General features: G+C 53.4%; 3 protein-coding genes across 3 annotated transcripts in view; 1 reads left to right on the top strand and 2 right to left on the bottom strand.

Annotated features, from left to right (window-relative positions):
- Positions 1-3,385, bottom strand: part of IUM83_12378 (uncharacterized protein) — a gene marked incomplete at both ends in the record, with an annotated part of 6,381 nt that extends 2,996 nt beyond the window's left edge. Inside the window, 5 exons of the mRNA XM_067936999.1 lie at positions 2,271-2,678; positions 2,751-2,914; positions 2,974-3,097; positions 3,195-3,219; positions 3,303-3,385. Of these exons, the coding sequence (XP_067785368.1) occupies positions 2,271-2,678; positions 2,751-2,914; positions 2,974-3,097; positions 3,195-3,219; positions 3,303-3,385 (804 nt within the window). The remainder of the gene's footprint in view (positions 1-2,270; positions 2,679-2,750; positions 2,915-2,973; positions 3,098-3,194; positions 3,220-3,302) is intronic.
- Positions 3,386-24,643: 21,258 nt separating this feature from the next.
- On the bottom strand, positions 24,644-62,717 carry IUM83_12379 (Calcium-dependent protein kinase 29; the record flags this gene model as incomplete). Its single annotated transcript, XM_067937000.1, has 4 exons — positions 24,644-25,066; positions 62,045-62,416; positions 62,509-62,533; positions 62,635-62,717. 4 exons carry the CDS (start codon positions 62,715-62,717, stop codon positions 24,644-24,646), a joined length of 903 nt encoding a protein of 300 aa, XP_067785256.1.
- A 3,216-nt stretch (positions 62,718-65,933) lies between these two features.
- On the top strand, positions 65,934-66,311 carry IUM83_12380 (diguanylate cyclase; the record flags this gene model as incomplete). Its single annotated transcript, XM_067937001.1, has 1 exon — positions 65,934-66,311. One exon carries the CDS (start codon positions 65,934-65,936, stop codon positions 66,309-66,311), a length of 378 nt encoding a protein of 125 aa, XP_067785271.1.
- Positions 66,312-117,767: the final 51,456 nt, after the last annotated feature.

Consider the following 117,767-nt stretch of genomic DNA (forward strand, 5'->3'; position numbering starts at 1 on the left):
TATCAACGACAGTTCACCGCTGCTACTCGAGGTCCTTGGAAGCGATACCTCCCGGTATTGCTCTTCAGCATTCGCTCCACCCTACCACACTCGAGCCAGCTCGCCGTGAATGTCCACCATTCTCGCCGCAGGCGTTGCTGGAATTATTGCTGGAATTATGTCGCTGATTTATCTTCAATGCGTTTCTTTTCTCAACAAAACGCTTACTTTATCTCGCAGTTTGCGGTACACCCCACAGTGCCTTGGTCTGCGTGAATCTGCGATTCACATCTGTATCAGCACGCGTTCCACAAAAGATCGACGCGATAGTATTGGTTTCAGTGGGATCCACGCCTTACCACACCAACTACCCGCATCAAAGTTGTACTAATGCCGTGCTTGCACGGGGAAACTCTGGATTTTGTAGGAAATCTTTCGTCGAATACTTAGAAGTACTTATACGTCGAAAAGGAAAAAAAAAAACACGGTATGTTGTGTAACGTAGCCCATCCTGCCTACCAGTACTCAAAGGCAGATGCTAAAGTCACCGTGTCAAGCCGCGATACAAGTGTACACAATTGTAGACTTTTTCCTGGGTAGTTTACGGATATGATCGGGGGTTTTGGTCATGTGATCTTGACGTAGGCCAGATCGATAAGCAATGCAAGATGTAATGTCGCTTCTTGCAACTAGCCTAACAGTCATCATGCTGTTCATTACTATGCACTGCATACATTGGTGTATCTCTTCGGACAACATTCACGCGAATAGATTCGCAAGTTATCAATGATGTTGCACTGGGCCGCCACAAGCAACATCCACCTTGTTCGCATCAGTCGTACAGCAGTTATTAAGTATTGAAGTATCGTATGCCAGGACAGACGAACATGTTCTGACTAAGGGGGCGTTTCTGGATGGTGCCAACTAGGAAGATAGAGGCATATCATGCGTATGCAATCCCAAGGAGACAAGCCTCGATATTGGGCTCGAGAATTCAGTTAAACTCTAGATCTGAAATCCAGAGAACAGCAACCAAAATACGAGCTAACCACAAGGCAATGCATCTCATTCACCACAAACGAAACATTTGACATTTCTGCACTAAATGCAGCACCAGCAGCTCCATCAAACAATATCGCTCGAAATCGTTTACCAGATTGCTGGGTTGCGTTTACTCAGACGCATCGATTCGAACCGACACTCACGCGTCAGACACCAATCCCGCCGAATGTGTACATGTACTTATTAACATTTGTGAAACACTTCACTTGCTTCAATCCATACGAAACGCAGATTACTGCACTTTAGCCACTATTTTTGCGCTTCATCCTTACATAACAAGCGGTTGTACTTCTCTGAAAGGGAGTACGCTGATTGCAGCGTCAAACTCGACATGTCGTCTGCAATGACGATGTCAATACAGCTGAGTTTGTACCGATACAAAATTTGAGCGAAATCGGCAAGACTTGGAGAGTCTCGTGCTGCGCCCGGCGCGACGTGAGCCATTTCCAGCGAACCGGGCTCCAGGAGCCACCGCTGATTCCATTCCAAGTCGTCGTATCCTGGGGTCTTGCCGCGAAAGGTTGTTGCTGACCGTGTTTTTTCGCAGGCTGCATGTTTATCGGCATGATCATCGCCTCTCGCACAAGGTCCGGAACGAACAATTCAATGCCTCAGACAAGAAACTTACTGTCTCCACTTACTGGGAACTTATTGTCTCCCGGCTTAGAAGCTGTTTCGACGTCTCAACTCGTAGCGCAGTGAAACATGCCAGCCTGTACACGACAGACAGCACCTCATCCACTAATCCCGGAAGTGAGACGGATTGGTTTCCTTGTAACCCTGCGACTACATCCGCCGCCACCTCTCCAAATACGCCACCAAGCACGTCGTATAAATCCGACACCAGTATCACGAAACGCTCTTGCAGCTGTGGCTTACTGGCCGCATTGTGCAGCTGCTGCACGCAGCCAAAAGGTTCGGGCCTCTTTGTGCGCGGCATCAGCATCAAATCCGAGATCGCGCAACGACAAACGTTGGATAAATCGCCCCGGAATAAGAAGATGCTGCCCCTTGTCTAGGAAACCACACGTGCGTGCACTTGACCCCACCTGCCACAAATAGCGGTCTTGACTACTCGGTCCAGGTAGTACTTGTCGAATCGGATTGGCAGCAGCCTCGTGTTGATGCCGGTAAGAACCGAGGAACCCCCCCCCCCCCCCCCCCCCACCACCACCACCACTAAATACGCGTTGGCACATTTCCTCCTGCTTCGGCTGGGTGGAAAAGACCTGGTACTGCGGTTGGTGTGTACGATGCGGCGGCTTGGTCTCGTACAGTTCAGAAGAACCCGAATCAATTTCCGTATCGTTCATTGTTGAAGAAATCATATCAGACATATCATCGTCGACAGCATCAAAGGTGCTGCCAGATGCTCCTTCGATCGCTGGTAGATCACATCCGGCATCACTGGCGTTGTTGCCAGGCCGCCGGTAGGAAATGAGGGAGAAACCAGGTGACTCCTGGCGCGCTAGCACCACGGCGTCAATTTCTCCATGCTGCGACCTGGTTCCTGTAACTTGGCAGACGTACACGACCAGGTGGTGGGTCATTTCTCGCTGAGTCCTGGTCACGCTGCTGTCGTAGCTGTAGAGCCACTTGGGGAACCGGTGGTTGTTGAGCACGTACAGCGTTGCGTTCTTGATGACGCAACACACAAAAATCTTAATACAAGAGTCCTTCTAAAACTACCAATTGTACAGCAGCCAAACCTGCGTGTTCTGCTTCGCCTCGCCTTCTCTGTCCGCTCGGATCCATGTCGCCGGCTTCGTCTTCCGGTTGCCAGACGGGAGCAGACTCTCAGGCAGCGACACAACCTCCCCAGGACGCAGCTTCCGCTCGTTGGTGTCGTCCTGGACCTCGCGTCCCGGCGCGTCTGCCAGGCTGGAGGGCCAGAGGGGGGACGACGCGGGACGGCTCGAATCTCGCGCACACCAGCAGCCTCCCCCTGGGCGGCCGGAGGCGGATCCGACTCGAACGTCACGAGCACGTGGATGGAGGTGCCGCAGTAGCACCGCTGGACGTGCTCCGGACAACAATGTGGGAAGCAGCGCAGAAGCTGGCGATAGGATAGGATAGTCATCGGACGCACATAATTCCTCCTTTTAAGTGTCTAGAGAAGGAAAAGACGAGGGACTAAAGTGCCGGCGACGTACTTTGATGCCGCGCTCCCGGTTGCTCCTTTTAGAGAGGGAGGAACGTGTCAGAATGTCTGCCCTTCGTCCCTAAAAACACGCAGGTGACTCAGGGCGGACGAGTCCTACCTGGCGTAGTAGCGTCGAAAGAGCGGGTGGTCGTCTTCGCTGCAGCTGATGCGCATGAAGCGACACGCCACCACGCGCACCATGGGCTCTGTTTGTTTGTTTGTTAGTTTGTTAGAACTTGGTCTCGTCTTTTGGAGATTGAGGGTTGGGCTCAGTTCCAAGTGGAGTCGCCCGACCACTCCGAGCCGAGATCTCTCGTGACGGACACAGGCGGAATAAAACTGCCGGCCATCTCACTCGACTTCCAAACCGGCGGGCCCAAACCTGCTGGACTGCAGCGCGTGCTCTGCTGGCAGCGAAGTCTCATGTAGAGAGGTTGCTGTTTTGTTTCGTCCAGTCCGCTGTACTTTGTAACAACTGGATTATAATGCGATTTGTGTATTAAAATGAGCATTCGAGAAGCACCGAGAGGGTCTAAATATACAGGACACATACCTCCTGCAACCCCTTTGTAGGGACAAACTGTATTTAGACCAAGTAGCATGTGTCCGCCTTGGCACGTGTTCGGCCCTTTACCGACGCACTGGGACTCGCGCCCACCCTTGTAGTTCGTTCTTCACTCGACGAATTTACCGAGCGATGAAGCAGGGCGGTGACTCTGCCGTTTTACTAACTGACGGGCTCACGATCAACGAGTAAGAATATCTGCGCGTGTGTCGTGTTAGAACGTTCGAGGGCTTTGCTGGCCGATTGATTGGTGCAGCAGTAGCCACGGCCAGGGTTGCTCGAAAAGCAAGCTGTCTAACAATTCTTGCAACTAAAACACGCGAAATTATTGTTTTCTCGAAGCCCCAATCACGTCCAACCAATGGTGTCGTGCAGGTAGCCGTGCATTTCCACCTAGAGCATTTCTACCGCTTCTATCGACGTCAGTAGTATGCTGCACGCCTGAATCCACAACTGTGGCTCGACGTGAGCTTGGCGTGAGCAGAGCTTGAGTGAGTGTGCACCAGAATGGCATTATATTCCTCATTCCTCGATTTCCACTGTTCAAACCCTATGTACTCCCCTCCGAAGCTTTTGTCGCTCTGCCCAACAAGATGGAGAGCCGTACGGTGGCTACTTTGACATTTTGGTGCTGATAGACCACGCTAATCGCAAGCTATTGGACGTCCTACTATATGTAATGCCAAGGTAGGGTCAAGCTACAGAGCTCCTTCGCTGGCTGAAAACTTTGGATACCAGCGGTGGTTTGAGAGCTTCGAGAAATTGGGTGAAGCTGGTTGATTTCGGAAACGACAGAAGAGAGGAACGTTGCACGGCCGGCGAGTCTCCCAAATGTACGTCCAGCTCTGTCCATGACCTAAGTAGACTTTTTCCTGGGTTGTATACGGACGTGATCGGGGGGGGGGGATTCTGCTGACCGATACACCAGGCCAAATCGATAAGCAATGCAAGATACAATGCTGCTTCTTGCGATTAGTCTAACCGCTTTAGTAGTATGCAGCTGCATGCATTGGTGTGTTCTTTCGGGCGAGTTCGGATCTCCGTACGATTCGATGATGTTGCACTGGGCCGCCACAAGCAACAATCACCACAGCGGTTAATAAGCATTGAAGTATCGTATGACAGCTAGGGGGATAGAGATCTATTCTCGATACCGAACGGATATCACGAGTATGCAATAACAAGGAGAAAAGTCGCTGGGGTCGAGTATTCCGTTATGTTCTTATATAGCACGTGTATCACGTTTTCAAGTAAATATAACTTAGTTTCAAGTTTCCAAAGTTTGTTTGGGTTCTGAGTATAAGAAATTGGAGTCGTTTTGGTCAGAGTGACTCCCTCCTTTACTAAAATCCAGAGAACAGCAACCAAAATACCATGAGATGCATCTCTTTACGCTAACTTCATCAACGATCTTACCATCGTCTCATGCCACGGACACGATACCATTTGTGTAACGCCAGACATCTCGGCAGCCACGCCGCCTTCTGCGTGCAGCCCAACCCGCACCATACAGTACACACCGCAGACTGCATCGCAGCAACCCCAGTCACACTGCGTCCTCCCGCTGAGACGGAAAACAAGGACTGATGCAGGAGGATTGCTCCAGCGACCAGCACCACGAGGACAGCCTCGTAGCTCCATCGCGTCTGCCTCGTGGCTGCTTCTCAACTAAACCAAGGTGCCATCTTTGTCGTGCTCAACAATACAAAGTGCACTACTTGCACCTTTGCGTGGCGAATCTGGTCGTTGTAGGCATCCTGTCTATCATGTCTTGGAGTAGCAGGAAGACAAACCTTAGCATGCAATCTCCACAACGTGCTACACACGAGCAACTTCTCATCTGCGAGCTTCATCACGTTCTTGACTTGAACTAACCACAAGGCAATGCATCTCATTCACCACAAACGAAACACTTGACATTTCTGCACTAAATGCAGCACCAGCAGCTCCATCAAACAATATCGCTCGAAATCATTTACCAGATTACTGGGTTGCGTTTACCCAGACGCAACGATTCGAACCGACACTCACGCGTCAGACACCAATCCCGCCGAATGTGTACATGTACTTATTAACATTTGTGAAACACTTCACTTGCTTCAATCCATACGAAACGCAGATTACTGCACTTTAGCCACTATTTTGCGCTTCGTCCTTACATAACAAGCTGTTGTACTTCTCTGACGACGGACTCCCATCGATAGAACAAATATCTGCCTCGCATTACAGTGCGACGCCATTGCACCACCTTCAGGCTGTCACTTTTGCATCACACTGTGATCGCATCGCACACTGTAAACCTCCCAGCCGTCGTCAGACCCACCAAAACGTTTCGCGTGAAAAGGCAACAAGGCCACCGCTCGTACATTTTCTTCAAGTCGTTCTGGGAGATCGGCCACACGGTGGCCCGATGGAAAACTTGATTAGCAGCGCCTCGCTGCTATGGATTGGCGTGGAGATTGCCCTGTTGGAACGCTGCTTTGCATGGTTGCCGAGCATGCTGCGCGAGCGAGGCTGTTAAATCGTCCCTGAGCACCGTGTATTTTTTAACAGCATTAGACTTCCACCGGCCGAACTTCTTGGCGGCGAGGCTGTCGACACCCGCGTTGAACAGATCCGTCGCACCGCCGCTGCGTAGTGAGTGCGAGCCAAAGCGGGCAGGATCCTCTCCGACCGATGCTGCAGCGCGCTTCAGGGCCGTCGCTATGTGAGAGACCTGGAGTTTGACAACCTTGGAAATTTGACATAGTAGCGTGTTGGCGGGTGCCCCGGTGTCCTCGCGATGCTTCGTAAGGAACCAGGCAGCTTGGACCGGACAGCACCAGCGTGCCTCCGAGCGACAAAGCGTCCGTGACGTTCCTTCTCCAAATTGATCGGTTTTACTGCCGCAAAATCGAATTTTCACCTTTGTCGCCAGGCCCAGCGTTTTAAACGGTGTTGGAGTCGTCTAATACTGTGACATCGTCCTGTCGACTGGCTCGCCACTACGCTGCACAAGTGCAGAGATCCAACTCGGAGGGGAGGGTAAGTACATGAGCAGGAGCTAGAACCGTTGCATCGCCGACGCGGACGTCGGGGGGCCAAGTGCTGTCAACCGCACCAGGGACCGGGTTAGGGAGAGAACATTGTTAGGCAGCCGGCAACCCGGGCAGGTCTGTGGGCCTGTCCTCGCGCCTTCTGTAAGCCCGAATGTAAATACAATGTTGAGTGAGGACCGTTCCTGCGTAGACACACCCATCGGGTCCACTCCGGGCCCTGCACCCCACGGCCAAGAGGACATTCAATAGTCCCCTCGCGCCCTCGTGGTCACTAACCACGCTCCCAGCCACCCTGTGACACACCAAGTTCGTCATCGCTCGTCCTCTAAACTACTCAGCACTACCTTACAATGACCCGCACACCTCGCTGACCCCCTTGGCCGCAGTACGAAACGATAATAACCTCTTCTGTTGTTGGGTAGTGCCGGCCCCTGCCACAGAACACTACGCGTCGTATTTAGCTGCTTTATCTGGACTACTCCCTTCCAAATTGCAACTGAGAGATTTGAGGCCAGCCGCACACACAGAGCTCTCCTAGCTAGTCCCCGCCGGCTATACCTACCGCCTACCTACAGTCTGCATCGCCTCGCCTGGCTATTATACTCGCCACTGTCCTTTGCCCTCCATGTCTGTTCTCCTTGCGATCTTCAATCTTGTCAACGTCTACCGACTCTTCGCAGCTTCAACACTTCCGGTGACGGCAGCTTTTCCTGCCACGATCTTGCCTTCACTCGTCACCAACCATGGTACTGTGCTCCACACCATTGTCCGTCAAGTCAATTGTCACTGGCACGCGGCTGCCTAGTGACGTCGCGTGCTCTTGGCGCTTAACCCCTCATTCACCGGGCACATGTGAGAAAAGGATAAAGCTGCAATCATGTCGGAGGCTCCGTCAAGTATATACTAGTGATTTGTATTGATTCTTCTAAGTACGAGGTTATTGCAATGTTTTTGCGTACTTTGTCTCACAACACCTCCGACATTTCTCCGACGTAAACCTAATATCCCCTAAAAGGCGACTGGTACATGTCAGAGGAGCTGACAACGACTAACTTATATCCGGTGCAAAGTGGACAAAGTCGTTGCTGGCAGCGTACACATAAACGCAGTCGCGCCTTAGGTGTACCTTGCGACTGCCTATGACACAGCCTGCGGCACGTGGAGTACTCGTGGTGGCGGTGCAGGGCTCTGCGGCTAAGACGGTTACACGTGAACATGCTGTGCTTGGACACGACCGGCACGCTCACCAGCACACAATGGGGTTGCTGGATGACCTGCCCATCTTCCACCTGAATGCTGTCCGCGAGGAGGTGCTGGTCACCGCTGCGTTTGCTGCCACGTGGAAGGATCCGCCTAAGGACACTCTGGACGCGGAGCAGCGTGATAAGAACGCCAAGGCCTTCAACTGCGTGCAGCGCGGCTACCAGATCATCAAAACATCCCGCTTTTCCTGGCTCTGTTGTTCACCTCATCGTACGTTATTATTGCACTTGGAGTTGAAATGAGGATCGATAAAAGGGTTACATTGTTGTACTTCTGTTGCCCTGCAGAGCCTACCGTCCCCGATTGCCGCGACCGCCGGAATGGTGCGCGTTCTCAGGTTTATCGTCTACGTGCGCGGCTACTCGTCGGGCGACCCGAAGAAGCGAATACAAGACAGCTTTGGTGAGTGCTGCGTATTTCGTCTGGTGGTAATAGCTTCTAGCCTTTGATGCTTTGGCGAGGAAGGCTACCGCGGGCTGCTTGTGAGCGTTGGCCTGAGCGTCGAGGCGAACCCTGGGCTTTTGAAATCGAATGCACGATGTTGCGTAAAATGACAGGGGGCACTAGTGTTGCCTTCGATATGGCTAACGGTGGCGGTGGAATCAGGGTTGTTAGTACGATACAAACTGGGCACGTAAGACGCTAGAGCAACGTACTGGTACTCCATTTTGGTAAGCGAGGTTGATGTCCACGATGGAAACAATTCTACACTGATGTGAATGAGCACTCTGTAGTAAACACACCATATTAATCCTGCCACAACCATGAAAAGCAAGTAAACTCGAAAACTTACAAGGTTCGAAGTCCTTGGCACGTTAGATGCTCATTGGAGAGCGATCCATTTATCTACCGAGTCACGAGCTTCACGGTCTGAAGCTGACCATCAGCGGCTCATTCTGATCATGCCACAACCGTGAGATTGTCGGAATCGGCGGGCGTCAAGTCGCGATTGACGTATGCTAGTCACTTGCACACTTCGTTCGAAGAGCCAGGTGTCAACAAAAAAACACACGCTGAACAGACTGGGTATATGACGAGCACCATTGCGATATATGCACAGCAATAGGCGTGTACACAATGCACCCCACCCCATAGATCAGGAAAAAGAGGTCGGCAGTCGTCCGAAGTCTACGCCTTAGATTGTGCGCATGGACTTTGGATGGGCTAACACCTTGTCTGGCTGGGCCTTCTATTGGTGTCACTGCTTCAGTTTCTAGATGATGTTTATGCAGAGATTGGGTCCTCTTCAGAAAATCGTCTGATCGCTGTGTTCTCTTTCAGGAAGAAGCATCGTGATTTCCCCCAGCGAAAGCACAAAAGTAAGCTGAAGCTCAACTTCACGAAAAAATCCCAGGTGCTGCGGGTTAATAGGCTCTCGTGGTCTGTGCTGTACATGTTCAACCCCTTCGGGCTGACGTTGTTGCGAGCTTTACGGTCGAATATGCTGTGTGGGAAAATCTCTGGCGGATCGTTACAGCTTTGAGATCGTCTTGGAAATCGAAAAGCGAGGAGAATAGGATGAGAGCTGGAAAGAAGACGGCAAAGACCGCCTGTAGGCACCATAACAGCAAACGGGTAACGTCATTCTCTGTGAACATTTCTGTAAAAATCGAGGCTTCACCTCCAATGGAGTCTTTCAAGCGTTCCACCGGAATTGAATATCGTATGTAGCGATAAATGCGCTCAAAGCCATTATAGAAGCATAGTAATAAAGTAGTGACGGATCGATCCCTTGGCTCATGTACTCTCGCAGCGACAGGATTTGTAAAACGACTTCTGGTACCTCCGTCTGTACATCCTGGAAGGTGAGCGCGAAAACCATAAGCCGCAATCGTTATTCTATAAAGTCCTTGGGCACACTTTCCGATAACGGAAAGAAGAAGTGGCTGCCTGGTGACGTCTCTGAACTGCGGAATTAGCGGTACTGTACTAATCGTAAGCACTTCATGACGCCACTTTATTGATATTGTTATTTGTGTCGAGGTCGCTGAAAGGAACCTTCCTGGTACATTTGATTTTGCATTTGTGCTAGCTGATTCTCCAAAGCCTTGATCTGGCTTCGACTCTTTTCCAGTTGTCCTAGCTGGTGCTGTAATATTTTGATCCTGGTTCTACTGTCTTCGCCATCTTTGATCAGCGTCGTCACCGCAAGGCGAACTTGGTGGCTATCCAGCAGAGGTCGGAAAAAAATAGTGCAATACAATAAATAATCAGTTTTTTCAATATAATTTTTTATTTCTGGCCTACACTGACCTCAATACAATATAAAATTGACCCAATTATTGGCAATAAATGTGTAAAACGTGCCCCCACTGGCAAATAGCGAAAGTCTAGCCAATAAACCTCCAGTCTATAGGCCAGGGTCACTTGAGTGCAGTATCACCGCTGGCGCAACACTGTGTGCGCCCTGGCTACCGGGCTATAGAGGCTGCTACGCATTGCTTCTTCGAGTGTGACCCCGTCCAGGTGTTGTGACAGAACCATGGGCTCCAGATTTTAGATGCTCCCTGGGGTGGAAGCTGCGGATCTTCCCGTACGACCGCGATGTCCATGACGAATGGCGCCATTTTGGTGAGATCCTTCTATGGCGCATCTATACAGCCATGTGCCTCCGGAACGATATTTATTTCCACGTGTGGGTGCGATCAGCCCATACATTCCCCGTTTGAGCTGCTCAATTAACACCACTATCAGCACCTCTATCGCCGATCAACCGAGTTTAATCTTAATAATGACGGGATCAGGACAATTTTGCGCCTGGGTTTCCCTGAACCTGTTGATGGCGCCGTTCAACTCCCAGCTAGCACCATTAGATTGAGCCTACTCTCTTGAAAATTGCGATCTCAACTGCTATATCCCTCTGTAAAGTGATATAAGTTGTACCATTTCTGTACCAATACAATATAAATTGCGGCAATTTTTATTATTGTTTAGCTTAAAATTGCAGTTTTTATTAGTGGCGGCCGGTGGATCCAATTCAATATCATACTGTATTGGCTGACCTCTGCTATCCAGACCTTGTAAATAGACATCAGACTCGATGTCGCGGATCCGCTGGTTCGTTTTACCCGATTCCACTTGCGCGAGGGAAATTCCGTCCATCACATCCTCTTGGGCAGCGCGCTCCCGTTCGCGATCTTCACCCCGGCGGATAGCATGTCGTTCCCAACGCTTGTTGAGCTGCTTGACGAACCGGGCGAGACGCTCGGAGATTGCCCCTACCGTACCCTTCCGGATAGTATCTGCCGCCTTGATCGAGTCGGTGTAGCACATTGGACACTCTTGCTCCCTAAGGACGCAGCACGGGACACCTTCGCCAACGGACTGTAGATGGACGCGGACCTTCTCACCTTCTATATTGTAGGTCATGAACGTTTTCTTCAACGCCATGAATGTCTGCATCCAATTGGCTTCATCGTTCATCAAATTCTGTACATATGTATCCCATGCCTCCGAGAGCGCGTCGGGGCTCGAGCGGGATAGAGGATCGTACCTCATGCCCTTGGACTTGGCGTAGAAACGTTTCTGGAAGAACAGGTCAATCAAATAAACACGCGAATCCCAGTCATCAGGAATGATGACGTGGGACAACTCCTTGCAGTCGAACAATGCCCTACCGCGACCGTTCTTCCGATGCCCACCCATCAACGGCATGAAGTCGTCCAGCCAGGGATAGTGAGTGTTTGTCAAACGAAGACCAAGTGGTTCGGCTCCACCAGTGATCACACTAGCAGATCCAGCGCCACTCTCACCGTGACTTGAATTACCGCCGGTGATAACACCAGCAGTATTCAACGCGTCACCATCCCCGATCTCGTCGACTTTGTCCGAGGTGACGACTGAGGCGTGCGGGCTTACGCCGCCGACGTAGAAGGCGGGTTCTTTCTGGCGAACAGGGTCGATCGGTTCGGTCGAAAGCGGGATCTCCGGATCGGGCCTCGGGGTGTAGGCGTCGTCGTCGCTTTCCGTATTTCTTTCGTTGCTCGATCCATGCTTGGGGTCCATTGCGAGTTCCCAAATGAGGACTGTCGATGGTGGTTGGAATTGTACAGCTGAGGGAGGAAAGAGATGACATAATTTGCACTTTTGATCACTGCATGAAACGAGGAAGGGCGACATTGCCGAGTTTGACGTGCCTGTCGCGATACTATAACTTCATAAAATCAGGGTGGGCGACGTAGTCCCAACGATATGGCGCAAACAATTATTACGAATTGGGTACGAGGACCTATTTAGTAATTACGCTCATTTGCTTGTAAAAACCCTGAGTGACGTCGTGGGATGATGTCATGCAGGCAGCAGCAGTAACGCACAAACGGCCAACACGGACGTGTCCCCGTCAAACATACCCAGCTTGATAGCCATCGGAGACGCCATGCCAGCTCTGAGAGTGGGCGGTGCGCCGGCCACGGAGCCGCCAAAACGGATTCCAGACGACGTGTAGCCATGCGCAGCGGTGGGGGCAACGCAGCGACGATAGCCGACGCGCCCAGCTCGATAGCCATCGGAGACGCCATGCCGGCTGTGGGAGCGGGCGGTACGCCGGCCACGGAGCCACCAAAACGGACTTCCAGACAACGTGTAGCCACGCTCAGCGGTGGGGGCAACACAGCGACGATAGCCGACGCTCCCAGCTCTAGCGACAAGGAAAGCGCGATGGAGGCGATAGGAGCGTGCGATATTCTCGCAACGGAACTTGGGAGGTCCCCATCGCTACCCAGACGAAAACGACGACAGACCACCAACTCTGCCAAAACCTTTAGATCAGACCCGCGAAAGAAGCCGTGTGTAACAAGTAAAATACCGCGAGAATCGATGGAAGGGGATACGACTGACCAGCGTGGAGTATCGCTGCAAGCCTTGCTGGATTGTTTAAGCGGGGACGTTCCAGTGTGTACGGGGGCGACGAATCAGCTATTGTTGGAGGCGATATCCGCGCTACTGTCCTCTCCGGATGACGGCAGTGCTTCCGAAGAAGCTGATTTGGTGGCGGGTGAGTATAATGAAGAGCAAAGACAAAGAGAGGAGGAGGTACGAGCCCATGAAGAAAACGGGGTGCGCCATCGGGAAGCCGATTTAGCTACTCACAGGGATGTGAACATCAGCCTAGAAGATGAACTGGGTGATTATGAAGAGCTGACATCGGACTGTTCGTCAGAGTTTGACGAAGGATCGGGATCTAAAGATGAGGATCTATTGTATGTGAACTACAACGCAGAGTGGAGTGATGAAGCTGTTGCTGCGTACATGGAAACGTTAGGTGACGATATCAATGACGACGATACACTTTTAAAACTGGCCAAAAACAGGAACGAGATCAAGGCTTGGGAGAAGCAGGATGGGAAGAAGGTAATGCATTCATTGCTTGAAGATCGATTTTTAACAGAAAAACTTACTTACTATCTTCTGTTTTTGCGTAGTATCTGGCAGCGTTGAACCTCAATCAGAGTACCGTGGGATCTACACAGGCGAATGGGGGCCAACCCCGACTGTGCTACGCCATGCAGAATCCCCAATCGATAGTTTTTGTTTTTTCTTCCCAAAACGTTTGCTCCGACAAATTGCTGACGAAAGCAATCGCTATGCAGCCCAAACTGTGGTAACCCGCGTTCGTAGAATCAGAGACCGGCAAATTTCCAGCCAACGCCGCGGGTCCAGGACAAAGGAGGTAGAATCATTGGCGCAGATACGACAGCGACTTCGGCAGATGAGGATGTTTCAACCGCACGAGTATGCGGTAACCTTTGGGTTGCTGATTGCTCGCATGTTGTGTCCGCAAAAGCGGCGTCTATCTACGCATTGGAGCACATCGAGTGTTGGAGCCCTGCCAATCGGGACATTCGGAGCGTGGATGCCCCGTAATCGGTACGTAGCATTTGAATCGTTATACAACTAGATTCCTCCCGCTGATGCGTGTTTGGAAATGCATATAGGTTTGACGGAGTTATGCAACACCTCCATTTCTCGGATAATCAGAGCGAGATGGCAAAATATGATCGAGCATGGAAAATCAGGCCAATTGTCGACACGTTACAGTCAACATTTTTGAGTGGGTACAAACCAGGGGGTTTCCTTTCGTTTGACGAAGGTATGCTTCCTTCTCATTCAAAACACAATGACACGCGGATGTATATGCGCGATCAGCCACACAAATGGGGAACGAAGCTGTTCCTCACGTGTTGCCCAAAAACATCGTACTGTCTCAGGTACGCTGGCTCAGTATAAATATGGTAGGTCTAGTATTAACCAGGTTTGCATGCACTACTTACTACCAGGCTGGAAGTCTACTGCGGGAAGAAGGCGCATCTTGGTGGGCCACAAACGATTGATGCCAACTCGGGCCCAGCAGCCGTACTCCGTAACTTGGATATGGTGCTACCTAAAGATTGCCAATCGTACCACGTTGTCGTCGTTGACAGGTTTTATACATTGGTTGCGTTAGCTCTTGAGCTATTACCTAACAAGATTTATATTGAGGGAACGATTCAACCACGGCGAATCGGGTTTCCCTCGGCGTTGAAAGATAAGCGAAAGAAGCGACCAACCGAAATTTCACGGGGATCGTATAAAGTGGCGCGGTCGAAAACAGTGCCAGAGATGTCAGCTTGCTGCTGGTGGGACTCCAAATTAGTGCATTTGCTTGCAACTGGCGCAAGTCTACAAGAACTGACTGTTGGTATGAAAAATGTAGCACTAGTATATTGCGGTGGTGTACTGAAAGATTGTCTACGTTATATAGGGCGCAATACCTGGGCGGAAGGAGAACCATCCGAGATTCCATGCCCTAAACTAGTCAAAGATTATCATCACAACATGGGGTGTGTGGATGTTCATGACCAGCTTAGGCTACAACGCTTCTCAGTACAAAATGCGTTTCGGTTTAAGAAGTACTACAAGGCGTACGTGATGCAGCTTTTCAAGATCTGACACACCGAAACTAACTATATATTGTGTTTTTGAGTGCAGACTATTCCTAGGTCTTTTGGACCTTGCTCTAGTGAACGCATATCTTGTACACCGGACGCATTATTCCCGAATGGGGAAAATGGGAATGTCGCACTCAAGTTTTCTAGCGATGCTTCACGCGCAACTTCTCGCAGTGAAACCGACCGATATGGAGGTAATTTCTACATGCTTGGCAAGCAAACATATTTCCCGCTCCTTCTAATCAGAAATATTTTTTAGGAGCAAGACGATCCCACACCATTTCAGCAGCCACTAGCACGACGCTACATCAATAGGTCGGATCATGTACCTTCGGAAACGCAAGATTTTCATGGCGAAGTCGGTGATCCAGATAGAAAACGTATGCATAGGGCATGCAAAATCTGCAGTATACTCGCTGCTCCTGGAAAGCGGGGCAAGAACACGAAATGGCTCTGCGAGGCATGTTCTGAATGTCGGACTGGGGAGTAAGTGCCCGTGGAATTGATGCGAATTCGGTTTTAGAATAATAACCTAACAGTTTGGCTTGTTGCAGCGTTTATTTGTGTCAGCTCATCCGCCACGAGTCCTTTGATATCAAGAAATCATGTTTTTCAATATGGCATGAGGACTGGGACTCTGGAAAACACCTCCCGGTTCATGTCGACCAACGGATTCAATACCGAAGGCCAACCGGGAAAAAGCGTCGGCACCAGACGGGACAAACAGTTTCCCAGACAATAATAAATTCAGCTAGTCCCGACGTGATCGAAAATCACGGGTTCACAAACTAACTAGCGTTGTGCTCGAGTAGGTGCAATTTCCTCGGAATAAGCTGTGCGGCGGAGACGCTGGCGACGGTGCAGCTGGTGGTGACCTGCAAGGCCGTGGTCGAGGCCCCGCCCAAGCGCAAGGTGGGGGTCATTTGCTTGACGCAAGTGAGTCGAAGTCCAACTCACGTATTAGCATTGCGTCCTCCTCCTCGAATGCCTTATAAGCAGCAAGCATGATTTCGCCCATGGCAGCAATCAGCTCCTGCATCGACTGTGTCGTCAGGAAAACTACCTCATATCTTTGAAACAGCGTATTCCGTAGTGGATTCGGCTGGCGGTTGGACTCCACCGATTGAATCGATTGGTTTTGATGGTAGGATTTTCACAGCATGACAACGGCTCCGACAGACTCGTGCGGTTCAAAATGACGTAGATCCACAGCGTGCACACCACGAGCTGGATGTTCACGTGCGCCCAAAGTACCTCCACCGAGGCCACAATGTATCCGGGGTCCATGATAAAATGCATTGCGTAGTTGCTCTCAAGTGCATGCTGACGCGTTGACACGCATCGTTCACTTGCGCTCGGCACACCTTTGGGTGCGCGAGGCCGCGATACGAATGCTTGGTAGCGAACACACAGCACTGGCATTATCACCCCGAAGGAGATCTGGTCGCCGTGTCCCGAAGCATTGTTCCAGCTTCACGAAGGAATCGAAGCGTGATGCCATGTCCACAAGCTCCAGCTTTCGCGGCGTTGACAGTTCTTCCAGCTGCCTGAGCGTGAGGGATCCCACGTGGATCAGCGCGTGCGCTCGCGAGATGGGGCGTCCACTTGGAAGTTGGGGTGGCAGCGCTTGCGCTCGACACTCCACTTGGTTGTTATCAGGTAGAACGTCGTGCCGCCGTAGCCACCTTCGTCCACTACCACGTCCCGACACATGCTCGACGATACAGTAATGAAACATGGCGCGAAATGTATCAACCAAATGATCTATCCTATGTTGAAAACCTTATACAAACAACACTGGCAAATGGTGGTTTCCTCTCACAGCTATGGTGCTGCCGAGAGCACGAACAGACCCCGAGTGATAGACCCGCCACGGTACCGCGCGCCACACTACATCAGGCAGCAACCAAACCAGCGGCCAAGGCCGCTGCAAAAGAAGACTACACTCCCGTTGCACGAAGAGCACCAGATGCCGGTCGTGTAGTTGCGCAGTTAGTAAAGCCGAAACAGCAGAAATGAACAATACAGGCGCCTTAGAGTCTGCCATGGAGGAGAAACACGGTTGAGATGGCGACCGCGAAGGTGGAGGGCACCCGAGGGAGAAATGGATTCCTAGTGCAGTCGAAGCAACTACCGGAAAGCTTCGAACAAAGCACACATATGCGGACGCTTCGTGACGACCTCAACGGCACGATCCAACAGGAACACCTCAACGATGGCGGTATATACTTTGCGTTGTCAGTCTCCTCCCAAGACATCAGGCATCTTCAAGGCAGCCATCGCCACGACGACTCAATCGTCAACCGCAAGAACTATCTGGTGTGGTATGGCACGCAGTACCATAGCTATGACACATATTTGCTGGAGTGCCCGATTCTGGCATTTGACGCACAATTTGAAAAAAATATTACGAAGTAGTTCCCGAATCTGTTATTTCCCCACACACGCACCTGGTATTTTTTTGTCTAACTGCAGTATATGATGTAACTTATAATATGCATGCTTCCTTTACATGATCCCAAACCCTTTATTATGCCTACAAATTATTTAAGCCAATGATAGACACGAAAGGTAAGTATATTAGCCAATAAGCTGCAAGTACCGGACAAAGCTAATCCGTCGCAGCCAGGAATCCTCCCCGTTGAGTCCCTGGGTTGCCCTTCCTCCCATACTACGCTACAGCTACCTAACACTTGCAGGCAAAAACAGTGGCCTCTGTTGCGCCTGGAGTAGGCGGACACAAGTTAGACCCCCGTAGGAAATTTGAGCTCGTTAAGACGCTCCACCCCTCCCCTACCCCCCTTACAAAGATTAGTATTAGAAAAAGTGTCCAAGTCCAATGCAACATTGGCTTGGCCTCTAACTACTCTCTCTAAGTAAAAAAACTAAGTCTTTCAACTTCATTCCTTTAGACAAATCGATGCATTTCTTCCACGCGGCGGCTATGTCGCCGTCCTTCATCGCTTGGGTGACTGCGCCGTCATGACCAAGGAGTCGCAGTGCCATGTCAACAGCATGCTGCGCGCAATCATTTTGATTGCTAGGGCGTGCTTGCACGAGACGGGCGAACTCAGCATGCGCTCTCGCCCATCTCATGAACGGCTCGGTTGCACCACCGGACTTCCAGGTCAGCTCGGCCTGGAAGTACCAGTCGGGGATGCCGTCGTCCTTAAGCATGGACGCCGGCTCCCAGGTGGTCTCGACGTACTGCCTCCACGCCACCAAGAACTGCTCCGTGCTATCCTCGGTACGAGGTCGACATGCTCATCGACCATCGTACCGAGGAGCAGTCCTGCGCGCGTGCTTGGCGGGAGGCCCTAGTATGCCCGCGTACGACACCGCGGGCGTGGCGCGGAGGTACTCCGACCGCCGAGCACACCCCACTACTGGTGTGGTGGCAGCAGCCACCGAGGGCTCCTGTTGCTGCGCTTGGGCCCCAGCCTGCCCGATATGAGAACATTGGGGCGGCCGCGGGCTCGCGCTGCAGCTTGAGACCTCGGTGACGCAGGTGTTGTTGGTTGACGGGGTGGAGGTCTTCTGGGTTCTCGAGGTGTGAGGCAGAGGCGTGGACGGGCTTCGAGGGCGAGCAGGAGTTGAGGCAGTAGTGCAAGCATCGTTGATGATGATGATGAATTGAATAATGAACTCGATAATGTTGTGCTCTAGTTTGTATAGATCTACCTACTTACTACATCTAAGCGCATCCCTGCCACAGCCACCTGCTGACCGTCACCGCTTGCTGCGGAATGGGAGCAGGTGGCCGCTCCAGTGTCGTTGGTCCGTTCAAATTTTGCCGCTGCGCCCTCGCTCTCAAAGACCTGCAGCGCCTGAGCACCGGCATGCTGCTGTACCAGTAGGAACATGACGCACGCGTTTGTGATGCCCTTCAGCAGCTTGTGAGTCGCCTTGGGCTGCTGGTACAGGAAGGTCTTGAGCAGCGCCTTGGTGTTGCTGTAGCTGCCCTCGATCATGTAGCATATGAGCGTGAGCGGGGCGCCCACGAAGCCGACGAGCAGCACCTCGCCGTTAATCTTCTGGCGCGCCAGATTGAGCTTGTCCAGCATGTAGTCCAGCATGTAGTCCAGCGAGTCCTCGATGTCATGTCGCCAACTGCGCTGGAGAGTGAGCACTTCCAGAACAGGTTTCTTTTGTTTGAACGCACTCAACCAATCGGCCGCTAACTCGCGTATTGCACTTGCCTCGTTGTTATCTGCAGCTCGAGCATTGGCCTCGCGTCGTAGCTCCTTGAAACCCTTAGTCTTGTACAATTGCGTCCAGCGGTTGGCGGTCTAGTTCTTGAGACAACGCTGGTGCGAGCTTTGGGTCGATGCAGCTGCTTTCAACCTCCAGCGCCAATGTCAGGGCGTCTTTATAGACTTCGTCTGCGCCATCGAATCGTGCGAGAAGGCTGCGCAGGTCGCTATGCAGCACATGCGCTTCGATCCTCTCTCTTGACTTCAGCGGCGCAAACTTCACCGCGATATCACACGCATGTAGCGCATGCTGCTTAGCTGTCACATCATGCTCAGACTTGACCACACGCCGCGAGAGCGTCGCGCAACGGTGAAGCCCCATTCGTACATGCTCCGGCACTTGCTGCTCCGATGGTAGCACTACTGGCGCAGACCGTCCCCGCGTCTCGTCAATAACCTTTCCGTCACTTTCGTTCACACGAGTGTCGTCACTCTCTTCGGTGGTCGATGTCCGCCACGCGACCATCGAGAATGCCCAACCACCCGGCAGTATTTGAATGTCCTGGTTGCATTTAAAAGTCGCCATTAGCTCATAGTTGTAGCCGTTCATAAACTCATGGCCCAAAGTTCGTTTCAATTCTACTCCACATTGTTCAAACGACGTGTTATGACGACGCCGAGTACACGACCGCGAGCTGCACCAAGTAGGTGACCACCAAACCCGCCAGCACGAGTTTGTAGGCTCGATGGCGGCGCTTCTCTCGCCGTAGTCTCCTCCTCGTCTCGGGCTGCGCGGGCGTGTCGATGGCGCAGCCGAAGCGCTTGCGGAAGGCCGCGTCTGCCTGTCGGTAGCGCTTCTCCCAGCGGTGCTTGTCCTCGCCGCTCTTCCACCAGCGCAAGTCCTCGTCCAGCTCCACCTCCTCCACTTCCTCCTCACTCGTCCCCGTATCCTGGTGATAACTCTCGAAAAGCACTGGGGTCGTCTCCCTCCTCCTTATATCCTTCTTCTTCAATCTCCCGCTCTTCTCCTTCTTCCTCTTCCCCCTCCGACGGCTCGTAGTCGCTCTCCGAGTCCTTGTCCGAGTCCGGGAACGTCATGAGGTGGAATGCAGTGCGAATACCTCGCCTACGCAGCGCCGGGGCCTGTAATAGTGGGAACTCTTCCGGCTGGGGCGGCGTGTCAACGTCGACAGGGCTCGGGCCCGTCGCGCCCTGCTCGGCTGCGACCAGCTGCTGCTGCTTGAGGTCAATAAGCATCGTCGTGGTGGTGATGGCGGGGTTACGGCGGCGCCAGGCGTCTCCTCTGCTGGGCGCGGGGCCGAGATGCCGTCGCCTGCCTGTCGCGCTGACTGGGACGCTCAGCATTGCTGATCGTCCGTTGCGAATGCGTTTTCTGAGACCGACGTGAGACATGAATATTATTCCCATAGTTTATAAAACTATCCACTCAGCGCGGATTTTATCCATCGGAATGCAAGTTGATTCGCTGAAGGGAGGTATGGATTATAAGGCGATGTAGTTTACGGCCGAGCCGTCGGTTCAATTCACAATTTCTTCGAGAAGCTGCAGGTAGCAGTGCAGGAACAGGCCCAGGCCTAGATGACATGACCCGTGGCAACCATCGAGACGTGGACCGCGCGGTGCGTACTGACAGCTAGATTTGCTGCCTTGCAGCGCTGTTTGCACCGTTAAAAAGTCCAGAAACTCATTGGTTTTGACGTGGTGTTGCTACTGTTGTGTTGCTGCTCCACAGCGCGCCCAGGCGCGCCAGCGATAAGAACGCCAGCCAGGGCAACCCGCTGGCCAAGCGCAAGGCCGACGCCAAGGCGCTGCAGGACACGATCGCGCGCAAGGCGGCCATGAAGGCGGAGGGTTACATTTTTTCCGGTTCGTATGCGGTTCGGGTCGGGCTTCTGGGTCTGGGGTTTTAGAGAAGTTACGTGCGGCTGATTTGAAAATTACGACCCAGACCCCTGAACCCGACCATAACAATACACTAAAAAATACCAGGAGGGAGGTTAATAGCTATCGCATCTATAGTAACGATTACCATTAAACTGCGGAGTGCTATCTATTTTGTAGTTACCTACATAGTATAGGAGAAACATCAAAAGGATCTGTTTCTAGCCATTACAAATTGAAACGAGCTGGTGGCAGGGTGTGTCACCAGCCTTCGGCACAAGTGATTGTGTGTTCGATCCCCACTGCGTCCTGCTCTTCACGTAAGGTTCGTCGCTCATTCGTCCGCCAATATCCGTTTCGTGCACTCATACGGTAAGACGCCTCTAATCACAGCCGCGGTCAGCGGTGACAGGATAAAGGTTAGGTACATGGGAACGATGTGAGATAGAGCGACGCAGACAAGTTTTTTTTTAGTGTAACAGCACGTTATTGTATTACGATAGGTGACACTTTTCATGTAACGGGGATCTAACTTCGACGTTAAACTAAAGTTCAGAAGATTCAACTTGGGTTTCCCCAAAAATCGTTGAAATCCTTACCATTTTAATATACTTAACGTAGATTTTAATTAGTGTGATTCATGATACAATACTTAACGTAGATTTTAATAAGTGTGTTCACGTACTGCCTACTTGTAGACGAAATGTTGCAACATTGCCATACAATTTAAATTGGAAAACATGGAAGTAGAATTTTCAACTTGATTTTTTTATTGTTAGACCCGAGCGTTCTCTCCAAACCTACAAACTCGCGCTGTCTAACTGGAATTTCTGGAAATGCATGCTAAATCGAAACAAATGAACTATACAAACTTTGAGTTGAGATCGTGACCAGGACTCGAAACTTCGGAAATGCAATGAATCTGATCCAAAACCTCACCACGTCTCACAGACTGAACTCTGGAGGAGTGTAGTACGCACCAAGCACGGCCACGGGAGATATCCTCCAGCAGTGTCACATAGTGATGCGCGTGGAGTTCAATAACACTCACAAACATCTGCACATTAGGGCGCCTCGTTGCAAACTCGTTGTTAAGTTCGCGATCGTAACGTTCCAACGGGTTGTTGGTTCTGTTAATGATCTGGCAGTTAATGTCTCGCACATTCCAAAGCGTGGGCGGGTAGAGTTCGATCCATGTTCGGCGGAAATACTGCCAGAACTCGTCCCACTTGTCTTCACTGTAGTCGGAGTTCCGGTTCTGGAGCTCCGACTTGATCCGGTTCGTAACATACTCGATGCCTTGTGGATCAATCTGCTCTCGAGGGAGAATTGTCACTACATCCAGCATTCCACGAGCCATTGCCACCGATATTTCTGCAGTCGGAATGTGGATCTTCACCATTCTTTTGCAGACGGCTTGCTTGAAGTGGAAGAGACAACCCACAACAGTGCTGTTCGGAACCTGGTCACCGACTGCGTTAATGAGCCCTTGTTCAAAGTAGCAGGTAATTATTCCAGGCTCCATGCTCATCCCAGTAGCCACTTGCACGCAATGGAGAATATGCCAATAGCTCCACTCAGTTTTGCACGTGTCGAGAACCCACATGCACGGTACGTAGCACCTGGATCCGCGGTCGTAAGCCGTGATGATGGCGCACTGGTAAAACGAAGATGGAACACAATAGAATGTTCCATCTACGAACAGTGAAACGTTGTTGTACGTCAGAAGCCGAATCAAAGCTGGGTGACCCAACCAATCACACGCTCGGCTTTCGTCTCGCCGGCGTAGGTGAAGTTGAACTGGAAGAAATTGCTGCCACGGCGAGCTTGAGAGAGCGGGGGTACTTCAACATGTCCATGAACTGACCCAGACGTCTCGTGCGACAGACCCGGCTAATGACTTGCTCACGCGTCAATCCCCGTGTCACCGAATCAATCGTTAATTGCTCACGATCCTGCTCCCAAATTCGTGAAGGCAGGACACTGACTTGCTGCACAGCAAGGGCATCGGTCTCCTCGGCCATCTGCTGAGTTACATCTCGAACTTCCTGGCCTTCGCCGGAGTCGTCAGAGAGGAGATCGATGATTTCACCACCACAAGTATGCGGAAAGCGAACCTCAACAACGCGCCCGTCGGTCATCATATCGATCCTCGCTTTGCAGCCCCGACGGTAGTAACTACAGCGATAAGTTATCTTTAGGCTCGAAGCGTACCCCTTAGTCAGCTGGAAACCTTTCCATTGAATCGTGGTGCGGAACGGAGTGAGATTGGCCGAATTGTCCATGGTGAGCGAGGAAAACGAAAAATGAAAATGAAAATTGCACTCGGCTACTACCGACAGTTCTTCATGAATGGCTTTTAATGCGTTTTGGGGTTCTATTGGTTTGTTTTCTAGGAAACCTTATGAATCCACCTGTAATTACCGTTTCTAATGCTAGTAATTAGTGACATTCGGTAGTAATTAGCGACAATCGCTAGTAATTAAATCTGACTCTAATATACGGATCGGGTTGCCGACCCGAATTTACCGATAATTTACCGCAATAAACCCCCAGATCCAGAAGCCCGACCCGAACCGCATACGAACCGAATAAAATTCTACCAGGCGGAGGGCGGCGACGCCAACGCCAACGGCAAGTACAACAAGAGCGGCAAGCAGCAGCCGAAGAAGAAATAGAGAACGGACCCATCGGGCGGTCAAGGGAGGGTGAAGAAACAGGGGAGACCGGGATTAGAGAGAGAGAGAGAGAGAGAGAGAGAGAGAGAGAGAGAGAGAGAGAGAGAGAGAGAGAGAGAGAGAGAGAGAGAGAGAGAGAGAGAGAGAGAGAGAGAGAGAGCTCTCTGCGGACGGACGAGTCGGTGGCTCTCGAGTCAAAGGGACCGTAGGGCAGATCATGTACTTACCACGTCAAATGTGATCTGTCGCACGCAGTTCTTAAGTAGGTGAGGGGGGGGGGGGGGCGACGAAGCTGTTGTAGGAGACGGAGAGAGTGTAGTGGGCCTACTTTGGCTCGCTACTTTAGCTTACACGTTGCGCTACGTGTATGAGGAAGCGTAGTAGTTTATTAATAATTTGAATTAATTATACTTGAGTCCACAAGTATAATATAAATCAAATAAAACACCAAGTAGGTAGTTTAAGGTAAAATGAGAACTGAATTGTTTGTGAATTGATCTTCCTCTAAAATCTGCTAAAAACTGTTTATCATCTATGAAAGGGTTGGCAGCGGCTGGCTGTCAGAGCCCCGCTAATATGCATGTCTCTGATTGGTAGAAAGATGCTGCTTTCTACCAATAGGATCTTTTGGGTATGTGTGGACCACTCACTGTGGTGGTCCACTTCAAGGTATCCATTGGTGTGTCTTACACCAATGTGAGGAAGTATCTAAAACCTTTAACAGATATTTATCTGTTAAACCATAAGTGACAAATGTCATGCACAAGTGACAGTTGTCACTTGTGACCGTTATCGTGCACAAGTGACAGTTGTCACTTGTGACCGTTATCGTGCACAAGTGACTGTTGTCACTTGTGTGTGTAACCCCGTTACAGAGAGCAATGAAGCGTATTTTTACTCTAGCATTGCTTGAAAGTCGGCCAGGTTGATGCGGCCGTCGTGGTCGGCGTCCGCGCACGGGATGAGAACGTCTAGGTCTTCCTCCGAAAGCGCGCCGTAGCCCAGACGCTCGAACACGTAGCGCAATATCTCGCGCGAGATGAAGCCCGTCTCCTCCGGGTCGTAGGCCTTGAAGGCCTCCGCCACGGGATCGAAGTTCTTGACCTCGTTCGGCAGCAGCAGAGCGTTCAGGTACTCCTCCGTGAGCTCGGCCTCCTCGCTGAGGAGCAGACGCACGTCCTTGAGACTCATGTTGTCGTAGAAGATGCCCAGACGAGAGCTCCGGTTCTCGAGCATCACGCGGCCCTTCTTCTCCGCATCGAGGAACTGGAACGCCATCCGGATCTGTTCCGGCGTCACCAACACTCCACCGAACTCCTGCACGAACCATTGCAACAATATCCAATGTCAGTGGTCTACGTGTGCAGCAACTAAGTGCAACCATCGGGGACTCACATTTTGGGGGCCCTTCCGAGGCAAAGGAGTCCATCTGCGAGGCACACCGTGACATGCTTCGGTAGCTTCATGCTGCATCGCATGTAGCAACGGAGCTCCGCTCCACCGCTGCAGGAGCGGTATTAATAGGGGTTTAGCTAGACCTAGCAGTGCGTCGTTGACTGCAGTCAATAACATAAGGCCCAGAAAGAATGCAAGCCGCAGGAATGGGAGCGTCGTCCCGGGCAGGAAGAGCATACTTGCTTTATGAGGCCCAAATTCGGAGCCCAAATGATGCAAATATCGGACCTAAATACCGTACCCAAAATCGAATATTTGCGGACTGAAGACGATGGACCCGGCGGCGTTGTTGAAAGTCCTGCCCTCGGGCGGGATTGCACTTGCTAACGATGCAGTAAAAGAGAGAGTGAGATTGAGCTTAACTCTGCCCCAGCTACATGTAGCCAGCTCAGCCTCTACATGGTACCTTGCACCTACTACCGCGCTACCACTCTCAGGTGCCAGGGAATGTCGCAGCTGCCGACGCATCTTCTGCGGCCAATCGTCAGCCGCTCGCTTGCAGTGCACGCGTGCACTTCAACACTCCTCCTCGTTGGTCGATGCGACCAAACCGACTAGGACAGTCCGACAATGCACCTCAGCTCGCGCAGCCTCAGGGCTGGCAGTGTTTTAGTGAGCACGTCCGCGGGCATACTCTTCCCTTCGCAGTACTCTGGCGCCAGCACCCCCGTCTTGGTGAAATACACGATGAACTTAATTCTGGTGTCGATATGCTTCGCCTTTGACGACGCCTTCTCTCCGTTTAACTGATTGAGTGCCGCTTGATTGTCGACACGTAGGGGCATCGGCATCACCAGAGGTACGCTGAGCTCGTTCAGCAGCTCGCGAACTCCCAACAGTTCTTGTCCCATCACGGAGGCCGCCGTGTACTCGGCCTCCATCGTCGATAGGGACACACCTCCCTACTTCCGACAAACACAGGCTACAGCCATACCGTCGAGCGTCACTAGTCCGCCTGTGACGGACTTGCGGTCCTCTTTGTCAGCGGCGAAGTCAGCGTCGCTGTACGCGACCACCTCCAGCGGCTCGTCCGAGTCGGCCATGCCTTGCATGCCCAGGCGCAGCTCTCGGCTCCCCGCGAGGTACCGAAGTATACGCTTTGCTAGCTTCCAATCGTCCATGGTTGGACTATGCGTGCGCCGAGTCACCTTGTGCACGGCGAACGCAATGTCCGGCCCAGTGCACCTCGCAAGCCACAGCAGGCTCCCCACTAACGACTGGAAGTCCGAGATGGTCACTGCCCCGTTGTATTCGTTCGACTTGAGCAGACCAGCGTCTTTGCGCGCGCACTCATTTGAGTCATCTCCTATTGACGTTTGCACTCCATGCGCGTGCTCCATGCCATGCTCCTTTAGCAGGTTGGTGATCATCACCTCCTGGTCCAGGTAGTACCCGTCGGTGTCGTCGTATACGACCCGCATCCCCAGGAACTTGTGCACGCTCCAGATCCTTGATTGAGAGCGTGTCCAGCTCACCGGAGAACGCATCCACGGCGGCTTGCTCGGTCCCGGTGACCAGCAGGTCGTCAACGTAGACGCCCACCACTAGCAGAACACCAGCCTGGAGCCTGAAGTACACATACATGTCTACCAGGCGCTGGGCGAAACCGATGCTGATCAGCTTCTTGTGAAGCAATTTGCTCCAGAGTCGGCCGGCCTGCTTCAGGCCGTAGAGCGCTTTGCGAAGCTCCAGCACAACCTCGTTGGCGCTTTGACTCCAAGCTGCATCAATAGCTCCTTCGGGAGCACCATCCCTTGCGGGATTCGTAGGTAAATGTCTAGTTCGGCTTCCTTCTCGGCCTTTACGTAGGCATTCGGTACATCTCCATGTTTAGCAGGCACTCCCCACTTCCTGGCCAGTACTAGGATGATCTTCACGCTCGTCATCTCGATGGCGGCGGCGAACGTAATGCCGCAGTTGACCCCAAATTCCTGCTCGTTGCCGCAGGCGACAAGTCGAGACTTGAGTCGCTCGAGCAACTCCTCGGCGTCTCGTGTGGTCTTATAGACCCACTTCGTGTGCAAGACGCGCACGCCGTGCGGCATTCGCACGATCTTCCAAACTTCGTTGTTCTCGAGGGCCTCAAGCTCCTCGGTCATGGCTTTCAGCCAGCCATCTCGGTGCGGGCTACGCATAGCCTCGCGATAGTTTTGGGGTCCACATCCAATACGTTGTTCACGATACCCGCGTTGGGCTACTCCTACTGGTCGGAGTTGTCCGCGTCTTCGGCAGTCTTGCGCGCGGCGGATCGCGTCATGTGCCGTTCGCGGTGCCAGGGCTTCTTCGTGGCACGCCCTTGCCCTTCTTCTTCGCCGACTAGCCGTCGTAGCGTTTCCAGTGTCGGCCGCTTTAGCGGCACCCGCAGCATCACCCGTGGACTCATCCTCGTCGGCGCCGTCGTCTTCACGCAGATACAGGCGTTGTACCTGCTCGTTCTGGGTTTTATCCAGCGTCTCGATGTTTTTCACGTGTTGGGTGGTCACTACCACCCGGTCCTTGTGTAGGAATACCGTGTACCCCTTGGTTTCCTCGCTGATGCCCACTATCATGCCCTGTTGGGCTCGCTGAGAAAATTTCTTGTTTCGTGGGTCACGGTACACCGTGCATGGTGACCCGAAGACCACAATCTCTCCCAAAGGTGGAATTTGCTTAGTCAGCACCTTGAGCGGCGAAACTCGTCCCAGGTTGGAGTTCGTCGGCGACCGGTTCAAGATATACGCCGCATACGGCACGGCGGCACCCTAGAAGTTGAGCGGCAAGCCGCACGCAAAGATCATGCACCTGGCCATATTCATTATGGTCCGGTGCATGCGTTCGGCCTTGCCGTTGCTTGCCTGATTGTTGGCTTCGCTCCTTTGACGCACGACACCCGTGTTCTTGCAGAATAAGTCTACGTTTTGATATTCTCCACCTGAGTCGGTCCTTAGCACGTGAATTCGACAGTCGAATCGTTTCTCGAAAAATATAAGGAAGTGCTCAAATTGCTTTGCTGCAGCATCTTTTGTCCTCGCCAGGAACACTCGGCAGTAATTTGACTTATGATCCACGAAATTGACCATAGACCTGTTCTGCAGCCGATCCCGCGGTGTCATGGGCCCCTTGAGTCGGAGCAAATCACACCCCCTATGCGATCAATCGGGGAGTGCACATCGGTATCCTTTCGCGATTGCCGGCTTTTCGACTGCTTTCCCTGGGCGCACGTCAAGCAATTGACGCGCTTGTGGTCGATGATCTCGATCCCCGAGCTTGGGTCCTACGCGAGTCTTTCGACTGCGTCGTAGTAGAGGTGCCCCCGGCGCCCGTGGAAGTCCACCAACGTGCCTTGTTGCACGTCCACCGACGCACTCACGGGCTCTGCTTCCGTCTCGTGCAGCGCCGCCATGATCACGTCCGAGGGCATCTCGGCCTTGCACTCCACTGTGCCTGGTACCACCAGGACGCCCATCTGGAGGTCGACATCGAACGCAACATGCATTCCATCGTGGGTACCGACGACACGTCATCCGCCCTTGCGCATCAAGGAGTATCCTTTCTGGTCCAACTGCCCGTACGAGAGCAGGTTGTGGACCACGTTCTACGCGTAGTAGACGTTGGTGAACTTCACCGTCTGCGGCTGTCCGCATGCAGTGACTCGCAGCGTAAGCGTCCCACGCTTTGTCACCTTGAGCGCGTTGCCGTCTGGCTGCACGCACTCATCTTCGCAGTAGTCCGCATCGTCGAGCCACGATGCGTTCGTCACCAAGTGGCGGCTAGCGCCACTGTCCAGTATCCACGCCTCACCAGTCTTCTTTGGTATCTCATTCACAGCCAGTGTGAGGCCCGGCTTCCGGCCTCCTCCTTGCGCTCGATTGGGGCACACTGCTCGCAGGTGCCCAACCTTTCCGCACTCATGACAGGTCCTTGTCTCCTTCCCGCGTCGCTCGCCCACTGCACCGACCACATCTCTGCCGAGGTTCTTGTGTTTGGCGGGCTCGAGCTCCCAGGCTTGCGCGAAGTGGGCAAGCTCTTCCGCCTGCTGGAGATAGTCCATTCTTGTACCGTCGACCTTCGCCATCAGTACCGTCCGCAAGTCCGCGGACGCGTACTGAACGATGTTGTTCAGCACGAGGTAGTCGGCGCCTCCGCCACATGCTTCGGAGATGGCCACGAGATACATGTAATGTTCGGGCCACGAACGTTTGGACTCCTTGGGCGACGTACAGAGCTTCATCGCCTGCGCGGGCGTGATGCTGGTCTTGAAAGTCTCCAGCATGCGCTCCATCACGAACTGGAGCGTGGGCATCTGCGCCCACCAAGTCTCAACTTGTTTGTTGTAGTATCTTTCCGCTGTTCCCGAGAGGTAGTGTCCTAACAGGTCTACTTTGACATCCTCCGTCCAGGCGAAGCCGCACGCTGACTGCCCCAAAGCAACCTACCGCTCGAAACGGCGGCCCCACTCGAGGAACCCGGAACCCAGACCGACGTACAACTCCTTGCCTTCGAACGGCCGTATCGCCAGCTTCTTCTGGCGTGCGTCAGGATAACGCACGGCCTGGCCTCCTTGCCGGAAGGGCGGATGCCCAGCTTGGGCTTGGTCTTCCTGGTGATTCGGCGGAGCTGGCGTGGTTGCCGGCGGTGGTTGGGGCGTCTGCGCCGCGGCGTACATGCGCTGCAGATTCGATATGGACACTCCGTACCCCGGCCATGAGCTTGGTCTGCGACTCCTCAAGTCGCTCCAGTTGCCCAGCTACTCTACGCAGGAGTGCCATCAGCTCCGCAGCGTTATCTCCAGTTGCCGGGGCATTAGCGCCAGCCGTAGTGCCTCCGTCCCTTTCGCGGACTCCGGCGGCGCTCATCTCTTCAGGGTCGTCGACCATGCCAGTCCTTGCGTGACTGGTGACGGGCGGAGCTGGCGTCGGGGCTTGTACGCCGTCGCCGCTGGCCTCGTCGGTGGCTCGTATCATTGGGCTCATAACCTGTTGAAGGTCCTGCCCTCGGGCGGGATTGCACTTGCTAACGATGCAATAAAAGAGAGAGTGAGATTGAGCTTAACTCTGCCCCAGCTACATGTAGCCAGCTCAGCCTCTACATGGGACCTTGCACCTACTACCGCGCTACCACTCTCAGGTGGCAGGGAACGTCGCAGCTGCCGACGCATCTTCTGCGGCTAATCCTCAACCGCTCGCTTGCAGTGCACGCGTGTACTTCAACAGGCGTTACCGCGCCGAGCCGCTGCGCAAGATGCGCGCGAGCGAGACCATCGTGTAGCAGGCGGTGGTTGCCCCCGAGAAGGTCTCGGGCGGCCAGACGTTGCTCGTGGCAGCCACAAACTCGGGGCTACTGCACATCTACCAGCTCGGCCGAGTCATGAAGCCCGCATACTGGGACCAAGTGGGCCGGGGCGAGCTCAACAAAATGCGCCACCTGCTTATTCAAAATTTGAGCACTAAGTCTTGCATAATGTACCCATTTTATTGTGTGTGTACCGAAACCCCTATGTTATGCCATACACCAACGTGTACCAGCGAAGCTACGTCCTTTCTATTGAGAGTGATGAAACCCACGTGGTCTATTCACTTAGCGCTACAACGCGAAATGCGTGGTCGAAGTCATCGTCGAAACTAAACTCACCAACTTCTCGATCATATGATCTCGCACTGAGCACTGCATCAACGACGTCTTGGGCATTTTCGCAAACTACACCCTCATCATGCTCAATGTTGGGGTGCAGGTCCTCATCCAGCAGCTCGATCTGCTTGCAGTTTGATCCGCGTTGTAGATCCTACTTGCTCCTATTCCCTCCGCTTTTCCCTTCACCTCCTCAGCAAACTTGAGAGCAATTTGATCGAGCTCGGGAGGGCGAATCTGGCCCTGTCGCGTTCTACAACGCAGCGAAAATCGATGACGCGCTTTGAAATGGCTTGTAAGCACCACGAGGCCTTGAACGGTTTGATACCAGCGTCCTCAGCTACATCTAGCGCTTGAATGCGCAGCATGGTCGGCGTGACTGGCACACCTTCGTCGCGCATGCCATTCACCCTACGAACGAGGTCGGCCTCTCTCTCCTGGTGGCCTCACCTTTCTGGCGAGCTTTTTTCTTGTTGGCACCTCCGCGTTGGGTGTACAATGCGGCGCCATGCCACAATTAGGGTCCTCCGGCTGTTGACCTTGAGTCAGGATAGTAATGCAGAATTGTCTGCCTAGCATCGTTGTGGGTCTCGAGATGACGTAAGACGTCAAGCTTGTGTGCTGCAGAGAACGAATCAACAGTGTTTGTTCTCACCTTGCGGCCAAGGCCGCCCGTTAAGCGCTTTCTTCCTTTGAGTTGTCTCGGAGCCATCAAATGGCAGAATGAGCTCAGGAGAGGTAGATGGGGCGCTTGTACGCGACATACGTTGCTTCCCGATAGCTCTCTCATTGGCTAGATTGGCACTGTAAGCGATAACTTATACTAATAGAATGTGATAACATAGGGAATTCGGTACAGGGCGATCACCTTCCCCGGCCCAAACCTCTCGTTCCAGGCGCACTCGACGCAGATCTACTCGCTCCGTTTTGCTGGAGATGACACGGACCCATTATTCTTTGGAATCAAAAGCTGCAGTCATGTCTGCCAGTACTACGGCAAGCTCTGACAAGATAGTTTATTTTTAATTGATGACTGGGAGAGACCAGGACTTTCGCGTGTGGAAGTGGAAGGACATTCTGGCGGCGGTGAAGCGCCCGGCAAGCGCCAAGAAGCTGCAGCCAGTGCACGCTTGGTTTCCGAGGGGCTCTGCCGCCAGCCTCGGAGGTGAACAATGTGGCCGTGAGCAAGACATCGGAACATATGTTCCTGGCCGGAGGAGACAGCGTCGCGCACGAGTGGGATGTCACCACCCAGCAGTTCACGCGACATTTTGGGGGGGGGGGGCACGAAGACTTCTTGCACGCCGTGCGCCACCTGCAGTATTCACAGGAATTGGTGACGGGGTCGGAGGGCGACACTCTCGGCATCTGGGACGTGCGTCAGGAGAAGAAGGTCGAGATCCTGCGGCCTTAGCCGGCGACGCAATCGTCCTCAGCATCACCGGCCTCGCCGTCGCTGTGGGTTGGAGCTGTTGCTCACGATGAGTCTGAGATGTGGCTGGTATGTGGTGGTGGTGGTGGTGGCAGTAGACGGTCTCCTGGAGGCCGATCTCGTTCTGGTGGGTTTCTCGGAATGTGGCATCTGCCCTCCCGAGTGCCTGTGCACTACACCCAGGCGACAAGTGATGTTCACGACGTCGTGTTCCACCACATGGAGCTGCTCAGCGTGGGGAATGATGCCAGTGTGAAGAAGTGGAATCGCAGCTTAGGTCAACTGCTCGCGACGGCCAGATCGACGTTGCCCTCCTGTCATTTTTGTGTCGTTGACCACGCTACGGATGTCATTGCCGTGGGTGGCGTCGCCCCCGCGATCGACATCTACACGATACCTGGTGTCGTCAGCTTTTCGCTGGTTGTTGAGGACGAATCGAGCTATAGCTTGGCGATGTCCATGGGCGGGCAGGGGGGGGGGGGGGTTGCTGCAGCACGGGGCCCACCTTGGGCACTATCACGACTCCCATGCCCATGATCTGCGGGATCACCAAAATGTTCGAGACGATGCTCACGGCGTCCATTCGGTAGCGGTGCAGCCGCTGTAGACTCACTCCCACCGCCAGATCAGGCACGCAGTACAAGTCGTAGCCCATGACGCGCCTCTCGAAGAACTCGCACAAGTCGTAGCCCATGACGTGCCTCTCGCAGAACTCTGGTAGGTGGCTGTGCATACAAAGAGAGCATAACGGTAAGGTTCACGGTCCGTTGGGCCACAGCCAGCTCAAAGGGAAGCGGATCTGCTCACCTTCAGACCTGACGCATGCACCACACGGATACCGGATACGCACTCAGTTCGGTCGTCACACAGCAGCCGGTCTTCTTGAGCTTGGGCAGCTGCCCAGCGGCACGCGCTCAAGCGGCGTGCACGTCATGGGGAAGGGCAGCGGCTTGCTGGGCTTCGAGCCTTCTTGCTTTTCTTCTGCTGGTGCTGCACGATGAAGCGGCCGAGAGTGCTACGACCAGCGGCGTAGTGGTCACTTCGCCCATGGTGGGTAAGGAGGACGAAGCGGAGCGAGATTTGCGGCGGTCTGGCGCTAAAGGCGCGGACGGACGCCATTGGCTGGAGGAGACGGGCGCTTTTCGGCGAATGAGCGCGCTGATATTACAGGCTAAGTTCACACACTTCAACTTCGCCCTGGTAGTGCTGCACTGCTGCACGGCTCCGGGTGCGTGTTGCTGTTTGACACGAATGGTCAGTATGGTGCTGTGTGGAGTGAGGGCAGCTCGCCGGCTTTTAATAACTAGGTTGTTGCATGTCCGAAAGTTGCAAGTGAAGATTTTGCTTTGGTGGTCACTTTATCTTCTCGTATTTTTGTTGTACTGTAGGGGTTGGAATGACTAACCGAACTTACTGAGGGTCTGTGCTGCATATTCCTCTTTGTGCTTTGGCTGGTCCGTACCACCACAACTCTCGTAGAGCTTCCGAGTTATTTGTTCATTTCCATGACGTGTTTGCACACTATTCACCTATCCTCTCACTCGAACCTGTCTACTCTTCCTTCTCTCGTTGGCCTTCCAACTCTCGAATGTGTCTACTTTGGGTAATTAGATAACGTCAAAGAAATCACTTCCACGGGTGATCTCCCAGGGTTACAGGTCATTGCGTAGGAGGGGCTTCCGTTTGTTTGTTCACTCCCCAACGTTGCTAAGTACGAGCGTACGTTAGAGATGGTGTTTGTGCATTGCCCAATGTGCAAGACATACCTGCCTGTTGCAGCGGGTTTCTGAGCGAAGTCGATCCAATACGACTTTCCCAAGCTGTTGCGGGTCAGTTAACAGCTCCAACAACAGTAGAAATTACAGCAGCCACGATGCATTGCCACGGTTCTGCCTCGACATAGCGGACGACGAAATTGCTACTTCCAACCAACGCAACGCTTTCCATTCTGAACTAATTCGAGACCAATGTTTCCTACTTTTGTGATGCGTGCCTAGCAGCGTGTCCGACTGCGTCCTTGGTCAGCAAACGCATGGACGACGCCACATGCAAGAGGGTGTAGTCTCGCGAGTGTTCATCGGAGTCCGAGGGTCCCGGAATCTGCTTCAACGAGAACATTGGGAGGGCCGAGTGTGTCTACTCACAAGAGACGATCGATATGGGCAAAGAGGAGATCGCGGCCGGCTGTAGCTGTGACAAGGTAGAGGCGAAGTGGCTAGGTTGTGAATGGACAGCGAAATACCTTGACACCATTAGGTCTCGTTATTGATTGCGTCTCGCCATAATAGTGACTCTGCTGCCGCAGGAATCCTGCTCGCCGAATCGTAAGTCACCACGCCCAGAGCCTGTAGGTTCTCGGAATCCTACTACTATCCTTGCTGACTTCAGCACGCCTTGGTCTACAATATAGAGTTGCGTGCATAGTACGTTTCCGCCTGGTACTCCTCGTGACAATACGGGAACGTGGCGCCGTCCGAGTCTAGGCTGAACAGGCCTTGCAGAATGAGTCTAGGTTGGGCAGGTTCTTGCTCGCGTAGAACATGACGTACACGCTGAGGATCGTGGCGACGACGATGGTCGGCATGGAGCCTACGCGCTCGTGCATGGGGAATTTGTTCCAAAAGTGCTTGGCGTAGAAGATGAGCGGTAGAGACGGCCGAAGCGCTCGTGAAATTGACGAGGCGAGGAATTGGTCGCGCATGAAGACGGAGGCAACCACCAGCAGCGCCAAGATGCACAGACGCAACACGATGTAGCGCAGCATGTTGAGCTTGCCGCGGTACTCGGCGAACTCGGCCTTGTACTTGACCGCCACCTGGAGGTTTCCGTGTAGTTGCACTCGATGTCCGGGGTCGCTGGCGACACGACGGGGACGGTCGAGAACTTCTCGTCGATCTCGACGCTCGACAGTGGGTGTGTTATTGTGCGTGCCCAGCGGGAACCGCTCCGCCATGACGATCGTCGAGAAGGCCATCACGATGCGCACGTGCATGAAGAGGTAGGCCATGATGACAACGCCGTGGTTGGGGATAAAGCCCACCACGGACGTCGCGTACGGGTCGGGATGTAGACAGCCGAGAATAGCAGGTTACCGGAGAGCTGGCAGCGTACGGCAGCGTACCCCGCGATGGCGATGGCCAGGAAGATCACGGTGCCGGCGTTCATGCCGACGGTGATGATGCGCGGCATCTGTTCCGGCTACATGCGCAGGCGCTGCAGGTCGGGGTTCACAACGGCGGCGCCGTACACCAAAGAGAGTAGCACACGCTAATTTGGGCTTACCCCCCCCCCCCCCGCCGCTACCGTCGGCTGCAGCGAGCCGGAGCGTCACTGCTGCGCCAGGGTATCCACCTGGTTCTTCTTGGCCTTCTTCATGAGTGCTTTGATACTGTCCAAGGCCGTGCTGGTGGGCAGTGGAGGGCTCAACGCGACACCTGCTAAGTCGAGCGGTGCCCCTGCGAGCTGCTTGAAGAGAGGGCTTGAACTGCTCGAGAGGAGAGGGGAGACCGGCCGCATAACTACCGGTATGCCTTCCTCCCTCTTCACCGTGCACAAGACCAACATCATCTTCGCAAAACAATGAAAACTACTGTTTTTTTTACCAATCGTGAATTTTAACTGTTTGCACCAATTTTCGCAGTGTCAGCTTGTCACACGTCACAAAACTTGATGAGTGACACGTAGACTGTCCAGATCACATCTATGTTTTCGTTTCCCTAATCTGCTATCATGTCTGCGGCCCCGACCTGAATATTTTGGTGTCGTCGGAGCCTCCGACATTGGTGAATGGGGGTTAAAGAGCACGTGATGTCCACACGCCATCCCCCAACAGAAGATCGTCCCCGATCTTTCCTCTGTCCAGCAAGTCTTCGAACTCACGCGCAGTGAGCCATTCCACCGCCGTTGGCCCACCAGGTATGGTCTTAACCTCCACTTGGTACTGGATCTCGTATCTTCCGTCTCGATTGCGTACTCGTCGTTGTCTTCGTTCGATGACTGATCCTGCTGTTGCTTCCTGTGGCAGGTGGTGAGTCGACGTCGTCCAGCGCGTAGCTCCAGGACCTCGGAGCGCACGCGCAGCTCCGCCTCCAGTCCGCACTGCACTGTCACCACCGCCCTCGTCTGCTGTCGCTGCGTCGCCGTGGTCGGCGCCGCTTCTGGTTCTCGTGACTCCGCCACGGTCGGCCGCCGCAGCGCCCGAAACCCGGAGATCCGCATCTGCACCAACGGCTTCTGCTCCTGCCGTCGTCTGCTGGTCGCGACGAGCACTCCGTCTCGCCGCTCGTCCTTGCCGGGCCTCCGCCTCGACCCGTCGCTTCTTTTGCTGCTCGCTATGGCCGTCACTGCCATGGCCGTCGCTCGCTCTGTTGTCTTGCGCTTCCGAGGCGCCTTCTTGGCTTCGACCGCCTCGCCGTGCACTTCACCACTACCTGCGTCGTTGTCTTCTGCTCCCGTCAGCCGAACCCCGACTGTCGGTCTCTCTTGAGTCTGGCCGGCGCCCCCGCCAGCTATTCCTGGTGGTTCCTGACTCGGCGCTACATCTTCAGCCCCACTGCCGTCCGACGCAACGCTCCGCCCTTCACCTTGTCTTGTCTGATCTGTTTATGCTGCCGTTGGCTCAGCATGATCCACCGTCATCTGATCGATAGCCAGTGGCATCTACCCGCCACGGCCTCGTCCATTATCATCTCTTCTCGCGACAGCTTCGCCGCTACTACTCGTAGTGCTCGGCCTCGCACTCCGATCCACGCCCTGCATGTCCGTTGCAGAGACGCCATTCCCCACATCCTCGCCTTCATCCTCAGCGAGCTCGCGTAGTATCGGGTCAGCCACCGTCTCCAGCTGGCCAGGCCTGCAACGATAACGCAGCAGCAAGCCGCTATGTGCGAGTCCCCCGTGTCCTGCCTCGTTGCCATCCAGTTGTCATAGCCCACGTCCTGGTCAATCCTCGCCGGACCAACCCTTTGGTGCGCCAATTTCGTGACGCCTTTGCCTCGACGAGGTTTCAGCAGCCACACATAGTCGCCTGCTTGAAACCGCACGTTCTGCCTCACGCCCTGGTTGTAGTATCGTTCTCGTCTTCGCTGGTTCAGCGCTAACGCCTCTTTCGCTAACGCTGCCGCCTTCTCCATCTGTCTCACCAGCCTCTTGTGGTACGCCGACCACTTGCCCACTGCCGTCACCTCACTCGACCGAAGCAACTCGTTTGGCGCCCGCAAACGCCTACCCATCATCAACTCGTTGGGCGTAAAGCCCGTGGTCCCGTGCTTCGCACCATTGTAGGCGTAGAGAGCACACGGGAGCCACTGGTCCCAGTCATCCTGGCCCTCGCTAACGTACATAGCGACCATGTCCTTCCACACCTTGTGGAACATTTCCACCAGACCCAGCAGCATGGGCCTGTACGGTACCGGTGTCGCCTGCTTCGCCTGCACCAACCGCACCAACCGCTTCACCACTGCTCCGTTGAGCTCCGGGGCTCCGTCCATGACCAACTCACGCATGGGTCCGTAGACGAGCACCAGACGCTCCGCCACAAATTTCGCAATGTACTCCGCCGTGTGTGAGGGTGTCGCCACGGCGATCGCGTACCTGCTCGCGTAGTCCACCGCGGCGATGCCATAACGATTACCATCCTGTGTGAGCGGTAGAGACCCCGCCACGTCCAGAGCCCACTGATCACCAACAGCACCAATCGCTTGACTTCGAAGCGGTGGGATCACCGCCGTCGGCTGTGTCTTCTGGGTACTACAATCCCTGCGGCTGTGCACCCACTTCTTCACTTGGCCTCGTATGCCCGACCACCAATAACACACAGCCACCCATGCCAATGTCTGAGGCGTCCTCAGATGCCCTGCGTAAATAGAGTCATGCTTCACGGAGCGCTTTCGCACGCAACGCGACTGGCAGCACCAGTCGTAGTGCTCAGCCTTGCCACGTAAATACACTAAGTCGTTCTTCACGGCCACGTCCAGCCCCTTGTAGGCGCCGTCCACCTTGAGACGCTTCACCAGCTTGTCCTCCCGCTGATGCTGCCTCACTTCCTCGTCCGTCAACTGGCCACTCTCCTCAGTTAGCGACACAGTTTCCGTTGTACCTTCCCCTGCTGTCGTTGTCGCCACTGGCGTGCCTCGCCACTAGCGATTCCGACATCTGGTTCCTCCGTCTCTGGAGCCAGCTGACCACCAGCTGCCCCGTTGTCTTCCGGCAGTGGTTCTGCTACCACCACGGCGCGTAGTTGTGCTCGTGACAACGCATCTGCTACAACGTTGGTGGAGCCCGCACGGTACGTAATACTGAAATCGTATTCTTGCAGCTGCAATGCTCATCTATGCAGTCTGCCTGACAAGTTTTTCGTCTACATCAACCAGGTCAAAGCCGAATGATCCGTCACCAACTCGAACCTTCGTCCATACAAGTAAGGCATGAAGCGTCGCACGGCCCACACTACCGCAGCGCACTCCAAGTCTGTGATCCCGTACTTGGACACCGTCGGCGAGTTGACTTTGGACGCGGACGCCACGGGTTGGTCGCCGTTCCCGTGGTCTTTGCATGAGCGCCGCGCCCAAGCCCACTACCGATGCGTACGTCACTAGCTTAAATAACTTGCTAAAATCAGGGTAGATAAGAAGGGGCCTTCTAGTCAGCTCCGCCTTCAAAAGATTCTCGTTGCTCGCTCCCCCATTGCCACTCAATACGTTTGCGTAGTATTCTAGTCATTGTCGCCGCCTTGGTCCCAAAGTTCGGCACGAATCGCTGATAGTAGCCAGTAAGATGCACGAAACGACGGACTTCCGCTGCATCCCGAGGCACCGGAAACTGCCTCACGCACTCCACCAACGCCTCCAAGGGCCGAATACTGTTCTCATCCAGCTCGTGCCCCAGATACTCCAACTTCTTCATGCCTAAACAGCACTTCTTGGGCTTCAACGACAGCCCGGCCATCGCCAGCCGCTCGTGTACCACAGCTAGCTCCACCACATGACGTGAAACCGTGCCACTCGAAAACACGATCACGTCGTCCAGATAGACCAAACAGTTCTTCCACGCGAGACCCCGGAGCACCGCGTCCATCATACGTTGGAACGTGCCCGGGGCGTTCGCCAAGCCAAACGGCATCCTCACAAACCGAAAGAGGCCCTGCCGAGTGACGAACCCCGTCTTGTCCTTGTCGTCCTCCGCCACGGGTACCTGCCAGTAGCCCGCACGCATATCTAGACTCGTGAACCTTCTCGCCCCAAGCATTGTCTCTAGTGCTTCGTCGATGCGAGGGAGCGGGTAGATATCCTTCTTAGTGATCGCATTCAACATGCGGTAATCAACACAGAACCGCACGGCCCCGTCCTCCTTCCGCACGAGGACGACTGGGAAGCCCCATGCCTCCGCGCCCTCTTCGATCACCCCGTAGTGAAGCATGCCCTTCACTTCGACGTCGATCGTCTCATGCTCCGACCTCGAATGTCTCCTCGGGCGCACCTTGATAGGCGGTTCTGAACCCATGTTGATATGGTGTACCACTCCCAACGTCGTAGCTGGCGGGCATCCCGTCTTCGGCTCTAGCAACGATGGAAAGTTGCGTAGTACCGTGAATATCAACTCCTTGTCTTTGTCTTCTATCTCACCGATGTTCAGCTCGTCTTCGTTTGACAGGGGTGCAGTCGTCGTACGCAGCGACTCCAACCACGCACTCACCCGCTCTCTATCTAACTCGCCGTCCAGCTCTAAGATGTCCATCTCACGGTCGGTCGGCACCCAGGTGCCAAGGTTCTCCTTGCTGGGCAACTTGGACGTGCGTCCAACCAAGTTCAAAACGGGAACGACTGCCTTGCCGTCCCGCACCGTCACTAGTGTAGGAGCCAGCAACAAGTGCGACTGCTTCCGCACCCGTGGCATGAACAGCCCCATGGCACCATCCTTCGCTGGCACCGCCACCTCAACGTTGTGCACTGCCCGTGTGCGCATTTTCACTTGCGCAGGAGACGCACTTTTTTCTGGTCGAGCCCCTCGCTGCTCTCACGTTCCCACTCCGACGAAAGGTAAGATCTTCTTCACTCCGTCGTCGTATCATTTCATATCACTGCTGACGAAGTCGATCTTGACTCCGTTGTCGTACATCCAGTCTTCACCAACCAAGAAGTCCTCGGTGTCGTGATCCACGACGAGCGCGTCCACACGCATCGCCTGTCCATACTGGGTCTTGAATCCGAAGCGCCACACACCCATGACGCGCACGAGCGCCCCGCTGAACCCCTCCATGTTGGCTACTGGTGTCATCGTAGCCAACCTCGTGTCGAGACTGACCCACGACTTGCCCGCCACACATTACTGAGCTCCAGTGTCGAGCTTCACTGGTTGCCACAGCCCTCGCACTTCAACCATCGCTGTCGGCAGCAGGTCCAACGCCGGCGCTTGCACGGCGCGGAGCTTGCCGACCTTCAGCTGCTGTCCGTCTTCAGTCACCATGCTCGGTGCCTCGTCGCTGCTACCGCTACGATACATGTACGCCTTCGTTGTTCTCCGCCGCTGTCCCGGCTTCGTCGTCGACTTGGCTTCTGACGGCGCGTGTCCGCTCACGCTCGCCTCACCCACCGTCAACAACTTTGCCCTGCCACCGCTACGTCGGTGGTCGTCGTACTGGAAGAACGTCTGGACCGGGTATACACTTGCCTGGCCCCGGACCATCCACTCCCGACGCTCTTTCGCCTGCGCCTTCTTCACGCGCTTCTCGAACCGTCGTCTGATCCGGGACGCCAGCAAGTACCCGCTGGTGTCCTTGGCCGTCTCGCCGCTCGGCTCCTCGCTCACGTCGCCGACCGTCTTCTCTGCGTTTTACCTCTGCACACCCTCGAGGCCATCGATGGCCACTATCTCCATCCCGCCCGACTCATCGTTCATCACCGTGCCGCTTGCGCTAGACTTCGGTGTCGTCGTACGCCGCTGTAATTCCACAGACCACCGTACTATGCGTCGCAGCGACCGTTCACGCCGCTTTGCCGCCATCCTTGCCCACCGGCCGCTTCTTCAGCCACGTCGCCTGGTTCTCTCGGCTTCGCCTTCGCCTGCATGACCTTGACCTTCTTCTCGTCACGGAGCTGCATTTCCGTCGACACCACTTGCTACATGCCAGGAGGTGGCGTCTCGTTCCCGCCATCCCCAGCACTTGACATCCCCAGCACTTGACACTTCGTCCACAATCTTCCTGGCTGTAGCACTGCCGTGCACCGCCATCCCTGTCCGCTGTTCTTTCTCGACGAGCACCGGCATCATCGCCGACTCCATGTTCACGGCCACACCCTCGTCGTCACCGTGTGCTGCATTCCCGTTCGAACTCTAGGAGTTCACGACTGCGTTCGTCGTCATCACGGCCGGGTCCGTAACCTCGAACTCGTCCGTACCACCAATGCTGTCGGCCAACTCACCGTCGTCACCGTCGCCCACCATCGTCTCGTTACTGTCGACGACGATGGTCGTCGTCTCCGTCGTCACCTCCGGAGCGCCGTCTTCAGTCATCCCCTCGCTCTCACCCGTGAAGTGTACGCGGCACCCGCCGCCACGGCGCACCGTGCTTGGGTCAGGCGTCATTGCGCCGCCATCCCCATTCCGTAGTCCACCGTCCGTGCTGTTCCTCGGGCCGACGTACTCTTCCACGTCTTCCCCGATCGTGTCCACCATGCCGCCGTCATGCACCATGTGCCTCACGACCGCCTGCGAGCATCGCGATCTCTGGTCAACGGCTCCACCTTCGTCGGTCACTGCTCTGTCTTCATCCTCCAAGCCAGCGGGCTCGTCCCGCACCAGCACCGCCGCTTGTTCTTATTCATTACGTTCCTCAGCGTGCACCACCTCACCGGTGCGTTCTCTGCCTTCTTGCGCCCGCCAGTCCTCTTCTTGGCGTGCACGCCGTTGCCCTCGCCGTCTTCGTCCCGAGCGAGGACGAGCGGTTCTGATCCGTCCCCGTATCTCTTCAGCGAGCGGTAGGGTGGGGTCCCCTATGCCCGCCGCGCATTTCCCAAAGCGTCGGTGCTTTGGTTGCTCGCATCGCCGTTCTGATCCACTACCGGGCTGTTGTCCCGCAGGTCGGCGCGCTTCAGCTCGCACACCGCCGCATAATGTCCCATCTCATGGCAAACGTAGCACAATACGTCGTCCTTCGACCGTGTCGCTGCTACTTGCCGCTGGGCCCTAGATGCCTCGTAGCGTTGGTGGTTGCGTAGACGCTCCTCTCGCGTCCTCAACGGCTCTCTTGCGTTCTAGCCGCCACCAAGCTGACCTTGGCCTCCGTGGCCCTCCATCTTCAGCGTCTTGCCCGTCGCCGAACCGCCTTACCGCGGTCGCATGCTGCCCGTGCACTGGCTGCTGCGTCGCCCGCTGCGAAGTTTGAAAATTTGAACTTCCCTCCGCGCTCGCTCCCTGGCCACTCGGTCCAACAGATACCGGTACAATCTGGTAACCGGTAGCAACCACCGCATTCCATTGGCCGCCGACCTGATGTACCGTACTTGCCTTCGAAACCACTAGCCGCCCTTCTATATCATATCTGGTAGGGGGGCCGGCAGAGAGACCGAAGTTGTCGTAGCCGCTCACGACAGAGATCCAAATTCTCTGCGCCACCGAACTGCAAATTTCCCAAGTCTGGGGCCATCGTGGGCACCGCGCCCGTGACCACCACGCGCCTGTCCTGCGTCCCAATGACCATGCCGAGCCAACTCCATAGCCCTCTCCGTACTCTCCGACTTGGTCAAGTGCCGCATTCACCGCCGCATTCAACGTCGCTGGCCGGTGTCCGCATATGAGCGTCGCGTTCCACGTGTTGTGCGTCCCCGCCAGGAACGCATCCACACGCCACTCTTCGTCAACGGGGTTGCTCGACGCAATCTCCCGCAACTTCTGTGCGTACTCCACCAGAGGTTCGCCCCGCTGCTGCCTACGAAGACGAAGCCTCGCCACCACCTCTGGATTTGACCTCTTCACCAAGTACCGGTCTTTAGCAACCGGCTCAGGTTCCCGAACGTTTGGTCTTCACGACTCACGAAGGAGTCCTCCACCGTGTCGAACCAGGTAGCGCCTCTCCCTCGAAGCTCGCCACCATTTCGATGAACACCTTTGTGCTCGCGCCACTCGGTGTGCAGGATCGCGGCCTGGCGGCGATGCTCGTTCTTCACCGCCTTTAACCACGCCTTCACCGTGAGCTTGGGCTCGTCAAGCCCCTTCAACTTCGGTAGTCTCAACTTCGTCTCCCGCTCCCGATAGCGGTAGATCACCGTGGTGCCGCTGGTGCTGCAGTTGGTGGCGGACCTGGAGGAGCCGGCGGAGCAGTTCCCGTTCCCGCTCGCACTGCCGTGCTACCACCAGTCGCTGCTGCCGCCAGATCCGTCGCCTGCGAAGCACCTTGGCACCGCCACCTGCATTACTTCTAGCCGTACTTTCAGCGTTGCCCCCAGTTCCTGTACCGGAGTCCGCCACGCTCACCATGACGTCACCGCCATCGTCTTCATCATCGCCGCTGTCTCCAGTTCTCGGCGTTCGTCCTGTCGAGACCCGGACGTTCGCCGACGTCGCAACAAGATCTCCGTCCGTTCCACTAATCAGCGCCGCGGCCGGCGCAAGCTGGACTCGCTTCGCTGCCTCGCGAGCCGCTATCGATGCCACCGCCTCACGTGTTGCCGCCGCATCCGCCTCGGCTTGCGCAGCACGTCGACCAGCTCGTTCATCTCTCGAAACACTTGACACCCTCTGCTGCGTCATCTTCCCTTAGCTTAGTTGGTTGTAGTCTTCTGTTATACAAACCAAACCCATTTTTAACTATGTTAGTGTCTGTACCGTTCTGTAACCCATACTTATCCGTTAGGCCCTCTGTTGCGCATGTATGCCGTCCCCTCTGCTGGACGATCGCACAAACTTCACCTCCCTACTGCTGGACGGTCACCCGAACTTCACCCTACGCGCCGCCCCCACTGCTGGACGGTCACACAAACTTCCGTTCTTGCCCGCTGTAGCTTAGCTCACGCCCTGACTCAGTACACAGACTCGCCCAGAAAGCCCCTGTATGACCACCATGTTGACTGGCTCGCCACTACGCTGCACAAGTGCAGAGATCCAACTCGGAGGGGAGGGTAAGTACATGAGCAGGAGCTAGAACCGTTGCATCGCCGACGCGGACGTCGGGGGGCCAACTGATGTCAACCGCACCAGGGACCGGCTTAGGGAGAGAACATTGTTAGGCAGCCGGCAACCCGGGCAGATCTGTGGGCCTGTCCTCGCGCCTTCTGTAAGCCCAAATGTAAATACAAGGTTGAGTGAGGACCGTTCCTGCGTAGACACACCCATCGGGTCCACTCCGGGCCCTGCACCCCACGGCCAAGAGGACATTCAATAGTCCCCTCGCGCCCTCATGGTCACTAACCACGCTCCCAGCCACCCTGTGACACATTAAGTTCGTCATCGCTCGTCGTCTAAACTACTCAGCACTACCTTACAATGACCCGCACGCCTCGCTGACCCCCTTGGCCGCAGTACGAAACGACAAGAACCTCTTCTGTTGTTGGGTAGTGCCGGCCTCTGCCACAGAACGCTACGCGTAGTATTTAGCTGCTTTATCTGGACTACTCCCTTCCAAATTGCAACTGAGAGATTTGAGGCCAGCCGCACACACAGAGCTCTCCTAGCTAGTCCCCGCCGCCTATACCTACCGCCTACCTACAGTCTGCATCGCCTCGCCTGGCTATTATACTCGCCACTGTCCTTTGCCCTCCATGTCTGTTCTCCTTGCGATCTTCAATCTTGTCAACATCAACCGACTCTTCGCAGCTTCAACACTTCCGGTGACGGCAGCTTTTCCTGCCACGATCTTGCCTTCACTCGTCACCAACCACGGTGCTGTGCTCCACACCATTGTCCGTCAAGTCAATTGTCACTGGCACGCGGCTGCCTAGTGACGCCGCGTGCTCTTGGCGCTTGACCCCTCATTCACCGGGCACATGTGAGAAAAGGATAAATCTGCAATCATGTCGGAGGCTCCGTCAAGTATATACTAGTGATATGTATTGATTCTTCTAAGTACGAGGTTATTGCAATGTTTTTGCGTACTTTGTCTCACAACACCTCCGACATTTCTCCGACGTAAACCTAATATCCCCTAAAAGGCGACTGGTACATGTCAGAGGAGCTGACAACGACTAACTTATATCCGGTGCAAAGTGGACAAAGTCGTTGCTGGCAGCGTACACATAAACGCAGTCGCGCCTTAGGTGTACCTTGCGACTGCCTATGACACAGCCTGCGGCACGTGGAGTACTCGTGGTGGCGGTGCAGGGCTCTGCGGCTAAGACGGTTACACGTGAACATGCTGTGCTTGGACACGACCGGCACGCTCACCAGCACACAATGGGGTTGCTGGATGACCTGCCCATCTTCCACCTGAATGCTGTCCGCGAGGAGGTGCTGGTCACCGCTGCGTTTGCTGCCAAATGGAAGGATCCGCCTAAGGACACTCTGGACGCGGAGCAGCGTGATAAGAACGCCAAGGCCTTCAACTGCGTGCAGCGCGGCTACCAGATCATCAAAACATCCCGCTTTTCCTGGCTCTGTTGTTCACCTCATCGCACGTTATTATTGCACTTGGAGTTGAAATGAGGATCGATAAAAGGGTTACATTGTTGTACTTCTGTTGCCCTGCAGAGCCTACCGTCCCCGATTGCCGCGACCGCCGGAATGGTGCACGTTCTCAGGTTTATCGTCTACGTGCGCGGCTACTCGTCGGGCGACCCGAAGAAGCGAATGCAGGACAGCTTTGGTGAGTGCTGCGTATTTCGTCTGGTGGTAATAGCTTCTAACCTTTGATGCTTTGGCGAGAAAGGCTACCGCGGGCTGCTTGTGAGCGTTGGCCTGAGCGTCGAGGCGAACCCTGGGGCTTTGCAATCGAACACACGCTGTTGCATAAAAAGAAAAAGGGTGGTACGGGCCAGCCTGAGCTCAAAGAGGATAATGCAACACAGACCCTCAGTAAGCTCAGTTAGCCATTCCAACCCCTACAGTACTTGGCTACAATATAGTGTGAGCACTCTCCTTCTTCTCTTCGAAAAAGTCGAGTCGACAGGTCTTAGTGGATTCCCGACTGTTCTTCAAGCCACACATCACTTGATTGCAAACTGGCCTCAAACTGGCTCCAAACTTGCTTTGCATTCACACTCAGGTATCTTGGGTGATTCTTGGAATCTTGGCGTAACTTGGTGAATTTTGGCGTAACTTGGTGAATCTTGGATGTCGACTTGGGAGATACTTGGTTTTAGTATAGAGCGTCTGGATTCACGGTCTAATTCCAGGATTCCATCTTGAAATCCTGGGGCACTTCCGCCAGCCTTTAGGCATTCGTCATAAGGGAAAGTCCGGTAGCTGGACTGAATGTACTGTTGAATCCTGGGTGTGCACGCCCAGGATTTCACACTTCCAGCCGGTTGGGCCCATCTGCGGTCAGGCGCAGGATTCCTTCCACAAGAACACGCCCCATCCCTGTCGCCACTCATGTCACACGGGTACGGCCGCGCCGCATCCTCTTTCTCCACCAATCACAATTCAATATAGGCTCCAAGTCAAACCGGTGACGGTTCGACGTCAGCGAAAATCTGAGGCCGCTATGTGCCATTCGTCTGCAAGCTTGACGGAGGTGTTGCCGAGGTAGTCAGCGGTGCATGTCACGTCCAGGACCCCGAGTCTCAGAGGTTGGCAAACTCGGGTACGATTCCCCAAAGTGCGCTCGTGGCATACTCTTTCACGTTCACTGGAAGAGGCTTTCGCTGAAACTGAGCATGTGACGGAGTTACACGTACAAGTGGCTACAAGCCATTTGTGAATTTAACAGATAGGATATCTGTTAAAAGTTTTAGATACTTCCTCACATTGGTGTATGTCACACCAATGGATTCATTGAAGTGGGCCACCACAATGAGTGGTCCACAACTGCCCAAAGATCCTATTGGTAGAAAGCAGCAACTTTCTACCAATTAGAGACGTGCATATTAGCGGGGCTCTGACAGCCAGCCGCTGTCAACCCTTTCATAGATGATAAACAGTTTTAGCAGATTTTTAGAGGAAGATCAATTTACAAGCAATACAGTTCTCATTTTACCTAATCTAAGTCACTTGGAATCCCTTCTTATTTAACTTATATTTGTGTATTCAAATATAATTAACTCAAGTAATTACTAAGTACTTACGCTTCCTCATACACGTTTCGCAACGTATAAGCTAAAGTAGTGAGTCAAGATAGACCCACGACACCTGGTAGCACTTTGTAGTCCGTCCAACGACCGACTGCTTGACGTTCGTACGCGGTGTACGAACGCGGAGCCGAGAACCCCATGAGCACGGAAGTGCCCATGGAGAGCTCCAATACGCCTGCAACGCATGTTGCACACGCAGACTGCCCCCACCTGTCTGGCCCAGAGTTGGAGGCCCTCCAACGACTGTCAACAGTCATTGGAGAAGCGGTGATAGCTACATTGCTGCGTACGCTATCGCCGACGGAGCAACATGGTGTTGCTCTGGGGTTCATCATGAAGGAGCAGCGTGACGCTGCTTCCCCAGTGACGGCGTCGTCAGGGACGACACCGCGTGCTCAATCATTGAAATTGAGCGTAAGCCATTACATGCGAAGAGAGGGCTAGCCTCTCCCCCGGTGGCTTGTCGAGCTCGATACAGCCATAGCGGCTCGACGCATCGTCGACCCGCTGTCGAAGGTCGCGTTCGCCATGTCCTGCCTTGGCGGACGCGCAAGGCGTTGGGCGTACGGACGTCGACTCTCCAATCCTACGTGCTTCAGCACGTACGAAGTGTTCAAAGAGGAGCTCAAACAAGCGTTTGAGCCCCCGCAAAACGAGTTCCGGTCGAGGGCAGAGTTCCTCGACCTTCAGCAGGGTAAGCATGACGTCCATGCTTACGCGCAGCGCGCACGATATTTGGTATCAGATATCGTGACTAACCCGATTGACGAGGCGACCAAGGTCGTCACGTTCATGAAGGGGCTTAGAGATGGGCATGTGAAGACCTATCTCTTCCGAGAGTACCCGAGTACCCTCGAAGCTGCGATTACTCTCGCAATGCAAGAAGCGTTTAGCCTGCGGCAGGCTAAACGGCATTCGAACGTACCGAGGTCGCAACCGCGCCTGGTAGTGAGCACGGGAGGTCCAGAACCAATGGACCTCTCGAATGCAACGGCTGCTGGTCACCAGCAGCACGGAAGTAATATGCGATGCTTCCGTTGCGGAAGGATCGGTCACTTTGCACGGGAGCGCACAGCTCCCATGCCCCCTGGATGTGGCCTTCGTGGGGATGATAGGCATCGCCGCGGACCAACAGAAAACGCGAACATCCAGTACGCGCGGGGAGCCCTACTGGTAATGCAGTCACGCGTGCCGACATCGGGCACACGACACTGAGGACTGCAGCCCCCAGTGATACTAGCTCTCACTGCAAGAAACAAGATGACAGGCCAAACCTAGCCATCTTGAAGGTTTACTCGAAGAGAGCGAGTGACTCTCTTCGAGCTTTGGTAGATTCAGGCGCGTCGAACAACTTTGTTCGACTACGAAGCCTGCCGAGACTTGACTTCGAGGAGGTAGATACACCTCGAAGTCTTCTGGAGGTACGACTGGCAACAGGTGCCATCGTAAAGACCGAGAAGCGCGTTGTGAACGTGCGCTTCTCGTACAAACAACGAGTGTTTGTCGAACGCTTTATCGTCCTAGACCTGGACGATAAGTTCGACGTGGTAATGGGCATGCCGTGCAAGCCACAGCATGATCCGGTGATAGACTGGAAGAGCGCACGCTCGTGCGCTTCGGTCACGACAGCGGAACAGAGAGCGATGGCCCTGTTACCGCAGCGCACGCACCAGCAGGTGCGCGCAGCTCACCAGTCGAGACAGCGCTTTATGCCGCTGTCCCGGAGTGCCCAAGGAGTGCGCGAGGGCGCGCACAAGTGGGACCCACGTCGGCGGTGCTGCCGACGTCGGAAGATGAGGATGTGTCGGTTCCGGGAACCAACACTCGCGTTCAAGTACGCATGGGACAGTCCCTGACCCGAAGAGGTCAGGTCGACGACGACGCGTCGGTTCCGGGAGCCGACGCACCCTCGGTGATGAGGGGCTCCACCAATGAATGGCGTCGACGCTTCAAACAGTGCGGACGGTTGCAAACGTACCGCACTGACGCAATTTGCATGCTGTCGTGCAGCCGGGCTGTACGACGAAGCGCCATGCGATCGAGCTGGGCTTGATATCGCCCGCGGACAGGGTCCGCCGGCGAACAACTGTCCACGGCCGGGCCTGGACTAGAAGAACAACTGTGCGGAGCCCGGCTCCGCACAACAAGAAGACGGCGCAAGCGGAAAACGCTGCGCAAGTCTCGGTCTGGGACCGAGACGCCACGAGAATCGTCTGTTGGGCAGACTGAGGCGGTAACGCCGGAGATGGTTTCTATCAGATCCTAATGCGTGAGAGCGATATCCCTCTCACGGCAGTGAGCACGCCGAGCGGCGTGCTCTGGGAGTGGCTAGTATTGCCACAGGGGCTTAAGAACACCCCTGCGACTTTCAACAGGTGCGTGACGCACTTGTTGCGCTCGGTGCGCGACTTCGCACCGAGCTACTTCGATGATGTGTTCATCCACAGCCGGGCTGTGGACGGGAAGACCGACGTAGAGATGCACAGGGTGCATCTCCGGAAGCTACTTGAGCTTATGCGAAAGCATATGCTCTACGCGAACCTGAAGAAGTGCATCTTCGGGGCGAGCGAGATACCCGTCCTCGGGTGTCTCGTAGGGAAGAATGGTGTTCGCCCTGACCCGGAAAAGGTCAGAGCGATCAATGAATGGTCAACGCCTTCAAGTGTCAAGGAACTGAGGCAGTTCCTTGGCTTGGCCACGTACTTGTGCAAGTACGTGGAGGACTATGCGGGCAAGATCCGCCCGCTGTCACAGCTTCTTAAGAAAGAAGCTGTGTGGAATTGGACACCCGATTGCCAAAAGGCATTCGATGCAGTCAAGCGGACTTGACTGAGGCACCGATCTTGGCAGTGGCTGACCAAGATCGTCCATTCCACGTCGTATGTGACGCATCCGACTTTGCAATCGGATGCGCGTTGATGCAGCACGATCACGAGGGCCGTGATCGTGTCGTCTACTACCAATCACGTCAGCTGAAGCCAGCTGAGCGTAATTATCCGGTACATGACAAGGAACCCCTTGCCATGAAATACGCACTCGCAAAGTTCCGAGTGTATTTGCTTGGAAGTAGACCATTTGTGGTCTACACCGACCATGCATCACTGCGCACTGCAGTGACGTCACCACACGTTTCATAGAGAATGGCGACATGGCTCTCATTCTTTGCGGAGTATAACTTCCGGGTCGAATACAAACCCGGAAGATTGAATGTGGTGACCGACGCGTTATCACGTCGGCCGGATTATGCAGAAGCTGCTGACGTCAATGCCATTGACGCCATACGATCGAGCAAACCCACATCATCTCTGTTGGATGATGTGAAGGCCGCGTACGCGCACGACGCGGACGCGAAGCTCTTGCTGGCCTATGGCACAGCGCCTTCTGACAAGTCCCGTCAGAAGCTGCCCAAGCACCTTCGAGCGCGTGCACACCGCTTTCGTGTGCACGAAGGACTGCTGCTTTACAACGCAGTCGACGACAACGCGGACCGCGTTGTCGTGCCAAATGACCATGACCTGCGACTCAGGATCATGTACGAGTATCACGATGCCCCGACTGCGGGACATCTCGGACGTGAGAAGACATACGTCCTTCTCACGCGCGACTTCTACTGGCACCACCAGCACAAGTGGGTGCGCAAGTACGTCCGTGCTTGTGAGGTGTGCCAACGCGTAAGCCTGCGCCATTCGCGCACGCTCCGTTACAATCACTACCGACTACGTCGGAGTGTTGGAAGTCCATGTCTTTGGACTTCATTTTTGGTCTTCCCCCGGACAGCGGAGGGAATACCGGTGTCGTGGTCTTCGTTGACGCTTCAGCAAGATGGTACATCTTGCTGCGGTGCCGGCAGAAGTGACCGCGAAGCAGACGGCCCGTCTGTTCGTTGACATGGTGCTCAAACACCATGGCATGCCGATCGACATTGTGTCGGACAGAGACATGCACTTCACAGCGCACCTGTGGCAAGAAGTGTTTACACTTCTTGGGAGCTAACGTTCAATGGCGACTGCGGATCATCCGCAGACGGACGGCCAAACCGAGCGCGTGAATCGCGTGCTCGTCGACAATTTGAAGAGCTACGCTCACTCGTTCCAATACCGGAGCGAGTGTTTATCGATGGCAGAGTTTGCCATCAACAACTCGGTACATGCCTCGACCGGGCATTCACCGTTCTATGTGAATGATATGCGGTATCCACGCCTGCTGAGTTTACCTAGAGTAGTGTCTCCGATTTTAAGTGGGGGAGGATCTACGACTGCAGCGCAGCAGCAACACAAAGCCACTGACGCTTACACAGTGTCAGCTGCAATGACGGAGAACAAGAGGCACAGGTCTGCGCCCTGGGCAGATCTCGCCAAGAAGAAGTCTGCGCTCGGCGCAGACTCCTCAAGCAACAAGGACAAGTCAAACGAGTACAGTGAGGGCACATACTCCCCAAATAACAAGAACCACACCGAGGCCGGGCCTCTAGCAGAGAGCGAGCTGAATGACTTCAGCTCGGATGCAATCGACTTCATTAATAAAGACAAGCCGTAATTCGGTTTGTCCAAGATGCAATAGCAGCTTCTGTTGATCAACAGAAGCTGAACGCCGACAATGTGGGCAGAGCCAACACAAATGAATTCAAAATTAGTTCATTGGTTTTGTTAGCTACTCAAAACCTGCCTAGACATGCAGTTTCGGATTTCGGAGCAAGTAAGCTTGCTCCGCGCTACATCGGGTCGTTCACTGTGCTAGCACGGCACGACAACGCTTACACGCTAGACATACCTTCTAGCATGCTTCTCCATCTGACCTTTTACGTCGGGCAGCTGAAGCCATACCTGCAGTACGAGCCACCTAGCTCGGCAGAAGTGGAGACAGAAGCGGAGGACTTGGCCACGGTGACGAGCAGCCTCTCCTCCAGCGCGTCCGCGCGCTGGAGCAACTCCTTCATCCGGGTCACCAACTCGACCTGGATATTCGAGGCGGTCTGCGAGACCGCCGCGACCTGGGCCTTCGCATCAAACTGTAACTTGGCGCCACAGCGTCATCCTTGATGGCGCTTCATACAGCGGCGCCTCATGCGGAGGTACCGAGTTCCCATACCGGTCCGTTATCTCGGACGTGGACGGCATCCACGTATCACGCTTTGCAGATGCAGCGCGCGGAGAACTGAGAGCCTCATCAGAAGCGAGTGTGGTATCGCTCTCAGTTCGCGAACGCTTCGAGCACGAAGCGTCCGGGTCATCTCCCTCGTGCGGGCGGACGTTCCCACCGTGGTGGTCGAGCAACCCGCTCGACACTGAGTCTTTGCCCTTAAGGGACGAGTCCTTCTCGTCCTACATGTCTTCGTCGTCATCGAAGTCGACGATGTCGTCACCGTACTTCGCCGTCTGGCGCTCGTAATACGTCCTTCTTCTCCTTGGACGCGCTCATCGTTGTATGAGCGCGGACTTCTTCTCCAAACGCGGAGAAACGACAAATGGTCAATTCAGAGATTGACGTGCGGGAACCCCGCTCGTCTTACCTTAAGGGTGGAAGCTGTAACGGGTTACACGCACAAGTGGCTATAAGCCCCTTCTGAATTTAACACATAGGTTATCTGTTAAAAGTTTTAGATACTTCCTCACCTTGGTGTAAGTCACACCAATGGATACATTGAGGTGGGCCACCACAATGAGTGGTCCACACCTACCTAAAGATCCTATTGGTAGAAAGCAGCATCTTTCTACAAATTAGAGACGTGCATATTGGCGGGGCTCTGACAGCCAGCCGCTGTCAACCCCTTTCATAGATGATAAACCGTTTTAGCAGATTTAGAGGAAGATCAATTTATGAACAATACAGTTCTCATTTTACCCTAATCTAATTAGTTCGGTGTCTCTATTTAGTTTAAATTATACTTGGGGACTCCAGTATATTTTATTCTAATTAAAACTAATCTACCTCTTCCTCATACACGCAGCGCAACGTGTAAGCTTATGTAGTGAGCCAAAGTAGGCCGACTACACGTACGCTATCGCCGACAGAGCAACATGTTCTGGGGTTCATCATGAAGGAGCAGCGCGATACTGCTTCCTCAGCGACGGCGTCGACCCTGACGACGCCGCGTGGTCAATCATTAAAATTGATCACGCTCAATTATGTAGGAAGAGAGGGCGAGCCTCTCCTCCGATGGCTTGTCGAACTCGATACAGTCATAGCGGGTCGACGATGCGTCGACCCGCTGTCGAAGGTCACTTTCGCCATGTCCTGCCTTGGCGGACGCGCAAGGCGCTGGGAGTGTGGGCGCCGACTCTCTGATCCTACGTGTTTCAGCAAGTACGAGATGCTCAAGAGGAGCACCAGACGATCGTGAATTCCCATCGCGACTGAAGAAGGCCGAAAGTGCTGGGTTGCCTTGTCACTCCCAGGAGCCGTAGGCGATACGTCCGTCGTCGACGAAATAGCAGGAACTCCCATAGCTGTATCCAGTTCTTCAAGTGGCGTGCCATTCTCTGGATCGAAATGTGCCCGTCGGTGCAAGGGATTGCGTTGCGCTGGCTGAATAGGACTGCGTACTCGCTTAGTCCGCATTGCACGTGGCGCGGGACCTATAGGTGGTGTGTCGCTGTCAACATCCGAGTCAAGCGAGCGCTCGTCCGCAACGCGCACGTGCGTTGTCTGCTGAGGTATCTCCGTAGTCTCCGAACCCTGCGCGATTAGCGCCTCTGCATACACAGAATCATTGATCACTATCATCAGTGGCCGACGCCGCCGCCCGTTATGATAATAAACGAAGTTGAGAATCGAATCAAGGAAACTTGACAAACTACACCACGGGACACGTCATACAGCGGCACGTGCGTTGTCTTCTCGGGAGGCTGAATATTAAGACGACCGAAAATTGTAGTAAGTTGTCTTGTCGCGTCGCTGATGACCTTCCTCATAAAGGCTGTGTGCGCGGTCTCGTGTAGGGCCATGGCTTCTCCCAGCATCAAATCACACACGGGATGGTGCACACACGAACCCATGGCGTAGGTCTCCACCGCCAGGTCCTGTAGGGAGGTCTTCGAAAGATAGCGATTCAGGTCCGTCGATAAACACGATGTGCAACCGCCCAGAACTGGAGTCTTCGTGCCAAATATAGCCCACCACAAAACCATAACCCCATCGCTTGGTGCCGTCGACAGGCACCCAGGGTACACCGACGCAGCTGCCCATGTAGGTGTCGATACCACGTTGGGCTTCAGCCTCGGTGACAGCTCGACGATCCCACGTCTGGACCGCCACATCCCCAAAGTGCGAGGTTCACTACGCCGGCGCTCAGCATCAGATCGACGTGTATTGTGTCCTCACCCGTGGTCTCTCCTTCCGTAACACCGTAGCAATAGCCTGATGGGGTAAGGTCAGAAGGACGTAGGTAGGCGTACTGCGGTGCCGACATAGGTGGAGAGCCTGGCGACTACCGCGGTATCTTCAAAGTAGTTCCGAAGCTTTAGCTACGAGGAGAAGGATGGAAAATGGGTTCTCCCTCGCTCCTCCACTCGTACTGGTTTTCTAACGGCTTTCTTGTGATCAAGAAAATACGCTTTCGGTTTTTGTGTGGCTTTGCGATCCAAAATCCTGAGACATCTCATTGGGGGGGGGACTTGGTATCAGTCGAGATGGCACTTGGTGGGGATGAATGACTGCCGGCAACCGCTCGCTTGCGCTCCACAAGATGCGGTAATGTTAGATAACCCCAGGCGGCCATACAATACAGATCATAGAACTTACCCCCTGACTTAGTCGCGAAGAGTGGCGGATGAGATTCATTCAGTACAAGCTGGATGTTGTGACGCTCACAAAAAGCGAACATCCGCATACTCGTAGGGGAGCCAGGCGTTCTCCGCGTGGAAGTAGTCGACTCCCTTCTTCCCCGCCTTCACAGTACTACCAGACGTCACATAATAGTACCTGCTCCACGTGAACACAGGTAATATTGCGGTGAGAACACATTTCAAAGGGCGGAACGATGTGATTATACAGGTACAGTTGAATGGCGATCAAACCCGTCGTCGAGGACTTGGGCGTGTGCATGCGTCCACATCTCTGAGCGCAAAAGCCGCCAAACGTGCTTGAACACCATCTCGCGCGGAGGGGGATTCTTGGATTGTGTGGTCTCCGGAAGCTGGACAATTTTTTTTCTCCAAATTCCTCAACCATATGGATCACACAACGATTCGCCATTGTCACTGTTATCCAATCATGCATCGCCTTTCATTCGATTTTGCCCAATCAACCGTGCTTACATTTTATTGGGTGTAGAGGGAAGCAATGATTTGCGGATCTGTTCCATACTTAAAACAAGTTCTGTTAAACCTTCCGGAACGGCATAAGGGGGGGGGGGCAAAATTGCCCGCCGTAGCGGGGTTAAGCCCTAGGTACCTAACTCCGAAGATTTTGTCGCTTTGCCCAACAAGATGGAGAGCCGTACGGTGGCTATTAGGACGTTCGGAAGCTGATATACCACTCCAAACGCGAGCTAGTGGACGTCCTGCTATTGTTAGTCGTCATGTCGCTGGTGATCGACGCCCACTCCGCACGCTCCTGGACCCAGGAGCGATCAATGACTTCTTCCGCGCGTCGTGTTTGTCCGTACTGAGTGAAAGTGTTCAAGCTCGGACTGAGGTGGAAGTCAAGCTTGCGGATGACAAGGCCTACCGCGCTGTGTGGTGCGAGATTTCACTTACGTATACGCTTGATGGCATCTGCTGCAGTGATGAATTTCTCGTAATCGAGATGAATTATGCTTTCGACTGCATCCTAGGTATCCCGTGGCTTGCACGGTATCAGTCAAAGGTTGGCTGATTGGTTCGGGCCTGCATTACCTTCGGGGGCCCTTGAATATTATTTCCACACACTCCATACACATCACAGGGTTCTCCATAGCCCAGATCCACCACTAGCAATAATCTGCGTCCATCTCCCGGAATGGGATCCCGCTCCGTCAGTGTTGCGGTTCTGTGACACAGTCTGGGTCTATCATACCCTTCTCGCCTAATTCGTGGAATTCACTTCACCACAGCCACTTCCTGCTCGCAGTGGTTGGCACCCAACGATATCAGTACGTGAAAACTTCTCCTTCCACTTCTTCCACCTGTTCGACATCATGTCGGATCCCCAGCATAGCCCACCTCAAGACCTATCTGGCCACGGTCCCAGGCTGGATCCTAACCACACTCACTGGGCATCGGTGCCTGGTAAAGCCCCGACTCAAGGTCTACTGACAGATGATTTGCGAGCTGCTGTGGCCGCGCATGATGCAGCTGTCTAGGAGCAACAGGAGGTCACCGCGTTATTACTACGTCAGACACAGGATCTCCGCCGCGCCGAGGGACACCTCCAAGAACAGGCCGCTGAGCTACTGCACCTCCATACCGATATTACCCACCTCCGATACTCGACGGATCCCGTCAACACGGAGGGCGACCAGACCCAAGGACTCCAAATCCAAGTGGTATATCCAATGCACGACATCCATGACATTGAGCGACACCTGTGTGGCGATGCGGGATCCCAAATCAGAGAATAGCCGCGAGGTTAAACGTTGATCTTCGATCACTCAACCCAGAATCTGAGATCCAATCTCAGATCCCATGCTGGGTGAGGCGTGTGTTCCTCACTCTTGTAACACCTTGTCTTGGTTCTTCCTAAGGACTCCAGATCCAAGTGATGCATCAAACGCGCGACATCCATCACCTTCAGAGTCACCGTGGGCATCTCACCGAACCCGTTTCGGCTTGTGGGATCCTGCAAGAACTCATACCGTATGACGCCACAGTTGGGATCCACTTCATCAATCCTCATTTCCTCATCAATGCACCAGGAATTCACGATGGATCAGGCCGTAACGAGTCCTCTTGCATGTCCTCATATCGGTGATTTTCTCCAGTTCTGATTCATTTTCATCCGGATCCTGGATCCAACCGTCCTTTGGCAGTAACGCTTGATCTAAACCAAAACCGGTCAGCCACAGCTTCGGCCAAGTGGATCCGGGTTCGGCCCGGGAAGCTTCACCGGCTTTAAGTTGGACACATGTACCACCGGAAATAGCCGATAGTCAGTGCCTGAAGTCTGGATCCTCACTGCATATTCACCCACTTTTTCGATTACCCGAAAGGGTCCGTGCCACAATTGCGCTAGTTTGCATGCGTGCCCCTCTTTTTTACCCGATCCAAGTATAGCCAGACGCGGGATCGAGCCTCGATCTGATGCGGGTGGATCTCTTGATTGTGCCGATCCGCCCGTCTCCTGTAACCGAGTATTGACGTGCGCTTGCGCTCTCTTGTAGTAGCTTTGGATCTGGTATCTCCGCCGTCTTGGATCCTGATCCTGACGTCGAGTACAGCCCACCGGGATTATAGCTTCCAGGATGGATCTGAGATCCCACCCTTGTACTTTGTACAATGGAGTTTCTCCTCAGATCCGATACTGGGTGGTTTTAATCACAAAGGTGAGCCGTTTCGCAAACCTTTTGATCCAGACCCTGTAATTTCCAGTGCGCGAGTGGCCGTTTGTACCATACTATCTGCCGTAGGGTTCGCTTGTGGCGTGTATGTCATCGCTGAACGCTGCCGCATGCCTAGGATGCGGTTGAAGGTTCTGAAGAAATCGGCCATGAATCCTGGCTCGCAGTCATGTCGTATTAACATCAATTTTTGTGGGATACACCAATACTGCGGTGGAATACCGCAATAGCGTGTTTAAGGAGATGGATCCGACGGCACCAGCTTGGCACGATGGGTACACGGTACCAGTCAGCCGAGATCGCCGAGATGAAACGCCGTACGAGGCCTCAATGGTGGCTAACGGGGCAATGAGCTGCCTAGGCGCAGGAGCAATCTTACACCAACTGGAGACTATATGCCAAATACTGACGTGAGCTCAGCGGAGTGTGGAATGGCCATGCAGCCGAGTTCAAGTGGAATCCAAGCAGATGAGCTCGGCTGGCGGAACCAAGCACCATCCGGATACGCTCCCGGACTCCACCAAGGTCTGGGGTCGCTGAGCTCATCGATTTATCCGGATCAACTGGATATGAAGCGTCGAAGCGAGGGTGACGGGTCGATCGAGATCCGAAACCACGCCATTTCACTTGATATTTGTAATGGACCTTAGGAATACAAGAGGCACCCCTTCAGGGCTCCCGGAAAATTTAAGAACAAACAGAGCAGAATTTGCTAGGCCCAGAACACATGCACACTTTCTCGGTAAATCCCTGCACGACCGGATTACGTCTGCCGTCGGTATTCGAGAGGCACAAGTTAGGGTACTTGGTTGGCAGCGCCATGAGATCTACGTGGTCCCGGTTTAGGGCTTTGTTTTGCCCAGCGCGAAGGAAAATCTCGCTAGCTCAGCGAGCCGGTGCGCTGAACAGTTGCTCTTCAAGTCTGTTGCTTCTATCCCGGCGGTCTGTAAAAGCGCTCGCGTGTGGGAGGGCTACAGGAGTATTGGAACAGAGACCGTTAGCTCGGCGGATCTCCGGAGAGTGGGCCTCAGTTGGCAGGTGTCGGCGAAGGGCGGGATACCCGCTGTCCCGATTGTTTTGTTAGCAGCCGAGTGGTACGGTTATAATAAGACTGTGTTATCTGAGGATGTGCCTTGTGGCTGAACCAAGCCAACTCGAATGTACCGACTAAATGGTGAAATGATACTATTGCAGATAGTGGTTCCGTACACTATATTTTGTATGCATGCATGCACTCATAGCACACTGCTCCCACATCTGCCTGCTCATACACATATATACACAAAAAAATACGCATAGTCAGTTCCCCGCCGCACCGATACACCCGCAACGCTGGCCACGAATCTGCGTCACCGGTCCAGCCCTCGCCACCACGCAAGTTGCCTGCTCATACGTGCACAATCCGTATAGTCACCCCCCCCCCCCCTCCACACCGATTATCGATGTCTAAACATAGTCCTAAAGGAACTGTGAACTTTATCGATTTTCCCGGTCCATGACGTCCATGTACAGAAAACGACACACAAAGCCGGCCTCATGAATGCCATCTCACTCATAAAAAAGCGAGAAATGCCGCTGCGATCGGCAGATAAAAAGGACATAAACTCCAAGGATTTTATAAAACGCACGTAAAATTATATTTTATACGATACTCAAAAGCATATGGAATAAAAAGATGAAGTCTACTGATTGAACATGATTGGCTGGTGAGTCCTTGATGTCCAGTACACGACTTTGTCTGCCGGATTTGTGTATCATTGTCTGTACTGTACTGTCCTCCTCTTTCCTAATTCCTCTGTGAAACGCGCTTAACCGAACCCTTAAATATAAATGTAAATGCATATTATTTTTATTCTTAGATTGAAAAAAAAATCAAATGAGCGTCTGAGATCAACCGCTACTCTAGAAATTTATCACGAACGGATGATGTTAGATTGCGACGTAGCCTGCATTAACCTCAATCATTGGCGTCCATGACAGCTCGTTCCATATTGTTCCTCGATCTCTAAGCGACATACGAGAGAGCTGCATGACGCAGCTATATGTCGAACTGAACACGGTTCCGTGGACGACAACGAAAACATCTCTTGCGTGAGCACGATCGACGGTCTCGTCATAGTGTCGCACCTGTTCTAAGATGAGCGACATACTGACTTGACGAGTGACTGTCACGCCTCCCATGCCATCGTTAGTCGAGGCTGCCGACGTGTCTTCCGCGAACGCGAAAAAACGAAAGTCCATCGCTTGTCTATCGTCTGAGAGCACCGCGACATAGTCTCCAATGTACCATCCTCCTGCTGTCTCAATTTTCGATGACAGGCCACTTGGTAGAACCTTGAACTCCCGGAGTTGTCCATCAAGCATCAGCTCCATCGGACACGTTGGCGTTCCTCCAGCAAAGCTGACCACCGATCGAACCGACATGCAAGTACCTCCTCCAGTGGTCTCAATATCGATACAGCCCAGTTCTCGAATAAGCTGCGCGGCACCAGTCAAGCTGACATCAGGATGTACGCCTCCCTGGCCGATGTTGACGGTATGTACAGACCCAGGTTCCAGAAGCCATCGACGATTCCATGGGTCCTGACTCCCACCAATGTTTTCGCGATAATTCTGCTGTCGCGGAGGTTGGGGGATTCGCGATTCCGACTGGGCCACGAAATCCTGTGTCTGGCAGGTAAACACTCTGAAGATGTTATTCAGAGCGTTTGCAACTGAGTTTGGCGTTTGCTGATCAAGAAGCAGACACGACACTTCTGCTCGAAGTGCACCGAAATGTGTCCGACCATATACGAGAGACAACACATCGTCAACCATCGCTGGTAGGGAGCCTTTGAAAGCCGCGTCGCCATTTGCAGCCACATCACTCAACACGTCTTCGAGAACTTCATAGAGATTCAGAATCAACGATACAAACTTGTCGAGGAGTTCCCGCCTGGCTCCGTCGTGGTTTCCCATCCGACACGCGCTATGCAATAAATGCATCACTGTGCGGGATGATAGAGCACGTAGAAAAAGATGTGCACTCGCTCGGATAGTACATTGCTCTCGCATGGTAAACGGATTGCTGCCGCTGCTGCTTGATGGATATCGTTGATTATCCCGCGCTGGCACGCTTTCGAATACGGAGCTCAGGAACGACGCTATGATAGCTTCGAGTTGTGCATCAAACCTTATCGGCGGGGCCCGAAGAGCTGCTGCCGCACGCAACCAGTGGGATCGTACATGTACGTGTGCCGGGCTGGTGCTGTGCTCCAAGTCTCGCAGCGAAATACGCTCGATAACTCTCCATAGAATAAGTAGGTGCTGAGCCTTCTCACAGAAACCGGGCGTAAGCGTCTCCAAATCGATAGGTCGCCAGTTTTCAGTACTCACATCAGCATACTCGTTGGAATGGGTCGTAACGGCATTTTCGGTTCTCGTAGGCTTCTGGCAATCGACGCTGTGGGTATCTGGGAAAGGAGCAAAATGTTGAGGCTGTTCTTGAGCGGAGTTGATGTAAAGTTGTTGCTGCTGCTGCCCTGGTAAACGTTGTTGCTGATGATGGTGGTGCTGACGCAACTGAAGCTGTAGACGGTGCTGCTGCTGTGCCTGCTGCTGCACTATTCTAGAAGCCGATCGTATTTCAGAAGCCGAAACTTCCACGTTGTCGCTCGATCCATCCACAGGCAATGCTGGTAGAGAGCAGCCGGGGTTATTGGCGGCCCCTGACCGCCGATACGATACGAGGAAGAATCCTGGAGACGCGTGGCGCGCAACGACAACGCCTTGAGATTGGTCTTGATGCAATTGTGACTCCTGTTGCGTCTGCGATGGAATGCCAGAAAGTGCTTGAAATACATACGCAACAAGGTGGTGTGTCATCTCCCGCTGCGCGCGCGTAATGCTGCTGTCGTAATTATAAAACCACTTGGGCGATGTCCGGTTGTTGAGGACATACAGCACCACATTCTTCGAGCGGAGAACCATATAGCCCGCATCAGCAACGAAAACAGGTCACAGGTTAGCACTGTGCGGGAACCTAATTAGTGTACAGCTGGTTTCGCCGCACTGTGAACACGGACTAGCTTGGCTTTAGTCTCGAAGCGCAAGCGCGCCTGCAAACATACCTTTGGTAGCCCTCGGTGATTTGCATCGCTCTCCTTTTCTGCTAACACCCACACGCCTCCGTTATCGGTGCTTTGGCCCGTCGCCGGTGGATAGGCGTCCGGCAGTTCCACAGTCTCCCCGACCTCCAGCCTGCACTTGCTCTCCTGTCTGTCATCAGCGGCTTCTGCCGCGCCAAGGTTGCGCGCGATGTCCACCAAGCCTGCAGGCCACACCGGCGCCACGCGGGTGGGCTCGATGCGCGCGCACACGTGCAGCTCGTCCATCGGCATCTCGCTCACGTCGGCCGAGAAGGTCACGAGCACGTGAACAGAGCAGCCACAGTAGCTTCTCTTGACGTGCTCCGGGCAGCAGTGCGGGAAGCACCGCAGCAGCTAGCAGCACAGTACAGTACGCGCAGCACAGCAGCAGGTTAGGCGGGTGCAGCAAAGCTGGTCGGGCTTCGTAGCACGGTACGTTGGTGTACCTTGACGCCTCGCTCGCGGTTGTTCCTGCAGCACAAACGCAGTCAGCACCGCGCCACAAATTAATCACCGCCGTCGCTCTCTGCACACCGCGGCACGCGCCTGGGAGGCAGCAACGGACAAAGTACCTGGCATACTCGCGCCTGAAGAGTGGGTGGTCGTCATCGGAGCAGCCAAGACGCAGGAAGCGGCAAGACAACACACGGGCCATGCCGAATGGTCAGAGGTCGGTCAAGGCGTCGGGCTGCGCGTTTCGCAATTGCCTGTCTGGCTGCCTGCCTTTGGCCTCTTCCGTAGCGGAACGAAACGAGCGCTGGGTAGTTAGTTCGCAGTGTCCACGGACGTCGAGCCCCCTCCCCCCAATTTTCCAGTCGAACGGAGCTAGGGATAACCAATGAGCTCGTGGTCACGACTACCTACCTACCTGGGACGCTTAGCGTCACTTTGGACGAGACTTGGGCTGGATTGCTAGTCGCGGCAGATTTGGCTCTAGTTGACTCAGCGCGAGCCCAAAAGAGCGGACCTTTCGGCGCGTACCGGTAAGTATCGATATACCGGTTGCGCAGGCGAGCGTCCAGCAACGCACGAACGCTCACCGATCAAGGAATTGAACTGTCGCGCTGTGTTCCAGAGCGATTCGAGTGCAGCCAGAGCCGCCGCCAAGTTCCGAACCCAGCGCAGCGACGGAGCGGAATTAGCTCTGGCTGGCAGTCATTGGAGTAACTCGGCGGTTTCTCAGTGCGAGCCCGGTCCTCTCTCCCTCTGTTGTCTCGTGGCGCTACGACCACCGACCTGCCGTGATCTGCACGTCCAGGTGGGACGGCGTTGCTCAAAAAGCTTCAAATTTGACTCACGGCCGCCCTGTTTCTTGGCTGGACGGCCATTTATTGGACCGATGGACGGGACCACCTGGCAGGCCGTCCAATCTCTCGATGCGATTACGGGCAAAATGAGCGGGTCTCGCTGGCTCAATCAGCCGCTGATCGGTACTGTACGGTATGTGCATGCATGCGCAAGAAGGACAGATACCGTACAGTACAGTACAACATCGCTGGAGCTTGGGCGGGCTGACCAAACTCGAAGCACGGATTTGCACTTTCATTCCAGGGCGCACTGCCTGTTCGACATGCTCTTCATTCCTTACTCTCCCCGTGGACGAGAACAGATCAAATCTGGCGATGCCAACGAAGTGTGCGCGCCAAAGGATGCCGAGAATTCTTGATCGACGTTTTGCTGACAACTTCAAGGTGTCGGTTAAGTGATTAAGCTGTATCCAAAACGGACCAAGAGAGACCAGGCACCGGTGGGGTATTACTACTGGATCACAGCAAACCAGTTCAACGGATGGTGCAGCTAAAGCCGTGGTAATACAGCTTCAAGTTCCTGTAGAGGGGCCACAAGGACAAGATCGAACGCTACGTTGCTAATTTCGTGTTACTATCGCCGAAGACACATGTCTGATCCTGGATATGTACACGAAACCGTTGATGTTCGCTAGCATATCGCCCTAAAGCCCCAAGATCGCCGAGATGACGACTAGAAATACTAATTGCGCAAGGAACACAATGCTGCTTTTCATTAATCGCGGATTGCGTCTCAACCAGTGGATCGTCCAATAAATGCCTGTGCGTTGACGCACTCACGGCGGTTCTTTGGCCTTCCTGGCTAAGAATCTAACAACGGCGGTGTTGTTGTGATGCAACACGGAAAGGGGAGGGAGAAGTTGGCCGTTTTTGTTAGATTTCGTTTCCTAGAAAATGTTGCTATTTAGAATCACCTAGTAACAGCATGTGATGTTGCAGAAACAACAGCAGCACCTCCGTGGATACCTAAAGAAAGGAAAGCCATTCGATTGCAACAGCCTATCATCAGCTACAGAAGACTTCGAAGTAACTGCTGAGTCACGACCATTATACTGCGGCATCGAGATATTCTGCGTCACATTCGAGTGATAACTCTAAGCGTCCACCTGGACAAATAGTTTTCCCTGCATCGATGGTCTACACGGAGTTAACACTTTAGTTTACTGTGTTGTACTTACACGGCTGGCTATAAACCAAATTGGGACGTATGCTGTCGAGCAGCGACGTCCCGTTAGTTGCACTCGGCATCTTGGTCTCAATCTTCTACTACTAGTATGACATTTGTGTATTGTTGGTTTTGTGGTGGTGACAAGATCCCCACGCATGAAAGAGTCAAGATTTTTTCATTTTCCGACAAGCACATACATAATGTTTTGTTAAGAATGTTGTGTGCTGCTGGCACAAGGATGTCATCTATCTCTTCTATTAATATTATTTCATTGTAAGTGTTCCTGTTATTGGTGATGCTGAAGTTCGTTTTGTAGCATCAATTCACGGATCACTTGTGACGGATTCATGTAACGATACATGATTCGTCAAATTCTTCATACGTAAATTGTCAATTGGTACATTTGGTGTACACGTCAATTGATAATTTGACCAATGATAGTTGAGAAGAAGTTTTTGTCATTAGTTTAGCGAACGTAGCTACAACAGGGTAGTGCTGCAACTTGCTAGCGACAAGTTAAAACTTAATGCCATTCCTCAATTTACCGTCGTGTGTGCATTACTACATAACATCGCTCGTGTCGGTTTTGGAAATTGTTGGGAAACTCCACCAGATAATCGATATAACACGAGGAGAAACTCGGGAGACCACGTGCAGACGGTTTATAATACAATAATATAGTATGGTATTAATATGTTATGTTTCTCTTTCATGCGTTACAATGCGTCAATCTCCAGATTAAGGCCCACGGTAGTTTCGATGCGGGCACAAGTGGATTCCCTGATAATATTTCAAATGAACTTGATAAAAAGCCATGAAATCGAGCTGAAAAATCTGTATCTCGCCGACGCGAGCCAGATAAACTACCGAATTTCTCGATGAGCTGTCCCCTCCCCCCCTTGTTGTATTTTCACCCAATTAGTTCTCATTTCATTTCCCCGCTTGTCAAGATTCTTTCTATTTTATCGAATGAGCGGCTAGTAGGATCTGGAGGGTTTCCCCGATGAGCTGTCCCCTCAGGCAATGTACCACAACTCATCGAAGACTTCGGCAAAAGATTGGACTGGTAGCGCGCTCGTTAGTAACACGAAGGCCGCAGTGTTTAAATGCATCATGGCCAGCGACTGTCCTCGCATGCCCGACAAGCATGAAGTTGCCACCATGGTCGAACGCAACGTTGTAGATGACCTGTCTCCAGTCCGCCTCAACGTCCTCCACTTCTAGAATATCAAACTGGATAGACAACTGACAACACGAGGCTTGTCGGTGAACTAGGGGCCGACGAGGTGGTAGTACTGTTGGCCTTTGTTGGACCAGCTGATGGTGCTCAAGCCTGTCGTCGAGGTCGACTCAACGCCAACCTGGGGGGCAGTACGGCCTCTCGCTTCAGCGGCCGCTGCCCCCGCACCCCGCCACCCCGGGGCTGAGCGCCGACCCGCAGAATGTGTTCCCGGGCGCGTACATCCTCGGGCTCAACCCCATGGACCATCCACAGCAGACCGACGCCATGGAGGAGTACACGCACTTCATGGGCAAACGACAACCCGAACGTGAACACCATCAGCTTTGGTGTGCTCGGGCCCAACAACGACATCGCCACGATCCAGGCCAACGCCGTGTACTTCGAGAACCTCATCGTCCCGACCTCAATGACGCCATGGGAGACGGCAACAACGTGGCGTCCAAGATGCTGCCCCCCGCGCGCCTCGGCAGCGGTAGAAACGGCATCCTCAGCGCGCTCATGTACAACCCCAGCACGTGGCTGGCGTTCTAGGACAGCGGCTTGCAACTGCATGACCCATTGGTCGGCTTCCCCGGCACGAACTCACCCATGCCCTTCCACAAGGCCCCGGTGCGATCGGCCCAAATCCTCGATAATCGAGAGTTTGATCAAACTCTATCTGTTCATTTTCTTTTTTTATGTCGGCTATCGACCCTCTACAGTGTACACATGTGGTGAGATGCGTAACGTCATCCTCTCTCAAGGTTCTTGGCGTTGAGCGTCGGCTCTATTAATAGTGCTGTCGACGTCGAGGGTTGTCGAGATGTTACCGGAGATAATGTTATTAACACACATTGCCTGTAAGATGCCGCCATTTTTTGCATTTTTGTACGGACATCGAAAAGACAACTAAATCCGGTATTATTTAAACTATACAATGCTGTACATCATCCTAAAGAGCTACTTAAGCCAATACGCCCTGTGCTAGTTGCTACTCAGCATTGACGAAGCTTCAGAGTAATTGCCCGTTGAAAATGACGTCTCGGGGTACCCAAGGACTGCCGGACGGGCGAGCGCATCCCATTCAACATAGCATGGGCGAAATAGTAGGACAAAGGTACACGTAGTACTACAGTATTGCATCAAACGCGCAACATTTGTCAGCAAAGTGGTGCTCGAAACCACATAAAAGACGCAAAGGTCAAGCGACTTTTGGGTCAATGTGCAACCCACAGCTGGTGCTGCCATATCTCGCGATCTACATACGCCTTTAGGCTGAGATTGAGTGAGTGAGCTAACATGACTAGTGGAAACTTCTGTACGAATTTTTAGCACTGTATGAGCTTTCCTTCAATAGACCGTCCGTAGACCCCTGTGGGCCTGCGGTCGAAAAAAATAGTGCAATACAATAAATAATCAGTTTTTTTAATATTATTTTTATTACTGGAATACACTGACCTCAATACAATATAAAATTGACCCAATTATTGGCAATGAATTTGTAAAAAGTGCCCCTCACTTGCAAATACCGAAAGTCTAGCCAATAAACCTCCAGTCTATAGGCCAGGGTCACTTGAGTGCAGTATCACCGCTGGCGCAACACTGTGTGCGCCCTGGCTGCCGGGCTATAAAGGATGCTACGCATTGCTTCTTCGAGTGTGACCCCGTCCAGGTGTTGTGGCAGAACCATGGGCTCCAGATTTTCGATGCTCCTTGGGGTGGAAGCTGCTGATCTTCCTGTCCGACCGCGATGTCCATGACGAATGGCGCCATCTTCGTGAGAACATTCTCATTTTATGGCGCATCCACAGAGCCATGCGTCTCCGGAACGATATATTTCCACGTGTGCGTGCGATCAGCCCACACATTCCCCGTTTGAGCTGCTCGTTTGGAACCACTACCAGCACCTCTATCGCCCAGCAACCGAGTTTAATCTTGATATTGACGAGATCAGGACAGTTCTGCGCCGCCTCGGGTTCCCTGAACCTGTTGATGACGACGTCCATCTCCCAGCTAGAACCAATAGATTGAGCCTACTCTCTTGAAAATTGCTATCTCAACTGCAGTATCCCTCTGTAAAGTGATAGAAGTTGTTCCATTTCTGTACCAAAAGAATATAAATTGCGGTGGTTTTTATTATTGTTTCACTTGAAATTGCAATATTTATTACAGTGTTTTGCCTCAATAGCGCAGCCATCACATCTAATAACCTCGCAGACTATATATAATCACCCTGTTTTTCACGAACAGCAAGATTCAGCCAATCACGCCATCGACAATATGGTTCCGCCAATCAAATTACCACAACCGAGGACATAGGGGAAAACGTCAAAACAAAAAGCGTCACACTCATGTCATTGCGCGCCAAGATCACCTTGGTCGGTCGGAGCGACCGGAGCGACTCGCTCCTCATTCTTTCATTAGCCAAGCCTAACCAAGTCTACAAGCATCGAGTCTGCAATGCCGTCTCTTCCGAAGCCTTTCCAGAAGCATCATGCGGGTTCGCAAAATCGCCAGGCTTCTAGAAATTCCGCCGTCGTCACTACCAAGCTTTACCTGGTCTTGGCTACGCCACGTGCAATCTCGCTACGGGATTCGCTGGAAGAGAGCTCACGGCGAGTCGGGTGCGGTCGACTTAGAGGCTGCAGCGCCTGAAGTTGAGCGCTTGCGCGGCATCATTGCGACCTACTCCCACTCGTAGTCGACTAGTAAAACCTCTGTCACCCCATTTACTTGAGAAATTGTATACAAAGTACGACTGCGCTATTGAGGCAAAACACTGTACTGGCAGACGGTGGATCCAATTCAATATCATACTGTATTGGCGGACCTCTGCTACATGCAATGCGTGTAACGGGGTTACACACACAAGTGACAACAGTCACTTGTGCATGACATTTGTCACTTATGGTTTAACAGATAAATATCTGTTAAAGGTTTTAGATACTTCCTCACATTGGTGTAAGACACACCAATGGATACATTGAAGTGGACCACCACAGTGAGTGGTCCACACATACCCTTAAGATCCTATTGGTAGAAAGCAGCATCTTTCTACCAATCAGAGACATGCATATTAGCGGGGCTCTGACAGCCAGCCGCTGCCAACCCTTTCATAGATGATAAACAGTTTTTAGCAGATTTTAGAGGAAGATCAATTCACAAACAATACAGTTCTCATTTTACCTAATCTAAGTCACTTGGAATCCTTTTGTTACTTAACTTATATTTGTGTATTCAAATATAATTAACCTAAGTAATTACTAAGTACTTACGCTTCCTCATACACGTAGCGCGACGTGTAAGCTAAAGTAGTGAGCCAAAGTAGGCCCACTACACCTGGTAGCACTTTGTAGTCCGTCCAACGACCGACTGCTTGACGTTCGTACGCGGTGTACGAACGCGGAGCCGAGAACCACATGAGCACGGAGGTGCCCATGGAGAGCTCCAACACGCCTGCAACGCATGTTGCACGCGTTGACTGCCCCCACCTGTCTGACCCAGAGTGGGAGGCCCTCCAACGACTGTCAACAGTCATTGGAGAAGCGGCGATAGCTACAATGCTGCGTACGCTATCGCCGACGGAGCAACATGGTGTTGCTCTGGGGTTCATCATGAAGGAGCAGCGTGACGCTGCTTCCTCAGTGACGGCGTCGTCAGGGACGACACCGCGTGCTCAACCATTAAAGTTGAGCGTAAGCAATTACGTGGGAAGAGAGGGCGAGCCTCTCCTCCGATGGCTTGTCGAACTCGACACAGCCATAGCGGCTCGACGCATCGTCGACCCGCTGTCGAAGGTCGCGTTCGCCATGTCCTGCCTTGGCGGACGCGCGAGTTGGGCGTATGGACGCCGACTCTCCGATCCTACGTGCTTCAGCACGTACGAAGTGTTCAAAGAGGAGCTCAAACAAGCGTTTGAGCCCCCGCAAAACGAGTTCCGGTCGAGGGCGGAGTTCCTCGACCTTCAGCAGGGTAAGCATGACGTCCATGCTTACGCGCAGCGCGCACGATATTTGGTATCAAATATCGTGACTAACCCGATTGACGAAGCGACCAAGGTCGTCACGTTCATGAAGGGGCTTAGAGATGGGCCTGTGAAGACCTATCTCTTCCGAGAGTACCCGAGTACTCTCGAAGCTGCAATAACTCTTGCCATGCAAGAAGAGTTTAGCCTGCGGCAGGCTAAACTCCATGTAAACGTACCGAGGCCGCAACTGCGCCCGGTAGCGAGGACGGGAGGTCCGGAGCCAATGGACCTCTCGAACGCAACAACTGCTGGTTACCAGCAGCAGGAAGGCGACGTGCGATGCTTCCGTTGCGGAAGGATCGGTCACTTTGCACGGGAGTGTACAGCTCCCATGCCCCCTGGAGGTGGCCTTCGTGGGGATGATAGGCATCGCCGCGGACCAACAAAAAACGCGAACATCCAGTAGGCGCGGGGCGCCCTACTGGTAATGCAGTCGCGCGTGCCGACATCGGGCACGCGACACTGAGGACTGCAGCCCCCAGTGAGACCAGCTCTCACTGCAAGAAACAAGATGACAGGCCAAACCTAGTCATCTTGAAGGTTTACTCGAAGAGAGCGAGTGACTCTCTTCGAGCATTGGTAGACTCAGGCGCGTCGAACAACTTTGTTCGACTACGAAGCCTGTCAAGACTTGACTTCGAGGAGGTAGATACACCTCGAAGTCTTCTGGAGGTACGACTGGCAACAGGTGCCATCGTGAAGACCGAGAAGCGCGTCGTGAACGTGCGCTTCTCGTACAAACAACGAGTGTTTGTCGAACACTTTATCGTCCTGGACCTGGACGATAAATTCGACGTAGTAATGGGCATGCCGTGGCTTGCACGGCATGATCCGGTAATAGACTGGAAGAAGCGCACGCTCGTGCGCTTCGGACGCGACAGCGGAACAGAGAGCGATGGCCCTGTTACCGCAGCGCGCGCACCAGCAGGTGCGCGCGGCTCGCCAGTCGAGACAGCGCTTAATGCTGCTGTCCCGGAGTGCCCAAGGGGTGCGCGTGGATGCGCACAAGAGAAATCCACGTCGGCAATGCTGCCGACGTCGGAAGAAAAAGATGTGTTGGTTCCGGGAACCAACACCCACGTTCAAGCGTGTAAGGGACAGTCCCTGACCCGAAGAGGTCAGGTCGACAACGACGCGTCGGCTCCGGGAGCCGACGCACCCTCGGTCATGAGGGGCTCCGCCAATGAATGGCGTCGAGGTGACGAAGGCGTGTCAACTCCGGGAGTTGACGCTGCAAACAGTGCGGACGGTTGCAAACGTACCGCACTGACGCAATTTGCATGCTGTCGTGCAGCCGGGCTGCACGACGAAGCGCCATGCGATCAAGCCGGGCTTGATATCGCACGCCCGCAGACAGGGTCTGCCGGCGAAGGGACACATTACCGTGCAGCCGGGCTGCACGAAGGAAAATGCGGTCAAGCCGGGCTTGATACCGCGCGCCCGCGGACAGGGTCCGCCGGCGAACGACTGTCCACGGCCGGGTCTGGACAAGAAGAACAACTGTGCGGAGCCGGGCTCCGCACAACAAGAAGACGGCGCAAGCGGAGAACGCTGCGCAAGTCTCGGTCCGGGACCGAGACGCAACAAGAGCAATCTGCTGGGCAGACTGCGGCGGTGACGCCGAATGTCAAGACGCTAAGCGTCTTGACGCGCACCGATACTGGATTCCAGTATCGTGACATGGAACTCGCTAGTCCTCCGACGACGGCGTCGGAGTTGACTTCTCTTCCAGCCATGAGCTGGAAGCGCTTCACGCGCGACTTGCACGATGGACGCATCGAGCAAGTCTGCGTTCTTTCGGACAGTGAAAGAACGGCGAGCGAGAGCGAAGAGCTGAGGCAGCTCTTCATGGGAAGTACCACTGAGAGTGAAGACACTCTCAGTGCGAAGACGAAGCGAGAGCGCTTTGAGGAACAAGGTTGGGACTCGCTGAAGTCGAGTCCCTATTACGAATTGTTGAGGGAGTACAAAGACGTACTCCGGGAAGAGATTCCTGCGGAGCTTCCGCAGGATAAGGGTATTCAGCACGAGATTGATCTCGTGCCGGGCACGAAGTACTGTGTCACGCGGCAGTGGCCACTGCCGCGAGAGCAAGTGAAAGCGATCGACGACTTCTTTGAAAGTCGTCGTAAAGCAGGGCAAGTGCGGGAATCAAAGTCCCCGCACAGTGCTCCGACGTTCTGTGTCAAGAAGCCACAGGGCGGATGGCGCATCGTTCATGCCTACAACAAGCTGAACGATGCGACGGTACCGGCGCAGACGCCGATACCACGAAAAGATGTTATCATCGATTCGATGGCCGGGAGCACCGTTTACAGTGCTCTCGACTTGCGAGATGGATTTTATCAAATCCTAATGCGTGAGAGCGATATCCCTCTCACGGCAGTGAGCACGCCAAGCGGCATGCTCTGGGAATGGCTAGTAATGCCACAGGGGCTTAAGAATGCCCTGCGACCTTCAACAGGTGCGTGACGCACTTGTTGCGCTCGGTGCGCGACTTCGCACCGAGCTACTTCGATGATGTATTCATCCACAGCCGGGCTGTGGACGGAAAGACGACGTAGAGATGCACAGGGTGCATCTCCGAAACTACTTGAGCTTATGAGAACACATAAGCTCTACGCAAACCTGAAGAAGTGTATCTTCGGGGCGAGCGAGATACCCGTCCTCGGGTGTCTCGTAGGGAAGAATGGTGTTCGCCCTGACCCGGAAAAGGTCAGAGTGATCAACGAATGGCCAACGCCTTCAAGTGTCAAGGAACTGAGGCAGTTCCTTATTTGGCCACGTACTTGTGCAAGTACGTGGAGGATTATGCGGGCAAGATCCGCCCGCTGTCACAGCTTCTTAAGAAAGAAGCTGTGTGGAATTGAAACCCGATTGCCAAAAGGCATTCGATGCAGTCAAGCGGGGCTTGACTGAGGCGCCGATCTTGGCAGTGGCTGACCAAGATCGCCCATTTCACGTAGTGTGTGACGCATCCGATTTCGCGATCGGATGCGCGTTGATGCAGCACGATCACGAGGGCCGTGATCGTGTCGTCTACCAATCGCGTCAGCTGAAGCCAGCTGAGCGCAACTATCCGGTGCATGACAAGGAACTCCTTGCCATGAAGTATGCACTCGCAAAGTTCCGAGTGTATTTGCTTGGGAGTAGACCATTTGTGGTCTACACCGACCATGCTTCACTGCGTACCGCAGTGAAGTCGCCACACATTTCACAAAGAATGGCGACATGGCTCTCATTCTTTGCGGAGTATAACTTCCGGGTCGAATACAAACCCGGAAGATTGAACGTGGTGGCCGACGCGTTATCACGTCGGCCGGACTATGCAGAAGCTGTTGACGTCAATGCCATTGACGCCATGCGATCGAGCAAACCCACATCATCTCTGTTGGATGATGTGAAGGCCGCGTACGCGCACGACGCGGACGCGAAGCTCTTGCTGGCCTATGGCACAGCGCCTTCTGACAAGTCCCGTCAGAAGCTGCCCAAGCACCTTCGAGCGCGTGCACACCGCTTTCGTGTGCACGAAGGACTACTACTTTATAACGCAGTCGACGACAACGCGGATCGCGTTGTCGTGCCAAATGACCATGACCTGCGACTCAGGATCATGTACGAGTATCACGATGCCCCGACTGCGGGACATCTCGGACGTGAGAAGTCTTACGTCCTTCTCACGCGCGACTTCTACTGGCACCACCAGTATAAGTGGGTGCGCAAGTACATCCGTGCTTGCGAGGTGTGCCAACGCGTAAAGCCTGCGCCGTTTGCGCAGGCTCCATTACAATCACTACCGATTCCGTCGGAGTGTTGGAAGTCCATGTCATTGGACTTCATCTTTGGTCTTCCCCCGGACAGCGGAGGGAATACCGGTGTTGTGGTCTTCGTCGACCGCTTCAGCAAGATGGTACATCTTGCTGCGGTGCCGGCAGAGGTGACCGCGAAGCAGACGGCCCGTCTGTTCGTCGACATGGTGTTCAAACACCATGGCATGCCGTCCGACATTGTGTCGGACAGAGACCCGCGCTTCACAGCGCACCTGTGGCAAGAAGTGTTTACACTTCTTGGGAGCCAGCTTTCCATGTCGACTGCGGATCATCCGCAGACAGACGGTCAAACCGAGCGCGTGAATCGCGTGCTCGTCGATATGTTGAAGAGCTACGCCCACTCGTTCCAATACTGGAGCGAGTGCTTGTCAATGGCGGAATTCGCCATCAACAACTCGGTGCATGCCTCGACCGGGCATACACCGTTTTATGTGAATGCCATGCGGCATCCCCGTCTGCCGAGTTTACTCGGAGTGGTGGCTCCCACTTTAAGTGGGGGAGGATCTACTACTGCAACACAGCAGTCGCAAAAAGCCGCTGACACCTGCACAGTGTCAGCCGCGACAACAAGGAACACGACAACCAGGTCTGCGCGGGGCGCAGACCTTGGCAGGAAGAACCAACGGTCAGCGCAGTGCGCTGACCCCCAGAACAAGGAAAACGAGTCTGTGCAGAGCACAGACTCCACAAGGAACAAGGACCACGGGTCTGCGCAGGGCGCAGACACCGCGAAGAACCACGCAGAGGCCGGGCCTCTTGCGGAGAGCGAGCTGAACGAGTTCAGCTCGGATGCGATTGACTTTATCAATAAAAGACAAGCCGTAATTCGGTTTGTCCAGGACACGATTGCAGCTTCTGTGGATAAACAGAAGCTGAACGCCGATAATATTGGCAGGGCAACACAAATGAATTCAACGTGAATTCATTGGTTTTGTTATCTACTCAAAACCTGCCCAAACATGCAGTTTCGGATTTCGGAGCAAGCAAGCTTGCTCCGCGCTTCATCGGGCCATTAACGGTGATGGCACGCCACGGTAACGCATACACGCTAGACATACCGTCTAGCATGCGGCTCCACCCGACATTTTATGTCGGGCGGTTAAAGCCATACCTCCAGCACGAGCCAAGTGGCTCGTCTGACCCGAAGAGACAGACTCGACAGGAGAAACCCTCCTCTCCAGCGCGTAGTCGCGCTGGAGCAGTTAATACAGTCGGGCCTACAGCCCGACCGGCACGTTCAAGGCGGTCTGGGAGACCGCCAGAGCCGGGACACGAAGGAACAGAGCGGCAACCGCCACGCTCTGAATGTACTCCACGACCGTCACTTGGTCGTGGAGCAACACGAGATGAAGGTCAACACGGCGTTGACCATCGGGGCGTGTTTCCACCACCTCCGCCACCGCTGCGAGACGCACGCGGAGAAATTCGCTGGATCGTCCAGCGAATTGTTGATCATAAGAAAACAATCCGAGGTCCGGATTGTTTTCGCATTCGTTGGAGAGGTTTCCTCCCCAACACGACACGTGGGAACCACGGAACGTCCTGATGGAAGACGTTCCGGACATGGTGAAGGAGTACGAAACCCAACACGCACTACCAGCAAGAAGGTAGTGCGAGCGCTGTAGTAATCTACAACGCCTGACAACTCGCGTGCTAGATAATTAGCACGGAGATCATTGAAGCTCTCAGGTGTACATATAGTATACCTGTTGTGGTCGCGGTTGCTAATATGCACCGCCACCTGGACGGACAGTGCGCACGGCGCACGGACACCAGCCTCCACCGCAACAGCGTGGAGTTGCTAATACTTGCCACTTCGAGAAGGACTCGAAGTGCTTTGGCGCTTGCTTACCCGATCACGGTAAGCAACAGAAATTCGCTTAGAGATGTCGACGCATAGACGCGGTCGACATCGAAGAATCGTACACAGACACTGTGTTGTCTGTCCCCGTGGTAGCGGCGCACCTCGCGCTACCGCGCATTGTACACAGCAACAGAGAGTTTACACTCTGTTGCAATGGTGGTCTTCAGCTTGATCGTGCTCATTGCGGATGAGCACGGAAACCCCAGCACAAACAATTGACAAGCAGTCAATATTAATTGACGTGTCGAGACCGACACGTCTAAGCTTAACGGGGGGATGGTGTAACGGGGTTACACACACAAGTGACAACAGTCACTTGTGCATGACATTTGTCACTTATGGTTTAACAGATAAATATCTGTTAAAGGTTTTAGATACTTCCTCACATTGGTGTAAGACACACCAATGGATACATTGAAGTGGACCACCACAGTGAGTGGTCCACACATACCCTTAAGATCCTATTGGTAGAAAGCAGCATCTTTCTACCAATCAGAGACATGCATATTAGCGGGGCTCTGACAGCCAGCCGCTGCCAACCCTTTCATAGATGATAAACAGTTTTTAGCAGATTTTAGAGGAAGATCAATTCACAAACAATACAGTTCTCATTTTACCTAATCTAAGTCACTTGGAATCCTTTTGTTACTTAACTTATATTTGTGTATTCAAATATAATTAGCCTAAGTAATTACTAAGTACTTACGCTTCCTCATACACGTTGCGCAACGTGTAAGCTAAAGTAGTGAGTCAAGTTAGACCCACTACAATGCGTGTTAATAACAAGGTGTTAAACCATTATTGACGTCATGTATTAACGATAACATCATTATGATAGTCTATTCAGTAAGTAGAGCAAATTCATTTTGCGGCAGTCGGCTTCTAATCTGGCATCGACGCGGTTTACTTGTGGCTGACCTGCTGTAGTGGATAGAACCGTTACAGGACCGGTGTCATCCTGATTTACCATGAATTCGCGGTATCGTAGATCTGTGGCCCAGCAGAGCCACGCCTTTAGCAGTCAGCTCGAGTTACGCCAGGGAATAGAAACTTCTCTTCGATCTCACCTAGGTCTGCCGCCGTCTCCGAGCGTGGACACACTACACCTGCCCAGATTCAGCAACCGCTGTGCGGCGCTTCGTAAAATTGAGAGTGTGCGAATGAGGCTTGGTAGTCGAGTGAGTAGTTGGAAGGAAATCCGAAAGTGACCTGATTTAGGTTAGTGACTTTACCAGCTAGCAGTCTCTGCTGTATTCAATGGTCCCTAGTAGGTGAGGCTTGTAGATGTGGTCCGAACGATCTCGGCTGCGGTCCAAACGAAGTTGCCAGTCGTAAGACTGATTCGCCTAGTCACGGCTGCGGCTCAAAACGGTTGACTCAACACATGCAAATCATAACCACCCAAATTGAAGTTGTCGTCCAATCATATTCCAGTATCAGAGATAGTCCAGCCAATCAGGTTGCGAGATCTTCCCATCTTCAACCACAGACCCCGGTGGCACGTGCCAGCACGCGCAGGCCGTCTGCCTCGCGGTAGGGATCCAGTCGACCAGACAGCGAAGTGCAACCTCAACACGTAACAGTGTGGAGCACCACCCCTGCTGTCAACAGCGCGGAGGGCGATGGCTTCGATCCACAACAGCAGCACCGGCAGGAGGGGGCGGTCGCGAAGAGACGCAAAAAATGCACTCACTGAGAAACGATCCACCAGGAGGCCAGGGCGTGTTCAGGTCCCACCCGTACCGATCAAGTAGTAGTAAGAGGCACAGGCAGAAATCGACGCTACGTAGCTCTCAAACGGGTTCACGAACACGGGCAGGAACCTGTGACAGGCGATGCTGCGTTGGTCGGGCGTAAAAGTCATTTTTGAGCTTCCTATATTTACGGGCCGTGAAGGCCCGCGTGACTACAAGGTGGACATGTCGCCTACTACTCACCAGTTGAACACCATGCTTTGCTCTTGGTGGCACCGTCATTGTTGACACAGGGGCAGTAGGGCTGATGATCGATCTTGCACCTGGTGTTGGAGATCGTGACGCTGTCTGAAACGGGGTTACACGGACAACTGGCTACAAGCCACTTGTGATTATAACAGATAGATTATCTGTTAATTGTTATTGGATACTTCCTCCCTTGCTGTAAGTTACACCAATGGCTACATTGAAGTGGGCCACCACAATGAGTGGTCCACACATACCCATAGGTCCAATTGTAGAAAGCAGCATCAATTAGACGTGCATATTAGCGCAGCAGCTGGTAACCCCTTTCATAGATGATATCAGATTTAGGAGAAAGACCAATTTACCGTACCTCACAGAAAGAACGCTTTGGGTGCCGCACGTTTGGCACTCTTCTTACCGTTTGCAGGCGTGCCAAAAAGGCAAATATGCATTCATCACGTTAAGATTTACCTTGCAAATTTCAAAAGGTGGAAAGCGTTCATCAGCTTCCCTACTCCAAAGAGACCTCGAACTTCAGCAGTAATGGACTTCAGGACGGTGTTTAGCGTCATGTGCTCGATAAAAGGTATCCATCTAGGGTAACACGAGTGCTTGGATACCCAATTGTAAAACGTTGCATGCCGAACACTGAAAACCCTGCATATTACTTCGGCGTTCATGCTGCCAAGTGATGGATGGAGATAGTAAAAGATGACGACGGATCTTTCCTTCCATGTCATCGTACGGTAGTGCTTGCTAGTGGGCAGGACGCCAAGTGGAGATTCGCCACATTGACGCGCCAGTTGTGCAAAGGCCACCTCAAGCGTTGAAGCAATTGTGTCGCCACAAAATCTGCGAATTTGCTGCTGTTGAATTCTTGCTTCTGCAGCCTTGCCGTCGATGTTGGACCTGGATTTACGCGACAGTTCTGGAAACGCCTGGATACGGTAGAAACAATACAGTTCTCATTTTACCTTAACCTAATTTCTTTGGTGTATTTATTTGATTTAACCCCTTGGACGCGAAGAGTCTCCACTATGCCCAACTCGCCCAGCCCTATCGAGCTTAACTTGTATACCACAGAAAGGGCTAATATAGTTTGGGTAGTACATTTCTATGTCTTGTATATGGATAGCCTGGGGGGTAACCCCAAGCCTGATATTGTTAAAAAAAAAAAAAAAAAAACTTCTCGTATATGAGTCAAGATTGTACGGGCTTGAAATACAATATATCAAAGTTAACGTGTATATTAAAGTACAGAGACCAGTTTGTCTGGTGCAAAGGTAAGGCGGGCCAGCAGAGAGTTTTGTCAAAAACTAGGCTTCGACTATGCTGCTGTGCAAAATCAATGACACTATATTCAAATCAAGCCATTTCAACGCTAAAAGAACACGTGTCTAGCCCGTTGCCTTCTCGCAGGGCTGTCTCTTCGACTGCTGGTCGGCGTCATCACTCCCGTCGGCGTCGCTCTTTGCGTCGTCAGCTGCAGCTACACGCGCCACGCGTCCACGAATGTTCTTCTTCCACTCTGACGGCGGCAGCAAGGTACCATTGCGCCAATACTTATGTCACATGTCGAAGCAAGTCACTAACTCCTCATTCACCGTGTGCTTGTTCTTGATGCGCAGGTAGACGCGCGCAGTGGCCTTCGCCGTGCGCGAGTGCAGCTTGCACACGCTACAGTAAGCCGATGTCTCGCCGCCCTTCGATTCGCATTTTTTGTGCCTTCATAATTGAACAGACTTTGCAAGCGCGCTGTCGCCTCTTCCACCCCTGACCACCGTTACGCCATTCATCGACGAGAATGGATTCATGCGTCCGCTGCATTGATACCCCACGAGACTATGTAGGTGTGCTCTCAGTCATGCGCAGCTTGTCTCAATCGCATTCTTGCAGTTGTATCAAGTCCATGTGGAGTTGCTTAAGACATTTGACGTCTTTGAGCTTGCGCTTTGTGTCTTTAACCCGATGTGCGTTGTAAACGATCAAAGTGTTGACGATCGCAAGATCTAGGAAACCGAGGTGACAAGCTCTTGTAATATTTCTTGTATTTCAGAGCGAGTTGTAGATAGTACCTACACATAGCATGAATAATACAGGAATAAGTAAGTAATTGCAGTGTCCATATAGTTTAACAAAGCTTACCTCTAGAGGCGGAGTTGATCGTCCATATCAATTCCGCCCATGAAAGTCTGGTAGTCTTTCAAGATCCTTGGACATGCGACTTCTCCTTGTGAACCATGCTTTTGGTGCCGGACGTCTTGGTCTTGTTCGTTTTTTTTTTTCGTCTAGAGCCGGCTGGGACGGAGCATTGCCTTCGTCTACAGAAGATGCGCCAAAGACGGCTACGACAGCATTATGCGTGCCACCTCCTACATCCACTGCAATCACAGACACGGCTGACAAAGCGGTGAACTATGACATTACGTTGTAAAAGTATCTGCATGTCACTCCACCACTAGCTGCACCATTGGTCATCAATACCGATAAACCAGAAGGCACTCGGCCATTGCTGTTCCCGAAAGTAATGCAACGGAACCAACTGGGTCTGTTATTCCAGCAACACCAGGAAAGACGCACAGAGGTATCAACGGAGCGACACCAGAACCAAAGGAGCGGCGCAAGGATAACCCAGCAACAGAATCAAACAAAAACAATAACCAAGGTTAATCTACATTTAGCAATATCTGCATCCATGTAGTGGTGGGATTCATGATAAAGTCTCCACCCACTCACTGGGTATTGCAAGAGCTGCGATGCCAAGCTGGCGGTTAGGAAACCACTGCTAGGCCGACAGGCCGCGCCTAGTAGTGAACGGACATTAGAGAATAAACGCAGTAGGACGCATAATAGACTTTGTATTCGCCAGGAAGCGCCAGCTTCCTTCGCAGTGTGTTTTTCGTTAATACCCACTACAAAGAAATCTTTAGTAGTTTGTGGTCTCAGCACTACAGACTGGGAAGACGACTACAGCATGATATTCGAGACTACGAACGACGACGGCGGCCAAGGCCAGGCTGCTAGTGACTCGAAGGGAGCTTCGATACCCGTGGCAAGTGAGACCATATACTCTGCGAGTTCGCCAGACATGTTAAGCGTGACCTGAGCCCCGATGCCGATATTTGCTGCGGTTACTGCGCCGAAGGTGACTTCTACATCACATGAAGGGTTGGTCGAATGGCTAAAGCTGCGAAAAGAGCATGTGGACGACATGAAGGAGCGATGCAAGGATAGAAAAGAAGACCTCGGTGCCATTTTGAAGAGCGTGAAGATTTTGGTTTGACGATGACCTGGTGGCGGCACTGTGTGAAGCTAGTTGGGGAATTTCAGAGAAGGACGTGACTGATGGGTTTTTGCTAGAGAAAATTCGCGCTATTACGGACAACTACCAGAACCAAGCGCTACCGCCAGTGAATAAATTGTTTCGGAGTGAATTGAAGATGAACATGGATAACATATCCAATCGCGCGTGACCGATTATACTCTCCCTTACAACAAATTGATTAAGAAATACGGTCTATCTAGTTTCTTTGAAGGAGTAAAAGGAACAAAGAAAAAAATGCAAGCTGCTGATCAACTCCTTGCCCTCCGCCCTGAAGGAAAAGGTGCAAAATGAAATCGACCACCGGGTTCCCGATGCACAAACGAGTGCAATGAAGTTGTCAAAGTTGATCAACCACCAAGCGCTGGAACACGTGATCGAGGATCGAGCACTGAATCAGGCTAAGTAGACTGAGCGTAAACAGAAGGCCCAACCAGAGCAACACTCGTTTCGATGTAAGAAGCGCCACGCTGATGTGCAACAACCGAAATTGGACAGTCGGCCGAGGACGTTTGTAGTGCGGAGTGACGAGAGGACAATAGTGAAGATGGAACGGCCGAACAGCAAGGGGGTCCCGAAAGCCTGGTGTTTCCATTGCAACGGCTCTCACTACCTCAGTAACTACCCGACTACGACTAATGAGGACCGTGACCGACTCAATGATAAACACAGTAAGAAGTCCGCTAAGCCACAACGGAAAGCGACACTATATTCATGACGACTCGGCCAGCGTCTGCCAACTAATGCGCGCTCAATAATACTTGAAGATTCGTTTTCGGTGGCGTTCTGCGCTGGTAGTGGAGCAGACAGGTCTGGCGTGAGTTTGACAGTCTACGATAAATTGTGAAGGCTTGTCCGGAGGTGCGAGCAGTGAAACTGGATGAACCTTTGAAGTGCAAAGGTGCCGATGGAAAGCCAATTGAAGTAAATATGATCGTGAACTTGCATCTAAGACTACGGACCGTGCCAGGCAGTGTTCGTATCGTTAAACCAGTGGAATGTTTAATTATCCCTGGGGATACGAACGAATTCTTGCTCGGCAATGACGTGTTGATGATGCTAGGAATTGATGTGCAAAGGCAACTTGACTCGCTTGTGGCCAATGCAGTCCAAAATGGTGACGCGAAGCGGCTCCTCAGAAAATCGCCCAAGCGCCTATCCGGTAACCCTGCATGCGATGGGTCCAGACAAAGACATGCGACGCTGGAGATCGTCCACCACGGCGGAGAGCAGGGGCACACCCAAGCTGAGAGCCCAAGCCGGTAGAGGTGAAGTACGGAAGGAAGCTGCCCGAGAACACTCGAGGATGAAGCATACTGAACCCAAGTCATCTCCAGAATCCCCAGGTTTACGACTCCAGGCGAAGAGAACTCCGAACGCCAAGCTCCGGACGCCGACCTCCCGACGGAGCGACCACATGCGACCGGTTGCCACCTGATTTGTACCCAGAAAGTCCGGAGATGTACCCAGAAAGTCCTTCCAAGTTTCAAGTATAGTCCAGCCAAGATGTTAACGACCGACCAAGACGACCGACCATGATATGTTATCCACCGACCAGATTCCTGCCCGATCCATGACCCGCTCGACGTGCGACGTGATTACGCCACGCCCGACCATAGTGAATTCAAGATAAAATGACTACTTCCAGAGAGATTGTAGGTACACGCCTAACAGACTATATAATCAGAGAGTTCAATATGCCAAGAAGAGCGCAAGTGCTGCGGAGTCCTTAGGGACGAAGTGGTTCTGTCAAGCAGTGAGAGGAACAAGCCTTGCCCGGAGGAATCAACCCTGCCGGCGGCCCTAAGCTGCGAGGCCTGCGTCTGGACGCGTCGTTACCGCGATTACCGCCGTGGAACTCTCCCAAAGGCTAACACCAAGTTAGGCGGTGATCGGGCGACGCGCGCCTGAAGTGACCTGTCCTGTTTCATATTCCAGTTGTTGGTTCTCCTTCTGGAGACCTCATATTTCATATTAACTGCGTTTCTAGGGGGTTGTGTGTAGTCACCCCTGGATCCAATCGATTGACTACTTTGTGATAGGACTGTATATTGTTTGACTGAAGGTTGTCCTCCTTTTGGAGTTGATCTTTCTAAAGTCTTCCACTTTGAGTTAAGTATCTCCTTGTTGCAGCTGGTGCGCGTGAGTAAAGGGTGCTTCCGGGTTTGACCAGTGATCCGGAAGAAACTCAAGTAGACTGGTGTACGCCCCCCCCCCCCCCCCCCCCCCCGCTCAAGGGTTCAAAAGAATAAATAGCGGCAGCATATTTGCATATTAACTCTCTGTATTTTTGGTTATCTAGGAAGGTTTACCTGTGCTTTCGCCCCCAGTCGTGGAGACTCACGTTTGGAAGTAACGTAAGCGCTCTACACTCCAGGCCTCTTCATAGTGAAAACAACTCAACAGGTTAATTCCGTCCCACCGAAGGTAAACGACACCTACAGGGATTCACAAGGTCACACGTCAACCTCGTTATTTGCGGCACCTGGTGCTGCTTCCGAGGTCTGACCCCATTGGGAAATCTGGAAGGAGGAGTATTTCTCCGGAGCGGCAGCCCCGTGGCTACGTGCTATACACCTGGGCGGCAAAAGGCGCTCACCCGCCTCGCCACAGCTGGTGCGCGTGCCCGGATTTAGTAGTCCGCGGAATTTCACCGAGTTGGTTTTATATTATATTGATTGAGATCTAGGGTGTCGACGGATAACCGATCGTCTAACCGTGGTTGATATGGATGGAAGTGGAAGCAGGAAGAAGGAAGGGCGACGGCAGTTGGCGGAGTCTGAACCAAGCCGGCAGTCGCACCGATTCGCTAACCTGGGAGTCGAGCCGCATCGGCCTCTGGAGGACATCGAGCGAGATGCCCGGAAGGCCAACGCGGAGAAACGCAAGGCTGCCCAGGAAGCGTCGGCTCAGAAGGAGACGACTTCTGGAACCGCTGTTCAAGACGCGCACCAAGTGTCCACGAACGGCGACCAGGAGATGGCTCCGGACAAGGTTGACGCTCCCATGTCGGCGGACTCGAAGCTGGGTCCGGACGACGAGGACAAGTCTGCTCCAGACATGTCCGTCCAGGCGTCGGCGGGAGGCGCCGAGGAGGTTGAGCCCCCGGTGGGAGGTCGAGTTTCGGACTCCCCCCAACCGGAACATGAGGTCGAGGCTTCGGACGTCGACTACGAAGTCGAATACGTTGGGACGAAGAAGTCTTTGGAGGGTCCGGCCGACGACGCCGATGCCGTGGAAGTCGATTCGGATTCGGACGATGACGACGAGGTGCAGCTGGTGAAGGTCGAGCCGGCGGTCACGATGGAAGCTCACCTGGTGACGGTCCAGGAAGACCAAGTGTTTGAAGACATGGAAGTGTCTTCGCCGAAGTCGTCTGGGACGGCTTCTGCCCGAACGCCAGTCTAAGTGCAGTCGACATCGGTGTCTCCGACTGAAGTCCAAGTGAAGCCGTATGTGGCTGATCATGTAGTGGGTCTAACTTGACTCACTACTTTAGTTTACGCGTTGCGCCACGTGTATGATGAAGCGTAAGTACTTAGCAATTACTTGAGTTAATTATATTTGAATACACAAATATAATTTAAATCAGATAAGACTCCAAGTGACTTTGATTAGGTAAAATGAGAACTGTATTGTTTGTAAATTGATCTTCCTCCTAAATCTGCTAATCTGTTTATCATCTATGAAAGGGGTTGGCAGCGGGAGCCCCGCAAATATGCACGTCTCTAATTAGTAGAAAGATGCTGCTTTCTACCAATAGGATCTTTGGGTAGGTGTGGACCACTCATTGTGGTGGCCCACTTCAATGTATCCATTGGTGTGACTTACACCAAGGTGAGGAAGTATCTAATACTTTTAACAGATATCTTATCTGTTAAATTCACAAGTGGCTTGTAGCCACCTGTGCGTGTAACCCCGTTACAGATCAAGTGCGACGATGGGAGAGAGACGTCTCGGAAAGTAGCGTTCCTCTGAACATCAAGATTGAATGGCCTCAAGCGCATTTGGATTCGACGTCATATATGTCAGCGGTCCTGACTACGTCTGAGTGCTTGCGGAAGCGGACGTCGATGGCAGTGGAGGCTGACGCTTGGATCGCGGAGATGGAGCTGACGCGTCTCTCGTTTGGGTCCACCCGAAACTGGACGGCCGTGACGATTCCGGTCGGAGTCTTCTCCCCGCGTGAGTGCGTCGCGATGCTCCAGACACAACTGGTCGGGGCCGGATTCGGGTTCTTAAATCTGGTCCCAAGCTGGTTCCGGACACGAGCCAACAAGGCGCACCCAGACTTGATCTGCCGCGTCGTCGAAGACATGCTGATGGTGTTGTCCCTCGAGATGACCGAGTTGAAGCACTTGATGACCAAGGCGGCTGGAGTCCAAGCTCAGCTGGCCAACTCTGAACGGCCGCGACCCGAAACGACTGCACCGGTGTACGAAGCCGAGATGCTGGACTACGAGGTCGAACTGCTGGGACGCGACTACGCCCGGATGCTCGAAGTGTCTGGACTCCAGAAGCCGCGAAGTCAGAGAGGCCCCGCGATGAGTGAGCCTGGTGCCAAGCGCGTCCAGCGTGTGCCGGCTCTCGCACCCCCGTCGTCGATCCATACGCCCGAGTTGCCGCAGTCCGTGTCGTCGTCTGCGTTTCGGAATCTGGAGAACGCGAGACCTGGTAGTGTGTCGTCCGGCCCGGAAGCTTCGTTCAAGTCGGAGTCTCGAGCGTCGTCAAGTCTCCTGGTGTGAGTAACCAAGTTCCACACGGCGGGATGGGTAACATAGTTCCACACGTCAAGGCGGGTAACATAGTTCCGCACGATATCAAGACGAGCCGTAGTGGCGTCATGTCGGCACCACCAGACGTAGACACCAGAGTATCACGTCGAAAGTCGGGCCTATTCGCCCGTTCGGTGACGTCCGTCACCAACTAGTTGGAGCCATCAGTCGGGTATCCAGCCGCCGAAGAATGCTAGTATATCTTCGACGGCGTGACCGGTTGCCAGGCCAAGACATGTGCTGATCAGCTTACGGCCCTGCCCGAGATTGCAGAGTTACTGAGCTCGAAGAACTCGCAATGGAGTACTGCTTGGCCGAGTTGAAGGCCGGAGAGATCTCAAAGTTGGTCCTCCTAAGGTCGGAGCCAACGTCAGTGGAGTTGACCTCTGTCATGGACAAGGACGTCCTGGAGGCGTTCCAGAGACAGCGCATGTCGCGCGTGGGCTCTGAGATTCTCAAGAATCCACAGTATCCGGTGTATCCCTTAGTGAAGGAGTTGAGGACCTAATGTCGAAGGACCTATTGTCCGAACTCCCGCCAGACAGGGGAATCAGGCACGAGATTGACTTCGTGCCGGTCACAAAGTACTGTGTCACGAGGCGATAGCCTCTTCTCCGGGAGCAATGTGAAGTCATTGATGACTTCTTTGCCGCCAAGGCGAAGGTAGGCATGGTGCGGGATTCGAAGTTTCCGCACTCGACGCCCACCTTCTGTGTTCGTAAGCCGAACGGAACGTGTCGTCCGGTTCATACTTACAACAAGCTGAACAGCGCAACGGTGCCAGCGTAGACACCGATCCCGCGGAAGGAGATGTTGCTCAACAACATGGTCGGGTGCACATTGTACAGGTGCACTGGATCTGGTGGATGGGTACTACCAAATCCTGATGCGCGAGAGCGACATTCCGCTCACGGCTGTGAGCACGCCGAGCAGTATGCGCTGGAAATGGCTGGTAATGCCACATGGGCTCTCGAATGTCCCAGCAACGTTAAATCGCTTGGTCACACAACTGGTCCGACCGTTGCGTGCGTTCGCACAGACGTACTTTGACGTCATATTCGTCCACAGCCGTGCCGAGGCAGGCCAGACGGCCATGGTGGTGCATCGCCAGCACCTCCGACGTGTATTTGAAGTCATGAGGGCGAACAAGCTGCTCGCCAACATCGACAAGTGCGTGTTTGCAGCTGAGGAGATTAAGGTCCTTGGCTGCTTCGTTAGTAGCGCTGGGGTCCGTGCGGGTCCGGAGAAGGTGAAAGCCATTGCGGCTTGGCCGCCACCCCTGTCACAGAAAGATCTACGCCAGTGGTTGGTCCTTGCCAACTACCTGCACAAGTACAGTGCCAGTTATGCCGGTCTGGCACGGCTGCTGTCGGATCTCCTGAAGAAGGATGCGGACTGGAGTTGGGAGCGTCGCCACCATGATGCCTTTGACGACATCAAAGCGAGCAAAGAGAGCGCCCCAGTCCTCGACCTGTCGGACGAGACGAAGCCTTTTAGTGTCGTCTCTGACGCATCAGACTTCGCCTTTGGCTGTGAGCTCCTACAGGCCGACGATAATAGCCACGAACGGGTCATGTCGTTCCGGTCAAGGCAGCTTAGAGCTGCCCCGTTCACGACAAGGAGCTACTCGCAATGAAGTATGCCCTTGTCAAGTTTCGGGTGCACCTACTGGGCTCTGCGCCCTTTGTCGTCTATACAGACCACGCGTTCTTGCGGACAGCCCTCAACACACCGCACATATCACAGTGGATGGCGCGCTGGCTGTCCTTCTTCGCGGACTACAACTTCCGCGTCGAGTACAAGCTGGAGAAGCTGCATGTGCTTGCCGACGCGCTGTCGCGCTGAACCGACTACGAGCTCGCTCATATTAGTCGGGCCACGACGGATCTTTACGATCGCATCCGGTTGGCGTATCGTGATGATGCCAGCCTTGGGCATCTTGCGCGGTTCTTAGCCGCAGGCCCGGACGCCAAGGCCGAGTGGTTTACCCCTCGCCGGGGTGCGCGGCTTCATCGCTATGAGTGGGCTGATGGCCTGCTCCGCTATAGGGTGGAGCCCGAGGATCTTCCCCGTTTTGTCGTGTAGAACGACCAGGACCTCAAGTACGACATCCTGACGGAGGCGCACAACGCGCCGTCCAGTGGCCACCTCGGCAGTGAGAAGATGTATTCATTAGTCTCTCCGACGTTCCAGTGCCCCCCCCCCCCCCCCAAGTGGGTCGCCACCTACGTCCGCACGTGTGAGCCGTGCCAGCGGGTGAAGCCTGCTGAAAGTCGATGAGTCTCGACTTTGTCTTCGGTCTTCCGGCCGATGACCGTGGCAACACCAGTGTTGTAGCTTTTGTGTGCCATATGAGCAAGATGGTCCACTTTGCACCAGTCCGTGACACCGTCACAGACACCAAGGTAGCTCGCCTGTTCATGGCCTGTGTCTTTAGACACCACGGACTTCCCTAGACCATCGTCTCTGACAGAGGCCCAAGTTTCACCGATGCGTTTTGGAAAACGCTGTTCCGCCTTCTAGGCACTCGGCTGTTGATGTCTACGGCGGATCAGCCGCAGACGGACGGCCAGACAGAGCGCGTCAATCGACACCCTCCGCAGTATTTGCTCCGAGAATCCCCGCTCTATGGCTGAACGATTGCCCGTGGTTGAGTTGCTCTCAACAAAGCGGTGCACGCGTCGACGGTGTTCACCCCCTTTTACCTCAATGGGTTACAACACCCTCAGACCTTACGAGGCGGTACCGGGGCTTCGGTCGTAAGTGGGGGAGAGGCTCGGAAAAACCTTTCCTCTCAGGTCTCGGACGCAAGTCCAGCTTCACTGCGGAAGCAATTGTCCTCGCTTGTCGAGGACAGGCTGAATGTTATCAGCAGGGCTAGAGATGCAATGGCACAAGCCCAAGATAAACAAAGGGTGTACTCAGACCAAAAGGGACGAGGAAACTTAAACGTGTTGAAGGTGGGGGACTTAGTTCTCCTAGATACTAGAAACCTACCGCTAAACAAAGTTAGCTCGGGCGAGAGCAACAAACCGAAGCACCGCTTCATTGGACCTTTCACGGCTGAAGGCCGTTTTACGTGGGTCGTCTGAAACGGTACCACGACGTTTTACGTGGGTCGTCTGAAGCGCTACCACGACCCTCAGGCTCAGGCTGCCCCAGAGGAAGCGGTGGGCGGCCATGTGGAGGCGGGTGCAGCTCCTCAAAGCAGGGCATCTGTTCGCGATACGGCGGCCGGTATGCCCGCTGGTCGTAGGATGACGAGGCGTACATCGGGGTGCCATAAGCAGGGCCCCTGGAAGAGCCGTGGCCGTACGGAGCCGGGTATGAGAAATGGTGCGGCTCCTGATAGAGAGCGCGGCCACGAAGTTCGGCCCGAAGGCCCGCAATAACGTCACGCAGGGACTCGTAGTCCGACGCGTACGCCCGCCGCTCAACCCGAGCATGGAGGCCCCGGACCTCCCGGAACAGTGAGCCAACGTCCTCACGAAGCCGATCCACGGCGCCGGGCAGACCAGCCCGAGAGGCAGTCTCGCCACCAAAGCCAATCCCCAACGCGATCTCGAGCGAGTACACACGCTCTCGGAGAAGGCAAATCTCCTCTTGCTGAAGGGACATTACCTGGCCCGGGGTTCAGAGCGCGGCGGCAATGCGTCCGGCTCGTAGCCATGGACGTGCGAGGCCACCGTTTGCCCTCCTTGATCGAAATGGAGAGCTTTACTTCCACGTGGAACGGGTCCTCCAGGAGCGGCGTCTCCACGGCAAGCGCCAACTTCTCGTGAAGTGGAGGGATTACCCAGAGTCAGAAAACTCGTGGGAGCCTGTTGAACAGCTCACAGGCTGACTGCCCAAAGGCTGTTGCGATCTGGGACGAAAAGCGGCGGACGCTTCGTAACTAGTCCTTGGCATCTTGGCTGACGTAAGGGGCACGGTAGCAGACGGAGTCGCACCGCGCCCACGCTCTTCACCAGCTTTGGTTTTTGCCTGCTGCTTGAGCTCCGCCATCATTGGGTGGAGCTTACCTTTGCTCACGAGGTGAGAGAACTCGACGGGGAGGTCGCGCCGGTCCAGTATAGCGGACAGCAAGCAGTCCTCACGGAGTCCTTTATACTCCTGGTCGGAATACCCTTTGCGAGATACGTATCTCCAAAAGAAGTCTTCCACCGCAATCCAGGTCATAGCCTCGGAAGGCTTGACCTAGGGATAACCCCAAACTGGATGGAGTCCACCCTTGTCCTCCGCCTTCTTACGAAGGTTGGTGAACTCCTTCAATGGGATCTTGTGCCGTACTAAGAGCACACACCAAGCGGCTGTAATGTCGCTGCCAAAGCGCCGCTCTGTCTCAACCAGAGCGCGCTCATAGGCGCCCCTCGAGGTATAGCCGCTGACAAGGCCACGAGGAGACGTGAGCTTCTCGACGAGCTGTAGGGCACCAGTGCTGTCATCGGGCGGGTAATAGCCCTTTGAACGCGCAGCACCCCCGCCAGAAAGAGGGCCTACAGTAGCCGTGGCCGCTGCCGTTGATTGTCCCGCACGGGCGGCCGAGGCAGCGCTGTAGTATTGCGCCTGCTGCTCATCGAGGTCATTAGAGACGTCACGGGGTCGTCGATAGCCCCTTCTTCAGACTCGGAGACATCGAACTGACCCTGTAGTCGTCGCGGGGCGGCGACTTAGAAACAGCACGCTTCTTCCCGACGGGCGCGGCGGCCTTGGAAGCTTGGGCGCGTGAGAGGCCTTCCGCCAGGGTCAGATTCTTGACCGGAGGAGCTGCCATGGGTTCAGTGCCCGTCTTGCCGCTCGGCGGCTCCTCGGTCTGGGTGTCCGTGTCATCCGTGGCCTTGGGAACGACGCCCTTCTGCTTCTTGTCGTTGACGGCCTGCACGCTGCCTTCGGAGGTGTCCTCCCCCTCTTGTGACCTCTCACCAGAGTACAAGACTTTGGTGCAGCTAAACTCGGGCGAGTCCCAGTCTCGGCGCGGGCTTCGCCGTTCATAGCTGAACCTAGGGTTGTCCCCCTCATTCGGTGGAGCATCGGGACACTTGCGAGACGCATGTTCGCCGTGCGACTCCTCCGGAGAACTGCTCGGAGAGCGCACCTCCTTGGAGACCGCGCCCATGGTCTCCTTCAGTGCGGTCGACTCGTTCTTGGCTTCGGCCTCTCGGCCCGGGGTTTCGAAGGTGCTTTCGCACCGAGCGAGCTGCGCTTGGGAGGCATGCTTCCGGTCGATGTGGAGACGGTGGAGCTTGCTCGGTGATGCGCCAGTTGCTTTCTGGGGCTCGAGAGCCGAGGCGCAAGAGCTCGCGCCGTTGTCGATGGATTTCGGCTGTGCTAGTGAAATGTGAGTCGCCACCGTACCCTCGCTCTGATTGGTCGATATGATCGAATCTAAGTGGGGGGAGGATGTAACGGGGTTACATGGAATAGTGACCCTTGCACTATTCAGGGATGGCAACATAAGGTCACTCCCCTGAGTAGTGACCCAATAGGCTTGAGAGCCAACCGATACATTTTATATAGGATAAACTATAGGGAACTTCGGATTTGTATGCAGGCCAAATATGTACTAACCTGTCTTAGATGTACAGCACTTCTGATCAATCCGTCCCTTTAGGCCAAGGACACGTGAACTACCGTTCACTGATAGTTTATATACTCTCGTTAGCACACTTCCTCTGTGCAAGGTGCTCGTGTGGCCCCGTCACAATGACTTCGCAAATACATTTTTGTTAGAGATACTATTTTTATCCTGTTAGATCGTGCTCCTCGCCGCGTGATAAGTACACAAAAAGTCCACTTCGAAGATCCAGCTATAGTACCGGTATTGTTATAAACCGCCCTTCTGTGCAAGGGAGGGTGTTATACACGACAGGCGTTCAATTTAGACCACGCTACATGTATATTGATGGCGTTGTATTTGTTGTAGAACACCCTATCCGTGCCGGGCATATTTCAGGTCAGATTTCGATTATCTTGATTACATTTTGCAGGCAATAGTGGGATGGACACATTTCAGGTCACCTCGCTTAACTATGGAGTACCACCCTGATGTGGTGAGGTTAGCAGGAAAATTCTGAACCCTCCAGTCGGCTACCCGAACCCGCTCGGCCCGACCCAACATTGACTACTTCGGACTTCAAGTGGACTGGCTCGCTCCTGGCTAGGTCTGCGGCTTGGGTGTATTCCGCCCAGACGCTGGGCCAAGCCAGCATGCAGCCGAGACCCGGGGTGCTTGACTTTGACCACCCGAGGTCTGAGCTGAGAGTCCGGAGTCCAAACTGAGAGTCCAAAGTCTGAGCGCAGTCTTCACTGTGAACATGGAGTCTGGGCTGAGAGTCCTGAGTTTGAGCTGAGATCCAGGAATCTGGGCTCAGCCTCCGCTGTGATCATGGAGTCTGAGCTGGGAGCCCCAAGTCTGGGCTGGAAGTATGGAGTTTGAGCTGAGATCACGGAGTCTGGGCCCAGCTCCCGCAGCGGTTATGGAGTGTCCGCCTAGCGTATAGAGTCTCAGCCGAGAGTCTAGGATCTGAGCGAAGTCCGGGATCTGAGCGAGTTGGCTCAGGGTGGTCTGGGAGAATTCGAATTTACATTCAGTTAGTCACTTCATATCAGCCGTACCACCCTTAGGCACCCCCTGTGTGGATATAAGTGCGTCACCCGCAGTGACCAATTGGCATCGCCGTGGACTCCTACGTGGCTGGCCTGACCTCGGTCATAGTGGATACAGTGATCTGCCCAGCACGAAGAGTTGCTCAAGCCAGTAGTTGACAGATTTCATCTCACCATTGTTCAAGGTGTACCCAGAGGGAAATTGCGCCCTCACTTGATAAGTCTTAGTATTTTGCATGTGTTAAATACAATCAAAGTTCGATTTGCCCCCAAAGGCGCAGGTGGTGCTTCCGCAGGGTCCAACGAGATCATCCGACCACATTCAGCTCCACATACCAACTCAGTTGCTATTCGCAGCGGTGGGGGTATTTCATATTGCTCCGCACTGGGGTACTTGCATACCCAGTGTCGTATTTCGTGTTCCCGGGCGGAAGGTGATCCACCCTGAGGTTTCAAGGCAGAGCAGCACCTGGGATAGTGGTTTCCAGGGCTGCATGGTAAATCCGTGTGGCGCGACTGATCTGGGATAGTGGTTCCCAGCGTCGCTGTTTCGCCCACATCAAGGCGTGGTGCGCGGAAGTCCCGGGGTGGAGTTCGAGAACCCTGGATCAAGACAGGCTCAAGCCGAGCCAACTCTCGGGGCCACTCTGGTCTGAGGGGCGAGTGAATACCTTTGTGCGGCTCTCAGTCTGAGCCGCCGGAGGAAGTGTCGTGACTGGAAGCGACTCGACGCCGGAGTCGCTGAGCAAAGAGGTGGCTGTTAAGGCCCAGAGTCCAAGGACCTGTGAAGAGAAGTGGACTACGTGTGCGTGGTGTCGTGCCTGCATATTTAAGGGGGTGAATCGGGCGAAGACACGTGCGGACTGAGACTTGCCAAGCGAGGTACAAGTTTCGTCTGGGAACATTTAGAGACTTTCGGAATCGGGGGTAGCTGGTGTGGCCGACGCAAGTCTGGGCCCACCGCGTAGACCTAGGAAGGACCGCACCAAGGATCACAGGAGTGAGGAAGCAACACACGCCTCGCCCACCTCGAACTGGGCTGAGCGAAGCCGTTCTGAGCTGAGAAGAGCTGAGCTTTGCTGATGTGGCGCTGGGCTGACCAAGCTGAGCGGTGCAGAAAGAGAGCTGAGCGGAGCTAAGCTGAGCTGTGTCGAGCTGAGCCAAGTCCGTGGTTGCGCGATCTGAGCGTCTTACCTGTTTCGTTGAGAGGCGCTTGGCCACACTGACGCGGAGACCGGGAGGTACCGGGATCGATCCGCCGAGTGCGGGACTTTACACGGAGGCCGGAGATAGGCAATATCTTGGACGAGCAGCCACTCCGTGGAGTGGTCTGCCCTGCCAACCCGCACCCCGGCGTAGGATCTTTGGGTGGGCTGGAGTCTCCAAGCGCCGAAAAACGCCATGAAGGGATCAGAACCCAGTCCCGAAATGGATCGGATAGCCACAGGCATCTCCACCAGAGCAGGCCTCAAGCCTGGTGTGTGGGTTCTGGTGGCTTAAATCTCTCAACTATGGAGTACCGTGACCCCGACACTCTTGTACTCATAGAACAGACCCTGCGGACATACAGATCCCCTCGATCGGAGGGTTTTTCGCGACAGAGAGCTTGGTACTCTTCGGCGATGAACGCCTAGCTCTCAAGATCGCCTTCTGTTCTGCCTTCACTGCCTTCTTCACTGCGCGGAGTCGCGTCGGCTCTTCTTCTCGTGCATATTTCTCCTCCGCGCAAGCCTGCATTTCCAGCGCACGCTTCCCTTTCTCGTTTTCTCGCGCTTCCTTGACCCTCTGTCTCTGAGCCGCGTGATCAGCCTTTTCCTGTTGCGCCATTGCCGTTGCTTTAGCTTCTTCAAACATGTAGCCCAGCAAGTCGCCACATACGTACCGCTCGCCAAGATATTTACTTCTTGTCCTCTTTTGTGTCTTGGCGCCGAGCGGGTTCCTGTAATTTATGCAGCTTCACGTAGCACGCACCGGAGTTCTTCTAAGCCGACCCACATGCCGTTCGGAGCCCGATAATTCACAGGCTCTTCAACACCTCTGGAAGAAGAACTGAGGATGAGTCTCCGAGCGGCACAGGGCCACTACGCCGCTACCGAACCAGCTCTCGATAAGCGCCATAGGATCTCACTGCAAGACGTCAGCTCATCCCGTCTCCGCTGCTGCGATTCAAGTATCAAGCGAGGGTTTCCTCTTTGCTGTTCCCTTCCAGAGATCATTAGATTTTGCCTGAACTTTGCTGGTCCATTGCACGCGCCCTATTGATCATTGGGGGGGGGCTTGCTTGAAGAAGGAATTAGCGCCTTTTCGATAGAGGCGGTTAGAGTGCAACAGGGCAAGTACAGAGGTAGTTACGATGCGCGCAAAATGGCGCCTCTTCAACCTTATTGAATTGAATTTGTATGTGAGGCGGCTGACCTGAAATATGTCCGGCACGGATACATATTTTCATTTCAGGCCTGTAACTAGTTATTGTAAGTCTAGCGATGGCCAGTATCTGGAGGAAACGCAAGAACGATGGAAGACATCCTGGTAGTCAATGCAGTCTAGAACACAGCTACCGATCACACACTGGAAGCTACAGGGGCTCACTCGTTTACTGTTCGTTCGGGTTACAGAACGACCCCACCTGGCAATAAAGGGTGTTCGGGTCAACACCTCCCATTTCTGGTATGTGTTGTTGGTCGTGCAACCGTACAACTGCACCATGTTGTTCCGCGTGGACTCCTGGTCGAGGCAGAAGCCCTTGTGCGTCGCGCGCTGCAGCGTGCTCGTCACGTTGTCGTACGTCCACTTCTGGTTGGGTTCGTAGTCTACCGAAGAAGTTAGAACTGGTCGATAGTAACATTTGGTCGCGGATGGGACGGGCGAATAGGTCACACATCACAACACATCCTAACGCTAGGTCGCGTGGCCAAACTAATTAGGTCACATCATCACGAAATGTAGATGAGATGGAGAGTTAAATGCAAGCAATGCACGCAACTGAGGGTGAACGGAAGCAGTTTTGTAACCAACTTGAAGGAGGGTTTTGCTATCTTTATACTTGCGAGGCTAGTCCTTCCCATTCGCCTCTTCAGTCATCATAATTCAAGTTTCCGAAGCGCACAACAACTCTCGCAGCTTCCTTCAGTCCCCACGTCATGCCTCGGCGTAGGTCGAACGCTGCTTCTGCACCTCATATCAACCCATCATTATGTCCGTCGAATCGCCAACCACGTCCTCGTTTCTCTCCATCGACCCGGAGGAGTACTCGTTCTCAACGCCCGTGCCAACAAGAACCACACGGTCATGCAATTGCCGGCTTCGCCGACATGGATCCCGATTTGCGTTCAACACAAGCTACTCTTACTACAGCGGATACAACTACCATGCACGTTACGACCCCATGTACGTCAGTCGTGACGACTCGGGTGGCTATTGTAGTGGGCCTAACTTGGCTCACTACTTTAGCTTACACGTTGCACCACGTGTATGAGGAAGCGTAAGTACTTAGCAATTACTTGAGTTAATTATATTTGAATACACAAATATAAGTTAAATAATAAGGGATTCCAAGTGACTTTGATTAGGTAAAATGAGAACTGTATTGTTTGTAAATTGATCTTCCTCCTAAATCTGCTAAAACTGTTTATCATCTATGAAAGGGGTTGACAGCGGCTGGCTGTCAGAGTCCCGCCAATATACATGTGTCTAATTGGTAGAAAGATGCTGCTTTCTACCAATAGGATCTTTGAGTAGGTGTGGACCACTCATTGTGGTGGTCCACTTCAATGTATCCATTGGTGTGACTTACACCAAGGTGAGGAAGTATCTAAAACTTTAACAGATATTTTATCTGTTAAAATCACAAGTGGCTTGTAGCCACTTGTGCGTGTAACCCCGTTACAGCTATCCGACGGCAACACCGACTTCCGCACCGACGGCACCAGTTTCGTCTGCATTGTCCGAATCGCTGGCACCACAATCGGGAAACAAGGACATCAAGGGGCGGGGGCCGATGGCACCACGACGGGCTGTACCATTTTGGCTGTGGTTTGGTCCAGACGGGCGTCAAACAAGCATACGAAGGTTTACTACCAAGGGTTTTCCTATGTCCGATCAAACATTACGAACGTCAAGATATCGTATCGATGTAGCTCGTACCGACAGAAATGCAAAGCGCGTTTCTCCTACACGGTTGCAACAGCTTCGCTCGACTTTAGTGAGTTCGTGCCTCATACTTGTCGGACGAACTCGGCACTTCAAAGTAAGGTGGCACCAGCCGATGTGAGTCCCTGTACAGATATTAGCGAGGCTATACTGGAGCCTGGCCGCCGAGCCAGTCGCTGCCCTTGACCGTGTCGTACATGTGCCACCGCCAGTCATCCTCCGACATGTCGCCCAGCCTAGGAAAATTATTTTGGGATGTGGAGGAGCTGATTTAGACCCTCTACGGAAGCGGTTTGTTTGGTAACAAAACGAGATCACCAGTAATGCAAAGCACCAATCAGATCTAATCACGTGCAAATCCTGAGATTTAGGATGGGTACACTACAGTTTAGGTGTTGGATACATACTTATTCATTTCCGAAAGGGCATGACTGATGATCTCTTCTTCGACGGAGAGCGACGCTGGTAGTCTAGGTTTCCCTTTGAGCTCCTTGCTGACGCGCGGCAACTTGTAACCATTTCCATGAAGCATGACGCATTGCATCACCTTTTGAAGTGTGATGAAACACTTGTCAATTTTCGAAGAGGGGAGCTGTCAAAATGCTTCCGAGACCGCGTAAATTAGTCCATCTAGAGTTTTTCGTCGCCTTCTTCAGTTGAATAGCTTGCAAGGCGTTGAATATTCCAAGGTCAAGCGTATTGAGGTCAGGCGAGCGCGGTGGCTGGGACATTAGCTCAATGTTCCAGTCACCTTGCTCACCAGCGACCGCAACATCAACGTCGAACGGAGAGAGGTGGGGGGGGGCAGCATTATCCTGTTGCACCTGAATCAACCTGTTCCAACGGCCTGCAACAACTAGAGTTAGTAGCAATAGTATAATCGCAGAGATAATAAACATACCTGGCCATTTCTTCCGGATCGCCGGAAACACCTTTTCAATCAGCATTTTCTTGTAGAGCATTTTTGTCATGCTGACATTTCTTGCCTCGAGCTCGCCTAAAACAGCGATTGTTGGAAGATCGCTGGGCTGGAACGCGCTCGATAATTGGCCAAATGCCATTTTTTCCGTCGAACTCTATTTTAGTGCGACCGTTGTAGCGAGGCCGCGCGATTGCTGCTAGGAACATAATTTTACCTATGTAGTGCTTGTTAGGTGTAGAACGATAGGGCAATACTTCTTCTGGTGCCAAGTAGTATCGTGCTGATCCCTTGTACAAGTTGAACCACTTCTCATCGATGTAGACAACGTTATACATATTGTGCATTTGGTAACCACCTCCTACAAAGATAAAGTTATGTGTTTGTTAGTCAACACAAGTATTTATTTAAATTGGAAAACAAAAGTCTACCAATAGACCGTTACACATGCATAATACAAAATTTGAGCCGGCAAAACTTGTGTGTGTGTGTCAACGTTGGCTTCACTTGCGAAAACGGCACGTTGGAGCCAACCCGCTTTGAGGTATCTCCTCAACGATACGTGGGGGATACCGGTGGCCTTCGCGAGCGAGAGAAGTGTCTGCCGCTCAACGCGGGGGCGCCGGCAACAAGGCTAGCCACCTCTTTTTTTGTTTGGGCATGCGGCCTGTCCGAGTAGCTGTTGCGTGGCGATGTGAGGAGCGCGGCCACGTCGCCCCGGTTCGACCGCACTGTCCAAGCTGACCTCGAACCGATCGGAAACACCGTAACGACGGCTGCATCTGCCGCTGAGGAACTGAAACCCCGCGCTACGAGGTCAACACGCACACTCCAAAACCCTTACACCACTGATTACTGCAACCTTGGGCGTTCGTGCGACCTCTCAAGGTCTTGTGAACCACTTCAATCTAGTTGGCGCTGGCGCGTCTGTTGACGCGTCGTGTAGTGTATCCCGGGTAGAAGTACCAAAACGCGAACACAGTCGGTGTGGGAGCTACCCCACGGGAACTTATAGCCGAATGTATTGATGTTTCTGGAACTTGGCTAATTGAAGAGTGAGGTCCGAGGCTGATGCTGACCAGCTCGTACTCAAGGCGTCTTCGTCAATCCAAAGGCGTCCCCTTGGAATAGATGAAGAGCCGGAGATCTAGTGGACATGGTCCTAAAGGCACCATGCAGTTTGGCATACAAATTCCCCAATGTACAACCGAGTCGGGCACTGACTGCCAGACCGGTAACATGTAAACATGCACGGACTTCAACATCCAGATCATGTACCCACTTGTCCTGCCTTGCTAGCCATCCGATCCTGTAGAGACACTTCTGGCGGCCGTCAGACATATTGGGGCACCTGTGATCTTGAAACTGCCGAAGGGGAAACCTTGGACGTGGCGGTGGTACCAAGGCGAAATTACCCGGCATCCACTACACAGCCTCCGAAGCTTGGTTTCACCGCCCTGCTTCCTCATCCTGTTCCAGTCGGTCGATCCAACCCAGTCTCTGGCGTTGGCACTGGAGGAGATTCTTGCATGGACTGCTGACAGGGTTCGCAGTAAGCTCGATTACCTAGGTGGGGTGAGTTCGAGGCTTCCTGGAACGACGAGATCGCTGGGCGAGTCGAGGGCTTGTGGTTTCCCTATCCGCCTCGGCTGCCACAGTCATCGATCTGGTGCGGCGACCTAAAAGAGGTTGGGAATCTTGGTTCCCGACACTTATGTGTTCTTGACTCTCTTCCTCTGCGGTGCGTTGCACCTTCCGCTTTGCTCTCTGAGGTAGGACCTCGATTTCTTCAGCGTCACCAGGGTCGCACTGAGGGACACTTCGAACAGGTTCTCGCACAGTTTGACGGCGTCGTTTCCTTCTGGAACGATGGCGACGGTCCACGAAAGCGGTATCGTCGGATCCGCTAGAAATTGTTGTTGTAGGTGGTGCAGGCGGCTGCGGTCCAGTGGCTAATGCTCCAGACATCTTCTGCCAATATTCGTGAAGCTGAGGGTCATCGGCTGCTGCGACGTAGTTCCCAATCAGCACTGGAATATCGGTAGCCAAACCTTGCATTGATTCGTCCGAGTCCTCGATGGGCTGTGGGCCTTTCCATCCCACTAGTATTTCAAAGTCACTAATGGATTCATTCCATCGATGGTCCTTGAGCGCATTGACAGCAAGCACGATTCCTTGTGACGCAATGTGTTCTAGGAGCTCGTCTGTAACTTCCAGGCTGTCATCGGCGTATAGTTTGAGTCGGGAGGCATGTACATCCAATTCTTGACCAGTGATTAGATGCTGTACCCGGAAGGAATGTGTATCTGCTCGGACAACAAGATAGGGTCCGACCCATGTAACCTGGAGCTTGTTGCCGCGCTTCTCATCCACTCGGGAACGGAGCACGTAGTCACCAACAGCGAAGTTGACGAGGCTTTCACCACGCTGGCGTTTCGTGTTTAGCGGTCTCTGCTTCAACCTACGGTCTTCTACGTCTTGGTGCATCTGCTGTAGACTCGTCCGCAAATTGTCCAGGTAGCTGTCGATTTCCTCGCTGCGTGGAACTTGCTGCAAGCTCTGTTTCTCGGGCAAATAAAATTCCATCAGCGGTGAGGGACATTGCAAACCGGTGAACAATTCTATGGGTGCGCGGTTGCTTAGCGAAGGAACTGCGGTGTGGTTGAGGTTGGCCATGATCATGGGCACCAAGTAAACTCAGTCCTTGTGGTTGATCTTGTAGGACAGGATTATCGCACGCACCACTTGTAAGATGTCACGGTTTACCCGTTCAATCGAACCATTCACCCAGGGGCTGTAGGCGGGTGTGACAGTTTGCTGAGTGCGTAGTCGGCGGCACAGCTCAGATATTACTTCATTCTTGAAGTGGGTTCCATTGTCGGAGACCCAGAGTGGAGGTAGTCCAAAACGAGAATATCAATCTAGTAGCGCATCCACAACTACGCGACTATCGGCTGTGTCTGCAACAACCACCTCACAGAAATGTGTTGCGTGATCTTTGAGAACGAGTAAATATTTGCTGTCTCCATAACTCTCACCCATGTATAGGAAGTCAAAATGCAGCACACCATTTCTTGTAGCGCAATTGATCGTCTCACTCCACGGTCGAGGTATAATTCCCCCCCCCCCCCCCCCCCCCCCGGGAATGCAGCCACAGCAAGCAACCACGGCGAAAAGTAGCCACAATCTTCGAGAGGTGGTCGATAGAGAAAAGTCGGCGAAGGTGGTTCACCATCGCATGGTAGCCACGGTGACCTCGGGCACCGCAGTGAGTTACGATACAAAGACGCAGAATGAGATCCTCAGCCTCCGGTGGGAGCCAAATCCGGTCATCTACAACAACCAGGTCGTTTCCGTTGCGAACAGCACCAGCTGGAGGCGAAAACTGTGATTGAACATCCATCAGTTCTGTGAGCGTAGGCCAGATAAAGTTATCGTCATCGAGGGGTCGGAGAGCAGAAACTGGTGGACGGTCAGGAGAGGTCTGTCGGCTGCGAAATTCTTTAAGGGCGACGGGCCTAGCGGTCGAAACGTGGTTCCCAGCCCAACGAGAAATCATATCAGCCCACACATTCTCAGATCCAGGCACGTGCTGAACGACGTAGCGGAAATTCATGAGCTTGATAGCCCAACGGAGTAGTTTGTCGCGTACGTGTTTCTTCACGCTGTCATCCGGAGCAAATACATGAATCAAATTTCGATGGTCGCAGTACATCCGAAATGGTTGAGGCCTGAGGAGTAGGTAATCCAGCTTATCACATGCCATCACGATTGGAAAAGCCTCCTTTTCGATCACCGTCCAGTTTAATTGGCTTCCCGTAAACGTACCACTCATGCACTGTAGTAGTTTGTGTTGCTGTTGCGTGGCGGGCTGCTTTGGGTCGAAGTTGTCCACTTGCGTTACGATCACTACCCAGCCCGCGTCCGAAGCATCGGTGAATAAACACGTGGTTGCGTGGTCATCGGGGAAATCCAGCGTTGCCGATGAGGCGAGCATCTCCTTGACTTGGTCAAACGCTGCGCGCTCCTCATCGTTGAGGGAGATTTCGATTCCTGCAGCTGCTCGTCGGGTGCGCTTGGTACTGGCCAAAGCAACATCGAGCTTCTTCTGCAGTGGAGCCACATGTCGAGCATAGTCCACGAGACTTTCACGCATCCAGTTAATGGCGCAAACAAATTGCTGGAGTTCACTAGCTGTGGTCGGGTATGGCATGGCCATGAGAGAATCAATGCGAGTCGGGTCATGACGTACACCGTCGCCGTCAATCAGTCGTCCACACCACTTTACCTGAGTCTCATAAAGGCTTGATTTCTTGGCACTCAACTTCAATCCAAAGTGATTGATAGTAGAAAATAGCTCTTCAAGCTTGACGAGATAGGTGTCAATGTCTTTTGCATACAGGAGACGGTCATCAATCCAGATTAGAAGATGTTCGTACAGTAAAGTAGCGAAACAGTCCTCCATCGTCTTCTGGAAAAATATAGGTGCATCACTGCAACCTTGGGGCACGCGACGTGGAGTGAAAATCTTTTCATCCGTCATGTACGATAGGAATTCCTGGCAAATTTCAGCAAGTGGCAATTGCCATAATCCCTTTAGGAAATCAAAGAGTCCAAAATGTTTCATTCCACGTGCATGTTCCATAACTAGTGATAAGATCGGCATCACTGTAGCCATGGCTTCAGTCTTCTCGTTCAGTGCTCGGTAGTCTGTGGTCTGGCGCAAGTCCATGAGATCGTCGGATTTCTTGACTGGGAGCACGGGGCTCGACCAACGACTGTTAGGATTCTCGTAAACCAGTCATTTTGCTGGTAGATCCCCGTCCCGCAGTCGCACTTCGAGTGGCGGCACTTTCGCTGGTGGATCACCTCGGAGCTCGAGACGCCACACATCGTAAGCGTGAGCGATAGTGCGTAGTTGTTCCACTTTGTCAACAGGGAATCCCTTGTCCACTGCTCGCTCAATCAATCTCTCCACAGCAGCGAAAATGTTGTCACTCTCACTTGAGCCTGTAGTGCTTTCCGTTGCAGGCGTTTCATCGGCTTCTAGCACTATAGGGTCACCACTTGTTTCTCCATCCTCACGCCGAGCAAGTTGCTCTAGTTGGCGGCGAACGTCGATTCCAAGTAGCGTGAGTAGGTCGTTACCAATATATATATATAATAAACTCGTCATCATCCGTACCAACGACCAACACATCCACTGCGTTCATCGGTTCAACCGGTCCCACAGCAGTATGGATCATCACACGAAGACGTGGCAGTCACCCATCGAGAACCAAACGTTTGGTTTCGAATGGGGATCTCCAAAGTCTTGGCTTCGACACTGGGGTCTAAGGCGCGTAATTGCTCCCAATGAGTAGGTCCCATAATCGTAAAATCGGATCCACTATCAGGACAGCACGGCAGCTCAAGTACTCCATTGATCGTCACGAGTCGGTCAGACTTGGGGAGGCATTCACTGAGACGCTTCAGTCGCGAACGCTTGGACGTCTTGGCGGCGCGCGTCTGCTTCTTCAATTCCTCTTTCTCAGCTTCCGTCGCCTTCGTGCAGTCGCGGAGCCAGTGCATCTCATTACACTTCGGGCAAGGGCTAGGTGGCCCTCTAGCAGCACCAGACGGCGGCAATGGGGTCTTGCTCGCAGGCTTCCCCGGCGTCGCGCTAGTGGATGGAGCTTTACCATCGCGATTCCGCTTGTCACCGGTCGCTGCTTGGTTGTTGAACACAGCTTTCTTGTTCTGAGGATTCCTGGCGCGTCCAGGATTATCACGCTCCTTGTCCTTGCCCTGCTTGAGTCTCAGGAACTGGCGGTTGTGCTCTTTGGCTTTCTTCAGAATCAAGTTGTACAACAGTCCGGAATTGGTGGCGGCAGGATTGTGGGTGAAGCGAGTGCACTGATTCACTTCGTTCTTCAAGGCTTCAGGGTGGAGGCTCGCTATCAGTCGCTTGCTTCTCCTTCTCCCCATCTACACCGTCGAAGCACTCCACTAACCCGTTCTCACGCATGAGCTTTCCAAAGTTGTTGAAATAATCAATGACACGAGCTTCGACGTCACTCTCGGTGAAATTTAACTTCAGCTGCTTCTTGAACAGAGTCTTAATGTCTGGAAGAGTGTCGTTCTTGAGACACGAGGTGATGTTGTCGATCTCAGCTGTCAGCATGCCTTCAGTCACGTCGGCTGAGGCTTTACCAGTTTCAGCTCGCAGAAAGTGTCCAGCAAGTTAGGGTCGAAAGTCTCAATGATCGTCTCAGCCACGGCCTCATACACTTCACCAGTGACCCGGTAGCGTGCACGTAGTCTGGCTTCGTAATCTCGGCGCTCCTTCTTCCGCTTCGTGAGTGCCTCGTGCGAAACACTAGTGATCTTCGGCGGGAGAATGGGCGTGAACAGCGGTGTGGTACCCGTCGCATCTTGCATCTTGATTTGTCGGGTGTCACACAGCGGTCGTCGTTCTTCAAGTAGTGTCGTCCACGTACGGCAGGATGGACCACACGAGGATGAGCGCTTGTACTACTAAAGAATTCTTTGTAGTGTATCCCGGGTAGAAGTACCAAAAATGCGAACACAGTCGGTGTGGGAGCTACCCCACGGGAACTTATAGCCGAATGTATTGATGTTTCTGGAACTTGGCTAATTGACGAGTGAGGTCCGAGGCTGATGCTGACCAGCTCGTACTCAAGGCGTCTTCGTCAATCCAAAGGCGTCCCCTTGGAATAGATGAAGAGCCGGAGATCTAGTGGACATGGTCCTAAAGGCACCATGCAGTTTGGCATACAAATTCCCCAATGTACAACCGAGTCGGGCACTGACTGCCAGACCGGTAACATGTAAACATGCACGGACTTCAACATCCAGATCATGTACCCACTTGTCCTGCCTTGCTAGCCATCCGATCCTGTAGAGACACTTCTGGCGGCCGTCAGACATATTGGGGCACCTGTGATCTTGAAACTGCCGAAGGGGAAACCTTGGACGTGGCGGTGGTACCAAGGTGTCCCTTATTTAGAATTGGGTACCCCTAATTATAATCGGTCTTATGCAGCATCGCGTCAAAGCTATTTTAGAGTCGGAATCGATTTGGTCTCTAAATAGGCTGAAATGTCAGCTCCAACCTCGGCATATCGAGGAAATCCGCACAAATAAATCCACCGAGCAAGCGGCTATGCAAACACTAGCCAAGATATCAGTCAAAATAGGAGGAATCAACAGGACGAGCAGAACCAGCGTCCGTGTCGAGGACGCGGAGTTTCGCTTTGACCCAGAGGGCAGCTTTGATGACCTCTACGCGAGAGCGGAAGAGCGCATCGTAGCCGCGCTAGCTGCTTTCAATATTAGAATGTTGCGCCCTGATACTAATCTCTACGCTAAGCCAAGTCAAGGCGCCACTCAGCAGGGCTGGGTGGCTTTAACTGAGTCAAATTGGACTGCCGTTGTGGCCACGGTCCGATCCAACTTCCAGCGGCATCGCAAGGACACAGGGCCGCTCTGCTTGGAGCTATTCTCATTTGCTGTCAGAGAAAATCAGGCAGGCGACACAACGTGGCGACGAGATTCCGCGGCATACATCGTGTCTCGCTGTCTCTCTCCCTCACCACTCTGTTCTGACAAGATGGCTTTAGAGCCCAGTTCCCAACTCCTATTTAAGCCGACTTACTCAGATTAGCACCCACATTAACTTCCTATTCAGTACAAATTACCACGTATCGTTTTTGCTCACGGCCCTGATTTACAGAGCTATACGGAGTGACAAAATCACCGGTTTTCACAATAAAAACTACTAAATATCCTACTAAACTACAGATTGAAGTTCGAGGTCAATATCTTCAAAGGACGTGCGCAATGGGTGGCCAACGGGTGGTTGCTGAGTTGTTCTGTCGTATTCTCCTGCTCGTGTTGCGTTTCCTCCCTGAAGATCGCAACTGGGTCCGATGAGGTGCTCCAAGGCCGATTGCTGTTTGCCTGATATGACGAAAACGGCGCCGTGATGCATCTACGGTCATCATATCTGCAGCAATGAACTCTGGGGTGAGGCTGAGCTTTCCAAACGGTACGACTAGCACTACTAGGGTCCGTCATCTGCTAGAATCTAACGCGGCCATTTCTATGCGTAGCTTTTGCAGTCTAGGGTGCGTTCTAACCTTCAGAATAGGGATCCACAGGACGGTGAGCCCTACCCAGCAAGCGATCAAGGGATATATGTGTCGAGTCAGGCTACGGAGGTGAATGAAGCTACTCTCGCGGAATTTGACAACCTTACTCAAGCAACAGCGAGTCGTGAATCTGGTGTTGGGGTTTCGGCTGATATTGGTTAGCTATAACAAACCCTCTCGAGCTCGGGACGCCCGTTGCTCCTCAATAATTCAAGAATCATCTCGACAGGTTCGTTTGTATTAAGCCCTCTCCGCACACGCACGAGCAATGGGCGTGCCCAGCGCCAGCTAATTCTTCATCACAACGACGTAGAGATTGGAAATGTAAGTGGAATCTGTGGTAATGGCGTTTTAGTAGTTTGAGTTTACTATTCGTAACTATACGTACTAATATTACATTTTCCACGAACCCCGTTAGTAATATTAATATAGATAGTAAAATTAAAATCGTCTCCCGAGTTATTAATATTATTTAGTGGGTGAAATCGATATTACTACCAATCCCTCGCTGCCGCAAACAATCTCTGTGCGCGACGGAAACGTATTTTGCTTGCACTCGGAGGACAGGCCTCCACCCCAGCTCATTCCATATATGTGCTCGATGAGACGTCTGCATCTCCGACAAGTTCGACTCATTCCCCCTTTCACTGTTGGACCTTCGTGAAGGTGTATACGTCGCACAGCTCACCGTTCCATAAACCGATAACACATCATTGCTTGATCGAGAGGTCCCCGCCACACCTGGGGCGTTAAAATCTTGCTTCAGAGATATTGCCAGACTATTGCGACGTACAGCTACACCAGTGTCGTCATCTGGAGTCTCATTCCCATTAGCAAAGGCAAACAAATCCACGTACAGCGTCTCTGCATTACTCGAAAACTCGGCTGCGTAGTCTCCGACAGACCAGCCTCGAGCGGTCGGAATCATAGATGATAAGCCGCTTGGAAGCGTGCGAAACACGCGTAGACGACCGTCGAGCACTAGGTCCATCGATGGTGTTGATGCGGCACTGGCCCTCGAAAGCGCTGAACGCAACGACAGAGAGCGCGAAGCCTCCTCAAACATAATGTCCATGCAGCCAATTTCCCAAGCCAATTGTGCGATGTCGAGCGCGAGGAGATTGTGGTATACGTCGCGTGGCCCACCGGATTCGGTATCGATTACGTGGACTGACGAAGGATGCAGTAGCCACCGACGGTTCCACGCGCGCTGCATAGCGGTTCTAGGAGAAGCGCCTAGGGTACGCCGTTGTCGTTGGACGCCTTCATTGTGCCTCGCCGCCGACGCGATCATAGCTTCTCGAGCCTGAGCTGCAAACACTCGAAAGGCACAGGTTAAGGCCTTCGATGTCGATCCTGAAGTGTTCTGGTCCATCAATAAGGTCGACATCGACGGTCGCAGCACGCTGAAGCGTGTCCGGCCGTACACAATTGAGAGTACGGCATCAACCAGCTTCGGTAAGCACTCGCCACGGTTCTCCGACAAAACGACCCCACTGTTTCTCGCCACATTGCATAGCTCGTCGTCAAATACATTGTATAGACTCGATACCACCCGTACGAATCGCTCACGAAGCTGCTCCTTGGTCGGGATATCATTCTGCACAGCCCATGCCGCGTGAAGACGGCGCTGGAGTGTGTCTGAAGACAACGCGCGCACGAAACAATGAACCATGACACAAACGACGCTGCCGTCTCGAGCTGACAACGATTCCTCACCGGCTTGATCCATCGAAGATACACGAATGGGATCAACCTGTGTTCTACATCCAAAGAGATCTCGCAGGAAAGTACGGACTGCGTCCTCCATCTTTCCTCCACTGGGTGCCTCCATCGCGTTCAAAAGTTGTGACCAGTACGCTTCGATGTTCAAACTGGCCATGCTTTCTTCTACGTGAAGATCATGGAGAGTCACGTGCTGGAGGAATCGCCACAGGATCAAGAGGTGTTGGCCTTTTTCACTGAAGTCGGCGTCGATTTGATGCTGCCACAACGTATCGTCTTTCTGAGGGCCACGTTTAGTGACGGGTTCTTCATTGTCTTGAACGACGTTTGTGTGGTTTCGTTTTGCAGTATGAGCTGGCGGGTTACCTCTTCCTTGCTCTCGGTTACCTCTTCCTTGCTCTCGTGTATTGGGCAAATGCTGTCTCTGGCCCGTAGACTGCTGTCGAATGTCATGTCGATTCGCTTTGCTGATACGATATGGTGAGACGAACCGTTCTGGACGAGTCTTCAAGCTGGTGGTAGTCCCAACCATACCATGGTGACTATCTGTCGCAGAAGATGCAGCCGCATTTCCAGCCACGATCGCCGAGCCGGATCGCCGAAAAGATATGAGCAGGAAGCTGGGCGACGCGTGGCTCGCCAGAACCACAGCCTGTTGACTACCGGTTGCGTCTTGCTGTTGCTGCTGAAGGAAATCGGTTTGGTCTTGGTTTGGATGCTGGTGCTGGTGCGGCCTGGGCACGCCTCCCGACAGCCGAACCACGTACGCGACGAAGTGGTGCGTCATATCGCGCTGTGTGCGCGTGACGCTGCTGTCGTAGTTGTAGAACCATTTCGGAAACCTGCAGTTGTTCACGACGTACAGCACGGAGTTCTGCGACGGGGCCAACAGAACCGAGGATGTACAAGACAACAGAACACAGCATTAGACATGACATCAGCCCAGCAAATCCTCGTATCAGCGACACAATATCCACGCTTCCAGCGTGCTTTCGTCATGTCACGTGCACCGCACCTCGACTCGACCTACTGGCATCACAATTTCGACAGTTCTCGTACCTCGGGAAGTGCCCGCTGTTTCGCGTCGCTCTCTCTGTCCGCACGGATCCAGACGGACTCCATGCTGCTGCGTCGTCCCGCCGAAGAAAACAGACTCGCGGGCAGCGTCACGCTCTCACCAATCCCCAGCCTGCGTTCGTCCTCCCGCCGGCGATCATCGTTGCCTTCGCCTGAATGACCGCCATAGCCATGGCCGGTCTCTGCCGAATCGTCAGCATCAGCGCGTCGAACCAGTCCAGCGAGGTGCTCCAGTCCGGCAGGCCACCGCAGCGCCACGCGCGTCGGCTCGAAGCGCGCGCACACGACCAGTTCGTCCAGGTCGGTGGCGCTCACGCTGGACGAGAATGTCACGAGCACGTGCAGGGAACAGCCGCAGTAGCTGCGTCTGGCGTGCTCCGGGCAGCAGTGCGGGAAGCAGCGCAGTAGCTAAGTTACGCACGATATGGGACCATCGGGGTTGTCGGTGTTACAGCAGTCGACGATGAGTAGGACAGACACGAAGATGCATGTGAGTTGAGTGAGAGTGGCTGGGCAAGAATTGCTGCCGAAGCTTGTGGCGGTGATGAGGGTGGCGTCTCACCTTGACGCCTCGCTCACGGTTACTCCTGCGGATGTCGGAGGGAGCGAGGGAATACCACCACGGCATGTCACGCACACGAGACACATTCGTCAGCTCAGGAGTGTCCGCTTTCAGCAGAATAAAAGACGACAGTCTACGCAATACAAATTGCAGCCAGCCAGCCGACCAGCCAGCCAGTCAGTCTGCACTGCTGCTGTAATATATAGAGTTGGTCACCTGGCGTACTCCCGGTGGAAGAGCGGGTGGTCTTCTTCGCTGCAGCTCAGGCGCAGGAAGCGGCACGACTCGACGCGCCCCATGGCGAGTGCAGACCAAGGAGCTGTGCTGTTCAGGCGTGGACGTCGCCAAAGGAGACGCGGTCCTTCTGTCGACTGCTGGCAAGTCGGCGCTGCGGGCGCTCCGTGTCGGCGCAAGATCGAAGTGAGTAGTGTACTATAGAGGCTTCGGAAGGCGTGGGCTTTGGCTTTGCTGGTGTCCCTCTGTCCAAGACGATTGTCGTATCTTGGGCCGGAAGGCGACAGCTGGGCCGGCGAGAGCTGCGATTGGCCAGCAGAAAACAATTTTGTTCGTGGAGCCAATGTTCTTGCCCAAAAGCGAATTTATTGGTAATCATCAGAAACTGGATATTTGCATTGTAGCCTGTGTTTTCGCTCACCTCGCGCTCTCTCGAATTTAAAAATGCAAGGACACGACCAAGCTGTGCATCTTCATCGTGGGCTGAACAATGGTCCATCTTCTTCACGACTACGTGTACAGTAATTAGCGTCGTAGTCGTGCCTTGTTGATTTGATATTGGACAGGCTGCATTAGGGTTTGATCGACTTTGATCCATTTTTCCTCACTGCGCGGCGCTCTGCCAGCAGAAGAATCATCACGCTGTACTTACGATCGCCAGATACGCCAGTCTCCGAGACAGCAAGGATATGTTTCCCACTCTTCACTCCCGCAGGGCATAGTTCACAGGATCTCACTCCAAACACGTCAGTACGCGCATGTTGACGCGTGTGCTCGATCGAGAGTGCTTTTCTGCTTCCAGAAAGGCTGCAACTTGGTTTGTAGTGGTGACTCTTCTCCACGCGAACGCCCACATAAAATATGAGCGAACGGCTCCACATGGTTCAGCTTGTGAGCAGTGGCGTCTTCACTTGTCGATAGTTGTCGTCGAATGTGCAGCCAACAGCTTCTCAATTTCAACACTTTCCTCGCCGTTCCCCAGCATTGCGAATGTCCCCGTCCACGAAATTCCAACGAAATCATACAGACGACGTGATAAACCCCACTTTGTTGCCATGACTGATGTGACGTTCTCAACGTGTCATAGACTTCCCAGGCATTTCCTTTTTTATGCCCAAGTCCCGCTTGTAGCTCCGGCCAGACCGAAGGGCGGCCCGCTAGTGCGTCCACGAGCGACTCTACTCGCAGATGACCGAGCGCAGAAGTGACCGTGAGCGTGGCTTGCACTATCTGCTCTCAGACGAGCTACCTGGTATATTCGCACGAGATTTTGTCAAACTTCAGCATCTGGAACAGTTGTCACTACCATTTGACTTGAATCCATTTCGTCCCGACGACTTTAATCATTCGAAAAGTCTAGCACGAGCTTTTCAGCGATTGCTCTGGGCAAGCGCAACGCCGTAAACTCACTCGTGCACTTATTCGGAGCTTGCAACCTGTCGTTGGATCATGGGTTGAGATGCATTGCATTATATCTGGAGGTCAGCAATTCACGCAGCCAGAATTTCTATGAACATATCAAACGGGTCGCACCTTAGGCTGCAACTGCTCTCACCTCACCATTGCACCTGCCGAAACGTGTTGTTGCCCCCCCCCCCCCCCCCCCCCCAGCTAGACCAGTCAGCTCTCCGTCTACGACGGCGGATTGAACGATTTGAGTTGCGATGAGGCTATTAGTGACGATTCGAATCGAGTGTGGAATATCTTGCAAGCCACGAGTTGAATGGTGTTGCCCGTCGTCGCGTACATCGCTTGACTCCACTTTTCTGTACGTACAAGTCCGGGAGTGATGTCTGGCGCGACAGGCACACCGGCACGCAGCATCATGCCAGTGTTAATTTTGAGCAAGCACAGAGTACTCACCAGTTGCGACCCAGCAGAGTTGCAGGGTCAGAGCTTTGTCAAACAGGGACATGTACGCAGCTGAGCAGCACTCCCCCAACTGCAGTCGTCGAGACAAAGTTCTTGACGCCTTGACAACTTCCGTTCTTGTAGATGAGCACGGCTCCGTCTGATAGGGTCTACGATTCCCATGTATTTCCTGCTGTGCAGGACTAAGTACTTGTCATCCACATCTTCTGCAAGCAACTCAGGTGCAGCGTATAACACACGTCAGCAACGACTAAGGCAGGTACAGTACCCAACCATGACGCAACGTTAGAATGCAATATACCTCGACCAACCTCATGATTGCTGCCGATAGCCAAGTATTCCGACCACCCAGTAAAAGCCAAGTGAAACCAAATGCACTCACTAGACGCTGGTTTCGGTGGGCTTCGTGGTCGGGATAGATTCTCAGCGACTACTGTGCCAAGCAGCTGGGGGATGATGATGCGAGGCGGCTTGGCCAGCCGTCGGCAAGCAAGCTACCACGCAGGTGAGCTAGCCATACGAAAGTTACAAGGATTATACCTCGAAGCCAAGCGCTCGATAATCATGGACATCAGGCGGTGACTCTCCCAGCTTGAAAAGTTCCCAACGAACGAATAAATATCATCTCGATGCGCTGGCCAAGTGAGCTATGATGGTCAGTATTCATAGTTATCGTGGAGGTGACACTTTGCCATGCCCCATAGTTGAGGGTGCGGGGCCATATATTTATTCGTTCGTTGGGAACTTTTCAAGCTGGGAGAGTCACCGCCTGATGTCCATGATTATCGAGCGCTTGGCTTAGAGGTATAATCCTTGTAACTTTCGTATGGCTAGCTCACCTGCGTGGTAGCTTGCTTGCCGACGGCTGGCCAAGCCGCCTCGCATCATCATCCCCCAGCTGCTTGGCACAGTAGTCGCTGAGAATCTATCCCGACCACGAAGCCCACCGAAACCAGCGTCTAGTGAGTGCATTTGGTTTCACTTGGCTTTTACTGGGTGGTCGGAATACTTGGCTATCGGCAGCAATCATGAGGTTGGTCGAGGTATATTGCATTCTAACGTTGCGTCATGGTTGGGTACTGTACCTGCCTTAGTCGTTGCTGACGTGTGTTATACGCTGCACCTGAGTTGCTTGCAGAAGATGTGGATGACAAGTACTTAGTCCTGCACAGCAGGAAATACATGGGAATCGTAGACCCTATCAGACGGAGCCGTGCTCATCTACAAGAACGGAAGTTGTCAAGGCGTCAAGAACTTTGTCTCGACGACTGCAGTTTGGGGGAGTGCTGCTCAGCTGCGTACATGTCCCTGTTTGACAAAGCTCTGACTCTGCAACTCTGCTGGGTCGCAACGGGTGAGTACTCTGTGCTTGCTGCAAAATTAACACTGGCATGATGCTGCGTGCCGGTGTGCATGTCGCGCCAGACATCACTCCCGGATTGTACGTACAGAAAAGTGGAGTCAAGCGATGTACGCGACGACGGGCAACACCATTCAACTCGTGGCTTGCAAGATATTCCACACTCGATTCGAATCGTCACTAATAGCCTCATCGCAGCTCAAATCGTTCAATCCGCCGTCGTAGACGGAGAGTTGACTGGTCTAGCTGGAGGGGAGGGGGGAGCAACAACACGTTTCGGCAGGTGCAATGGTGAGGTGAGAGCAGTTGCAGCCTAAGGTGCGACCCGTTTGATATGTTCATAGAAATTCTGGCTGCGTGAATTGCTGACCTCCAGATATAATGCAATGCATCTCAACCCATGATCCAACGACAGGTTGCAAGCTCCGAATAAGTGCACGAGTGAGTTTACGGCGTTGCGCTTGCCCAGAGCAATCGCTGAAAAGCTCGTGCTAGACTTTTCGAATGATTAAAGTCGTCGGGACGAAATGGATTCAAGTCAAATGGTAGTGACAACTGTTCCAGATGCTGAAGTTTGACAAAATCTCGTGCGAATATACCAGGTAGCTCGTCTGAGAGCAGATAGTGCAAGCCACGCTCACGGTCACTTCTGCGCTCGGTCATCTGCGAGTAGAGTCGCTCGTGGACGCACTAGCGGGCCGCCCTTCGGTCTGGCCGGAGCTACAAGCGGGACTTGGGCATAAAAAAGGAAATGCCTGGGAAGTCTATGACACGTTGAGAACGTCACATCAGTCATGGCAACAAGGTGGGGTTTATCACGTCGTCTGTATGATTTCGTTGGAATTTCGTGGACGGGGACATTCGCAATGCTGGGGAACGGCGAGGAAAGTGTTGAAATTGAGAAGCTGTTGGCTGCACATTCGACGACAACTATCGACAAGTGAAGACGCCACTGCTCACAAGCTGAACCATGTGGAGCCGTTCGCTCATATTTTATGTGGGCGTTCGCGTGGAGAAGAGTCACCACTACAAACCAAGTTGCAGCCTTTCTGGAAGCAGAAAAGCACTCTCGATCGAGCACACGCGTCAACATGCGCGTACTGACGTGTTTGGAGTGAGATCCTGTGAACTATGCCCTGCGGGAGTGAAGAGTGGGAAACATATCCTTGCTGTCTCGGAGACTGGCGTATCTGGCGATCGTAAGTACAGCGTGATGATTCTTCTGCTGGCAGAGCGCCGCGCAGTGAGGAAAAATGGATCGAAGTCGATCAAACCCTAATGCAGCCTGTCCAATATCAAATCAACAAGGCACGACTACGACGCTAATTACTGTACACGTAGTCGTGAAGAAGATGGACCATTGTTCAGCCCACGATGAAGATGCACAGCTTGGTCGTGTCCTTGCATTTTTAAATTCGAGAGAGCGCGAGGTGAGCGAAAAACACAGGCTACAATGCAAATATCCAGTTTCTGATGATTACCAATAAATTCGCTTTTGGGCAAGAACATTGGCTCCACGAACAAAATTGTTTTCTGCTGGCCAATCGCAGCTCTCGCCGGCCCAGCTGTCGCCTTCCGGCCCAAGATACGACAATCGTCTTGGACAGAGGGACACCAGCAAAGCCAAAGCCCACGCCTTCCGAAGCCTCTATAGTACACTACTCACTTCGATCTTGCGCCGACACGGAGCGCCCGCAGCGCCGACTTGCCAGCAGTCGACAGAAGGACCGCGTCTCCTTTGGCGACGTCCACGCCTGAACAGCACAGCTCCTTGGTCTGCACTCGCCATGGGGCGCGTCGAGTCGTGCCGCTTCCTGCGCCTGAGCTGCAGCGAGGAAGACCACCCGCTCTTCCACCGGGAGTACGCCAGGTGACCAACTCTATATATTACAGCAGCAGTGCAGACTGACTGGCTGGCTGGTCGGCTGGCTGGCTGCAATTTGTATTGCGTAGACTGTCGTCTTTTATTCTGCTGAAAGCGGACACTCCTGAGCTGACAAATGTGTTTCGTGTGCGTGACATGCCGTGGTGGTATTCCCTCGCTCCCTCCGACATCCGCAGGAGTAACCGTGAGCGAGGCGTCAAGGTGAGACGCCACCCTCATCACCGCCACAAGCTTCGGCAGCAATTCTTGCCCAGCCACTCTCACTCAACTCACATGCATCTTCGTGTCTGTCCTACTCATCGTCGACTGCTGTAACACCGACAACCCCGATGGTCCCATATCGTGCGTAACTTAGCTACTGCGCTGCTTCCCGCACTGCTGCCCGGAGCACGCCAGACGCAGCTACTGCGGCTGTTCCCTGCACGTGCTCGTGACATTCTCGTCCAGCGTGAGCGCCACCGACCTGGACGAACTGGTCGTGTGCGCGCGCTTCGAGCCGACGCGCGTGGCGCTGCGGTGGCCTGCCGGACTGGAGCACCTCGCTGGACTGGTTCGACGCGCTGATGCTGACGATTCGGCAGAGACCGGCCATGGCTATGGCGGTCATTCAGGCGAAGGCAACGATGATCGCCGGCGGGAGGACGAACGCAGGCTGGGGATTGGTGAGAGCGTGACGCTGCCCGCGAGTCTGTTTTCTTCGGCGGGACGACGCAGCAGCATGGAGTCCGTCTGGATCCGTGCGGACAGAGAGAGCGACGCGAAACAGCGGGCACTTCCCGAGGTACGAGAACTGTCGAAATTGTGATGCCAGTAGGTCGAGTCGAGGTGCGGTGCACGTGACATGACGAAAGCACGCTGGAAGCGTGGATATTGTGTCGCTGATACGAGGATTTGCTGGGCTGATGTCATGTCTAATGCTGTGTTCTGTTGTCTTGTACATCCTCGGTTCTGTTGGCCCCGTCGCAGAACTCCGTGCTGTACGTCGTGAACAACTGCAGGTTTCCGAAATGGTTCTACAACTACGACAGCAGCGTCACGCGCACACAGCGCGATATGACGCACCACTTCGTCGCGTACGTGGTTCGGCTGTCGGGAGGCGTGCCCAGGCCGCACCAGCACCAGCATCCAAACCAAGACCAAACCGATTTCCTTCGGCAGCAACAGCAAGACGCAACCGGTAGTCAACAGGCTGTGGTTCTGGCGAGCCACGCGTCGCCCAGCTTCCTGCTCATATCTTTTCGGCGATCCGGCTCGGCGATCGTGGCTGGAAATGCGGCTGCATCTTCTGCGACAGATAGTCACCATGGTATGGTTGGGACTACCACCAGCTTGAAGACTCGTCCAGAACGGTTCGTCTCACCATATCGTATCAGCAAAGCGAATCGACATGACATTCGACAGCAGTCTACGGGCCAGAGACAGCATTTGCCCAATACACGAGAGCAAGGAAGAGGTAACCGAGAGCAAGGAAGAGGTAACCCGCCAGCTCATACTGCAAAACGAAACCACACAAACGTCGTTCAAGACAATGAAGAACCCGTCACTAAACGTGGCCCTCAGAAAGACGATAAGTTGTGGCAGCATCAAATCGACGCCGACTTCAGTGAAAAAGGCCAACACCTCTTGATCCTGTGGCATTTCCTCCAGCACGTGACTCTCCATGATCTTCACGTGGAAGAAAGCATGGCCAGTTTGAACATCGAAGCGTACTGGTCACAACTTTTGAACGCGATGGAGGCACCCAGTGGAGGAAAGATGGAGGGCGCAGTCCGTACTTTCCTGCGAGATCTCTTTGGATGTAGAACACAGGTTGATCCCATTCGTGTATCTTCGATGGATCAAGCCGGTGAGGAATCGTTGTCGGCTCGAGACGGCAGCGTCGTTTGTGTCATGGTTCATTGTTTCGTGCGCGCGTTGTCTTCAGACACACTCCAGCGCCGTCTTCACGCGGCATGGGCTGTGCAGAATGATATCCCGACCAAAGAGCAGCTTCGTGAGCGATTCGTACGGGTGGTATCGAGTCTGTACGATGTTTTTGACGACGAGCTGTGCAATGTGGCGAGAAACAGTGGGGTCGTTTTGTCGGAGAACCGTGGCGAGTGCTTACCGAAGCTGGTTGATGCCGTACTCTCAATTGTGTACGGCCGGACACGCTTCAACGTGCTGCGACCGTCGATGTCGACCTTGTTGATGGACCAGAACACTTCAGGATCGACATCGAAGGCCTTAACCTGCGCCTTTCGAGTGTTTGCAGCTCAGGCTCGAGAAGCTATGATCGCGTCGGCGGCGAGGCACAATGAAGGCGTCCAACGACAACGGCGTACCCTAGGTGCTTCTCCTAGAACCGCTATGCAGCGCGCGTGGAACTGTCGGTGGCTACTGCATCCTTCGTCAGTCCACGTAATCGATACCGAATCCGGTGGGCTACGCGACGCATACCACAATCTCCTCGCGCTCGACATCGCACAATTGGCTTGGGAAATTGGCTGCATGGACATTATGTTTGAGGAGGCTTCGCGCTCTCTGTCGTTGCGTTCAGCGCTTTCGAGGGCCAGTGCCGCATCAACACCATCGATGGACCTAGTGCTCGACGGTCGTCTACGCGTGTTTCGCACGCTTCCAAGCGGCTTATCATCTATGATTCCGACCGCTCGAGGCTGGTCTGTCGGAGACTACGCAGCCGAGTTTTCGAGTAATGCAGAGACGCTGTACGTGGATTTGTTTGCCTTTGCTAATGGGAATGAGACTCCAGATGACGACACTGGTGTAGCTGTACGTCGCAATAGTCTGGCAATATCTCTGAAGCAAGATTTTAACGCCCCAGGTGTGGCGGGGACCTCTCGATCAAGCAATGATGTGTTATCGGTTTATGGAACGGTGAGCAGTGCGACGTATACACCTTCACGAAGGTCCAACAGTGAAAGGGGGAATGAGTCGAACTTGTCGGAGATGCAGACGTCTCATCGAGCACATATATGGAATGAGCTGGAGTGGAGGCCTGTACTCCGAGTGCAAGCACAATACGTTTCCGTTGCGCGCAGAGATGGGTAACGATTTGGTGTACTTTATCTATTGAATCCACTCCCGAAGCAGCAATTGTGTACGTAGTTGGCTGCAGCCACGACATTAGTACTACAGCATAGGATAAGAGGGGTAGTGTTGTGTCCAAATTAACTCGTTGCTTCTCGAAACACCCTATCGTTCAAGCCCGAGGGAAATTACAGTTCCATCTCAAAGGAAAAATAGACCGCATCGTGTTTATCCAGAACGTAAGCTGGGAGAGTCACCGCCTGATGTCCATCGTATTTATCCAGAACGTAAGCTGGGAGAGTCATCCATGACTATCGAGCGCTTGGCTTCGAGGTATAATCCTTGTAACTTTCGTATGGCTAGCTCACCTGCGTGGTAGCTTGCTTGCCGACGGCTGGCCAAGCCGCCTCGCATCATCATCCCCCAGCTGCTTGGCACAGTAGTCGCTGAGAATCTATCCCGACCACGAAGCCCACCGAAACCAGCGTCTAGTGAGTGCATTTGGTTTCACTTGGCTTTTACTGGGTGGTCGGAATACTTGGCTATCGGCAGCAATCATGAGGTTGGTCGAGGTATATTGCATTCTAACGTTGCGTCATGGTTGGGTACTGTACCTGCCTTAGTCGTTGCTGACGTGTGTTATACGCTGCACCTGAGTTGCTTGCAGAAGATGTGGAT

Source organism: Phytophthora cinnamomi, assembly GCF_018691715.1.
Source record: "Phytophthora cinnamomi strain GKB4 chromosome Unknown Contig81, whole genome shotgun sequence".
Lineage (NCBI taxonomy): Eukaryota > Oomycota > Peronosporomycetes > Peronosporales > Peronosporaceae > Phytophthora > Phytophthora cinnamomi.